Source organism: Corella eumyota, chromosome 2 (assembly GCF_963082875.1).
Source record: "Corella eumyota chromosome 2, kaCorEumy4.1, whole genome shotgun sequence".
NCBI lineage: Eukaryota > Metazoa > Chordata > Ascidiacea > Phlebobranchia > Corellidae > Corella > Corella eumyota.
In genome coordinates, this window is record NC_137491.1 from 15,572,432 (window position 1) to 15,673,369 (window position 100,938).

A 100,938-nucleotide genomic window follows, 5' to 3' on the forward strand; every position below is an offset into this window, starting at 1 on the left:
GTAACGTAACAATGGCAAAAGTTTATATAAAATTGTCCGCATTTTAGGAATTTCTTTGTCAAAAGGTTTTTGTGGTATATTGTAGACCTTTCATTTTACAAGACTACTAGGGATTTAAAAGAGTATTAAAGCAGAAAGAGAATGTCTAATGTGAAGTCTACGATATGGGCAAAAATTTATTGGCCTAGGTAGGGGTTTAATTTAAATTTCTGCTAAACAAAGTTGTTTGAAAACTGCAATGGAAAGCTAATTAAATAATTAAAAGATGAAGTCGACATTTTAACAACAGAAATTAGAAGAAAAAATATAAAAAAACAATTTCAAGATGCAAGTAAAAAGAATTTTTTTAAAAACACAATAGTAAATAAATTAAAGAAAAACAACCTTGTTTTTTAATACTTATATTGCCTAAAAAACAACACAATTTCTTTGGGGTGGATAATTACATTTTCATACATTTAAAGAAAAAATAACTGAACCAACTCATACTTTTGTTGGGTTCTTTTTATTACTATATAGTTACTAGTTTTCTCCGATTTTATGTATGGCCAGATTTTATATATTTTTCTTAATTGTTTTGATTAGTAATTTTAATAATTCTAACTGTTTTTGGTTACTCTATTTTTTAACTTTTTATTAGTTATTTTACTGAAAAATTGTTTTGCAATAACATTTTTTATACGTTAAGGTTTTACAGTATTATGCTTTGTTAATAATTTATAAAATACAGCTTAAGCGCGTTCATTAAGTTTGCATGATTACTGTCTGTTCTGTAAATACCAATAAATTTATTGCATTTTCATTATACGTTATTTTAAAAGAAAGAAATATTTGCAGTGCATTAGTTGTTTAAATAGTATTAACCTAACTTTTTAACTTAATAATACCTAAATTGGCAACATTAGCGTTAAATTTTTGATTAACAATACATATTTTAAAAAATAAAACAATTTTTGTTGTTAAACATTAATTGCTATTTAAACAAGAGTTAAAAATGAAGGTAGTGTTAAAGAAGTATATTTGTTAATTTTTTGATAAAATAAAAGATTTAAAGCAAAATTTTGAATTTCTGGTAACTGGAGAAAAATAAAATACGTTTCTATGGCGCAATTTTCGCTGTTGCTATAAAAAAAACTTTTGTTAAGTAGGGAATTTCCCTACGCTATTGTACGTTAATAAACTGACCAATTTTAGTATTTGTTTATTTTGATATATAAGTAAATTAAACTTGTATATATATATATTAAAAATGTTCCAATAGACCAATGCAAAAAAAGCAATACTTCCAAAGAAATTGTGATTGTGAAGATGGTACTTCGCTTTTTAATAAACTTAAGTAAGCGTTTTTTAATATATTATTTTTTACATGTTTAACAGGTTGTAACTAAATTTGACTCTAAACTTATTAGTGGCAACGTGATGTTGTGGTTTAAATACTTGCTACTGTGGCATGAGTTTGTTAGTAAGATTTTGCCGCTTTTATGTTGTAACTTTTTTATATTTAAGTTTGTCGCACAATAATAAAAGTAAATAAAAAGATATACAATAAATATTACATTAATGCAACAGAAAAAAAATAAAAAATCTGTTTTATACTTCTACTAAACTTAATATTAATCGCCATGTTAATTATTTAAAAATATGCTCAATAATATTGAAAAAATTGTTAAAGTTAACTGGGTACTGGGATAGGGTAACTAATGTTACGTTAATACGGGCTGTAAAGTCAGCCTTTCCACAATAAAGATATACAAAAAATATTTTTTAGTTTACATTCTCAAACGTAAGTTTACATCCTAAGCCTAGGGTAACTTCAGTTAATAGTCATTCATTTTTTAATTTTTTAGAGATATAAAACAAAGTGTTTTTTTTTAATTTTTTGTTTTATTAAATTGTTTTTAGACCTTCACAAATTAGAAAGCATGCATTGAATCCAGGTAAACTAAAAAAATAATATTTTGGTACAGTAATTTAAAACTGGTATGGTAAACCAAAATACGGAAATAAATAAATATGTACATATGAAATTTTGTTAATAAGTAAGGTTGGTATTTAAATGTTAATGCTTAATAATCACAATTATTGTGTATGTCGAAAAAAGCAACATACATCAATAAGTGCACATTCAACCTTTTAATAAATTTTATTTATGCTTCTGTTTACATTAACTCTCTTTATTAACTAGGTTGCTAAGTAATTATTGAGATTTAACATTTTAGAATCACTAACGAACCAACTCACTAAACAGTATGTTAATCTTTAAAAAAAAATTATTGTTAAGTCACCTATTTTGATCAATTTAATTAAATCAATTCAAATTTTAAAAGTTTTAAAAAAAGAAAATGCTCTACAAGGCTCACCAAGTCGAATTAATAATAAGGATAGTTTGTTCTGGTATTATAGCTTTGTTCTGATGCTGAAACCTACTACTATAAATTTAAAAAAAAATTGTACTTGTGTTAAAAGTTTTTTTTAATTTTTTTTCAAATTTCTGTGCAGTCACTTGGAATCTGGAAACCAACTTGTTTAAGCCAAACACTGTCTAATGGAAATAAAAAAGAAAAAGAAACCGATGTAAAAAATACAAACTAGTACCTTATTTTAGTCTCAAACGATTTTTTAAAAAATGTCCTTTTCTCTTAAAAAATTATTGTTTAAATATATTACTCATATATATTTAGTTAATTTATAACTTTATATATATATTTATTTTATATTAATGTTAATTTAAATAAAATATAACTGCATATGTTTGTTAAAAAACTGTAATTTTAAGATAATATATAAACACATGCGCTCAACATTGAACAAAATCACACCCGGAAATTTTTCTCCACTTATGCAAAAAGTGCTAGCCCTGGAGATTAATACTGAAACTAGACTGCATGGAGTTGTTAACCTTATATATGACAAGGCATGAATTTAATAAATTGATTATGCAAATAAGACATTAATTTTTTTTTTTTATGTATCTTTATCCTTGATGTGGGAAAGTCAAATGCGTGACTTACATAGAGTAACATCAGTTACTCCGACCCAGTCTCGAGTTGCCTGTGGCAGTTTGGGATATTATAGATTATAATTGCCCAGTAATTATACTGCTGATTAAGTGCGGCTCAGCAGGAGCCCAAACCGTTTATAGCGCCTTACTCAAGGGCGCTACAGCACGAGATCAGTGGGGATTGAACCTCTGACCTCATGTGTGGTGTAGCAAGTCTTTTTTTAAAAAATTTTTAAAAGACTTTTTATTTAACAACTTGTATCCATTTTAGGCAGTTCGAGAACCTTTTTATTGTGAAGCTTATGCAAACATGTGCAGGGTCATGAGTATACTTAAGGTTGTTGATAAAACCAGTGTAGAATTTCGCAAAGTTTTGCTTTCAAAATGTCAGCATGAGTTCGAAAAGGTAAAAATGTTTAAAGGTCAACCAGATGTATTGTTTTTAACTTGGATCAATTGACGAAAATGATAAATCTTTTATTTTTTAAACACTCTTATACACGGTTTTTAACTTAGTCAAGATTGATTTAAAAATTAAAAACACTTTGCAAAGCGAAAAGAAAAAATAAATTTTAATTAAAGAAATAAGGAACTTATTTATTAAACAACATAGTTTTTAAATTATTGTAATACAGAATGAAGAATTGCAATGCTCGGCTGGCAATATTAGCTTTATTAGTGAATTATTTAAGTTAACAATGCTTTCAGAAGAAATTATGCATAACTGTGTTATGTTCTTGTTTTGTTGTAAAAATGAAGATTCCCTTAAAAAATTGTGTCTTCTTTTGACATTAATCGGATTTTTCTTAAATCTCTAGAGTAAAATGGACCAATATTTTATTCAAATGGAAAAAATGGTAAGAGAAAGAAAAATTTCTTCTCGAGTCAAATTTTTAATTCTGGATGTTATTGATTTAAGAGCTGTAAGTGGTTTATAAACTATTTTAAAAACTTTTTAAAAGTACTATATACTAAACAATACAGTCATCTTGTTGTAAATTTATTGTACTGCAGTATTTTTTGATTTAGAATAGTTGGGTTCAAAAAGCATGGGGTTTAAAAAAGTATTTAAAACCAAAGACTATTCAACAAGTCCATGAAGATTTTGAAAAAGAAAAAAGGGAAAATGCACTTGCTCCAATTGATGTAAAGATTTACATAACACCATTGCACATTTGACCTAATAAACATTTGGCCGGAAAATTATTAAACATTACCTAGATTTAAAATAACATATAATTTTCAATAGATTGTTTAATGAATGTCTTAATATTTTTAGGAATGTTGGGTGACATTTGAACGGTATTCAACACTATAAACTCAATTTCGAAATCTTGAAATCTGTGTAGAATTATTGAACAAGGCAAATTATAATTTTGTTTTTACATTCTTGCTTGCCCATTAAAATACTTGGCAAATATGTTCAGGCGTCGAACAGTTTTTTAAAATATAATATTTTCTAGTTAAAGATAAGGCTAAAATTTTGCATTTTGTTTATTTTTTTTAATCTTTAATTTAAAAACAAAATATCTTTAATATTTTAAAACGATATGAAATATATTTAAGTTTATTTGCCAAATGTTCATGGGTAAAATTTGGTATGTTTAAATGTTTAAAATAACATTTTCTATTTATTATTAATAAATAGTTTTACTTTAAAAAAAACTTTAAAATTTAATGTGATAAAATTTTTAAGAATAGTTTTTATTTTAAAATTTTGTTTTCAGAAAAGTGGAAGTGTTGTAAAAGAAAATTCAATTCTTACAACAAAATGTGAAACCCTCGAGTTGGATTTGGTTTTGAAAGAAAGAGTAAGTAACTAACTGGTATTGTTTTTTGTCATTTTAATTGTTTAATTAATGTAACCAATAGAAAAGTTTATTGTATTAAACATTACAAGAATTAAAAAATGTGTTAAAGCATAACTCCGCTCTACAAACTAAAAATGAAAACCTTGAATTTAATTTGAATTTTAAAGACAAGGTAATAACTAAGAATTAATGTTATTATTTCTTAAAAAAACACTTTTATAAATATTTAAAGTTTTTAGGCATAACTAAATTTATTTAGGAACTGAAAGATGTGTTAGAGCATAATTTGGGTCTACAAACTAAAATTAAAAATCATGAGTTAGATTTGGGGTTAAAAGAAAAGGTAAATAATATGCTCTTTTGTATAATGTTTTTTTTAACATTAAATTTTATTTTTATTACTTAAAAAAGGAAATATTTGTAGAATGTATCAAGTTCTTTTTTAGAAACTGAAGGATTTGCTAATGCAAATGTCATCTTTGCAAACTATAAATGAAAACTTTGAAGTCGACCTCGATTTAAAAGAAAAGGTAAAAAAACTAACCATTATGTGTTTTCTTAAAGATTAATTTTAAATGTTTTCCGCTGCAGAAAATTAAAGATTTAACAGAAAGACTCACTAGGCTAAAAGAGAAAAACAACTTAATGAAGGTACTGAACTATTTTTTTACTGTTAATTATTTAATATTAAACAAATATATTTATTTAGGAAAAACCAGTAACATTTTATGACCCAAAAGCAATTTTATGTGTATCTAGTGATGAAGGTTTTTTAGGAAGTGGTTCATATGGATGTGTTCGTCTTGCTTTTAATAAAGCATGGGGCGCTGTTGCTGTAAAGTGTTTTCAAACAACTGGATCTAAATTACAGATAGACAAAATCAAAGAAGAGTTAGTACATTTAAAAAAAAATTTTAACCAAAATTCGTTTTAGTACTATTTTTAATTGTAACTAATTTGTTATCAGTAGTCAGAAGATTAAAACTTATTCAAATGTTTATTAAAAATATATAGCATCCAAAATGAATGTCAGATGTTACAACTATCAACTCATATCAATGTTGTAAGAGTGATTGGTTATACAACATGGCCAAGATCAGCAGGAATTATTATGGAGTACATGATTGGGGGTGATCTAAAAACCCTTCTTTTACATCAAAAAGATAAAGTTAAAACAATACCCCCAGTTATTAGATTAAAATTTGTGTCTGAAATATCCAATGGAATGGCATATATGCACAATATCTCTTCTCTTCAAAGAATTACCCATGGTGACTTAAAAGTTGATAACATTCTTTTAACCGCTGATTTAACATGTAAAATCTCAGATTTTGGGGGAGCTCATTTTGCCAAATGCACTGAAGATTCTACTTCAACTGCAAATCAGTATACAAATACACATACTCGAATATATTTAGCTCCTGAAGCTTTGCAAAATCCCCATTTAAAAGATCGCAAATCTATGGATGTCTTTAGCTTTTCAATGATGGTGTACATGATATTAACTCGTGAAACTCCTTATAAAGGAATAACAAGTGACAATTATATAGAAGGTATTAAAAGAGAAATAAGGCCTGACTTAAAACAAATACAAACCCTAAAAGATACATTAAGACCCAGTGATAAGGAGATTATTAATCTACTTCAAAAGGAGATGGAAAGTTGTTGGAAGCATGCACAAAATGAACGACCAAATGTTATTGATGTAAGAAATCGCCTGCGAAGAAAGGTTTCTGAAATTGAAGTATGGGTTATTCAAGAGTATATTTGTAAAATAGTTAGAAAACTGGAACTTAAAAATGTTTGCCATGATTCTTTTAATTGTCAACCAATTGAAAAATTGCTCCCTCCACACTTTAAATTTATGGAATAATTTGTCTACCTTTAGAAAATACCAAGGGTTAATTAAACCTTGTTTATACACCTTTAACTTGTAATCCAACAAAAATATATACTATAAAATTTATTTTTGTAGTGCTAATTTATTGATACTAAACTAAAAAAAATAACTTAAAAAAATCTCAATTTAAAAGTCTGGCTATCACTGCATAACTATACTTTTGTGATGTTAAATAACATTATATTAGCTTGATGATAGATTTATTAAAATAAGATTAACTATTTTAATAAAGTCCAAATTAAAAAGTATATCTAGCTTTACTCTTGTTCAGTATAAAAAAAGTTTTGGTGTTATGAATTTTAAAATCGTTTATAGAAGAATCAGAACTTAACCCATAATTTATTTGATTGTCTGTAGATTGAGAATTTTTTGCACCATAGTTTTAATTTACAGAATAATTTAAGTTACGTTTTGTGTTTTTTAAAACCAAATCATTAAACTTGTTATTACAGAATGTACTGCTTTTAAGATTTTTACCCAAGATCATGATTTAAAATGTGATTTTTTATTTTTTAGCACTTTATTTATGTTTTTTTATTTGTACTTTTATCAAGTTTTTAATTGCACTATGCATCTGTTTTACTCAGGCCTATGATAATAATATATATATATATATATATATGTTTTAACAAAATTATTTTTTATTTTTGTGTTCTTTTGTATATGTAGATTGTAATAAAAAAAATTCTGCAATTTAACTTTAATTTGAAATTAAGTTGCCTTTGTGTGTACTTATTTGTGCCGTTGTGTGTACTTGTTTGTGCTCTTGAGTGTACTTATTTGTTGTTGTTTTTATGATTGCGAGTTATTTTAATAGAAACAAATGTGTAAAATTAAGATTTTAAGACTTTGCTAATTGATAAAAAAAAATTTCAACCGGTCAAGTTGTAGCCTGGTAAAATATATTTTTATTTAATAGCATCACTGCCATTTTGCTGGAATTTTTTTAAAAAAAAGTACCAAAAATTACGTTATCTCAAAGCCACCTACTTTTTTGCAATCTTCTTTTAAAATACTTTAATGCGTTCAAATTGACATTCATATTGTGTTAAAAGTGTTTACTTATAAGAAAGTGTTTACCTTGGATGCTCACGTTTTACGTTTGTTATTGTTTTTGTAATGATAGATTTTAACAAGCAGACTAGGTAAATGTTAAGTTTTACTTACATTTTTGTAGTAAAAACATAAAAATAAAAGCGTTTAAAGTTTAGAATCATGAGCAAATTTAATACATTTATTTTGTGATAAAAATCGTTGCCAGTCGATCTGTCCTGTACTCGATCTGTTCTGTAGCTTAGGCTGTCAAGTCGATAGATGCGCACGTGGGCGTGGCGATTTGTACTAAGTACAATGGGTTTAACAACTTTAATGTTATTGTAAAAATAGTTTAAATCTAGCAATGAAACGTTGAAAAGACAGTTGTTTGCTCCGTACGTTTAAAATGCATGTTTCAGTACTACTATTACCACTAAATTAAAATAATAAATAAACATAAGTCTCGTTTTGTGTAAAACTAATTTTTTTGTTTTGTTAATATCTTTATCCTCGATGTGGAAAAGTCGAATGCGCCACTTAAACATAGAGTAGCATCAGTTACTCCGACCCTGTCTCGAGTTGCCTGTGGCAGTTTGGAATATTATATAGAAACCGGCAGCGTGGTGTAGTGGTAAGAACACTTGCTACACCACACATGGGGTCATGGGTTCAATTCCCACTGATCTCATACTGTAGCGCACTTGAGTAAGGCGCTATAAACGGTATGAACTCCTGCTGAGCCAGCACTTGATCAGCAATATAATTACCGGGCAATTATAATCTATAATATCCCAAACTGCCACAGGCAACTCGAGACTGGGTCGGAGTAACTGATGTTACTCTATGTTTAAGTCGCGCATTCAACTTTCCCACATCGAGGATAAAAATATATACAAAAAAAAAAAAAAAAAAATTATAATTGCCCGATAATTATACTGCTGATTAAGAGCTGGCTCAGCAGGAGTTTATACCATTTATAGCGCCTCAATTTAGGGCGCTACAGCAGTAGATTAGTGGGGATTAAACCCACGACTGTATGGGTGGTGTGGCAAGTGTTCTTACAACTACACCACGCTGTCAATGTTTTGTGTAGTCACACTTTATTTTAACTAGTTTATAAGCAAGATTAAACCATAACCAGATAAGTAGCATGTGGGTATGTCCTTTTTTTAAATAAAAATCAAATGAACAACATTTACTCATTTGACAGTTTAACCTAATCAACAAAATATGCCTGAAAACTAAAATTATAAAAAGATCATTTAACTGAAATTTAGATTAACATTTTTTTAAAACTTGGCATTTTCTAGTAGAGGATTAGGATAAGGCACACTGGTATTGACGGTTAAATAACGTTTAAATGCATAGGATTTTGGTCAAATTTAATAAGACCAGAATGCTAAAACCGACAGCGTGGTGTCATGGTAAGAACACTTGCTACACCACTATGAGGTCTTGGGTTCAACACCCTACTGGTCTCATGCTGTAGCGCCCTAGAGTAAGGGGCTATAAACAGTATGAACTCCTGCTAAGCAAGCATTTAATTAGCAGCATAACTACTGGGCAATTATAATCTATGATATCCCAAACTGATAAAAGGCATCTCGAGACTCGGTCGGAGTAACATAATGTTACTCTATGTTTAGGTCGCGTATCCACAACAAGGATAAAGATATACAAAAAAAACAAAGTGTTCCCTGTTTTTTAGTTGACTTTTTTGATTAATTTAATATATTTTCTAATAACATTAAATTACTTACCTTGTGTTTAGGAAACCTAAATTATCTTGGTTTTATTGGAGATTAAGTTAACTCGACTTTAAAAACTTAAACTTAACTTGTTTTTAATATTGGGGTTGATAAATAGCAATACTTGAAAAAATTTTTCTCTTTGAAAAAACGAGATTGTCATCCATAAAGTTGGTCTGACTGTTAAAGTACAATGATGGAAGTTGACAATCCTACACATGATATTCCATTAGAGTCAAATAATGTTATTTCTTTAAGAACAGCGACATATCGAGGTAAAAAATTTGTTCTTTATTAGTCGAAACATTTTGTATGTTGTAAAAATATTTGTTTATTTAAAATTACAAAAGAACGATTTTATTTATTACACTTTTATAATTTTTTCTATTGGTATATACCTTCTAAAATTTAAATCCATTTTAATGTTAATAAAACTAATTACTTTAAAAGACTTAATTTTATATTTCTAGATGTAAGCCAAGATAATGCATGTTCATTTCATGCTCAATTTCCAAAGGTTATCAGGCCAACCCCTGAAGGTTAATACTTGTTTAAATCTTGATTCATTTTTAAAAACATTCTCTTGTTGATCATTCATCTTTTAATGACTAATTTGGCTTTTTAAAAATTTTTTAAAACTTTAAAATATTGCCTTTACAGAAATTTATATTCGGCCACTTGAACTAAAAAACGATCCAATTTGGAAAACTTTTATTAGTAAGAATAAAAATGTAAACATCAAAACTAGTAATGCAAAACACTTTCCAAATCTAAGTTCTTTATAACAGATTTTATATATTATAAAAGTGAAAAAAGTACATTAAAAAGTACAATAGTTATTTAAGTTGAATACTATTTAATTCCTATAGCTATAACAAATTATGTTTAGATAATAATTAAGTTGTGTCTGCATTTTCTGATTACAATCATTTTACAAAATTGGACTCAAATCATCTTAAAGGCCACAATTGGTTAAATACTCAGGTGTGAACTAACATAAAAATAACACCTATAGTATTTAAAACCCCCTTTTCTCCATTTTTATGAGTAAATAATTTGTAATGGTTTTAACCACCGGCAGCGTGGTGTAGTGTATAAACAGTATAAACTCCTGCTGAACCAGCACTTAATCAGCAGCTTAATTATTGGTCAATTATAATCAATAATATCCCAAACTGCCGAAGGGAACTTAAGACTGGGTTGGGAGAGCAGTTGTTACTCTTTGTTCAGGTCTTAAAGTCAACCTTCATATATCGAGAAGAAAGATATAAAAAAAAATATTTTGTTTAAAGGTTGTAGACAATGGTTTATCTGCTTTGTGTGCAAAGTATCAGGTAAGTTTAATTATTAATATGTTATAATAATCTTTTGTAAATATAATCTTAATATCAAGATTTTTTCGTATTAGTAGTAAAGTATATTTAATTAAACATAAAATGTTTTGATTTTTATAAGATTTTAGCATTTTAGTATGTTTTTAAATGTTATCAGTTCTTGGCTTGCTTATATTTGAATACCTCGTTTTAATCCTAAATTTAATTTTTAACCAGGTTTTTAAATAAAATTGTAATAATTATGTTTAGGAAAAAGATTTTCATGTGCTGGAATCAAAATTTGCTACTGAATTGTTCGTTGAGGGAAAATTTGATCCATCACACAGGGTAAGTAAGATTTTAATTTTTTAAGAAATATGTTACACCATTGCGAAAACCATTTTAACCATGCTGTACTAAAACAAAATATTTTATTTTTTTATTTTTAAACCGTCTTAGTGATTAATTTAAAAACCAAAAATATTAAGACAATTGTTTTTTGTTTAGTTTGGCTGTTCTCTTGAACAGAAATTTGTGTCCATTATTAATGTTGGCAAACATTGGATTTTTTTGGTAAGTTTTTTTTTAATCTTGTTACTTTTTGATAACTTTTTATCTATTTAGTTTATTATTTTGGCCTTTACAACCTTTTTTAGGCTGTACAAAGTGATGAAACCAAGAAAAATAAAGGTGTATTTATGTATGACTCTGGTGGTTTGGAAGGGTCGTACATTCAGATAATTTGGAAAAATCTAAAGTAATTTTTAAATATTTTTATTATAATAGCATAGTGCAGTGTTTGTAAATAAAAGTCTCAAAAGAAAAAAAAGCAATAAAAAAGCATGAAGTAATTTTAGAAAACAATTCAAGAGATAAATTATTTCAAAAATTAAACATAAAATGGGCCACAGTATTAGCATCATGTTGTTTAAAAATTAAAATAAATAAGGTTTAAAAAAATATTATATACATATAGTTTTTTTCACAAATGTTACTTTGTAGATTGTGTTTTCCCAATTCCTTCTACTTTTACAACCCTTGGACACCAAGTCACGAGAAGCATCTTCTACAAATGGATAATTGTAACTGTGGGGTGCTTGCCCTTATAGTAAGATTTTCAGTGTTAATTTTTTTTTCAACAATATTCATTTTTTGTTTGTAATCACAGAGTTGGATAACTTTCTCTTTTAGATGTTGTTTAGCTCTAACATAATAATTTTTCATTTAAACAAGTCACTACGAATATGTAAAATTATAACTCTTGTTATTTCAGGCGGCGGAATATTTTTTTCGAGATTTACCAATATCCGAGGTAAATGTTGATGCAGAATCTTGTGCAAACTATAGAGATTACATCTACATTAACATAGTACAAAATAGCGGTAAGCAATAAATTTTATAAAATGTAATTTATTTAAAAAAAATATATAAATCACAAATAATAGTGACATAGCTTTAATATTTACTTTTTGGTATATATCTTTATTTAAGTTGTGGTGAAGTTGACTACCCGAAACTTAAAAACAACTGTTACCCCACCCAGTCTGGAGTTGCCTTTCATCAGTTTAGGATATTATTGGTTATAATTTCCCATTAATTAAGCTGCTGATTAAGTGCTGCCTCAGTAGAAGTTCATACTGTTTACAGCGCCTTACTCAAAAGCGCTACAGCATGAGAGCAGTGGGGATTGAACCTACAACCTCATGTAGTGTGAGAAGTGCTTTGACCACTACATCATGCCACCGAAATTTGTTTTGGACACTCAATACAAGCCATAATATTTCAAAGTATAGCAAATGATTTTTGATAATATTGACAAATAGTCACTACCAATAATATTTTTAAGTGCTAAGAAGGTATAAAACCTTCTAACTTGTTTTTAACAGATGGAAATGCTTTTTTTTTATTTGCGTATTGGAAGGATAATTATGAAGCTTTACTTAAAAATATACCTGAATGTACATTGTGCTGCAGAAAGATACAACTTGCCTTTTACTCCAGGAATCTGCCACCATTTCATTACTCGAACCAGTCTGGTTTGACTATAAACGAAGAATATATTTAAACTTTCAAAATAATAGTTAAGATAGCCCAAGAAAATGTTTTCTGGTCCATATTTGGTGTGCTAATTTTTCTTAGTGATAACACAGACTGGAGCTTTTTTGTAAATGGTTGGTTTGTAAAACCAATTTTGTGAATAATTTGTGTGTTTGGCCTTGGTTGTTTTTTTACGTATTAGAAAATTTTGCACTACCGTTTTGTTCCAAACTGTAATTTTTTCATTGCTATGAATGCTGTTTTTTTACTTTTTTAAGTTCCTCGTGTAAAATAATATGTGCCTTTTTTTATTAAATTTATAGGTTTGTTCAAGTTTTTACTATTTGCCCTACTCATTATCCATTATGTTCCAATTTGCCTTTAAAAATTATGCATATATTAGAAATATTAATTTCAAAATGTTTTTTTTTTGTTGACCAAATCGGGTTAATAGTAGTAAAAAAATCGCAAATTTGTTTTGACATGTGTTTTAATATCTAAATTATTGTAGTAAAGAAGTGTAAGCGAAATAGTTAAAAAATTGAACCCTGTTGTTTAATATTAATTTTGCTTAAAATACCTTTAAAAATGAATGTGTTCCCTTTTTATATTTCTTCAAAATAAGTAATGTTGGTATGCCTGCATGTTTATGTTTGTGCCTATTTAAAAATATTATTTGTTATAAAATTGACAAATTTTTTTTCTTGACTTATACATTTTTTTTTCTTTATGATTCTATTCCTTGATTGCGGGAAAGAGCCTCTGTCCTGCTTTAACAAATAAACTTCCGTAACGTGATAGACTTGGTGAAAATAGCAGGACAGATCAAATTTTATACTTAAGGCAAAAGGCTTACGTAAACTTTCATATTTTATATTCTGTTATTTAATGCATGTAGCTTATTAAGCTAACCTTTTGTTAAAATTAAATTTAGCTATTTCACAATCGTGGGAATTTTTTTGTTATCGTTTCTTGATTTCATCAAAACCTAATATTAACTTCTATTTTTCTATGTCGTTTAATCTTAAACTTGTTTTTAAAATCTGTGGTTTGCTTTTGACATGTGATTCTATTCTTTGTTATTCTTTCTAAAACAGTTATCTTATGCCTTCCTACAAAGCAATTGTATTTTTGGATTTTGCTTCATCGTTAATGAATTTGGAACTTATTTTTGGTAAGAAATTGCCGTATAATATATTTATACAGTGAATTCACCTGCGTGATTATTTTAGAAAATTCTAACCAGCAGCCGAATAATCAGCTACTTAAGAAAAACAATTAACTGCAACTACGAATAATAAATAACTATCTTTAAACTTTATTTAAAAAAACTTCCGATTGGGTCGACAGAAACCGCTACGTGCACATATTTTTTTTTTTAAATAATTGTTAACTTTCTAAGATTTTTTTAAGTTGTAGGTAAAATCGGACTTTTAGCATATATTTATTTGTTTATGTAAACAATTAACAACACATTTATGAAAAAATCATATTCATAATTTTAAACATGATAAACATTTTAAATATTTATACATGATTTTACAATATTGTAATATTGTTACATCAATTTTTAAAAGTACCCAATAACACTTTTTAAGCTAATTACTTATAAAACCAAAATATGTCGTGACCTTACATTATTTAAGCATCTAAATATCACTATGTATTGGCGATTTTTTAAATTCGAATGCGCAATTTAAGACTAGTTAATTTAGGTTAGAGACTATTTTGTAAAATTGGCCTTTCAACATCTCGTTGAGGATTAATTTAATTACACGACGTAAAGACACAGAAAGCGCAATATTTAATAATAACTTATACAAGCCACGATGTAACTTGTAACATTAAAAATGCCACTTACTGCTGGTGTTATCAGTTGCGATACATATTAAATTAAGTGAGGATAAATTTATCAATTAAAGGCATTTAAACTATTTTCTAGCCCTGCGCTTTATTTTCGATCAGCTGGTTGATTACTGTGTTCCTGGCCAATCAGAAGGTCGGTTTCACAGAAAAGCCATGACGTCATTTCTTTCTTCTAATGCCTCCCATTTGTAAAAAGCAAGAACAGTGTGTTAGTCGGTTTATGCGTCAGCAAGAGTAGTTATGACGAATGAATCTCCGTTGACGTCACCTTGTCACTTTATAAAAGGTCAGATGTACTTTCAGTGTATTTAAAGCGCTTGTTTTAATGGAATTAACAAAAGCAAGTTGTTTTTAAGATTTTATAAAAAGAGGCGCTTGTTATGTTAGATTCTCTTAGTTTGTTAACTAGCTGACTAGACTAGCATCTATTCTATTGATATCATGTGTCGTAATCACTTTTAGGTTAAAAATAACTTTGCTTGTTACTGTACTAACGAATAAAAATATTAAAAATCAGATGGCATATTGTTGGGTAAGGCACATAAACAAGAGAATTTAATAGTTCCTCACTATTTTTTTTTCTTAGCTACTAGCTAAAAATGGGAACCTATAATTTGTAGCCATATTAAAGAGGTGTCTTACTATGTTTTAGATTTTTTAACTAGTATTTATTGTGTGAGTTTTCTCTTTAAAATCATGAAATTTTGAATAATAATGATGGAAGAAAACAATCAAGTGAAAAAAAAATTTCTGACGGAATTATCGCTGATGTGGAATAATGACAATCAAAACCATGATTTAAAAATATTGAATAATGAAAAGGGAGAACAAAATTTAAGTTTTGATAATTCTGAGATAAATGACAACTTAAATTCAGAAGATTTAAACAACTTAGAGGGTGAAATGTGTTCTAAAGATTTCTTATTTCCAAAAACGGAGGTCCCTAACGCAATATCAGATACTACAACTCTTACTGCAAATAGTGAACCAAGCTCTGTACAAAGTAACAGCAGCAGTTCAATTACAGTTGATGAAAATACAACACAACTACGTTTTTCACCCTTAATGTGCAATCTAACTGATAGTGAGCTTTACAATGAAGCAAGTAACTGTGTTCGCTTCGACAATGAAATAATTAATCATGAATGCGACGATTCCGTTGTCAATAAAGTTGTCGGTTTTGCCTTAAATAATGACACGCCTCGATTAAGTGGCAATGATGACGAAGGAATCGGGAATTGTGAGCAAAACATTTCAAATGACGAGGAAAAGTCGCCACAAACTAACTTCTCGGAGGTTTCTCCTATTTCTTCTGGAGAGTCTTCTCTTGATTCCGGAGTGGTTTCTCTTGATGATTCGGAGGCAAATCTTACTAAAAAAACTGTTTTAAAAGGTATGATAGTGCCACAGACTTAATTAAATAAATAATTTTATGACAACTGCAGACAATTAAACACATCTTAATATTTTAAAACTTTTATATTTTGTTAAAAAAAGGTAATGTGAATTAATTTGTTAAACATTTTTTTTATTGTCACAGTTATAAAGGGTTTCGAATTAAAATAAATTTAGCAACAACTGGTATATATATAACAAACATAGGTGTTATGATTATTATTGTTTATAATGTACACTAACAGCACATCACAGTGTTTATATTAAAAAAAAAACTAAAAAACATTGATTTACAGAATCCCAGCAAGAAAATGAACAGATTTTTATTTCAAATCCGAACTTTCCAAGCACTCCTTTTGAAGCTAAACTATTACGAAAAAGAAGAAGCAGTGAGTATTATATTTGCAAGGCTATTAAATACCTTATATATTATAAGGACCAATTATACCTCTGAAATAAAGCTTTATACTTCATTCACCTTTTTTTTTGATTGTTTTCTATTTTTGTTAGATTGCTTGTTTTTTTCTAATTTTTTATAAACAGGATATGGTCAATAATAACTATCAAAATATAAATAACACATTTTGATGTATAGGCCTATATTATACCTGTTTTTTAATTTTATTTTTTTAACAGACTTATCAGATTCTGTTTGGCCAGAATCGAAAAGAAAAAAATCAATAAGCAAGATTGTTTCCTTCAAGGGAGTGACTGTTTATTATTTTTCAAGAAAACAAAGTTTTGTAACAGTTCCAAGTCAGGGTGGATCGACATTAGGTAAAAAACGCAATTTTTAATTTTCACTTAATTTTCTAATTATAATTATTTTTAAATTTTGAGAAAAGATTAAGATTATGTATTTACTTTTCTGTTGAACCCACAACCTAACCTAAGTTGTATTTAAACGCAGTTTTTATTTATAAAACAAATATTAACAGTTAAATTTTATGTAAAACAAATTATTTTGCAGAGCAATTTTGCATAATGACCAAATTTGGCTTTCATGCTAATAAAGTAGTCTAGTCGCTTTTTTAAATTACGAAATGTATTTCTATTATTTTTAGGTATGGGATTGAAACACATTTACAGTAAAGAAATGACAATTAATCAGCACAAGCGATCGATATCACGCCGACGCCAATCTGTGATTAAAGAACGTAAACGTCAACAACAAATTGACATCAAGGTTAAACAGGTATATTGACAAATTGATTTTTAAAAGAATAAAAAAAATATTTGTAAAAAATTTTTAAATTTGTGATAAAAACTTTAATCTATGTATTATAATATATATATACCAGTTATATGTGAATCCTATAAGCTTTGTTTTAGCTGTTGTAATACGATCGCAAGTCGCAACAAGTATTTGCCTTCTAATACTATTTGCCACCTCAAATGACAGTTTTTAAAGGCCTATGAGTTTAACATGTATACATAAACATTCATATAGATCTCATTAAGCTTTATTATATATCGATTTTAGATAAAGTTATAATCAATTTATATGATATCATATCATTATTGTTTAGTATAAAATTAGTAAATTCATCGATTCATTTGTACATAAAATCTATGTGAGCGATATACAAATTTATAACCAACTTATAGGCCTACAAAAAAATGCCTTTTGTGGTGCATAGGTAATTTTATCTCAGGCAAATATTAGTTTAAGTTGCAATTTATTACGCGGCTTAAAATCCCAAACGCAGTGCAAACTAGTGGCTGATTCTAAATTATTAATAATGACAACATGTTAACAATTCTTAGCTGAAACAAAAATATCCTGGACTGGAGATGCAACAATTAATCTCAATGGTGACGAGAAACGAACCGGAGGAGTCTGAGGAGTCTTCTTCTTCGGATGAGGATGTTAACGATGTGTATGGGATCTGTGAAGAGGAAGATCAATCCACGGAGGATGAATATTTCTTTCTTCAACCTATTCCAACCAAAAAAAGAAGAGTGATGCTCAGGTTTATTAATTTAATATATTAAATAAGATCCAAGTGTTTTAATGTTTATATTTATCAAATTTGCGTTTAAAAATTTATTTAAAAGTTGGGATCTCTTGTACTTTACGATCTTCGAAAATAATTGGGGCAGTTAAGTTCAAGAGAAAATTATCTACGACTGATAAGTATGAAGAAAAATCAGTGAGGATTAAAGAGTACAAGAAAGAGTAAGCAAGGATCGTAAAGTACAAGAGAGATAATTAGCAAGTAGTGTGATAAATGAGAGAGAATTAGCAGGCAGGCCTGATTATATTTTTAAAAAAATTAGTAACACTTTAAATATTGTTTAGAATGGCTGGAGTACAGAAGATCGACTCGGAAGAGAAGATCACTAATCGACTCACTCGGGAGTCGAGAGAGGTTTGTGGATGCGACTGTGATGGAGTTTGTGTTCCTTCCACGTGTCAGTGTGCTCAGCAAGGAATTCCATGCCAGGTATAACATATTTTATATAATCTTGTTGTTAAGTAGACAATGTATGTCCAGTTTTTATGTCTACAAAATAAATAAAATTGTCAATTAACTTGCATTATTAATTATTGCTGGCAAATAATCATTTCAAGTTTCTACTATACGACAGTTAAAATGCTTTTAGTTAAAAATATTTCAATATGGCAAGCTATTAATTAATGTGTTAAATCAATAAATGCTTTTTTTTCGATACTTTGTTTAACACAGCTTAAGTTTAATATTTTTTGGCTGCTTGAATTTTAACATTCTTTGTTATAAGTATTTAAATTGCATATTATTATTACACTTTTGATGTATATCTATGTAAGGATTTTGTTGAAGTGTCTTTGTTTATAAAAATTTATAATGATTTTTGTTAAAAATTAAACCCAGCAAAAATTTTTACCTACCTTTTTTTAATTGTGTTTTTTTATAGTTTTATTATAATATATATAAACTTAAAATAAAATTTATTTTAAATTTCTTGCTAACATCCAGGTTGACCGCGAGTCATTTCCATGTGGATGTAAAGTAAATGGATGCCATAATGGAAGTGGAAGAATAGAATTTGATTCAGAGAGGGTCAAGCATCACTACATTCACACAATGAGACAAATCAGACTTGAGGAAACCGGTGCTAAACCACTGCAAGGTAAAATTTCATCATTTTTAATTCAACTTTTTGATTTTAAATAATAAACTTTATTGAATTTGATTTAAGAAGCTTAAAATTTAAAAAAAGATAAATAAAAATCGAATATTATATTTAAATTCATCTTTTGACTTTAAAATGATATTTAATATTATAATTGGTAAAATGCGCTGATTTAACTGTAACTAACTGGTAAAAATATGGTGTTTATTTTAATATCTTGTTTTGTACATACATTATGCATTATATATATATATGTTGAACAAACTGCCAAAATGTGGTGAAAATTTGTAAATGAAGATCATAATTTTCTCTCCCTTTTCTATTTCAGTTATATACTATTTTTTTAAAGAATAGCCCACTAGCCCTAAATTCTACGAATGATTTTAAAAACAGTGGCCTTTTTTGCTCATGGCCTTACTTTACAGATTATTGTTTATGGGTATACCTTGAAGTTTAAGGCTACCTTTTTTAATCTAAAATTTTTATAAATGAAAAATATTTGTTTGTGTTCAGAAGACTTGGTCACAACCCCAGTCGAACCGAGAAAGTCCCCGTATGTTACCTTAAAACATGACAACACAATCAACACAACTCAAACATACAACATTTGTGATTTAAACACCAACAACAACTCTATACTTAACACTTCCAACCAAAACGGTAAGTTATAAAGTTTATATGTTGAAATAAAACTTAACTTTGTATACTGATTTTGTAAGTACATCCTTTATTTTGGTATAAGTTTAATGCAGTTTGGAAAAAAAAAGTATATTTTGATAAAATTTGATTGCCTTTTTTTTCGGTTTTTGTTAGTTTAAGAAAATTTTGATATTTTTATTTTCTTAAATCGTCCAATGTCAGAACAACTTTATGCTTAAAAAACTTGTTTTCAGTCAAAACTTAACTAAAACTTTAAAAAAGGCATTTAGTAGGAAGGTAGTTGTCAAAGATCAGAAAGATTTTTGGTTTTGATTGATTTTACCAACTTTTTTTTATAATTTGTTAATTTTAATTAAAGGCATGCAACCGACAGTAGAAAAGCACGTCCAATTTTCGGAACCCTCTTCGTTAATTTCCCCCAACTTTTGCGACCCCACAAATCATTGGAGCACGAGCTACTGCGACAGTTTAAACAACGTCTACAACAACAACAACAATTGTGCTCAACAATTTTTTCCCGAAGTCAACAACAACAGCATTGGCACTGTTGATGCTATATCACCACAACAAAATTTTGGGTCTTTGCAGTTTAGTTTTAACACCCAAAATGATGCCAAGTTAAATGGAAATACCTGTTTAAAAACCGAAACACCACAGCTTGAAAACCTAGCGCAACCCGACCTATACCAATATTTAAATCCTAATTTTACCGAGTATAAAGAGCCAGTGTCCAGATATGGTGCCACAGTTTCAAAAGTCTCATTCCACTCTGAGGACAACAGTCCCAACAGCTCGGAAACACCGTTTAAACTGGACCCGATTGCAAGTTTTCTTCCACTGACAACAGCAGTACCTTTAACAAACCAACAAACCCAAATCCCATTTTATACATCAGGTTTAAGTATGCCATATCAAAACACCCAAGGTCATCAGCAACCTAATGACAACTATCAAACCCCTTGTAACTTTGACAAGGATTCGTCCTATGTTAACAATATTACCACTGAGAACCAGGGCGCTTGTAACAACTTATTAAGTGAATGTGGTACTGATGCTGTCAACGTTTTCTCCTAGTTTATTGCTTTGCAGAAACCCAGTAGGCCTATGTTTTAATTGCCAATTTTAGACTTTAATATTAAGCAATTTGCCGTTTGTTTTGACAACAAAAAACTATTTTTATCCGGCCTATTGTGATTTTACTTGAAATACCGCCGACTGTCGCATTTTTGAATCTTGGAATTATTTTTTATCATTTTTTTCGTTTAAATTAAGTTGTTTTTTTATGTACTCATTAGTAAATTTATTCTTTTAAGTGCATTCTTGCTACTGCTGTACTCTTTTACTTTCAACCCTTTTAATTTGGCCGTGAACTCTCACAGACGGCTGTACCTCATTATTTTTTTATTAATCTCTAGGTGGTACATCTCCCCACAAAACCACAACTTGTTAAAATTTATTTTTGATTTATTATTTTCCTACTTATTTTTTTACCATCTATAGCACAATTACGAATTTTTTAATTTACTAAATTTATTTTTTATTCTGTTTATAGATAATTAAGTTTTGTATTTTATTTTTAGGTATATTTATATATATTTTTTTGTTTTTTCTAAGTGATTTTTTCACATGAACTTAAGGTTTATGCATAGAAAAGCCTTACTTAATGCAGTACTAGTTGTTATAAAAAGCTATCCAAAATGTCTTGGTAAAATTCAGTGCTTTAATATTCATCTAAAGATCTTTAAAGTATTGTTATATAAAAAACATTTAGGTAATCAAAAATTTTAAAAAAAATTTGAAGAATAAATTAAAATCGGTATTATGCCCCTTTTTTTTCTAAAGCAATTACTTGTATTCTAAAGTTATCATTATATTTATGAAGTTGTTACCTAAGACACCTTTGTCTGTAACCCAACAAAAGCCTGTATGTTCTTACATTAAAGTGTTAACCGTTCTGAACTTTATTACAGCATGCAAACTGCTAGGAAATTGCGCAACTTTAATTTACATTTGCTTGTTAACATTTCTTAAATTGGTTGACATTTATTTTTTTAACACTTCCAAATAGTCATAAAATATTTAAAACAAATTTATTTATTTAGGCTATATTACTGTATTCTTATTAATTAACTATAATAAGGCTAATTGGACATAACTGTTGTTATTTTATTTCAAATTTCATAGGTAATAATGAGTTGGACTCCATTTTTTAATTTAATTTCCAAATATATGCGTTGCTAGACAATTTTTGGCACAATATATCTGTTGCTAGGCAAATTTTTGGCATGATATTTATGTTTTTAGGCAAATTTTTTAGGCACATGTTTCTTAAATAAACTATTTTTACAGTAGGTGCTTCATAACACAACACAATATTGTAATTGGGATTATTGTTACAATTTCCCATTAGAAAATTAAACCAGATTTTACCAGGCTTTGGAACATTAGTATTCTTGCACTACTGCTTTTTTTGATATCCAAATTATTGCTTTATTTATGATACAGTTATATTGTATCCATTTAAATATATTTTATTTTAATGCAAAATACATATACTCTATTCTATAAAATATGTAAAACATATTTTATTGGTATACTCAGATTTTTATTTAAAAAACTTGATGAAATTTCTATAAAAAAGGAAACATTTGATTATAAAAAGGCATAAAAAGTAAATTCTAAAAAAATTGTTATTACCTAATTGTTAATATAAAATGTTGATGTAAAGGCACCTTAACATAAAACAATAATCAATTTTGATAAAAAAATAACTTTTCTAAAAAAAACATTTTGAGTTAAAATTAATTTCGCTAAATAAATGGCATAAAAGCAATGAAAAACATGATTATGTTGTCACATGTAACAAAAACAGGCAAGAAAATAGTAAAATATATTATTTCTATATTTTTAGTACAGTTCCTGCAGTTTCATTTTTTTTTTATACTATTTGATGTCTTGACCTATGATCGGCATTTTATTTGTCGCATAAAGTTGGCAACTAATATTTGCCTTCAATAATTTTACCTAAGGCAGTTTTGTTTTTGTTGTAAGACAAACGTACATATATATATATATTTGGTCCACTAAGCTCCATTATATATAAATTTGGTTGACTAATAGATACCAAATGTACCCATTGTTTTTTGATAAGAACTACTACCATTAAAATCACCTTACTTTTACAGTGCAATAATATAAAATCAGTGGGGATTGACCTAAACAGATGTCAGATGCTGTACTAAAAAATCTACGCAATTTAGCTATAAAACACCAAGGTATTTTTACTCAAGTCCAATTATTTCACAAACACCATATGAATGAGAACTTGAACCTGGCATGTTCCTCACCTTGAAACAATAACAATTTTTCCAATATTTTTAAGTTAAACATTTTAAAAACTATTTTTTTTGAGTTTGTGAAATGGTAATTTATTTTTACTTGTTGACTTAACGCCTGCATCTGGGCCCTGGAAAACCCACAATTGCGAACATGAACAGTTTCGATTTTCTTCCAACATTGTTTAAGAATCATAATTCCTGAACTACCCAAGTTATTTCCATTCAATCGAAGTGTTTTCATCTAAAATAAAATGACATTTATATATAATAGAGCTTAGTGGACAAGATATTTCTAAGTCCAAAATATAGGCCTACATATTGAATAAAAGTGCCAATTGTGGGGCGCAAGTAAAATATCGCGAGCAAATATTAGTTAAGAGTTGCGACTATATTATAAAATTAAAATCCTGACCAAATGGCAGCCTTTTTACTAGTAAAAAACCTAACTTACAATTCACTTTATATTTTGATAGAAACAACGTTAAAATATTGGGTTTTGTAATATTTAAAGCTAATTAAGAAAATTAAAACTACTGGTATATAAAGGTCTTTGATTTTGTCAGCTAATGATTGCCATCCAGAATTTCCAAAGCCACATTGTTCAACTGCAAGCTCGGACAAGTTTTTAACGACCACTTTTAGCTTTTTAATTCCAACATCTCCAATATTGTTATGACTTAAGTCCAGTCTTTCCATCTAGATTGAAATACATGTTACCAAAGCATCTTTATAAAATTATGTAAAACTAAATGCACATACTGCTACAGCATGGAAGCTTTGGGAATTGATCCCAATACCCAATGTATTGAAGTGTTCTAAGTACTACACCATCGTAAAATGGCGACAGAGATCCATTACAAAACATAAATTTTATCAATTTTTCTGGTTAAACTTAATTTTACTTGAGTTGTCGGTGATCTTTTTAGATATATAGTAAGTTGTGTCACTCCGTCGTGTGTGATGTTGCAGCCCACCAAATCAAGACATGATATTTTCAACACACTTGGAGCTAAGTATTGAATTCCCTCTCCAACTGCAGTGTAACTTAGATCCAGAAATGTGACCTGTTAACATAACACTACTTCATCAGTCATTTTAATAAAACGAAGCAAAATTTGGGGAGAAATAATTAAACCACTATGTCCAAATCAAAAAAAAAACTTTTTTTTTAAATCTATAAATTTGCATCTGCACTAATGTTACTTAGGTCCCTAATTAACATACAATATGGCATTTTAACTAAAACATTCTTACCTTGTCTGTTAACGATAATGTTTCTCCGAAAAGCTCTAAACTGTTTCCAATAAATCTAACATTCTGCATATCCATCTTTTCAAATGAATGTCTATTCATTCTCAAGACATAATTAAGACTAATTACATCTGAAGGGAACAAGGTTAGACCGTTGTCAGGATTATTTGTGCTAAAATCAATTTTATCAGGAAATAATTCAGATATCTTTTTTGTAAAGGGGTCGTGCTTCATTTCGTGAGCCCAACTACAAATCTTAAGCAAGTTTTTTTGGCCCGCTCCATCGTTCCACATCAATTCCCCTGCTTTTTCAAGTAGTGCATCTTTTTTATCACCATCATCATCTAACTTTACATTAGGAAAAAGGTCATGAAGTAGTTCTTGATTCTTTGAATTAAACAGCCCGAAAAGGAGACAGGACACAACTTCAAAGAAAGGGTCTTCAATGACAGAAATGTTGGATTTAAATTCCTGAGTTGACATGTTTGCAAGATGTAGTGAACCAAAAATCTCCTGCCAAATCAAATGAACAAAATAGCTTCTTTGTTCACTAATCATAATTCGAATCTCCAGACCAATTTGAGTCCCTTCCTTTAGAGTGGTATGAAGAAGACATTGCTGTAAATCCTTAGATACCTCGGCCGCGTTAAAATGTTGGTCTTCGAAGATAAGTCTATGTGCTTTTAATCCATCCCAAGCCAGTTTTCCTACAGTGAGAAGATTTTGGTTTGAAGTTGATCCGGTTTTAACACAGCTGGACTTCACAAACCACTTGAGAGCTATCAGCAATACCTCAGTAACTGTGCTGATTTCAGTACGGCCATGTTGTAAAATTTGACTTTTTAAAACATGACAGATAATAATGCACCACACAGGAACATGACACATTGCTTTAAGACCTGGGTTTTTCTGTAAAATGCTATTCACTGCAGGCCAACTATCTGTACATACTTGTTGACCAAGCTCTATTTGGGCTTCTTCATTAAGGCCAAGAAGTTGCATTATACATAGAGGTCGGTGGTCCTGATCTATCGCAAAAGCATGCTGTGAACGTGAGGTCCATAGCTTGTAAGATCCATTCAAATGTGACCCCTTCATGATAAGCTTGATAAGGTTACTGGGTTCACATTTTCTCTGACTATCACAAGATTTTGTTTTGGTCTCAAGATCTTTTAAATTGGCCTCGTCTATACCATCAAAGACAAACAAATACTTATCAATGTTATCAACAATGTACTTTTCAATTGTCAGCTTTTCGGGCTCAGTGTAGCTGCCCTTACTGGCATTGGTTGCATATGTTATAACAAAATCAATAAGATTGATCTTTTCTGAAAATTCGATATCTCGCATTTGAATGTAACCTATATGGTCTACTTCTGCTAAAGCGGGAATTTCCCTGGTTTTTTTAGTAAGCAAATAGGTTGCGGTGCTTTTTCCACCACCGGCTTGGCCTGTTAAAAGAATGCTACGACCATGTGTTTTCCGAAACATTGGCTTAGCTTCGTCACTGACTGTAGCGCAGAGTTGCTCAGCTTTTGCGGCAGCATGATCGAAAATTTCCTCCAACTCGATTGGAGGGATTAAATTGCTTTCTGTTTCTGTAATAATCTGCATCCTAGTATTACTAAGAACTGAGTTTACTGATCTCAGGGTGGAAGACACTTTAATGCCTACTGGGTTGATTGCAATAGTTTCACTTATTGGCATCTTGAGGCGACCAGTTTTTGAAACAAGGTGAGCTTTCATTGCATTGTGGAATGTGTCTGTAAAAAATGAACCTAATAAAGACACCATTTGATAATAATTTATCACCCTAACTTTCTTGATACGATTTTAAATTGAACTTACTATTAAGGCTAGTCATTATACTTATCAATCCTTTTAAAATTAACAAAAAAAGTAAAAAAGTTATACACCAAACTTACTAAAAAGGTGGATATTAAATATACAACATGATGTCACTAATATGACAAAATAGTTGGGATTTATTGAATCGTGTATATAAAGATAGGACAGAAATAATTAAGTTTACATACCAATACAACTAGATGATGGTGAATTTGTTGGTCTCGATGAAGGGTGTATATAATTGTGTGTTACTGTTTAAACAATATTGCCTTTAACTTAATTCCATTTTACAAACATATAAAACTAAGAAATACTATTTTTTAGGTGTTTAAGTTTTACCATAACTTCTATTATCATCTCCTGTCAGTGTATTAATTGATGGTTGGGCAATATTAAATGATTGCCTCCTTGGAGCTGCTTCCTCAACCGGTACCACTATAATAGCAAATAATGCAATAAACACATATAATTTAACAAGAAATGATATTTATATTTTAGGTAAAAGAAATTATATTTATATTTTAGTTTTTTTTTTTAAAACCGTTCAAAAGTTGCAAGAAAATAACAATTTACACACTAAGTTATTGACATAAATTTTAGTATATAAAATGTTGTTTTTGTAGTTTAGGCTTTTGGAAAAAGGTATTTTCGGTAAAATGGGTTTTAATAATATGGTTAGGTACCACAATTTCATACCTCCCCATGAACTTCCCTCCACTGGGCTCCAATTTCTAAACATTTAAAGTTTGTAACATGTAAAAAATGATAAATAACCTACTAAAAACAAAAAAAAAAATCATTAAAAACAGAAATTATATTTTGCTGTTTACCCTTTTTCAACATGATGTATAACAACTCTTCGCAAAGCAGTCAAAGTCTGTCCACTAGCAACTCCATTGTTGATTTCCCTTGTTATTTTCTCTTTTAACTGACAATTATCAATATCCTGTGGTATTGTATCCACAGCCGACCCCGTTGCTTCAATATCGAATGTTAGGATTCTAGGTTGATTTGTAACATTTCTATCATTTAGATAGCGATAGTTGGAGGTAAAAGTCTGTGGATAGATTTTTTTTAAAGCATATGCAATAAAAGCAGAAAAGCCCCCAGCTTGTAACACCAACTGGGTTAGGTTAAAAACAGCTGAGTTGAGAGATAATGATGGAAGAGTAAGATTGATTGGAGAGTTATCGGAAGCTGCAGAATCTGGAAAATTTGAGGGTCCCGTAAAACGCAAAGTGATGCTTGTTTTAGAGTGGTTAGATGTGCCTGTTCTGTGTGTTCTATGCCTACCTAAAAAAAGAAAAAAATTGGTTTAAATAAAAAAAAAATTTAACAAAACAAAATTTCAACAAAATTTATAGCACAAAAAGGTCAAGTTTAAAGCCTTAACCATTTAATATTAACCTGGCATGTTCTGATATTTCTGTTATTGAAATTGTTGGTAGATTATTTTGAATTGTCAAATACAGTTTCATTTAAACTATTTAAGATAACTGCACAGAGTTTATTCGTCTTTTAAAATTTTTAAATTTGTACCCTATCTGTCTATGTTGTCTAAAAAAATTATTAAAATCGTGTTCCTTTATAAACAGAAAATAATACTATATAATATGGCGTATTTGGCATAATAATGCCATTATTTAAACAATATTTAACGAAAATCAAGCATTAGTTTAATCTTTTTTATTTTTTTTATCTTTAAAAAATTACAAATTTATGTATCGTAAATTATCTCTACATATATTTTGCTTGTAGCAACAACAGCTCGTCAAAAATATTTCGCAATATTACGTTAAACAATGGGGAAGGCAATGCCACGTAGACATAGTAAATTTAAAACCACCTGATAAAATAAACCCAGGTGATACAAAATAAAAAACATAGGGGAACTACCATAAAACTGATCAAACAAAATGTTGCCAAATAATTTTTGCATTATTTTGTTTTTTTTAATTTTTTAATAAATAAATATTTTTAATTTTTAATATTATAAAATCTTTAAAAATTGTAAAATATAAAATATTACTTTTATTATTAATTAACACTCAATTAAGAAATTTGACAAATGTAGCACTGGATTACTATTTCAGACCATTTTGCAGACATAACGATAATCAAGACAACTTTTAGATTGTTTGTTACTAACAAAATGAGTCGCAGCTCAAGTAGATATTTCCAACATGATATTTCTGATACTGGATCCCTGAATATAAACACAGATTTATTCAAATCGCGGGCATTAAGTTGCATAGAAAAAATAATTAATGGACTTGATCCAACATCGACCAAAAGCTGTAATGGCGGTAAAATTACTGTGTTTTATTTTTTTATTTTAATATTATTATACAATAAAATATCAATAAGTGATTTAAATCGATTTTAATTTCTTAACAATGACAAATAGCCCATAAAGTTGGTGTATAAAGTAAAAAATAATAAATAATAATAAACCGGCAGTGTGGTGTAGTGGTAAGAACACTTGCTACACCATCATGAGGTTGTGAGTTCAATCTTCACTGCTTTTATGCTGTAGTGTCTTTGAGTAAGGTGCTATAAACCAATGTTAAGACAGCACTTTTTGCATAACTACCGTGCATTTATAGTTTCTATAATATCCCAAACTTCCACAGGCAACTTGAGACTGGGTTGGGGTAACAAATCATACTCAATGTTTAGGTCGTGCATTTGACTCTATCAGGACAATTAGATTTAGTTGTGTATGGGTTAAAATGACTCGTTTACTACACTAAGTAATATTGTTGAGGATTCTACTATTTTTTTTTGTATATATCTTTATCCTCGATGTGGGAAAGTCGAATGCGCGATAAGTTACTCTGACCCAGTCTCGAGTTCAATTTATTTTGGGATTTATTTATTATTTGTTTTAATAAGAATCTTAATGTAATTAATGTTTAGGTTTGTATTGTGGATTGGCAGGATCAGCTTATGCATTTTATTACTTAATAAAATGTGGAAACTTTCAAGAACATACAAATAAGTTAATTGATGCAGCTAAAGCTTATTTAGAAACATCTTTAAAGTATTGCACCAACAAAAAATCATCGTGAATAAATTTTTTTTTTCCTAAATTATTTTGGTTATGTAATGTCTATATACTTTAATCTGCTTATGTTAAGTATATATAATGTTTTAAGCGCATTGACATTATTTTAGAAAACGAAATCAAGTTTCTTTTTTACTGGAAAATAGTGGAGTTTATGTGGCTGCTGCTCTTTTGTATAATCTTATTGGAGACCAAAAGGTAAATTTTATTTACTAAAAAAAAATTTAAAAAAATTTACTAATGGTTTTTATATTTATTTTTGCAAGATTATTTATTTAATTTTGACATTGCTAAAATTTTGATAGTGTTGCAATTATTGTTATTGCTGCTATGCTATAATGATGTAAAGCACTTTAAATATTATTTTAGCTTTTATAAAAATTAATAGTCACATTTTAAAATAGTTATATCTCGAAAATAGTAATGAAATATGTCAAACTAGCACATGCTAAAGCTTTACACAAACCGCTTTTTCTTCCGTTAGTTTGTAAAATTAATTTTACGATACAGAGTTAGCTCAAAAATTGTAATAGTTATAATAAACATTATTTTTAGAATTGTGAGAAATATGTGGAAGAATTCCGTGCTCTGTCTCCAATTTGTTTACCACTTGATTTTCTTAATTGTGGATCCGATGAATTTTTTGTTGGCAGGTGAAAGATTTGTGTGCATTGAATTATTTAAACAAGTTTTATAATTAATAAAATAAAATGTAGTTTGGTAATAAAAACGGAGCTTGACATTTAAACAGTTTTTTGCAAAACTAAGTTTTTAGTTGTAACTATGCGATAGTCCAATCTACCATCAGGATTTACCTGCCTGCACACCACAAATTGAAGTTTCATTGCTTGTAGGGCTCTATAGTTTTATTTTTTTGTAGGCCTAAAAATAAATTATTTGGATTACTCAGTTTACCTATAATATAGTCTTACTCTAGAGTTGTAGTTTTAACTGTTTTAATATGCCAAAAACAAATATTTGTCATTGATAACTTACCTGTGCACTACTAAAAGCAGTTATTTTTATTTCGGAAACTTGTAAAATAGAGCTTCATATATAAACTTATATATGTCTGTTAGCCACTATTCTCCAATATATTTAAATTGTTTTGATAGTTTTATAAACTATTTAAAAATGTGCAAACAAAATAATAATACCAATAAAAAATTAAAATTTATGGTTTAAAACTGGCTGAAATTAGGACAATTTAAAAAATTTTTTAAAAAAAAAATTTTGTTCTTAGATCAGGATATCTTCTTGGAGTTTTACTACTTCAGAGGGACTTGAACATTTCTGTTTTACCCCAAGAAACTATTAATTCAATATGCAAGGTAGTTGTTGAATCTGGGATCAAATGTCGTTCAACTTTACAATTTGATGGTGACATACCGCTTATGTATGATTATTATGGCTCAAAGTGTCTAGGTATAAATTTCAGCTTTAACTTTCTCAATAAAAATAACAACTTAAAAGCTTTAAATGTTTATTTAAATGGCTGTAAGTAATAACTTTTTTGTGGGTGTCTTTTGGTAAAGGATAATTTAATATTTTCTTAACTAAATTAGGTGAATGTGTGTATTTTTTTTAAAGATAGTTATTTTTTTTCTGTTACAATTTATGTTAATCAATGTTGTTTTTGATATTTTTTTAATTTAAATTAGATTAAGCGTCACTATTTATAATCACATATTTGTCCAAAAATAAATCATATCCTAATATTTTTTATTTAATAAATATTTATGATTTTGTTGAAAAGAAATATTGCTTATTTTAAATCTATTAGGTGCTGGACATGGTATAAGTGGAATATTTCAAGTTTTGTTAAGCTTTCCACATTTTTTATCGAATGACTTGCAAGCAACTGAAGCAATTCAAAAAAGTGTTGATTTCTTATTAAACAAATGCATTCATAATCAGAACATGGCGTGTGATTTACAAGATGCTTTACAGCCGACAAAAGACACAAAATATTTGGTACATTGGTGCCATGGTGCTGCAGGTGTTATTTTTTAAGAAGTTTTTTTTTTAATTTGTGGATGCCACTTTTCTTAAAATTTTGTCCAAGTTGATTTTTTCAAAGATTTTGGCAGAAGTGCTTGTTAGGAGATTTTTTGGGAAGTAGTGGTAAGCTTTTTAGGGGGTTTCCAAAGGTTATTGTTATAGGGGTTATTTTTCTGGTGGACTATTTTTTGTAAAAAAAAATTATTTTACACTACATATAAACTAAATATTTTACACTACAAAAAATTATTTTACGCTACATATAACTTAAATTTTATTTTATTTTTAGGTGTCATTTACATGTTCGCTCGTGCTTATCTTGTATTTGGAAAAGACGACAAATATTTAAATGTATGTCGAGAGTTGGCTGATACAGTTTGGGAAAAGGGTTTGTTGAAAAAGGGGCCAGGTATTTGTCATGGTGTTGCTGGGAGTGGTTATGTGTTTTTACTTATGTACAGACTAACAGGGGAGCAAAAATATCTTGTAAGAGCTGAAAGGTAATGTTTTTGTTTACATTTGCAATTGCAGCATGGTGTAGTGGTAAGAACACTCGCTACACCACTTAAGGTTGTGCGTTTAATCTCCACTGCTCTCATGCATAGCCCTATGGTGCTCTAAATGGTATAAACTCCTGCTGAGCCAGCACTTAATTAGCAGCATAATTATCGGGCAAAAGTAATTTATTTAATATCCCAAACTGCTGAAGAAAACCTGAGAATTGGTTGGAGTAAATGAGGTTACTCTATGTTTAGGTCGCTTATTCGACCTTCTAACATTGAGGATAAATAAATATACAAAAAAATATATATATATATATATCTAGTAAATTAAAGCTGATGTTACAGCCTTCAAACATAAATTTTTGCATATTTTAGATTTGCCAGTTATATTTTCACTGACAAGTTTCAGAAGGAAGCAAACACACCAGATTTTCCTTACAGTCTATTTGAGGGTTTATCTGGCACCGTTTGCTTTCTTAATGACATATTACAGCCACATAAAGCAGAATTTCCATTGTCCGACATATTTTTGGACAACTCAATTACGATTTAAATTTAAAATTAAAAATCAATAATTTTAAATTATTGATTTTTTTTATTTTTTTAATTTCTAGTTTAGCAAATGTTGCATGTCAAAAAAGTTTCAAAATCACTTTTAGTGTTTTAAGATGTGCATATTTTTGAAACAGCAATGTTTATGTAATTGTTTTTTTTTGTTTTAATTAGAGACTAAGTTTTTAATAACAATTTGATAAACATGTCAAGCAAAAATTTGCGATATTTTATAAATTCCTGTAAAGATAATGATTCCAATGGAATTGATCACAACTTTTTGAAAGAAAAAATTTCAATATATACGAATAATATTCTTAAACATGTAAAACCTCAATCAAAGGATGCACAAAAGGGTAAATGTAGAATAAACTCCTCATATTATAATGATAAATTTTGTAATTTACTTGTTTTTAGGTTTATATACTGGAACTGCAGGTATTGCTTATGCTTTATATTATTTATCCAAATGTGGAAACTTACCTGAAAAGAAAACCGATTATCTTGAATTAGCGAAAAATTACATTGAAAAAGCATTAACCAATGAAAATATAAGGTAAATTATATCATTGTGCTAGCTTAATGTCTTGAATGTTAAGTAAGGGTATACTTAATGTGTTATAAATCCTATACTTTAGTTAAAATAGAACATATTAGCAATTATTTAAGGATTTCATTTACTAAAAGTGTAAAAGTGTTTTTATTTAATATCATTTTAAAATTTATAGGAGATTTTAGAAATAACAATTTTATGTTTAAGTTTACGAAAAAAGGTTGGATTTTTATCAGGAAATGGAGGTATTTATATTATTGCTGCATTGATATATCATAAACTAAACCTAAAAACCGTAAGTTTTGCTGTTGTGTATGAAATGATTTTACTGTTATTCAATAAAAAAATACATTTAAAATTAAAGTAGAAATATACCAATTCATTCAGGAATGAATAAATAAATGTTTTAAAGTTCTAAAATGGAAATATTTACCGTATTATAATAAAATTTGCTTGTGATAACAGTTGTTTTAATTTATACTTTAAATTTTTTTAAGAAATTTGACCAGTGTGTACAAAGTTTTCTCGATCTTGTTCAGTATTTTGAAAGTCTTGATTCTGATGAATTATTTGTTGGAAGGTAACATGCTGCTTTTAAATATATTTATTTTACATTATTATATGTGTAGTGTAGTAACAAAATTCATAATCTGATAGTAGAAAAATTGTATAAGTTGAATCCAGCTTTTATTTGTATGTTTTATGTTTGGAAAAGTTATCAGACGATTCTTTAAATGTTTGCTTAAAATTTTCATTTTTTTTTGGTTACTTACCAATAAAAGCATTTTAAATTTACCATGCAATTTTGAGTATCTTTAAATAAATTTATTAATGTTTAACATATCGTAATATCATTTTCTACAATAACAGAGCTGGCTATATTCTTGGAATTTTGATTTTAAAGCAAGAATTAAATATTGAAATATTGTCGAAGGAACATATTAATAAGTTGTGTGAAACAGTGTTTGTATCTGGCCAAACTTCATGTGCTATGCTTGGTTATTCTGATATAATTCCTTTAATGTATCAATATCACGGAAAACCATATTTAGGTAAAAAATCTAAAAATAACTGCTATTTCTTTTTTATTTATAAAATTTGATTACTTATTTATTTTAATACAAACTTAGAAACTAGAATCTTAAAACACAATTTATTTATGTAATTCTTTATTTATAATTAATGTGGAAAGGATAACTTCTTAGCATAAACATAGGGTAACATTCGTTTCTTCGAATCAGTTTGGTTAATAAAGCCTTACTAAATAATGCTACAAAAAGGAAGCAATGGGACTTAAACCCAGGACCCTGTGTAGCAAAACCGAGCAATCCAATCACTAACCCAATATGAGAAAGAAGGTAGAAATAATATTTTAGCATTACATTAATGTGTTTTTAAAGAAAAATTTTATATACATTTTTTTACAGGAGCAGCACATGGTATCGGTGGAATATTTTTCACACTTTTAAGTTTTCCACATTTCCTGGAAAGTTCAATTTCTGCTAAGAAGGCAATAAAAAAGACCATAGACTTTTTACTAAATAATTGCATAAAAAATGGAAATATTGCAACAAATTTTGATGGAGCTTTAAGCTCGAATGATGGAAAATATTTAGTACATTGGTGTCATGGTGCACCAGGTATTTTATTTTTGTTTTTATTTATTAATATTTAATTAAGTAATTTAAATCTTAAGGGTAACATAACCTAATCTTTTAGTTTAATATATATATATATTTGCTAATTTTAAGAATAATCAGTGATTTCTAATCATAACTAACAACATTTTCAACCTTTTTTTTTATATTTGTTTATTTTGATGTGGAAAGGTTGACTTAATAACTTAAACATAGAGTTACATTTGTTACCTTGAAACAGTCTTTAATTGACTTTGGAATATAAGTGCCTAAAAATTTTCCATAATTAAAATGCTGCTTGGTCATTTAAACCTTTAATTTAATAAAAAATTAGTGCCAAAATATTTAAATCAATAAAATATGTAGTAAATTTTGTTTAACCTAGTGCATTTTTAGTGTATCTTAAGCACTTAAATGTAATTTATTTTTTGAGGTATTTTTATTGGTCATTATTGTTTACATTTTTAGGTGTGGTTTACATGTTTGCTCGTGCTTATATTGTATTTGGAAAAGACGACAAATATTTAAATGTATGTCGAGAGTTGGCTGATACAGTTTGGAAAAAGGGTTTGTTAAAAAAGGGGCCAGGTATTTGTCATGGTGTTGCTGGGAGTGGTTATGTGTTTTTACTTATGTACAGACTAACTGGGGAGCAAAAATATCTCGTCAGAGCTGAAAGGTTTGTAAAACAATTTTTTCTTCATAGGATAACTTTTATTACATTTTTTTGTTGTATATTTTTGTTGTGGGAAGACTTTACAGCCTCAACATAGTGTAGCAATTTGTTACCCCAGAAGTTAATACAAGTTAATGCAACAGGATGTGAACCCAAGATCTCATGTTGTGGAGCCAAGTGTTCTGACCACTACACCATGCTGCCGGCAATACATCACACTGCCAGTTAATTTAGGCCAGCATTCTCTTCATTGTGTTTTAATTGATTTTTGTTTGGTTTTTAGATTTGCTGAGTTCTTATTTACCGAAAAATTCATCAACGAATCTCGAACCCCTGATAAACCTTACAGTTTATTCGAGGGTACAGCTGGTACAATTTGCTTTTTAAATGATCTTTTAAATCCCAGCAATGCAAAATTTCCTTTTATGGATGTTTTTTAAACATTTACAAGTTTATGTATATATTAATAAAATAAAAAAATTGTAGACATCTGTCACTAGTCATCGGCCACTAAATTAAATAAATGCACGATAACCGAAATAAAGGCATATACCCGGAGAGCAAAAACATGCGAAATCTAGACAAGGCAAATCATATCATTTAAAAAGATATTGAAGTTAGAGTTTCTTGCATATCCTGGCACATTTCTAACTTACGCGCATATACAACTATTTTTAAAGTAGATACAATATTGAAAAAATGATTTTCCAAGATTCCGGTTAAAATATGAAAGACGCGACGTTCATTCTTGAAAGTTTTATCGTTAAATATTGTCCAACAAATCTTTTGTACTCCTAGTTAGCCTAATGTTACTTAACGTTAAACTGTTAAGTTATTTTACCTAAAACAATAATTTGGGTTATTGGTAAATTGTATTTAAATATCATTTACATTTTAATAACTTAGTCCACCTCTGTCTCTATTATTTAAATTCAGTTTTTCAGTGCAACTATGTTTAATAAAATCAAACACTATTACATATTACTTAATACATTTGTAGTGGGCATTAACGTCTAAATAATTATGGATTTTTCAATTACAACACATATTTTAAACAAATTAAACGTGCCGAAAAACAACGGGGAATTTTAATTTAAATTTTCTGCCCTAAATGGTGCCTCGCTTCTGGTTTTCAAGTAATACTTTACAGCAACAGAATTATGAGCATCTTGGTTCGAATAATATCTTTTAAAAAATAACAGAAAAATTAGATTTTTGTGGATTTAAAAAGTTCTACAAACATACAAATATTAAACATTATCGTTACCCAAGTCTTGCACAGCCAACTTCACTACACCCTTTACAATTTCCGTTTAAAAATTCTTCGTAACTCGCGCATGGATTTCCTATCATTGACTGTTCCGAATTAATGATGGAGTCGATCATCAGGTCGCAAGCTCGTCCATGACTGCAACTTACTTTCCACCAGGCCCCTGAGAAACAACAATATTCAAACATAAGTTTTACTTCTAAAAAAAGTTCTATGGAAACAAGTAGTAGACCTTCGAAATAGTTTTTACATTTTAAAAACTCTTAGCTTCACAGTATGATGTTGTTGGTTTGATGCACAGTAATTTTATGTCGTAGGACCTTTAAGTATAAGTCGCTGTAAACACCGCGAACTTTTGCCGAAACCAAAACAATCGACAATTATCTAGCAATCTGTTCTATTTAATATTTAAAACTGCTTTGGGCAACCTAAAACTGGCTGGTTTTGCAAATGTCACCCTTTGTTTAAACTGTTTCCCATCAAGTTAAACAAAAAATTGTTAACATAATAATGTCTTAACATATAAAAAAGTTTTTACCATCGTCAATTTCGTTTCCTGGGCATCCTGGTTGATCTTGACCTCCGTTGGGATAAAAATCAGCGTGACCAACAGGGTCCATCATTCCCCATCCCATTTCCCAGTAAGGTTTTCCGTCTGTGTGAATTGCATCAACGTATAAGGCGTCTGTTGGATCAAGTCTTACTATTGGTTCGGTGCCCTGATAAAATGGCTCCGCTGGGTCCAAACCTAATAAGAAAGTATTATAGGTTTAACCAGAAGTTGATTTTTTAATGCTTAGTTAAATTTAAATAACTACAACAAATAAAGAATGTTTTTTGTTTTGCTTGCTTTCATCTAGGCATAGGCCTATATGATAAATTAAGCGTACAATTGTTATTAAATTTTTTTATATTCTAATCTACTGTTAAAAATGCCAAGTCTATTTAAGGGAAAAATGGTAAGCTGCCGTCATTTACTTCTGCTAAAGAAAAGTAATTATACTATGTGATCAAAAAGAGCTTCGTTTTTAACATAGATCCCAAAATCTCGAAAACTAGTCGTTTAAAAAAAATAGTTGCCCACCTTGTACAAGTAAGAAAAAGCCCAACGTAATTAAATAAAATGCCCGCGGTTTATGCTAAGTATTTGACTAAGACTACATACCTGTTATTCTTCCCATTCTTGTTAGTTTGTCTCCAGCATAACCAGCAATATGAGCTCCGAGGCTGTGGCCAATCACATGCATATCAATTTCAAGTGCACCTGTATGCTCCTTAAAAGTACGAAATATTTAAAATTAAAACTTTTTAAAAAACTTTCGGAATTCATAAATCTTTTCAGTAAAATTTTAAGAAATAATTCAGACTTACCCACAACTTGTTAATTAAAAGTGCGATTTGAGAGCCTACTACTCTCGTATTCGCACAAGCTTGTCCGTAGTCATATTTTGGGTTCGCCCCCTTTTCCCAATTTACAACGATAACGTTTACGTCTTCAGCTTCTAATATTGCATTCTTTAAATTCTAAGAAAAAAAGGAGTTCAATTTTTGTTTAAAATTTACGTATTCTGAAATGACTTCTCAAATTTTTTTTTAGTATTGTAAATTTTTGACAATAAATATAACAGTTGGTACAGCCTATAAAGTCTTTTAGTGTACTACGAAACATTAATTGAGTAAAGAAACTCTACTATTGCACTAACCTTAACCCAACTGGTTGTACCGTCCGACATGAACCCGTGAACAATAAATTTTGTTGGTCTTATAGCTCGAAAGTTGGACGAGGTAATTGAAATCTCGTTTTGGTAGGATATTTGTTGGGAAAATCTTTGATTGCGTCTAAAACAATTAAGCTTTCATTTTTTTGTTTTTTTATTATTCAACCAAAGGTGGGCACCAAACCGCAAACCCGCTAGTTGTTAATTAACGAAGTCAACTTTTGCGTAATAATATAACTTTTGAGTTATCTTTATAAACTATTATCAAACCCATTAACTTTTTAAGTGAATGGGGTAGGCAGGAATGGGTAAGAAAGTGACTAATGCCTGGTAAGCAGCTCGGTGAAAATTTTGGAAAATTCCCAAATTCGGTGGAAATTTTCCAAATTTCTGTGTGCCACATACTTATTGTCAGATTTTTATAACTGCAAGTTGGCGCTAGAAAACTATTTTGTAAAATAATCCCCTACAATTCAAAAGTTTAACTAAACTGCGATTTGATGCGAAAGAATTATTTAACTCAAATTTTAACGTTAATGGTTATCGATATCTTTGGTTACATTGCATTTAATTTTACTAATTTAAGTTAACGAAGTTAATGTATTGTGTAATGAATCGCTGTTTAACAAAATTACTTTGTTGGTTAGGTGTGCTCAACTGTATACAACTTCCCTCAAATTTGAGTTTGGTTAACTATGCTATATTATAATATAAAAACAAATGTAAAAAATATTCATAAATTTCGGCAATTTTAGATCACAGCTTAAACTAGATTTTTTTATTTTTTGTCATCCGATTTAATCGCAGGATTGTAAATTGTATATATTTTTAATTATTGGCATTAATTCGTAAATAACTTAATAAAAACCTAACCACTGCTATTTTTTTTAGGTATAATCTAATTAAAATAACCTGGTGTAGAGCCAAAATCCGGTGTTGATATCAGCAGGTGACCAAGGAAGGTAAGGTATAGGTCGCTGAAGACTTGTAAATGGCCAACCATCCCCATAGCAACCCAGCTCGTCGAAACATATTTCTTCTAAAAATAAGAATAAAAATTTTGTTCATGATTCGTGTTAAAAAATTTATAAAAACAGAACAATAAAATAAGGCCTACCTGTTGATATAACAGAGGCTAAACTTAATAACGCAATAACTGTTAAAAACATTTTGTTATGGTTGCTTATCGAAGTGTCTAAATAGCTTTATAAGGCTGGAAAGAAAATTTATGTATTTTATAGGATTTCAGAACAGATCGTAATTTTCTCAAGCTGATATGACGTTTTCGCTTAAACGGCAATACTTCTTGTAATGTTGTACGGTAAAACTGCTTGGCAAACATTAATGTTAACTAGAACATTAAAACAATCGAAAATAGGCAGTGCCTATTTTTGTCTTATGTGTTTTTCTCCCATTGAATTTTAATAAATTAATTGTTTTCGTTGTGATGACAGGACTTCGTAAAAGCATTTCTATTTTATATTTATTGTAAAATTGACGCAATACTTCTTGAAATTGTTACATAATATTGATTTGGTGTGAACAGAAACATATTTTATTTAGAAATATAAAAAACATGAATGTTTTTCTTGAAAATACAACAGTTAGCACTCAATAAAAACCAAACCCGGTACATCTAAAATAAATATTACGGCTAGGCCCATCGCTACAATACTGGCCGTTATCACTATAATCATTAATATTTGATTAATAGAAATAAATATCGGTTTCAGCAAGTTTAGGTTTAATTGTACAATGCTTGCGGATTTTTATCTATTTTGTTTAAAAAAATGAAATACGATCGCATGTAATATTTCACAGCGACACCTAACTACGAGCGAATGACCTTTGACGTTCTGTTGCTTTGGTAACTTATAGCTTTAAGCGAAATGTCAAAATGCTAAAAAATTGCAGGAGTTTGTTTAGTTAAAATTGAATAAAAATCAAATATAAACTAAACGAAGTTTTGATAAAGCCACTTATACTCTTGTTGGAGTTTAAAAATGGTTTAAAATTATAGACAAACTTAAACTTTTGCGCCGAAAGTTTTCGAGAATAAAAATCTGTCATTTTTTGAATTGGCATTTTTGTAACTTTTATTCAGGTACCAGGCTGTTAAGTCTGATTTGTTTAAAGATTTACTTTAAGTTTACCTTATCCTTTTTTATTCCACATTGAAATTTTGGAGCTCTATTAGCGTCGTCCGCCCGTTTTAAAAATGTGAAAAAGACGGAATTTTTATACCTTACCCTAATCCTAATATTTCCTATTGACAAAATGCTTTGGTTTTGCAGTCATGCATTATTTAGTTTTTTATCTTAAATTTTTTTGATTTTTTTTTAGATAGAATAAATTTAAACTTGAGGCAAATGCAAATAAAAACATTTTTGTACATGATAAGTTTAACAAACAACTAGATTGATTTTCTTTAACTGAATTCTGTCTAAACAACCAGACAATCGTTAAGATGGATTATCAGGTAACTAAACGTTATCTAAATTTATATTGTTTAATTAGTATTAAACATTATTTTATCTTTTTGTGTATCTTTATCTCTTATGTGAATAGGTCAACTTTAAGGCCTAAACATGGGTAACAATTTTTACTTTGACATAAACTTAAGTTGCTCTTGGCAGTTTTGGGTTTTTGGCCATACCAAGTTTTTTGTCAGTTATTATTATGCTGATTGGTTTTAAGCTCGGCAGGAGGTTGCAGTGTTATTAGCACTTTTTAAGGATGCTATGATATGAAAGCAGTGTAAATCAAAATAATGATTTCATGTTAATTTTTAGGTATTATTTATTACCAATTTTTCATTTTTGGGAGTAGGTCGGAGTGGTAACCAGACACTTCGGCCAAGACACTTCGGCCAAAATTTTATTTTCAAAACAGCGGGGATTTTGCATTTTAATTACCGCGAAAAATTTTATTTTCGCGTAGTTATATACAATTTTTTAGACAGTATTTAAAACAAAATAAGCAGTAAATTAATATTTGTTTTCAATAATAATGTGCAAGAACATGTTATCTTTCTTTTGCCGTGTCAATTTCTTAATTTTACAAACTAAAACCTATAAAAAACTAATTTTGAAAGCGCACGCTTTTAGGTGACGGAGGACAATGCATAATGATATCTTGTATTTTGCCAAATAGTGCCGCTTTTCCAAACAATATTTAAAGAAAATAGAGCGTTAATTTTTTATTTTTTACACTAAAGAAAGTGCATAAATATGTTATTAGTTGTTTCCCGTGTTAATGTATATAAATTGATATACAAAAACACAAAGAAATAAAACGTTTAAAGAGTGGCCAAAAGATTTGTCCTGCAAAAAAAAGGCGGGGAGTCGGCGATGAAATTCCCGTGTATAAAGTCAGCATAAGACCATATTTTACCGATATTCAGAATAAAATTTTGCATAAAGTACAGTATATATAAAAGTTTTTATTGGTTGTTACGTTAATGACATATGTTAGTTTTTAGAATATTTATTTTTTTAAAAATTTTTGTTTCAAAAACCATTTTTTTAAACGGATTAAAACCGGGTGCTTTTGGCCTTTAAAATTTTACGAATAATCGCTTTCGGCCTGCGAAATTTTAATTTTACTGTTATATCATATTTTACCGGTATTTAAAATATAATTTTGCAAAAAGTACAATCTATACTTAAATTTTATTTGATTTTAAAATTAATATATAATTAGTTTAACAGTTTCTATAATGATTTAAATGTCAAAAACTAAATTACGAACGGAGAAGGTTTTCTCTTTAATGCCTTTTAAAATTATGTTTTCAAGATAAAAATCTTTAAAATGTAAATTATTCTAAAAACTAACATATATATTTATCTTAACAATCGGTTAAAACTTTTTTAACTATTGTACTTTTTGCCAAATTTCATTTAATATATCGGTAAAATATGGTCTTGCGTTAAAGGTATACGCGGGCTTAACAATGCGGGCTCCCCGCAGTTTAGTGAAAAATTTTGCAGGCCAAAAGCACCCGTCTTTAATTCGTTTTAAAAAAGGTTTTTGAAACAAAAATTTAAAAAAAAAATAAATATTCTAAAAACTAACATATGTCATTAACGTAACAACCAATAAAAACTTTTAAATATATTGTACTTTATGCAAAATTTTATTTTGAATTTTGGTAAAATATGGTCTTACGCTGACTTTATACACGGGAATTTCATCGCCGACTCCCCGCCGTTTTTTTTGCAGGACGAATCTTCTGGCAACTCTTTAAACGTTTTATTCTTTGTGTTTTAGTATATCAATTTATATACATTAACACAGGCAACAACTAATAACATATTTATGCACATTCTTCAGTGTAAAAAATGAAAAATTAACGTTCTTTTTTCTTCAAATATTGTTTGGAAAGGCGGCACTATTTGGCAAAATACGAGATGTCATTATACATTGTCCTCCGTCACCTAAAAGCGCGCAGTTTTAAAATTAGTTTTTTATAGGTTTTAGTTTGTAAAATTAAAAAATTGACACGGCAAAATAAAGATAACATATTTATGCATAATCCTCAATGTAAAAAATGAGAAATTAACGCTCTATTTTCTTCAAATATTGTTTGAAAAGGCGGCACTATTTGGCAAAATACGAGATATCAATATGCATTGTCCTCCGTCACCTAAAAGCGCGTGCTTTCAAAATTAGTTTTTTATGGGTTTTAGTTTGTAAAATTAAAAAATTGACACGGCTAAAGAAAGATAACATGTTCTTGCACATTATTATTAAAAAAAAATATTAATTAACTGCTTATTTTGTTTCAAATACTGTCTAAAAAACTGTATATAACTACGCAAAAATAAAATTTCTCGCGGTAATTAAAATGCAAATTCCCCGCTGTTTTGAAAAAAAATTTTTGGCTGAAGTGTCTTGGCCGACATGTCCGGGGGCCGAAGTGTCTGGCATTCGGTCGGAGTAACACATGTTACAAAATGTTTTGGCAATAAATCTAAAGAAAAGGCATACAAATTAAAACAAAAAATAATTTAATTTTAGTCTTCTTCCACTCCGGGAGGTGGAGGTCGCTCCAACAGAGTGAAATTATCTCAACCACAAACTTCAAAATTTTTACCCCAACTCCCACAGAAAAGGAACAAACCGTCATGGTCCAGTACTGCTCCCTCATTCGTTCTAAATTCCAATCCACCTGTGGATTTGTTAGGAAGGTATTTAAAAAATTTCAATAACGAAAAACTTATTTTTTTAACATAGCAGATTAACATTTTAGTATGTTAAATTGTTAGTTGGTATTTAATATTTTCTTATATCTTATTCTAGTCTTTATTTAAAATACATAGTAAGGCTGGGCAATTCTACAGCCTTAAAGGGCCAAATTGCAAGCTGTTAAATGCTGACATAAAAAATTAAAATACAAAAACACTGTATATCGCATTTAAAAAGGTTTTAAAATTAATGTAATACGTTATCTACATGAACTTAAAGGTTTCTCACTAACAGAATAGTTGTTATTTTTGTTAACTCGCTATTCGTAGATTGCTAAATCCTAGCATATATATTTTTTTAATATACATATCATTGACTTTTTAGTTATAAATTATTCTATGACATGTTTTACTTATTGTAATATTGTATATATATACCTGTATACAATTTTTTATTACAGGGATCGAATTGACATGGTCAAAGAGCTGACAGCCAGCCCACCAAAGAAAGCAAAACCCCATCGTCGCAGCAAAACATGGGAGTCTAGATCACCCCGTGCTGAGACCCAACAACAAAACGGGACTGCTTCTTTTACCCACCCCAAAAAGAACCGAGAGGCATTTAGAAGCTCTCTTGTGAATATTATAATGTAAGTTCGACTTTTTTTTTTGCAACTGTGCCAAAATTATGTTTTTATTTCAGGCTACTGTCAAAAGAAAAATGTTTATTTCATTGTCAATTTTTTTTGATTTGTATGCATTTTATTTTTAATAAAATTTTTTACTTTAAAAAATTTGACAAACTTGATATTTGATTTTAAATTTTTTACCATTACACTTGATTTTAATACTTAAAGTATTTTAAAGTTATATATTAGCGATATTTCTTTACTTAAAAATTGATAAAGTTGGTGTCACTGAACACAAAAGTGGTTTTAAATTTAAATAATTTAACTTTTTTTAAGTTAAACAACTTAAAAAAAATAAAATTAATTAAAAAAAAAGAAAAGGGAAGACCTGTTTGTGATGACGTAGAAAGTACTAGCTTATATACATTCACTACGCAACTTAGTACTTTCTACGTCACATAAAAAAATATGGTAACCTGGTTTTTGGTATTGGTCATTTTCCAGTATTTTTAAAAATATATTGTAAGTACCACAGACATTTTTTTAAAGTTCTAAAGCCATTTTGTGATTTATTGTCGACAATACTAATGTGCCATATACATCACTTACAAAATTGAAAAACTCTTTAATATAACACTTTAATAATTTTTAAAATTTTAAAATTTAATTTTAATATTTTATTTCAATCACACAGGCAAAATGATGAGAATGCAAGTCGACCTGGATCAACAGATTTAGAACTTCCAACTGGCAGACCTGGTTCACCTACTAGTGCAGAAAAGGATATTCTCAGATATTATTACTACATTCATAATGGAATTGATACAGGTATACTATATGTATAGAATTTTTGTATTTTGGAAATAATATTATAAGAAATCAGCAAGGCAAGATAAACTAGTGCTAAGCTATAACTAATTGGCTGGTTAAATAGCATTCAACATTAATCAAAAATTTGGCGTAAGTCAATTTAAGGCTGGTTTATGTTAATATATGTTTATGCTGTGAATTTGACCTTTTCACATCAAGAATAAAAAGTTATGCAAAAACAATAAATTAAAAAAGACTAAGATGGGTAATAAATGTTACTCTATGTTAGACCTGTTGTCCTTAGTTATCCTTTACAAATAAAGGATAAATGATTAAAAAAAACTAGATGTGTTATATTTTGCTTTTAAATATTTAAATTAAACTTTTTCTAAATAATTAATTTTGTTTTTAGAACATGTTGCACCAATGGAGGACTCATGGTTAGAAAATGTATTGAAAATGGTTCCAAAAAGACTAAAAAACCTTGCAGAATCAATTGAGAGCTTGTCTGATGAAATGAGAGAAGATTACCTTCTTTCTGTAAAAAAGGCAATTGGTAAGACTGAAGATTGTGCTTTTGTTGCTGCTAGACTGCTTTTGTTATCTAATAATTTTAATCTTTAAAAAAGATAAACATTTAAAAAAAAATTAACAGTTTATTAGTAGAAATGTAAAATGGCAAAAAAAAATAATCGTTAAATTAAAATTTTCAAGTATTTTTTAGCTATTGTACATTTGTTTTAAAATATTTTTTAAAATTTTTATTTTATCATTTTAAAACTTAATATTATTTTATTTAAATTTTTTAATGTATTTAATTTTGTTTAGTTGATTTTGTTCTGCGTGATTCTCGGGAGAAAGAAGATGAGGCGCCGGAACTTCCTCCTCACCGAGCTGAGCTTGAAATTGTTCCAAAACCCTGGTATCGATCCTACCTCGCTGCCGCAAGCTTAATCAAGGAAAACTTAAATGTAACAAATCCAACAATGATGGCTGTGTTGGATTTATGGCATGTTTCCTTCAGGTAAATAAAAGAAAATAGTAAATTTTAGTTTTGGTTAAATTGCAGTAATTGAATTATTTATAATTGTTTAAGGAGAAGTGTTTAAGTAAGATAATTGTAATGAAAGGATAATTAAAGAATTCGAAATCCTAAAGTTGTGATGTGATTTAAAATATTTAGTTCTGGATAATAAAAAACAGAAAGGCTATAGTAGATATTTATATTGTATACGCACGCTCCTAGATATATTGTATACATGTATTTGATACCACAAATGTTGCACATAAAAGTACATATATTTTTTCGTATAACTTATCATTAATGTGAGAGAACGACTTCACAGCCTAAACATCAGTTTTGGATGTTATTGCGCATATTGACAAAAAACTAACTTGCTGATTGGTTTTAGGCTTGGCAGAAGTACATATTATTAAAGTGCTCTAATTGAGGGCCCTATCACATGGAAGCAGGGGGGATCAAACCCATTGCTTCATGTTGTAAAGTCAATATCTAACCACTTTACTACACCACCAGTAAAAATTTTCTGTATTAACTTGCTGCAAAAAATAATATTGTTTTAATTACAGAAATGTGAGGTTGGTTGATATTAAGGAGTTTCACAGAAGAGAGGAATCAATGGAACTACAAACATTTCAAGGTTTAGTTATGCGACATGTAGAAGCAGCTAAAGAAAGACTTCTTAAAAAGTAAGCTTTTATTTTTTATTTTTGTTTTTAACTTTTTGTACCACAGTATGATGAAATAAAAGTTATCTTTTTTTATTCTACCAGGAAATTTTATTTTATTATTTTGTAATAGCCTATTTGTTCATTCTTAATGTGTAGAGGTTGATTTTACAGTCTAAACATAAATTAACATCAGTTACTTCAAACCAGTCTTGGGTTGCCTTTGGCAGTTTAGGATATTATAAATTAAGTTCCTCAAGGGCATTACAGCATGAAAACAGAATAATAAATAATTCAAAATGAAATTTAGTATATTTTGTACTAGATTTGCTGCTTTAATATATTTTTTTAGTTGGGTTATGAAAACATACTTGGTATCAAAATTTTGGATATTTATGTTTTTTAATAAGAAAAAAAAAAATTGTATTCAAAAATCAATGTTGTTTATGTTCTATAATTATCAACCTGATCAGTGCTTTCAAAATTAATTGAATTTATTTTCAACTTAAATTTTACTTTTTAAGATGGTTTCCCGAAGTACAGAACATTTACTACCAGGGTAACAAGAGAAAACAAGTCCCAAGTAATCACAACGAATCAAAACTTCGATCTTTCTTCAACTGTGCAGCAACATTGATGACAGAACAACTACAAAGCTTATGTCTGGTGTCAATTAACGATTACACAAACCTTATTTGCCAACCACCGGTATGGTTACTTTTTTTGTATATTTACAATGTGGAAAATGTGACTTTATGGTCCAAACATAGAGTAACATTTATTACTCCAAGCTGGTCTTGATTTGCTTTTGGCAGTTTTGGATATTATTAAGCATTTTTTCAAGTAATTAACCTACCAGTTGATTTTTGGTGCTCAGCAGGTGTCTGTATCATTTATAGTGCTTTATGTAAGGGCGCTTTAACATAGAAGTAGTAAGAAAAGTTACCCCTATGTTTTGCCTGTATAGTCAGCCTTTCTATAGTTAAGATAAATAAATCCGAAAGACTCATTACACTTGATATATTAGGATTATTATAGGACTATTTTTTAATATTAAACAGTTTTAATCTAGATGGAAAAATTTTTACCTCAACAAAGTTTTTTAAAAAACAGGCTTAACATACTAAAAATTTTATGAAAGTATAATTTTAACCTTTTTTTTAAATTTAGGAATCAGTTCGAGCTTATGAGCATTCAGGTTTCATAGTTCGATTAGTTTTGGACAACACCGACATTCGATTTGAACCCGACTTTCCTGATTTTGAGCTGGTTTTGGTGAATGTGTTTGATGTGATGGTAAAAGCTGTTGGTATCGTGCCAAGGGTGGAAACAAAACTCTACTCTGAATGGGTAAATTACTGAATGGAAATTTTTTTTGAGGTTAATAACTTAAGCTAGCAGCTTGTTAAAGTGAAATAAATACAGTAGGGATCAAACCTATGACTTTATGACTAAAGCAAGATATTTTAACCCTTATACCATCTTTGCGAAAACTTTAAATTGGATTAGCAAAACATATACAAAAATATTTTCTTAAATTTTAAAAAGCCTTTTTCATGCTATTTGCCATTTGCAATTTGATAAAATCAAAGCAATTGTAAACTTTTAGTTAACAGTTATTGGGTAAGTTTAGTAAGTGTTTAAAAGCATTCTTAACTATCTTTTGTTGTAATATTTTTTAATTTAAACAAGACTTTTACAATAAGCTTTCTTTGTTGTTAAATTTAATAGCAAGCTAACATTCCTTTGTATTATGCCGAGCTAAAATAACACAATAGCAAAATGTATTTTTATTGTTTTGAGATGAGGTTGTAGTTTTTAACAATGGTTTTAAATTGCTTTTACCTAATTTAATTTCACCTAAATTGCTTTGCACAATTGGTAATTTTAAAAAGATTTGATGCAATGGAAAATATAATTAAGGTGTAAGAAAAAAATCTTAAATTTAAAATAAATTTATATTTTTATGTTTATTATTACTTAAGTTTACCTTAAACAAAATCAAATCATATTAAGTTAAAGGTTATTTTTTAAAATGTTATGATTTAAAATTAAAATTAATCTATACTCACATATAACAAAAAAAATGACTTTTCACTAAAGATTGTATGGTTAAAATATGCTGTTTTACTGACATTGAGACATTTTTTATTAACTCCCTTCTTCTGTACCTCCTTTGGGAAATTTCCTTTATTTTCTGTAAAAATTTTTGTATATTTAATAAATTGCTTTTTCGCAATAAGGTAACCAAAAAAATACAAAAATTTTTTTCATGTTGTTGGTTTAAGCAATAATACACATATTGTATATAATATATTTAGTTTGTACAATTTATTTACATACATTTTTTTGTAAAAATTTTAAAATTATTTTTACTGTTGTTGTTTTTTTTTCTATTCAAAAAAATACTTTTAACTATTTATTTTGAATTACAGTCAACTCACAACACAACATTGAAACCAGTGATATTAGATGAAGTTACAACAGATGTCAAAGCAAGAGTGAGGGCAATTATTGCACAGGAAAGTGTGGAACCAAAGAAGCATCTGAAAGTTTATGAAAAATATCATTTTCTGATCAGCAAACAGGTGAAAATTATATTTCTTCAATTTTTTTGTTTTTTTTGTAGTCTTATGCTAATCACATTTATATTTTTTATGTTTTAGGCTAAATACAATTTTTTTCTATTTAATTATCTGTGCGATAAAAAAAACTTTTTTTATAGGCTGAAGCTGATATAGAAGAGCTTTTATCCCAAGAACTAAGTTTTCCTGATTTCATAAAAGAAGTTACAAAATACCAGAAACTTGCTGAAGAAATAACCTTCAACTGCAGAAAAGTAATTTAATATTGATTGTGTTATCAAATTTAGAATTCATTAAAAACATCAAACATTTTTTTTTGGTGTTATATTTTTTTGTTGACTATTATTTACAAATATTTTATTTCTACTGCTTTAATGTCTTAGCAGCTTAAAGTTAAAAACTTTAAACAGTATAAACTTTTGCTGTTTTAGAACAACCTGTTATCAATAATATTGCAAACTGAAAAAATCAACTCGAGACTGAGTCTAAGTAACGAATGTTGCCTGTAAACATACTTTTCTCATGTCGGGGATAAATAAATACAAAATATTTTTAAAAGTTACATATTTTATACATTTTTGTAATTCAGGAAGATATAAAAAATTAAATTATGTTAAGAACAAAACATTTTTTAAATAAATTTCATTATAGGTGATAAGACTTGGTATGTTTGAGCTTCATTGTGGTGACTTAATTTCGATGCTTGCCAAACGAGCCGACTCACTTGCACAAAAAATGCTGAGTCAAATGAGCAAGAAACATCAGGAAGAAAATGACAGGTAAAATAATTTGCGCAGTATATTTATTTTTTCGATTTAAAATATTCGATGATTTATATAAAAATTAATACAACAACTAGGCATCTTAAAATTAGCTACAATTTTTTTTACTCAAGTAGTTCTTAGCGCCAGTATTTCATTTTTTGTTTAATTCATTTAAAATAAAAATGATTGCTTTTTGGGATAAAATGTCTTACGATTACAAGAAGTTTGGTTACCATGCTGTTAAATGTGGTGACACTGCTTAATATCATGTGTGAAAACTTATTAATTTTGGAATTTTGTAGATTATGAATTATTTTTTTTAAATAGGTTGGTCCACAAGTATGAAGAAATAGCAGAGAAGGCACTCACAACTCCAAGTAACACAGATGAGTTGATTGAATTGCAGGAATATGTCAAATCTGTAAGTTACTTAAAAATTTGTGAAAGTTGACCAATGAGTTTAAATAACTATGTATACAAAACTAAATTATATCATTACCAAATTTATTTGTATTCAAAAACAACAAAAACTGACTGTTATGTTTTAGCCCACAGTTTATTTTCTTATTTTTTTGTAAATTGCCTGTTTTTCATTTTTGTCTATTCTTTGAAAAACATTAAGCTGCAGCTAATTAAAATTTTAAATTTAAAGTAGTAAATCAGCTATATGTTTGATAATTTATTAAACGGAATCATAATTTATTTAACTGAAGCATATTAGAAAAAATATGTATTGAAAAAACTAAAAAAGCTCAAGTTAATTCAATTTACATTTAAGGTTAGAGCCAAGGACTTACTCGAAATGGAAGAGAACTTGGTGACATGCAAAGAGCGTTTAGGATTTTTGGTGGACTTCACTAACTTTACACCAAGGGAAATGAGACTCAACAGTGAGGTATTTAAATGGCATGGTAGAATGGATCGGATATTTGAAGATCATGAGAGAATTGTTGACGAAAAGACAAGTCAATATCAAGATGGTTTGAAGGTTTGTATGTCTTAAATTTAAAAATTTTTTGATTAAAGTTGTTTAAATATTGCTGTAGTTTTTGTTTAAAATTGCATTTTTGCATAAGTTAGATATTAAATATATAAAAATTGTTTCTTTAAAGTATCACACTTTTTTTTAATGTAGTTGCGACGAGATCGATTTAATGAGGAGCTTGAAGGTTACCAGAAACAACTTGAGGAATTCTCTTCATTTTCTGACTTGGGTGAAGTGACAAGATACCTTAAGAAAGCTCAAGCTCTTAACAGTAAGTTAAACCCTCTGACATATTACTAAAAACCATTTTACTGGATAAATGTTTTAATGAAAACCAAGTGCTCAATAATGTCGTTTTACTGATATTAAAGACATTTATTATTAAATCTCATTTCTTCTAACCTTTTCATGGAAGATGCCCTATAACTTTTGAAATTTTGACCCTAATTTCGGTAAATAGTAAACGACAGTTTTTGTTTTTGTTATATGTCTATTTGCTAAAATGATTTTTGTTAATATAGGCAAATACCGCTTTGGGTGGATTAAGATTTAAAAAAAAAATACAGTGCAAACTAACTTACATATTTAGTTTTTTGATTTTTTGATTACTGTTTGTCAAAAACGTCTTTTGTCAATAATAACTGGTGGACAAGTGTTATTTATGAACATTTGGTTTATATCTTTAGATTTATTTATTGTTGTTTAATATTAGCTCGATTGGAGATGGCAGCTGAAAAGATTGAACAGTTTAACATTGAAGAAGAAGCTTATGGCTGGGAGTCATCAAAATATCCAATTCGCAAAAACCTGGTCAGCACAATCACTCCTTATCTTAAACTGTTTGAACTTACTGTTGAGTTTAACAACAAACACAAGTAAGTTTTTTAAATTTTTAAAATATTATTCTTTTAGTCAAAATATTAGAGAGGTACTAAATAATTGTTTATTACTTTTTTTGAGCATACTGGATTGATGTTTTAATGTAAGATTAGCAAATTATTTTTACAACACATAAATTTTTAATAAACTATTTAATTTAAATGTGTTAATTGGTGTTGTAAATTAGATATCCACCCATATAACTGAAAATCATTTTATAAAATGGTAATATTTTAAAGAACTAAAATTTTGTTAACTACATTTGTTTCAAAGGCCATTTTAATGTTTTCAAAGGGCATTTTAAGAGGAGGGTTAGGGTAAAGGGAGCTTATTAAAAAATCTGAATAATAGTAATTTGCAAATATGTATAATGTAATTTGATTTGCTTTTTGTAAACTTAAAATTTATTTAACAGGGAATGGACTGATGGGACATTTGAGAAAGTTGATCCTGACACAGTTGAACAAGATATTGGAAACTATTGGAGAGGACTTTACAAACTTGAGAAAACTTTTAACTCCAGCGAGATTGCAAATGCTGCCATGATTGCAAATAAAGTTAACTTTAAAATTACATTTTTAAATATTTGTTTTTTTAAAAACTGTTTAAAATTTGTTTTTAAAAACGAAAACCTATTTTTTTCTATTTTTTTGTGTTATGTAGCGGTTGAACCTTGCTTTACTACATAAGGTCTTAAATTTGATTCCAGCTGCTATTTATGCTGTAGTACTCTTTAGTAAGCTGCCTTAAATGGTACAAAACTTCTTCTGAAATGATTTACTGGTACAAAACTTCTGCTAAAATGATTTACTGCAAACAACTAGGCAATTCGTGACTGGGTCAATGTAACAAATGTTACTCTACTTTTAGGCCCTTCAGTTTGCTTTCTCACATTATAAATAAACAGATTTCTAAGAAAATTAATAAAAAAGAATGCAAATTTCAATCTTAAATTATAGATTTTCTTTTATCAATGACTAACTTTAAATATTTTGACTTAGACCAAAGGTAAAGTGGAAGAATTCAAAGAGAATATTCCACTTGTGCAAGCGTTATGTAATCCTGGATTGAGAGAAAGACATTGGGAGCTCTTAACCGAAGTTGTAGGATTTCCAATCAAACCTGATCAGGTATTAACTGTTTTTTGGAGTTTTTTATGTAACAGTCAAAGTAACAATTTTATAAAACAATAGAAAAATATATTAGTGCAATTGGAAAAAATGACATTTTAATTAACAAAAAAACATGGTTTTATAGTGTGGTTTTGGATTTAAAATTCCCCACATTAAGGATAAATTATTGCGAAAAAATTTAGTTTATTAAGGTAATGTGTTTCTTTATGTTTATCACTGCGTTAAAGTTTTTAATACTTATTTTTTTACAACTTTGTTTTAAAGTAATACTTTTTACAAACTAAATGTTTTTTTTTTTTAATTTAGGATTCTACTTTATCAAAATACTTGGATATGAATTTGGAACCATTTTTGGAAAAATTTGAATCGATCTCGGAAGCTGCCAGTAAGGAATATTCACTTGAGAAAGCCATGGAGAAAATGTTGACAGAATGGGATGAGGTATTGTCAACTTTAAATATTTATTTAAAACCTGATTTATTGTGAAATTTTTTTGTCAAACAAGTGTTTTTTAACATACTTTTTATACACCATGCTTTAAAAATAAATATTAGAATTTGTAATAAAAATATTAGAATTTGTAATCTAATTCAGTGTTGTATATGATATTTTTGACAGTTTATTATCATTATTAATTCTATTAAATGATAAAATAATAGAAACTAGATTATCATGGCTATATTAGACTAAGCAAGGGTATTTAAAATATTTTATTATTATGATGTAAAGTCGGCCTTATCACAGGCCTTATGTCGGCCTTATTACGAAATAATTAAAAAAAAACAAATGTTAAAAAAAAACTTGAATTTAGGTTGAGTTCAACATGATTCCATATCGTGAAACTGGCACCATGATTTTATCAGCTGTTGATGACATTCAAATGTTGCTTGATGATCATATTGTTAAAACTCAGACCATGAGGGGATCTCCATTCATTAAACCATTTGAAGAACAAATCAAGTTTGTTAAAAATTTATTAAATTACTATTTTTGTTGCTTGAATTTTAGTATTTTTTTAAGTGACATTAAAAAAAACTGTTACTGTAGTTAATGTTAAACAAGTTAAAGATTGCAACAAGCTTCATAAATATAGGCAATCTACCTTTTTCCATCATTAAAAATTAAAAAAAAACAAGACAATAACTTTAAATTTTTGGTGTATTAATTATAAAATTATTAGACAAAATATAAAATGTAAAACATTGTACAACTTTTTGTACAGAAACTGGGAGGACAAGCTGTTGTTATTGCAAGAGATTTTGGATGAATGGTTAAAGGTGCAAGCCACTTGGTTGTATTTGGAACCAATCTTCAGTTCCCCCGATATCATGGCTCAAATGCCAGAGGAAGGAAGAAGGTTTACAACTGTTGATAAAACTTGGAGAGATCTAATGAAGCTAGCACTCATAGTAGGCTTTAACTAGTTGTTGTTTTTGAAAATGGATACATTTAAAGTTGTATTTAAATGTTCATTGTTGTATTTAAGGGGTTATTCAAGTCTTATTTTTAAATTAATAGTATCTTTTTTATGGGGTAGTTTTATTAGGTTTCAGCCCTGATTTACCTTAAACTAATTTTTTGTAGCGCATATTTTCCTGGGAGAAAAAAAGCATGAAATATTTTTTTAATTTTTGTATGAAAACCTAATGTCAATATACTAAATCTGGTATTATTTATATAAAAATATTAAAAAAATTTTTGTGATAATTTTGATGTTTTAAATTTTTTAGGACAAACATGTGTTGGTGGTTGTTGATATTGACAAGATGTTGGAAAGATTAAAGAAATCGAATGAGTTGTTGGAATTAATCTTGAAAGGATTGAATGAGTACTTGGAGAAAAAGCGACTTTACTTTCCAAGGTTTAAATTATTTTTTTTAATAAAATAAGTCAAATTTACATTTTGCATTTTTTTTGTATAGAGCCTAGGCTTAAGTAATAATTTTTTTTACCAGCTTCACATTTTTTTTACGAAGCTCAAAATTAGTATATTTTAATTAATTGGTAATTATATACATGACAACAACATTAAAGCTAAAACATGTCTCTCTTTATAGTTTAAAAAGTGAAAAATTTTTTTTAGATATATTTGTATATTTCATCTAAAATTAGGTTTTTAATTTATGTTTTTAACAGATTTTTCTTCTTGTCCAATGATGAGTTGTTAGAAATTTTGTCGGAAACAAAAGATCCCACTCGAGTTCAACCTCATCTTAAGAAATGTTTTGAGGGAATTGCAAACTTGGAGTTCACTGACATACTTGGTAAAAATATTATAAGTTAATTTTTGAATCTAATTCCATGCAGAATAATTGTTAAGTAACAAGTTAGAAAAACTATTTTTAAAAACTGAAGAAAAAAGTTTTAACTTAAAAAAATCGAAAAAAAGACTTGTTATATAATTATTGTCTTTTTTTTGTTGTCTCATTAAAATCATTGTATACTCCCAAAATAAACATTAGTAGCTTACCTTGTATATCTACATATTAAATTAAAATTTTTTAAACTTTTTTCAGACTTACCCATAAAATAATTAAAAAAATATTTCATTCAAACAAGTTATACTCCTCTGAAAAAAAAAATTAATATTTAACTTAACAGTAAAACAAATTTTAACCACGCTGTGGAGTTTTTAATCTTATTCGTAAACTAAGTATTAAAACCTATTTGTAAAATTTAATATCAGATATCACTCACATAAAGAGTTCTGAAGGAGAAGTTGTTCAACTTGTCGATCAAATATCAACTGCTAAAGCTCGAGGCCAGGTAGAGAAATGGTTGTTGGAATTGGAGGCTGATATGGTTACCAGTCTAAGAAAGGTGATTTTATAAATTTAAAATAATTAAATTTTAATTAAATAAATTAACCAAAAAATTATAATTTTTAGATATTTTGTTAAGAGTTATTTGGTCTTAAGCTTTATGTAGTTAATCTAATGTAAAGTATTCCAAGACTTGTTCATTCGGTGCAAATTATATTTATAATAGTCAAGATGTCCTTTTAAAATTTTAAAGATTTGCTCAAGTTAATTTTTAGCAAAAAATGACAAGATTGACTTCATTATTCAAGGCATGCTAAAATTATAAAATATATTTATACGCAATTTTGCCGATTACCAAACCTCATAAATAATTCTAAATATATTTTTTTTAAATATTTTGTGATTTAAAATTTGTAATTTTTTAAGGTTATTGGAGATTCACTTGAGGCTTTCAAAGTAGAATCCAGGACTGATTGGGTGAAGAAATGGCCAGGTCAAGCTGTGCTCTGTGTCACTCAGAAATACTGGACAGATTCTGTTCACTTGGCATTAAGAACAGGACCAGAGGTAAAATGGAGATGTAGACTTTTTTAAAATTTTTATATAGTGATTTATCTTCAATGTTGAAACGTCTACTTTTTGACCTAAACATAGATGAACAATAGTCACCTGAACCAAACTCGTGTTGACTTTGGCAGTTTGAGATATCAAAGAATATATTTTTTCCTTAACTAAATGCTGATTTCTAATAGGCTACATCTGTCAGTAAATTAATGATTTAAAAATATTTGTTTGATATGCTTTTGTAGTTAGTGTTATATAGAATTTAAAAATCATTAAATATTTTTAACCCCATTTTTTACATATTTCTGTTATAATACTGTGTTTATTAAAATCTAAAATATATATATATTATTTTTTTGTTTATTGTGAACAAGTTTGTTTTTGAAAAGTAAAATATGTATTATTTGTACAATGTTGTTCCTAACATCTTTTTCATGACAATACTTACTATTTTGATTTTTATAAATTTAAATTAATTTCTGGATGTAATTATTATTTAGGCTATGCAAGCTTACCTAGAGAAAAGCAACAGTGACATTTCTGACATTGTTATCATGGTGAGAGGGAAATTATCAAAACAAAATCGTGTTACTTTGGGAGCTTTAATCACTATGGATGTCCATGCTAGAGATGTGCTCTTGGATCTAGTGAAAAAGAAGATTCAGAAGGAAGATGATTTTGCTTGGCTGAGCCAATTACGATATTATTGGGAGGTAAGGATGAAGACAATTACTTCATGAATACTAATTATTAGCTCACCTTACGGTCAGGATCTTAATTGTTTAATTGTTTGACTCTTAACTAATATATGCATCGAATAATTAACCTGCGCACTACAAATGGCATTTTTTAAATTTGTAGGCCTATAAATTGGACATACTTATAATGTCAACTAAACCACTGTATATATAGATTTAGTTGGTGTTAGATACAAAGTTTAGAGATTAAACCAATTTATCTTATTGTTTAATGCCATATTTTCAAGGTGCAACTGTTATAAAATATAATTTGTTGTTTTTTTTTAAGTATTAGTGTAAATGTTTGGTGACTTGAACTTTAAATTGTTGATAACTAATATTGTGTTTTAAGTGTGTTACGAAACGCCTTTTTTAGGAGTATTTTGTCTGGGGTTATAGTCTGTATTTGTTTGACATGCCTGGTAAAAATTGAAATTTTTTTGTTTATTAACAACAGGAAAACAACATGCAAACTCGTATGATCAACGCTGGTTTAGCTTATGGATACGAGTACTTGGGCAACACACCAAGACTTGTAATCACTCCTCTTACTGACAGATGTTATCGGTTGGTATTATTGTCTTATTTCTTTATTTTTGAGGTTTGAAGGGTGACTTTATTGCCTAAACATAAAGTAATGTTAGTTATATTAACCTCGTTCTGAGTTAAATGGCAGTTCGAAATAATATAAAGAATGATTACAAATTATTAACCCGCAAATTGGTTTTGTTCTTCGTTGGGTTTAGCAAATTAACCCAGGTGCTTTAACATTAAATAAATTGGGTTTAAACCTATGACCTCATGTTAAAAAGCGATTGTTTTAAGCACTACACGACACCATTATTTATTGACGAAATCTATACTTGTATGTAATCATCTTAAACCATCTATATATGTATTGACTGTTAGTCTTAGGTTATTCTACAAGTGAGTCAAAAGACACCACAAAAAACTGCCTATAGTGGTAAATAATACAAGTGTGTTCCCTAGTTCAGAAGAAATATTTAAAAAAAAAATTTATCAAACTTTAGAACACTTTTCGGTGCACTGAACTTGTTCTTGGGTGGAGCACCTGAAGGTCCAGCTGGAACAGGGAAAACTGAGACTACAAAAGATTTAGCAAAAGCCATTGCCAAGCAATGTGTTGTGTTTAATTGTTCTGATGGTCTTGATTATATTGCTCTTGGAAAATTTTTCAAGGTGAGTATTAATATTTAGTGTTTATAAAATATATTGACAATTATAGAAATGTAATGATACTGTATTTAAAAATGAAATAGTTTTACTTAAATATTGAAGATGTTTTTACTACCTTAATTTATACTTGATTTGGAAAGGCTGTTGTTACGGCTTAAGCATATAGTAACATTTTTTTATTTGACCCAATCTTGACTTTGGCATTTTTAGACAATGTTAATTATCAGTGTGTAATAACTAATCTGCAGAATTTGTTGGCACAACAGGTTTTTTTTTATGGTTGGCACAAAAGTTTTTTTTTTGATGTCTTGATGTGGGAAGGTTGAATGCACAACCTAAACATAGAGTAACATTAGTTACTTTGACCCAGTTTTGGGTTGCTCGTGGCAGTTTGGAATGTTATAGATTATAATTGCCGATTAGTAAGCTGCTGAATAAGTGCTGGCTCAATAGTAGTTTATACTGTTTATAGGGGCCTTAATTAAGGGCGCTACAGCATGAGATCACTGGGAATCAAACTAAGGACCTCATGTAGTAGCCTAAAGAAAGTGTTTTGACTACTACATCATGCTGCTAGTATGTTTATATTGTTTTGATTTGTATATTCAATTTTGTGTTATTCGATTTATTTTTAAAATCAATATAAATTTGTCCAGGGTTTGGCTTCATGTGGTGCTTGGTCTTGTTTTGATGAATTTAACAGAATTGACTTGGAGGTGTTGTCTGTTGTTGCTCAACAAATTCTAACGATCCAAGCTGGGATCAAATCAGGAAATGATACTTTGTTGTTTGAAGGAACTGAAATTAAACTGGACAGAACTTGTGCTGTGTTTATTACAATGAACCCAGGTACATTATAAGTTCTAGGCTTGTGTTTTTTTTAAATTACTTTCAAGGTAAAATGATTTGGTGCAAATGGTAAACATTTATCTATATTTGGATTATGCATTTAAAAAATACTTTTTTAACTTAATAATTTTTTTAAGATTTAAAAAAGTGATTTTCATGTCAATGTATTTTAATTGCATAATAATGTATTACGATTTTAATATTTATTTTTTTTTATATTGTTAAGGTTATGCTGGTAGATCAGAGTTGCCAGATAACTTGAAAGCTTTGTTTAGACCAGTAGCTATGATGGTTCCTGATTATGCCATGATCTCAGAAATTATGCTTTACAGGTTTTCAAATTAAACTTTATTCAACAAATTGAAAATTATTTTTTTTTTTAAACCAATGTTTTTAAATTTTTGCAAACTGTTACCTCTAAACTTATAAAAAAAAACAATATACATTACATAGAGTTTAATGATAGCGTTGTATAATAAAATTTATTATCAAAATTTATTAACACTTAAGTTAAAACTCTTTTAAAAAAGTAACTTGAAAATCATTTAGTTGTGGTTTTGTGAATGCACGTCCATTATCAGTAAAAATTGTGGCAACATACAGACTCTGTTCCGAGCAACTTTCTTCACAACATCATTATGATTATGGAATGCGAGCTGTCAAGTCTGTACTTACTGCTGCAGCAAATCTCAAGGTATCCTTAACAGTCTAAATAGTATTTTATATTTGGTTATTAAATGCTAGCATACTAAAGCATGTAAAATTTATTTTGTCAAAGTTGACTAATCTTATGAAAATATATTAACAAGAAAAATATACAAAAAAACTTTTTTTGCCTAGTGACAAGATATTTTTAAAGGCTTAGAAACAGTTTGAATAGCCTAAAGCTGAATATTTATAAGCAGGGTAGTTTGCCTGACTGGTTTTAACATATTTTAACTAGGATCATTACTAGCATTTTTTTTATTAACAGTTTACGAAAAAAATGAACAATTTTTTTAAAATTTTTAGTTGGCTTACCCAGATGAGAATGAAGATATTCTCATGTTAAGATCAATTATTGACGTCAATCTTCCCAAGTTTCTTGCCCATGATTTACCTCTGTTTAATGGTATCACATCTGACTTGTTTCCTGGAGTTAAACTACCTAAACCTGATTACAGTCATCTCCTCACCGCAATTAAAAACCAATGTGATAAGCTCAACCTACAGGTAAAAATATTTAAACTAGAATTTATTAGATTTATGTTAAACTACTTATGTTTAACTAGTATTTTATTTAATAAAATTTTTTATAAGTCATGTTTTTAAATTTAGGCCCAACTTTAATTAAAAAGGTTAAATTATGTGTTTTTTTATATCAAAAAAATAAACTCCTTAAATAATTAATTCTGGTATATTTATTTTTTTTAATTCGAACAGTGATAATTTTATAAGGAAAATAAAACTATTTCTGAATCTTTTAAGTCTGTAAATATAAGATATACCTTGTATTCATTTAAAAAAATAATCATCTTTTCAAAGTGAACTTTCACAAAAAGCTTTATCAGCTAAACAGACTTTATCATAGAAATCTTATATTTAAATATAAAATTATATCATTCCATGGTGTTTAGTTTATTCTTGAAGAAGGTCCGGGTGTAACTAAGGAGGTATTTTCATGTGTGGGCCTTACAGTCATTTTCGCTTTTAAGTTTTGCTTTTAGAGTGTGGTAGAATTGTGTTATAGGCTTCCATTTTGTTTGTGTTTCATAACTGCAAACTAAACTTACCAAGGCTTTATTAACCTAATAAACATAGTTTTTATCCAAGTTTAGCTCTAAAAATTGGTTTTATTTGTTAAAAATGCAAATTAGATTAATATTTTAAAAAGGTAGGTTGACTATTTTATTGAACTTTTTCTTTTTGACCATTTCTTTTTTATGCTTATTTCTTTATTTAACTTTTTACAACTTAAAACATTTTTTGATTTGTTTTATTGCTGTCAATATACAGTGGGCCCCAGGTACTTGTAACCCTGAGATGCCATATATAATGGCTGGAGTTGGCATTGAAGATTTGGTAAACAAGCATGTTAAAATGCCTGACCAGATCACACACAATTGCATGCATTATATTATATTACAATATTAATGGTCTATTATTATCACTTACGTGTATAACTTGATTTTTTTTGTATGTACGTTAGTTAAATTTTGAATAATTCTCAAATTATTATTTTAAAATTTTTCATAGTAATTAAAACAGGTAGCATAGTTTTTAAAATATTTTGTATAAATCTATTTTATACTCGGTTTGTTAACATTAAAATAGTTGTACAATATCATTTTTACAATTTTTTGATTAAATATAGCAATTTTTTTTATTTATCTTTTAATTTATTTAACGTAACATTAGTATTTTAATATTTTTTACAACTTACTAATGCTATAATTTGTTTAAATATTTAACCTAACCATTATTTTAATTAGTTTTTTGACTAACTTACACCTATATTTTAATTTTTAGTAATTATTAGTTGTAGTAAAATTAAATTTAAAGTAGTATTGTGTTTTAATTTACTTTAAAAAGTAGAAATGCTGTAGACAATTTTGTTCATAAATATAAGGAAAACTGAATTTAAAAAAAGGTATTTTTGCAACGAAAACAAAAAATTAGTTATTTACAGAAATTTTTGTCAACAAAAAAATTATAATTTTTTAGATGACCGACTTTTTCACACAAAAAATTCTCCAAATTTATGAGATGTTGATTGTTCGTCACGGTTTTATGATTGTTGGGGAACCATTTGGTGGAAAAACTTGCGCTTATCGAATTCTCGCTGGTGCTTTGACCGAGATTCATGAACAGGTAAGTTTTTAATTTAAAAAAAATTTAAAATCATTTGAAAATTTTTTTTTGATGATAACTAAAACTTAGACGTCATTTTGACAAACTTATTTAAAATAATAAGAAATGAAATAAAGAGAAACGTTTAACGTTCTAAATTTAAAAATACCGCACTAGAATTAAATTAGGATAGACAGTTAATAAAATTTAACCATTCCTACCTATATATAAACAAAATAACATATTTTTCTATTTTATGTACAGGGTCTTATGGATGAAAACAAGGTTCAAATTACAGTATTGAACCCCAAAGCTGTAACCATGGGTCAGTTGTATGGGTCATTTGACCCGATCTCCCATGAATGGTCTGATGGTGTTCTTGCTATCAGTTATCGTGCTTTTGCCTCATCTCAGGTTCGTGTATATAAAAATAGAAAAATTTGTTTAATAGTATAGGTATTGGTTTAAATGGTATAATAGTGCTTCAAGTGAATTAAAATAAAAATTTTTAATATTATGTACTGCACCTTTCGTGTTCTTTCAAGTGTTTTACTTTATAAGATAGCAAATTTATAGACTTTAGACTTTAGCAACTTTTTTTTTGTTAAAAAAAATAAGTTTTTCTATATATATATATTTTGTTTAGACACCAGACAGAAAATGGTTGATTTTTGACGGACCAGTTGATGCCATCTGGATTGAAAACATGAACACGGTGTTGGATGACAACAAGAAATTGTGTTTGATGTCTGGTGAAATTATTCAGATGTCACCTCCTATGAGTTTGATGTTTGAACCTATGGATTTAGAAGTCGCTTCACCAGCTACCGTGAGAAATATTTTAAACTCTATTTTTGTTTTGATTTTTGTGTATAAATTTTACTGATTTATTTTTAAAGAGTCTAAATATCCACCGCATTATCCACCGCATATCCACCGCATATCCACCGCATTCATATATTCATATACATAATGTTTATTAGGGACATAGTGTAGTGGTTAGAAAACTTGGTTGATCTAAAAAGGGTTCTGTTTTTAATTTTTACATCTTTTATGTTGTAGCAACTTTGATTTATATGCTATAAACAGTACAAACTCTTGCAGACCCCTTAACTAACTGGCACAGTAAATATTAGGCAATATAAATAAAAAAATTCAAACTTGCCACAACAAAGACAACTTATTGGGTTCTGTTATAATATTTATTAAGTGAAACTTTTAAAAATAGTTAATAAAATATTTATTTAATAAATATTTAGGTGTCTCGTTGTGGTATGATTTACATGGAACCTCACATGTTGGGTTGGAGACCTTTGCTTATTTCCTGGCTTAAAACATTGCCAGAAGGTGTCACTGATGCGCACAAGGAACTGATTTCAGGATTTTTTGACAGGATGGTCATTCCTGTCACTCAATGGCTTAGAAAAGGTGGCCCCAAGGTAAATTCAACAATTGTATATAGTTAATGTTTTGTAAATAAAAAACTAATTTAAGAAAATTTTCCTTAAACGTTCCTTAAAGAAAAAACACAACAAAATTAACAATTACAGCTTTATATCAACTAAACTTTAAATTTGTGATAAATTTTTAAGGAATTGTCACCCACCAATAACACCAACTTGGCAGTCTCTCTCATGAGATTAATGGAGGCTCAGATGGATGACTTCAAAGATGCTGCAAAAATCAAAGCTGCAGATCAACGAGAAGTTGCTGCTTCAATTGAGGTAGTTTGAAATCTTATTAAAAATCAATTTTTTTACCATATCTTTTGAATGAGATTATATAATTTTTTTTTTTTTTTTAATTGTTATTTGTTTACAAATTTTAAAATATTTCAAAATAAAAATATGTTAATATTTTTTTAACAAAGATGGATTGGAATTCTACTGTATTTGTGTTTTTTTTTATATTTGCAAATTTACTTTTTTTAAATTTTTTTGTTTTATATTTATTTTACTAGGGAATGTTTTTGTTTGCTTACATCTGGTCAGTTGGTGCAACAACTGATGCGGACGGAAGAGTCAAGTTTGACAAACTGCTCCGAGAGATCATGGATGGTCCTCTTAGTGAGGAGACAAAGAACGAGTACAACATTATTGATCCTGTGCCTCCTCCGAGCAAATCTTTTTCTGCTCCGATCCCGAGGACTGCAGATGTTTTCAGTTGGAGATTTGTTAACGAGGGAATGGGAAAGTAAGTAGTTTTTTTTTGCGATTACTAAATTTTTTATTTTGTAAAGCTATATGTATCTTTTTTATTATGTTTACCGATTAATTGTCTGCCCTACCGGTTGCATTTTGATGGGCGTGGTATAGTTGCTACTAACAACTAATATATGCCTGTGCTAATTTACCTCATCCTAAAAAAGCATTTTTTAAATCTTAAAATTGGACATATGTGCATACCTCACTAACTACTTACATATGTTTATTTTACCCGCTATGCTTTGTTGTATATAGGTATTTTAACAAGAAGGTTTACTTTTAACATAGAGCAAATTATGTAACCCCACCTCAGTCTTAATTTACAGTTTTAACTGTATTTCAAATCCTCTTTTTTTTTAAAATAGTTTGTTTTTATTTTGTTAGTAATCCTATTATTAAAAATTATATAAACAAGTCTAAATTTGTTTACATAACATAACTTAACTCATATTATTACTAACAATGTCGAACTAAAAAATTATACAAACTGGTTAATTATAAAAGTCACTTTGTATATTTTGTACATTAAAATTATATATTTATAGATGGGAAAAATGGACAGAATCAATCAAAGATGCCCCGCCATTACCAAAAGATATTTCTTTCAATGAAATTTGTATTCCAACACTTGACACTGCTAGATATTCTTTTCTGATCAATCTTCTTGTCACTCATCAAGTTCCAGTGTTGTTGGTTGGTCCTACTGGTACTGGAAAGTCAGTGTACATCAATGTAAGTATACTTGTTTAGTGATAAATATGTCTTTAAAACTAATAAGAAACAAGTATTTACTTAATTGTAATATAAAAATGGGAATAATAAATAGAAATTGGTTTGTGCTATGTTATAATATACTTTAAAAATTGTACTATTGTATTGTTAAAAACCATAAAAATTGGTTTTGTTATTTTTGCACTTCATTAAGGTTAGTAATAACTACAAGTTGCTAAAGCACCCTTTGTTAAATGTATAGAACCAATTATTAAAAGAAGCAATTTAATAATTTTTCAAAATCATTTAATTTATTTAGAATTTTCTTAACAATGAGCTGAACATGGATGCTTATAAACCCATGAACATCAACTTTTCTGCACAAACAACAGCAAAACAAACACAAAATATTATCATGTCCAAGTTGGACAAACGTAGAAAGGGAGTTTATGGTCCTCCACTTGGCAAAAGAACAGTAAGTTTCACCAAATAATTTGTTATTTTTGTCTTGAGCTTGTAATTTTTTTTTACATTAAACATGTTTATTTCATTTACCTAATAAAATAGAATTGCTATATTGGTTTACATGTTAAAATATAACTTTCTAGGAATTACCATTTTGAGCTGGTAATATATTTTTTATGAATTACTTGAAGTTTAAATATTAGAACAAGTTTTCATTCAAAATTTTGCACACTAATTTGCACACTATTTTGCAACATATAATATCATATAAACAACTTAAAATAAACTGTTTATGTATATTTGAATGAATATTGAATAGTTACATTTTTGCCTTTTAGGTTGTGTTTGTTGATGATATTAACATGCCACAAAGGGAAGTTTATGGAGCTCAACCTCCAATTGAGTTACTGAGACAATGGCTCGACCATTGGAACTGGTAAGTTTATCAGATATTTATTTATCTTTTAAGTATAAATAGTCTGGGATGATTTTATTTTTTATTATGGTTTTAACTGTATGCCACTTATAAATATTGCTGCAATAAAAACTTTTAAATTAAAAACAAAATTTATTGTAAATATGAAATAACCAACCAATTATTTAAAATATAATAATTAAGGCTTAAAATAGTTGTACTTAACCCAAATATTGAAAAATATATTAATTTGCTTATTGTAAAATGGTAACAAATTAATTGTTATTTAGGTACGATTTAGTTGATTGCACTATGATCAAACTTGTGGACATTCAATTGATGGCTGCAATGGGTCCACCAGGAGGCGGTAGAAACCCAATCACACCCCGATTTCTTCGACATTTCAACACAATCACAATTAACCAGTTTGATGACGATGCTATGTCGACCATTTTTACAAGAATATTAAACTGGCACTTTACTATTAGGTTTGTATTACTCTGTATCTGTAATTTTTGATTTTTTTGTAACAAAGTAGGATTTTAAAACAAATTTCTTTTTGGGTTTTTGCTTAAACCTAAATATTTCCTTATTTAGTGCTTTTGAATACCCCACTGTATGATACCTAAAAAATCTCATAAAAGTGTTACTCGTTATAAACCTTAAAACTATTTTTTTAAATTAATATTTTAATTTTGTAGAAAAAATTTTTTCACATTTTTTTATGTAAGTCATAAAACACAACAAGCACCTGTTTAGATTTATATTACTCAATAAAAATTTTTTCATTAGAAACACATTTGAAAAGGAATTCACTTCTTTGGTGCCTCAAATAGTGTTGGCCACTGCTGACATCTACAACTCTGCATCTAACAACTTGCTTCCCACTCCAGCCAAATCTCATTATTTGTTTAACTTGAGAGATTACAGCAGAATTATCGGTGGCGTATGTTTGTGTGTGCCTCAGTCAGCACCTGATATCAACTCTGTGAAAAGATTATGGGTCCACGAGGTAATTGTTTTAGTAGCTTAATGGGTAATTTGCAGAGGATATTCATGTATAGTTGTGAAAAATTTACTAAAACACTTATTTATAATGGTTGTTTATATGACATTATTAACGATAACACTTTTAAAATGGTCTTAAAACAAGATACTGCATATACAATTCAATTAAACACAAATTAAAATTAAGTTTAAAGGTCCTAGGTTATATTTTTTTTATATTTTAAAGAACAATTTTGTCAAATTATTGTTTTACATTCTGATTGCCTATAAAACAACATGTAATTTACAATTCTGTTTTTCAAATTATGGGTTTATTAGATATTAAAATAATTATCATATATTAAGGTGATGAGAGTTTATTATGATCGTTTGGTTGACAACAATGATAAAACTTGGCTGTACAACTACATGAAAGAAGTGACAGCAAATCATCTTAAATGTGATTTTAACGAGCTATTTAAAACACTGGACTTTAACCAAGATGGAAAGGTGGGATAATTATTTGGTATAGATTTAAAATGAGAAAAGTTTAGTTAATTGTGGCCTTGTGTAACTTGCTTATATATTATAATATTAAATGAATATGTTTAAATAGGTTTAAAATTTACCTGTTAATTGATTTACTTTAATAAACTGCTTTTGCATAAAAATCCATATTTTTTAATTTTATATTTAAAGAAACAGTTTTTAACAAAATGATATTTTATCTTAAATGTATTGGGCAGTATTAGCATTAAAAAGACTGTGTTCAAGTTAGATGTCTAAATCTGTCCAAGTGAAATGCTAAATCCCAACCAAGACTCCTAATTTGTTTTGTTAAAGTTAAAAGCTTTTACAGAGAAACAAATTTGAAAAAATCATTTAAATGTTTCAGGTTGAAGAAGATGATTTGAGAAGTTTGATGTATTGTGATTTTACACCAAAGAACGAAAACAAATATTACGTGGAAGTTGATAATGTTGACAAACTTAGAGAAGTGGTGGAAGGACATCTTGAAGAGTTTAACAACATGAGCAAAAAGCCAATGAACTTGGTTATTTTCAGGTTAGCATTTACTTTTTACTTACACACTTTTAGGTTAACAATTAGTCAGGTTAACACTTACAATTTAACTTAGTTCTTTTTAGGTTTACATTTTTAATTTAACTCGATTTTTTAAAAAACTTCTTGGTTAAGAATTACTTTTTAAAGAAAATAAAATGTAACGTTAATAAATATTTTCAATCATTTAAAATTAAGCCCATTCACTGATTCTGGTATAAATAAGATTAATTTGGGTTTGAAAAAAATGGTCTAAGTCAGATGCATTTTAAAAACAAAATCTATTTTTATGTTATTTACTGCAAAGAATTTTTTAAATTGTTATATTAGTCATTTTGTTAATGAAAATCTAAATACTAAAATTAACATGACACTTTTAATTTACTTTTATAACCTGAAATATTTATTGTTTTTCAAATTTGACTTAATAAAATTAAATTTTAGATTTGCCATCGAGCATGTGAGCAAAATTGCTCGAATCTTGAAACAACCTCGTAGTCACGCTCTACTGGTCGGTGTGGGAGGATCTGGTCGTCAATCTCTCACAAGGTTGGCTTCACACATGGCTGATTATGAACTATTTCAGGTAAATTTTATTTTTGATTATTCATTTTTTGGTAATTATATTTTCTTTAAATGTACTAGTTAGTGGTGCGACCTACGGTCAGGATTTTAGTTGGCGTAATATGATTGCAACTTTCAACTAATATTGAGGACAAAAAATAGGAAAAAAAGCAATGTTATAACACTTTTAAAAAAAATTTTATTCATTTTTTTCTTTAAGATATTAAAGCACACTTGCCGGTTATTATGGATTTTTTTTTTAAGTTGCATAATATAAATTGTTGTACCCTTGTTTTTGTAGGTTGAGATATCCAAGGGTTATACCTCAGTTGAATGGCGAGAAGATTTAAAAGTCATTTTAAGGAAATCAACAGAAAGTGATCAACATGGAGCTTTCTTGTTCACAGATGTTCAAATCAAAGAGGAGAGTTTCCTGGAAGATATTAACAACTTGCTCAATGCTGGAGAGGTATTTTTGTACTTGAATAATATAAAAGCAATTAGTGATAACATATATATGAGGGATATATGATGTCTTTTTGCTAAAAAAGTTTAAAAAAATTATAAATTTTAAATAGATAAATAGACAAAGAAAGCCAATGCTTGAATAATTGATGAGTTAGTTGTATTTGCTTTAAACAGTTGTAAATAACTGAAAATTAGTTTTGGGCTAAGGGCAATTTTCATTTGAATCATATTAAAAGCTTGTATATATATATTTTTAAACAAATGTTTATGCAAATACCAAATATTTTTTCCAGGTACCTAACCTTTACTTAGCAGATGAAAAACAGGAAATTGTTGAGAAAATGCGACAACTTGATCGTCAACGAGATAAATCCAAACAAACCGATGGAACTCCTGTGGCTTTGTTTAACATGTTTATTGGTTAGTTGTTTTTTTTTAATTTTATTTTTATATTATGTATTGGTGTTTTTACAAGATAAGTATATATAGACTTAATAAACCTGTAAAATAAATAATTTACCAAAAAAGTAAGTTTGGCCTATAATACACCATTGATAGATAAAAATTACTCTGTATTTATGCCTTAATTCACCATTAGGTAAATTGTAGTTTTTTACAGGGTATGGTATCACTTCAAAAAAACATTTTAAAACTAATTTGCATTTTGAATGATTTAGATAACTTTTATCATTTGGGTGCAGAGGAAATGGAGCTAATAATAAAATAATAATTTTTATTTTGTAGACCGATGCAGAGACCAACTTCATGTTGTGTTAGCAATGAGTTATATTGGAGATGCTTTTAGAACAAGACTAAGAAAATTTCCATCTCTTGTTAATTGTTGTACTATTGATTGGTTTCAGGTTAGTATATACATTTTTAATCGATTCTACTCAATTTTTGATTATTTTTAATACTTTTATTTTATAACAATCATATGGACATGTTTGTATTCTAAGATAAAATATGTTCCTGTAATTACTCTTTTTTCTAAAAACTTGTTATACTTTTTTTTACAGTCATGGCCAGAGGATGCCCTTACTGCTGTAGCTTCCAGGTTTTTAGAGGAAGTTGAAATGTCAGATGCACACAGACAGGGATGTATTGACATGTGCAAAAGCTTCCACACTGTAAGTTTTTATTTAACATTTAACATTTAAATACTGTGTTACTATTCAAAAACAAAAAATATTTTACACAGACACTGTGGTTAAGTGGTTAGTCTACTTCGCTTTACAAAATAAGGTCCAGTATTTTATACTGTAGCATTCTTAAGTAGAGAGTGTTTTAATTGGTATGAAGTTTTGCTGAAACTAAAACCAAACAGCGGATAAATTATCAGGCAATTCTAATTAATATTATTTTAAACTGCAACAGTAAACTTTAGCCTGAATAGGTGTAACTTGTTACTCTGTGTTAAGACTGTGAAATCATTTTCTCGCACTAAGTTCAAAAACATAGGCTCATTTTTATTTTTAATTAAGAAAGAAAAATATAAATTACATTTCCAATTTTTTTAAATATTTTTTTTTAGGCAGCTTTAAAATAAATTACAATAAATAGCAAAAAATTAAATTTGAAACTATTTTTATTCAGAGCACTCGTACTTTATCTGAAAGATTTCTTCATGAGCTACAACGTCACAATTATGTGACACCCACTTCATATTTGGAACTGATTTCAACATTTAAAGCTTTGCTGGGTAAGAAGAGAACAGAAGTTCACAAACTTAAGAGAAGATATGAAGTTGGGTTAGACAAACTTAATTCTGCTGCCTCTCAGGTTAGATTTTTAAAATAAAAAAAATTATTAATAACTGTGAATTTTACTTATAAACAAATAAATCTTACCCATTTTATTACTTTTTAAATGATTTTTAAACTGCAGTTTATCATGATATTTTCTATCTTTTTCTAATAGGTGGCAGACATGCAGAAAGAGTTGCGAGATCTCCAACCTAAACTTGTGGTTTCAAGTAGAGAAGTTGAAGAAATTATGGTCAACGTGGAGAGGGAGAGTGTTGAAGTTGCTAAAGTTGAAAAGGTAACATTTTGTTTTCAAAAAAATAACTTTGTGGGTGAAACAGTTAAATTGGACAGCAAACATTTTAATAAATTGTATTCTGGATCTTTATAAGTTTAAAATAAGTTCTTTAATTTATGTAAAATAAGGTATAATTTACAAAAAGCGTATTCCTCCAAATTTTAAGTTCAATTTGTTGGACCAAACAATTAAAAAAGTATCATTTGCAATATGGGAAAAATATTGTGTTGCTTGTTTTTTGTATTTTTTTAAGTATTTAATCAAATAAGTTGAAATACATCCTGAAATACATAAGGTTTGGGCCCTTAGTTTAAACTGACATAGTAGTTTGACATATTTTGAGATGCTTGAATCAAAACCATTGAAAAATTTTTTTAAAGGTTGTAAAAGCTGATGAAGCTGTTGCCAACGAGCAAGCCAGTGTTGCCAAGGGAATCAAGGATGAATGTGACGCTGATTTAGCAGAGGCAATTCCGATTTTGGAAGCTGCACTCGCTGCCTTAAACACTCTTACACCGGCAGATATCACTATTGTGAAATCCATGAAAAATCCACCTCCGCCAGTTAAACTTACAATGGAGACCATTTGTATCCTGAAAGGAATTAAACCTGAGAGAATTCCTGATCCATCTGGAAGCGGTTTGTAATTTTTTTGATGTTTTTATGTAGATTTTTGTAAATAATTTTTTTTAATCGGTTTTTGCAAAAAGCACGCGAACTGCTTAGACTCCATGTTTTTTTCGTATGTGGTGCCATGTTAAAAAATTAAAATTTTTTTTTTAATTGTAATTTTAATGAATGTCGGAACCTAAACTAAACAATTTTTTTGTTTTTTGTTACTATTTTTAACGGCCCCATTTTTTCATTTTCATTTTTATTCAAGTGTTATTTTAATATTTATGCAGGTAAAAAGATTGAAGATTACTGGGTGCCTTCCAAGAAAGTATTGGGAGACATGAAATTCTTGCAAGGTCTTCAAGAATATGACAAAGACAATATTCCCCCAGCTCTTATGAAAATTATCAGGTTACTATCAAATTTACTGTTAAAAGGTGTTTTTGGTTGCTTATTGGATAAGTTTATCTAATACCATGATATTTGTAAACGCACTAATGCATTTTTATGACTTTTTAGAATGTAAAAAGATTATAAAAACTATTCTCTAGGCTAAAATTTATAAGGAATATCATGTGTTTTTTTAAATTTATTTTCAAATGATGCAAATAACATAACTCATATGTTTGCAGGACCAAATACATAACAAACCCCGAGTTTGTGCCTGAAAAGATCAAGAATGCTTCAACTGCTTGTGAGGGTTTGTGTAAGTGGGTTAGAGCTATGGAATCTTATGACAGGGTCGCTAAAGTTGTGGCACCCAAGAAAATTAAACTCAAGGTTTGTAAATTAAATTACTTTAAAAGTGGTTTTGTGTTTTTGCAGTTAAAGATGTTTTAACTAGTTTTTCATTAACCCACAACTAAAAACAAAGGCTTTTTCAGCATAAAATTTGTAAGCCTATTATATTTAAAAAAATTTGTTTTAAAAAACAATTATTGTTATTGGTGTTTTTAATTAAGTGGTTTTAAACAATGACACTAGACTCTTATAAATCTTTAATCATAGTAACAAATTTTAAACAAAGACTTATTACATGTCATAAATAACTTATTAAATAAAGGAATTGTACAATTTGCTATTAATGTATGGTTTTTGGTAAAATGTCTTCAAATAAATAGTTATGGCTACTTCTAAATTTTTAATTAAAATTTTTTTTTTCTAATTTTTTAGTATACTTAAAATTTTGTCAAAAATCAATTTTGCAAACTATTTTTAATAGGAAGCTGAAGGAGAACTTAAAGTTGCAATGACGAGTTTAAAGAAGAAGCAAGCTGCTCTTAAGGAGGTTCAGGATAAACTTCAGAGACTGGAGGACTCTTTAGAGTTTAATAAACAGAAGAAGGGAGATTTGGAAAACCAGGTTAAAATCTATAAGTTTTTGTTATAATTTTTTTGTTTGTACAGAAAATAAAATATGCAGTTTAAATGCTTTCATTGTTTTATTTTTGTTATAAAAATTGAAAAAATACAATAAAGTATAAAAAATTACTAAACAAAAGTTAAAATTTTAAAACTTTATAGTTTCTAAAACTTTAAAACTTAATAGTTTGGCAAAAACACACTAAGATTATGTATAATTTTAAATTTTATTGTTTTATATTTCAGGTTGATCTTTGCAGCAAGAAACTTTCACGTGCAACTCAGCTGATTGAGAGTTTAGGGGGTGAGAAGGACAGATGGGGGGAGACAGCTCGAACTCTTGGAATCACATTCAACAACCTTACGGGAGACGTTCTTATTGCTTCGGGTGTTGTGGCTTATTTAGGGACATTTACCTCAAAGTTTAGAGATGTGGGTTGTATTTAAATTTAAATCAATTTTTTGTACAAAATTCAAATTTAATGAAATATTTAGATTTCCTCAGTTTTATCATAGAAAATCGACTTCCTAGGGTAACTTGTATTACCCTGTTTAATGTTATTATGTCAGTTTTGAAGATTATTAACTTTTTTGGGCTCAGATGTAGGTTCCAGTTACAGTGCCTTACTTATGGGGCAATATGGCCTAAAATCAGTGGGAATCAAACCATAAAACTTAAAGTTGTAAAATTAAGTGTTGTAACTACAAAACCTGCCTGTCAAAATTATTATCAATGGTGTGCAAAAGTTTATAATTTTAGGTATTGTTAAATTAAAAAAAGAGGTTTTGTTTAGTAAAAGCAAAGTCCTTTGATTTTAGTCAAACTGCATTCTTAATAATTTTTATCAGCATTTTTTTAAATAAAACTGTGTTGATTCTGCTAAATTCAACTTCGAAGTTATAATTAATTTTCTGTGTTTTTCAGGATCAAACAAAGATATGGTTAGACACTTGCAGATCAATTGGAATTCCGTGCACAGATCATGTGACATTACACATGGTGTTGGGTGAACCTGTTAAAATTAGGCAGTGGAATATTTATGGACTTCCCACTGACAGTTTCTCTATTGAGAATGGTATCATTATCAAGTAGGTTAAACATCAAAATTGACTGTAAGAAAGAGATAATTTTTATATTACTTCTATTACTAGTAGATAGCTTTCTTATGAGCTGCATTTTAAATGTCTTAATATAATTGTATCATATAACTAATAAATGCCCAGGATAATTTACATGTGCACCAAAAAGAGCATTTTTTTACAGTTTAAACATATATATTGTTTACTAAGCTTCGGTATATGTACATTTGATTTTTGGTAAAAACTTGCTTTAATATTTGACTGTTTGTAGAATTAATTTATGTTAGTAATTTGTACATAAATTTAATGATAATTGTAAACTATAATCTACAATTAAAATTTGGGGGGAGTTTTTTAAATATTTACATTTAATAGTGTTTGTTTTTTTGTCAGTGAAATTAGTTTAATGACTCTTTACCATGCTGAAAAAACATTGGCAAATATAAGTTTTATATATTTCTATATTTTAAACCAACCTTTAGTAAAATTTACTTTTGTTTACTATAATATATCAAATTTAAGAATTCTTATTTTAGGAGATTTTTTTATTATTTTTAAAAATAATAATTTCTTTAGTAATTCTCGACGTTGGCCGCTGATGATTGACCCTCAAGGTCAAGCAAACAAGTGGGTAAAAAATATGGAACGAGCAAACAATCTTCATATCATTAAACTAACTGATTCTGACTTTGTAAGAACCCTGGAGAATTGTATTCAGTTTGGAACACCTGTGTTACTGGAAAACATTGGTAAAAATTCTTTTAAATATATATTTTTTTTCGGTTAAAAATGAATTTAATAAAAGATCTTTTGGTGCAATCTGAAATAAAGAGCCTAATTTAAAAATAACTATTTGCTACAATCTTCATTTGCCCAGCCTTCTTTTAAATATTATTAATCAAGCAAAAAATCGTTTATTAATTTCTGCAAGATGTGTTGCTTTCACCTCTTACTAATGTGCTCTGCAATTTTGATTCAGTTAAAATCGATAACAAAAACATAATTAATAAGTTTTTGACAGTAGCTTAGTTTTCTATTCAACAAAATTATCTTTTACATTTGTACAGTTAGTTACACTAGTAGGTTGGTATTTTATATGTTGTAATATGGTCGCAACTCGCACCTAGTATTTGCCCTTGCCAATTTAATCTTAACCTTCAAACGTTTTATTTATTTTGCATAAATTGAACCTATATGTTTATTTTTTTGACAGGCCTATATTATAATACCTTTAGAACTATATTTATAATTATATATTTTAATAATTTTACATAGGTGAGGAATTGGACCCAATGTTGGAACCCTTGTTGTTGAAACAAACTTTCAAGCAAGGAGGAGCAATTTGCATTAGACTTGGTGACTCGACTATTGAGTACAGCGCTGACTTTAGGTTCTACATGACAACCAAACTCAGAAACCCGCATTACTTGCCTGAAACATCTGTCAAGGTAAAGTGGCTTTGATAAAGTTGTTTTTACCGTTTATATATATAATTATACAGAAGTATCATAGGTTTAAATGCTTTTTTAGGACTTTGGATGTTAATATATTCGAGTAATTATAGAACAGGACTTGTTTTAAATTAGTTTAAAATGTTAATAAACAAGCAAACTAATCAGAATTATAATATAATTAAACCAACATAATCATTTTTACCATGCATTTAATAGAAATATTCTTTTTAAAAACATAACGTATTGACATATGTTCTTATACAAAGCTTCTAAATGGTCTAAAAGACAAATATAAAAATGTAACTTTAACTTTTAGGTGACTCTCCTTAACTTTATGATCACTATGGAGGGACTTGAGGATCAGTTGCTTGGGATTGTTGTGGCTCGAGAGAGGCCGGAATTGGAGGAAGAAAAGAATGCTTTGATCTTGCAATCTGCTGAGAACAAGAAGTAAACTGTTGTTTATCTTTTGAATTAAATTAACTAACTTTCCGAAAAAAAAATTAAAAACTGAAAAATAAAATTAATATTTTAAATAAAAAATTGGATATGTAAAAAAAATAAATACAATTAGATAATAATAAAAACATCAAAAACAAAACTAAAATGGTTATACTTTTATTTAGGCAACTTAAAGAGATTGAGGACAAGATTTTAGAAGTTTTATCAACATCAGAGGGAAATATTCTTGAGGATGAAACAGCGATCAAAGTTCTTTCCTCGTCAAAAACATTGGCCAATGAAATTTCAGAGAAACAAGCTATTGCTGAAGTAATAATTTTTTTATTTAAAATAAAAAAAATGTTCTATATTAAGAAAAATAATTGGTCTCTAACAAATTAAAATTGAACACTTATGTTTCTGTCTATTACAAAAGTTTTGTTTAATCATTGCATTTAAAATAACATTCAAATGTGATGTCTGTAATCAAAATCAAAAAAATCTTAGAGGTATGTTATGTTGTACCACTGCAATTAGGGGTACAATATACAAAGTAAAATTTCATTTTGTTGCATTTTAATTTTTTTAGATATAGCTATTTTTGTTATTATAAAGCCTGTTGTTCTACAAAAGTTAAGGCAGTTTAAAAAATTTCTAAAACAACATTTTACAGAACTTTATGTATTTTTTTTTTGGTAAACTAAAGGCATTTTCTATAAAAGAGTAAGAGTAAAAAAAGTTAACAAAAACGTTGCATTGTTTATAAAATTGAGTTATTGAGCATTTGATTTGATTCTTGCAGTGGATTGATATTCTTCCAGTTTTACAAACTGAATCCTGTTTAGAACTGGCAAAGAAAATTTAGGACATAACCTGCTTAATTTACAAAGAGTTTGAATATCTTTTTTATTTATTGATGTTGTTATATGTTTTATTTTTTAGGAAACAGAAAAGAAAATTGACAACGCTCGTTTGGGTTACAAGCCAATCTCTGTTCATTCTGTTATCTTGTTTTTCTGTATCACTGATCTTGCTAATATTGATCCCATGTATCAATACTCACTTGTCTGGTATGTCAATCTGTTCATCAATGCTATTGATAACGCCGAGAAATCTGATGATCTGGCCAAACGGTAAGTGCCTTCATTTGCTATTACGTATAACCTTCTTTTTGTCTATAAAAACATTTTTGCCTAAAAAGCTGCAACTTTACCAATTTCTTCTGTTAAGTCACAAAAACTAACAAGTTAAAAATTAACAGCACTATTTCTAAAACATTTTTAAACTGGCATAGAAAATTTAAAAATCAACAAAGCTACCATACATTTAACTTTGTTTTTAGATTGATTTTCTAAAATTTATTAAACTAAAGTATTATTTTGTTTATCAAGATTGGAACATTTGCGAAACTACATGACATACTCACTTTACTGCAACATCTGTCGGTCCTTGTTTGAAAAAGACAAATTACTTTTCTCGATTCTCTTGTGTGTAAATATCCTAAAACACGATGGAGTTGTTGATGAGAATGATTACAGATTCTTGCTTACTGGAGGTTTGTTTAATAATTTTTTAATTTTTTTTAAATAAATGGATGATTGAAATCTGCTGCGTATATATTTTAATGATTGTAGTTTAAAAGTGTCTGCACTTGTAAATCAAAATATTGTTTTGGTTAAAATATACAGTAGATTAAAACTGAATAAGTCAGCAATGTAACTAATACTGTATAAAATTTGTTTTTCTGTTAAAAAAAAAAATTGGAATTATTTTTTTTAAAGAATTTTAGCCATAAAATAATTTACCTATTTTTGTAGAAAAATTATGATAAAAAAAGTTTTACCACAATAAAATCTAGTTTATTAAAATTTGTACCACTTATTTTTTATTTATAACTGTTAAATAACTAATTATTATGCCAATAATTTATTAGAAACTTTAATAAAATAAATTTTGTGCAAAATATAAAATATTTTTAAATTTTTTTAGGTGTTGGTTTGGACAATCCCCATTCCAATCCTGCTACCTGGCTCCCCTCAAAATCCTGGGATGAACTCTGCAGATTGGATGCTCTTCAACACTTCCAGGGGATCAGAAAGAAGTTCCCGGCTTACAAGGACCAGTGGAAAGCGATGTATGACAGCACTGACCCTCATAATCAGACCCCACCTGCAGATTGGGGAAAATTGGAAGAGTTTCACAGGATGATGATTTTAAGATGTATGAGACCTGATAAGGTAAAAAGTTGGACGTTTTTTTAAATTTACATTATTTTTTTTACAGAATATCCAAATTTTTTAATAGCTATTTAGAATAACTTTTAAAACATTGTTTTTAAAGCAGTAAATTAAGTTTTAATAGTGTTAGCGTTGGGTATTTTAGGTTTAATAACAGTTTTTTTTAATTTTAAAATGTGCTTTGCATAGAAAATAAAATTATGAAATACAACAAAAAATTTTTTTACTTTTTAATAAAATTTATATCTTTTTGGGATTTTTTTAATAAATGAAATAAGAAACTTACTTATCTTATAAAATCCTTTAATTGCAATTTACTAATAAAATACTTTATTAACAATCACAACTTCTTATTTTTAGATGGTGCCTGCTATGAGAAACTTTATCATCCACAATTTGGGTCAAAAGTTTATCGAGCCTCCTCCTTTTGATTTACCAAAGACATTTATGGACAGCAACGCGACATCACCCCTGATCTTTGTTCTTTCACCTGGTGCTGACCCCATGGCTTCACTCATGAAGTTTGCTGATGATCAGGTAAGAATTTTGGTAACAGTTTGATTTTAAAAATGAAAAATATTTTTGGATTAAATTTTTGATAATTTAAAGTGTTTGGATTACTCGTACTTTACAGTTATTGAATACACTCTCGCATTTCACTGTCTTTGCTGATTCTCTTTCTTGTACTTTATGGTCCTTACTAATTTTCGCCTGTACTTTACTGTCCTTGCTCATACTTCTTATACTTTACGGTCTTTACTAATACTTTCTTTTACTTTTTGGTCCTCGCTATTTCTCTCTTTTTTTGTCTTGCTTTCTTGCTAATTCTCTTTCGTACTCTGCGGTTCTCGCTAATTCTTTCTCGTACTTTTTGGTTCTTGCTTATTCCTACTTTAAAGTCTTAATTTTTTTCAGAAAGAATAAGTAATCCTTTTTCTCTGGGGTGTATAAATTTTCAATTTAATATTTTTTTTTTAAGTGGTTGGTTTAAATATAGACTTAACCTATTTTAAACAAGTTTATTATGTTCGGTTATCCAACTAATTTACCTAATATTTAAATTGTTGTTTGTAAGCAATTACAACATGGTTGTTATCAGCTATAAAAACTATTTATTACTTGACTTATTTATGCTACTTGTTATCTGTATCAACACCTTTAGAATAACTTCTTGTCAAATAATTTAAATGTAGGGCTTCGGTGGATCAAAAATGAGTTCTCTGTCGCTTGGGCAAGGCCAGGGTCCAATAGCAATGAAGATGATTGACAGGGGGGTGAAAGAGGGAACCTGGGTGGTTTTACAGAATTGCCATCTCGCAACATCGTGGATGTCCACACTGGAGAAGATTTGTGAGGTATGGGTTATATTTTGTTGGTTTTTTAAATGGTGGTTTGAAACTTTAATAAGAATGCAGTTCTGACAATTCTGACAATTACGCTTATAGTTTAACTTATTGTAGAGATAATTTCAAATGTACTTTGAAAATTGTAGATTTAAAAATTATTTTTTTAACTGATGGTGGTAAAATTTTACTGCAAATTGTATGTAAAAATCAGTAGTTATAACACTTGGCTTTGCAAAATGAGTCATTGACTCTATTGTTGCTGCCTCCATCCTTTAAGTTAAGTTAAGTGCTATAAACGGTGTAAACTACTGCCAAGCCCAAAACCAATTGGCAGTTTAATTATCTGACAAATGCTAAATAACATTCAAAACTACCAAAGGCAACTTGATAAAGAAATTTAAAACAACAAACTATAACAACATAGGCTGGGTTGGGATAGCATACGTTACTCTACGTTCAGGCCGTTAAGTCGGCCTTTTCACATTAAGAATAAAAATATCTAAAAAATGTTAAAAATTAAACAATATTTATATCAAAATGCAGAAGCTAGGTACCAAATACAAGACAATAAATTAATACAAAATATGTTTTAGGAAACGCTCAACCCCGACACCATTCACCCTGACTTCAGACTTTGGTTGACCAGCTACCCTTCCAACAACTTTCCTGTCGCTGTGTTACAAAATGGAGTTAAGATGACCAACGAACCTCCTAAGGGGTTGAAAGCAAATATCCTGAGGTCGTATTTGAGCGATCCGATTTCGGACCCCGAGTTCTTCAACAGTTGTAAACAACCTGTAAGTTTTCTGTTTTTTATTTATTCTTAGAAAAAAAATTAATCGCCCAACGTGGGGCTCGAACCCACGACCGTTGGATTAAGAGTCCAACGCTCTACCGACTGAGCTAGCCGGGCGACAATTAAGGGTTGCTAATATCCTCAGGACTTTGCGAATAGACCTTTTAACTCTTCAACTCTTAAACCAACGCATGTATATTTAGGATCCAACTTAGCCTATGTTGTTTTAGCGTGTTATTTTAAAATTCCCTTCACAAACATCATTTTTTCGAACCACGCAAATGTAAGGCACAATTTGAATTTAATTAAAATACACTTTTGTAACATTTAATATAAAAAGATGAAAATTGTTTAACTTTAATGGTATTAAATGTCCGTAGCCTGATAAAATTATTAAAAAATCTTTAAAAATTCGCCCAACGTGGGGCTCGAACCCACGACCGTTGGATTAAGAGTCCAACGCTCTACCGACTGAGCTAGCCGGGCGACAATTCTAAGTTGCTGATATGCATTGAACTTTGCAAATTACTCCCTTAACCCCTTATACCCACATGCATATTTTTGGACCTAACTTAGCCTATGTTGTTATAGCGTGTTGTTTTAAAATTCTACTCACAAACATTAATTTTTAAATCCACGCAATAGAGTTAAGAACCATTTACGTAAGGCACAACTTGAATTTATTTAAAATTAATATACACTTTCGCACCATCAAATATAAAAAGGTGACCGCTTTTTTAATATAATAGTATTACAAATGTCCGTAGTCTGTCAGATAAGATTATTAAAAAACATTAAATCGCCCAACGTGGGGCTCGAACCCACGACCGTTGGATTAAGAGTCCAACGCTCTACCGACTGAGCTAGCCGGGCGACAATTAAGGGTTGCTAATATCCTTAGGACTTTGCGAATGACCCCTTTAACTCTTCAACTCTTAAACCAACGCATTCATATTTAGGATATAGCTTAGCGTATGTTGTTTTAGCGTGTTATTTTAAAATCGTCGTTCTTTTTCCAAACATGTATTTTTTGTAGCAACATGCAAGGTAGTTAAGAACTGTTTATGTACGGCACAATTTGAGTTTATTTGTATAGATAAATATAAAGATGTTAGTTTAATATATAAAATGTTAACTGATGTTTTACCCAATGGTTTTACAAACGTCCATAGCATAAAAGGCATTAAAATAAAAAGCATTGAAAGCATCAAAAAAACAATCGCCCAACGTGGGGCTCGAACCCACGACCGTTGGATTAAGAGTCCAACGCTCTACCGACTGAGCTAGCCGGGCGACATATAATATCCTCAGCACTTTGCGAATGACCCCTTTAACTCTTAAACCAACACATGCATGATTAGAATCTAACTTGGCGTATGTTGTTTGTAACTTAATTTTTTCAAACCGACACCGTGCAATTGAGATAAGTACAGTTTATGTAAGACACAATTTCAATTTATTTAAAATGAAAATACACTTTTGTACCATTAAATATAAAAAGATGAACACTGTTTTAATTTAATTTAAGTTTATAAAAAATTTATATAAAGAAAGGTTGTTAGTTTAATATATAAAATGTTAACTGATGTTTTACTCAATGGTTCTACAAACGTCCAAACCAGAAAAAGGCTTTAAAAAACAAGCGCCCAACGTGGGGCTCGAACCCACGACCGTTGGATTAAGAGTCCAACGCTCTACCGACTGAGCTAGCCGGGCGACAATTCTAAGTTGCTGATATGCATTGAACTTTGCAAATTACTCCCTTAACCCCTTACACCCACATGCATATTTTTAGACCTAACTTAGCCTATGTTGTTATAGCGTGTTGTTTTAAAATTCACTATACGACTGTTTTTTCGACACCGTGCAATAGAGTTAATAAGTGTTTATGTAGGGCACAAATTAAGTTAAATATAATTAAAATACACTTTTTAATGGTACTACTAACGTCTTAGCCCAAAGTCTAAAAAAGTTTTCAAAATAAAATTAATCGCCCAACGTGGGGCTCGAACCCACGACCGTTGGATTAAGAGTCCAACGCTCTACCGACTGAGCTAGCCGGGCGACAAATGAGAGTTGCTAATATTTTTAGGACTTTGCGAATGACCCCTCTAACACTTCAACTCTTAAACCAACGCATGTATATTTAGGACCTAACTTAGCCTATGTTGTTTTACCGTGTTATTTTAAAATTCCCTTCACAAACTTTAATTTTTCAAACCACGCAATAGAGTTAAGAACCATTTATGTAAGGCACAATTTGAATTTATTTAAAATTGAAATACACTTTCGCAACATCAAGTATAAAAAGGGGCTGTTTTACTTTACTAGTATTACAAATGTCTGTAGTCTGTCTAATAAGATTATTAAAAAAAAAATTAATTCGCCCAACGTGGGGCTCGAACCCACGACCGTTGGATTAAGAGTCCAACGCTCTACCGACTGAGCTAGCCGGGCGACAATTAAGAGTTGATAATATCCTCAGCACTTTGCGAATGACCCCTTTAACTCTTAAACCAACACATGCATGATTAGAATCTAACTTGGCGTATGTTGTTTGTAACATGATTTTTTCAAACCGACACCGTGCAATTGAGTTAAGTACAGTTTATGTAAGACACAATTTCAATTTATTTAAAATGAAAATACACTTTTGTACCATTAAATATAAAAAGATGAACACTGTTTTAATTTAATTTGAGTTTATAAAAAAATTATATAAAGAAAGGTTGTTAGTTTAATATATAAAATGTTAACTGATGTTTTACTCAATGGTTCTACAAACGTCCAAACCAGAAAAAGGCTTTAAAAAACAAGCGCCCAACGTGGGGCTCGAACCCACGACCGTTGGATTAAGAGTCCAACGCTCTACCGACTGAGCTAGCCGGGCGACAATTCTAAGTTGCTGTTAGGCATTGAACTTTGCAAATTACTCCCTTAACCCCTTACACCCACATGCATATTTTTGAACCTAACGTATAACTTAGCCTATGTTGTTATAGCGTATTGTTTTAAAATTCCCTTCACAAACATTAATTTTTAAATCCACGCAATAGAGTTAAGAACCGTTAATGTAAGGCACAACTTGAATTTATTAAAAATTGAAGTACACCTTCGCAACATCAAGTATAAAAAGGTGACCGCTGTTTTACTTTACTAGTATTACAAATGTCTGTAGTCTGTCTAATAAGATTATTAAAAAAAACATTAAATCGCCCAACGTGGGGCTCGAACCCACGACCGTTGGATTAAGAGTCCAACGCTCTACCGACTGAGCTAGCCGGGCGACAAATAAGAGTTGCTTATATTTTTAGGACTTTGCGAATGACCCCTTTAACTCTTCAACTCTTAAACCAGCGCATGTATATTTAGGATCTAGCTTAGCCTATGTTGTTGTAGCGTGTTATTTTAAAATCGTCGTTCTTTTTCCAAACATGTATTTTTTGTAGCAACATGCAAGGTAGTTAAGAACTGTTTATGTACGGCCCAATTTGAGTTTATTTGTATAGATAAATATAAAGATATTAGTTTAATATATAAAATGTTAACTGATGTTTTACCCAATGGTTTTACAAACGTCCATAGCATAAAAGGCATTAAAATAAAAAGCATTAAAAGCATCAAAAAAACATTCGCCCAACGTGGGGCTCGAACCCACGACCGTTGGATTAAGAGTCCAACGCTCTACCGACTGAGCTAGCCGGGCGACATTTAAACTTGGCTGATATGCATTGAACTTTGCGAATCACCCTTTTAACTCCTTCACCTACGCATGCATATTTTTGGACCTAACCTATGTTGTTATAGCGGGATTTTTTAAATTTGTCTTTACAAAATGTTTTTTTAACACCGTGCATTGGAGTTAAAAAGTGTTTATGTAAGGCACAATTTGAGTTTATTCAAAATTAAAATATATTTTGTAACATTTAATAAAAAATTGCCAGGTTATTATATAAAATTGTAACTAAAGTTTTTGATACTACTAACGTTATAGCGCGAAGCTTAATAAAGTTTTCCAAAATAAAATTAATCGCCCAACGTGGGGCTCGAACCCACGACCGTTGGATTAAGAGTCCAACGCTCTACCGACTGAGCTAGCCGGGCGACAATAACATGAGGCTATGCATAGGAATTTATATGCATAGGAATTTGCAAATAACCTTTTAACTCTAAACCTGCTTATGTATTTTTTTTATCTGGACCTGGCTTAGCCTATGTTGTTAGAGAGTATTGTTTTTAAGTTCTTTTTACAAAAATGTATTTTTTGTATTGCCATGTAATATGATCTATGTTAGGCACAATTTAAGTTTAATTAGAATTCAAACACCTTAATCTATTATTAAACGAATATAAATGACTGACAAATTATTTTCTATAGGTTCCTTTCCGCCGCTTGTTGTTTGGTTTATGTTTCTTCCACGCCCAAGTCCAAGAACGTCGACAATTTGGACCACTCGGTTGGAATATTCCGTACGAGTTTAATGAAACTGATCTCAGGATTTCTGTGCGACAACTTCACATGTTCCTTAACCAATACGATGTAAGATTTATTTAAATTTTTGTTATTTAAGTGTTATCGTCTAACGTTTGTGAATTCTGTATATTTTTTAATATTTACCTTTAAAAATATATTTAGAAAGTATGGCTTTGACATGAAATAACTTATTTGACCCGACTAAGTCTAGGGTTGCCACCATTTAAATATTATTAATCTTTTTGCCTAATAATAATTTCTTTTTTAAATGGTTTATGATTTTGCTGAAATGATATTGTTTGTGCCTCACTAAAAGGCACTCCGACACGCTAGCAGTTGGGATCAAACCACGGACTTCAGTCTGGAAAACAAAATGTTCTAACCACCACTCCACGCCGTTGCATTTTTATAAGCTGAAAAGTTCATGAAGAAATAAAGCAAATTTAATCAACATTTGTAAAATATTCACAAACTTGTTTTTAGTTCGTGCCGCTTACTGCACTTGTGTACTTGGCTGGTGAATGTAACTACGGAGGCAGAGTTACTGATGACTGGGATAGAAGAACTCTAAACTCGATATTACAACGTGGTTATAACGAAACAGTGACCGTAGGCGAAGAATGTTTCTTTGATGAAGAAAAGACTTACCAGAGACCGCCAGAGGGCGATGTAAGTAATATCTTGCTATTTTGTTTGTTTTATATATTAAGTTTTTGTTTGTTTTATATATTTGTCCGCTAATGTGGTTAAGCGGTCATGGCAGCGGACTACCAGCCGAAAGGTTTCGGATTCGAGCCGCACCATTGCCACACTATTCGCCCTTGAACCCGGCGTTCACAGATAGCTCAAATACGTCACAATATTACACCTCTACCCAATAAAAGATATAAAAACCCATCACCCTAACTGATATGAAAAAAAAAATTATATATTAAGTTGTGTCCGATGTCCGGTATAATGCAATGCCCACTACTCTATGTTGTAACGCCCTTTAGTAAGGCGATATAAACGGTATGAACTCCTGCTGAGCCAGTACTTAATCAGCAGCTTACCAGTCGGCAATTATAATCAATAACAACCCAAACTGCCAAAGGCAACTTGAGACTGGCTCGGGGTAATAGATGTTACTTTATATTTTGGTTGTCAAGTCGATTTTTTTTTGTATATTTTTTTGTATTTTTTTTTGTCTTAAATAAAAAATGTTATTTTAGTGGGAGAGTTATGTTGAATTTAACAAAAATCTTCCAATGGTGTCAGACCCACAAGTGTTTGGAATGCATGCTAATGCTGATATCGCTAAAGATCAAAACGAAACGACTATCTTGTTTAACAGTATCCTACTGACGCTGGTAAGTTACTTTTGTTGTTAAATAATCAAGAATTAAAAATGATTTTTATGTGGGTAAAAAGTAGATTATTACTGTAAATAAACCTTTGCGTGGTGTATCGGTTGGAACACTTGGGGTTACTACATGAGGTTGTAGGGTTCAATTCCCACTGATTTCATGCTTTAGCCCTCTAAGTAAGACGACGTAAATGGTCTAAACCTCTTCTTAACCAAAAAATAATCAGAATATATATTGTCGTCAATTAAAATTACTGTTATTCAAAACTGCCAAAGTTAAGTAAAGGCTAGGTCCAAGTAATCAATGTTACTCTTAAAATACTAAAAAATAACACTGTTTCTACTTTAAAAATTTTTTAACTTGTTTTTATTTTTTTAACCTGTTTTTTTTTAATAATTTTGTATTTTTTAATTAAAAAACTAATACTGTATCTTGTTTAAATTATTACCTATTTTAAAACTGCAGTGATTAACATTTTTGTTTTTTGATTAACAATTTAGCAAGATGGCGGTGTAAGTACCCAGTTTTATTTTGTTCCAATGCTTTTCCATTTAATTTCATTTTTAAGTTATTTTCAGTTTTAAATCAGTTTAATTATTTATTCAGAAAATTTTTTATTTATATTTTAGTTTTTCAGTTAAAAAAAATATTTTTTTTCAGTTTAGATTGTAAGTTTAATAATATAGCAAATTAGTTCATTCATTAGGTTTAGGTTAACTTAGTGACGTATCAGTTTAAAATTGAGAATACAAGATACCTTAGGCATTTTCATTGAATTATAATCTATTGATTATAAAGCATCATTAGATTGATTTTTTGTGGTGTTGTTTTTGATTTAAATATTTAATAGACTTAAATGGCTTAAAATAATTTATTTTTTCATTTTTTTGCAGTTTTTGTGTGATACTGCGCTTTTTTAATCATTTTGTAAAATGATTATTTCAATGCCTCAATGCATTCATATTAAAATTTCATTTATTTTGAATCTGTGTGTTTTAAAAAATGTGTGATTTAAATTTAATTTTGTAATACTTTTTTTATTCTATTATTAGCTAAGGAATTTTAATTTTGTTTGAAACCAATTTTGATTAATTTTACTTTTGTTTTATTTTTTTGATTTGTCCCGCCTAAAAAAAATTTTAATTTTTGGTATATCGATATCGAAAAGCCATAATGAGAGTTAATGGTCAAAATAAAGTGGTAACTATATTTTTTACCTTTATGCTGCCTTTACATTCTGTTTTATTTTAAACCGAATTAAAATGTAATTACTATTTCATAGTCACGATCCACCGGTGGAGGAGGAGATTCAAATGATACTTTAGTATACAATGTAGCAGGTGATATTCTCAGCAAAGTTCCACCCAACTTTGACACTGAAGCTGCACTCAGAAAGTAAGATACTTTTTTATTTTATTTGTAAATTTTAGAGGAGGGTTAGGGTAGTCAAGAGTTAATAGTAAAATATCTTATTCTTTTTAATATGGCAATTTGAGTTATATTGTTTTCGTTTAAATGTTCATTCGGTAAAGGGGTTTTCGGTAATATGTCAGTATTCGTTAAAAATAAAGACTGGCCGACGGTGAGGTGTAGTAGTTATAACACTTATCTAATTTACTACATAGGTCTACGGTTTAATCTTTACTGCTTTAATGCAGTACAGCTATTAAGTAAGCTCAAATTACTATAACTGTAGTCAGGCAAAAAAAAACAGTCGACTGGTTCATAATTTGATAATGTGACCAACTCAAGACTGAATGCTAACAAATATTACCCTACTTTTAGACAGTAAGGTCTGTTCTTTCACAACAAAATTAAATAAATATTTGTTTACTTTAGATACCCCACAGAGTACAAGCAATCAATGAACACCGTGCTTGTACAAGAGATGGTCCGCTTTAACGTTCTTACTACAACTATTCGAAACTCTCTTATCAATGTACAGAAAGCAATCAAGGTAAGTTGGTATATCTTACATTGGATAAAGCATATGTCATGCTTAAAAATTTTAGTTGTATATCATACGCCCAGTGCTTAAAACTTAATATTAATATTACTGTGTAAAAATTATATCGCAATAAAACCAACAGCGTGGTGTAGTGGTCAGAACACTTGGCCTCACTAAATGAGGTCCTGGGTTCCATCTTCACTGCTCACATAGTGTAGCGCCTTTAAGTACGGCGCTATAAACAGTATAAACCCCTGTTAAGCCAACACTTAATCAGCAACTTAATTTTCCGGCAATTATAATCTATAGTATCTAAAACTGCCGAAAGCAACTTAAGGCTGGGTTACGGTAACTGATGTGTTTAGGTTTATGTTTGGGTTGTAAAGTCGACCTTTCGACATCGATGATGAATAAATATAAAGAAAAAATAACAATATATTTTTACCACTTATAATTTTTTTAGGGTTTGGTTGTAATGAGCTCAGATCTTGAAGAGGTGTTAAACAACATTCTCCAAGGAAAAATCCCTCAAATGTGGATGAAAAAATCTTATCCGAGTCTTAAACCGCTTGGTGGCTACGTCAACGACTTTCTTGAACGACTAAACTTTTTGCAGGTAAGTTTGTCCAGGAGTGTGGTCTATCGGTCATTGCAGTGAACTACGTTGTGGGTTTGGGTTGGGAAGGTTATCTGAAAGGTTTTGGGTTTAGGTTGGGGTTTCCAGGAAGGTTTCGGGTTTGAGTAGAACCAATGCCACATTATCCGGTTTCAACCCCGGCGTTTACGGATAGATTTTAAATTTTTAAATTTTTAATTTTAAAAATAGAGTTTCAATTAAAAAAAAACGAATTTTTACAAAGGTGTAAAAATATATGTGTGACTTAAATGCGGGCGCCCCTAATTGAAACCCTAAAATCATGGCATTAGTGCGACTCGAACCCAAGACCTTTGGGAACACATTATCTAGAAGGTCATGCTAGTAATAAACAAACAAGGATATTGCTAAATATTAACAAAAAAAATTAACTTTTTGTAACAAAAAATCAAAAAATATTTTTTTATACCACTTTCTTTTATCAGAAATGGTATGAAAATGGTCCACCTCCACAATTTTGGGTTTCTGGATTTTTCTTCACCCAAGCCTTCTTGACTGGTGTACAACAAAATTACGCTAGAAAATATACAATTCCCATCGATTTGCTTGGCTTCGATTATTTAGTGCTTGAAGACAAAGAATACAAAACTCCACCTGATGATGGTATAAGAATTGATTTTTAAACATCGCATTTTGAAAGTGAAAAATTTATTTAAGGTCATACAATGTCATATAAGAAGGTTTTATAAAAAAGGTTTTAAAATTAATGTTTTTTGCTTAAATTTGCTCAAGTACCAACCTAAATTAGCAAAAGGTTTACTGTACGATCTATACATATATGTATAATTTTAGGGTTAGTTAAGAGTTGGCATGATACTACAACAATTAAAATGACGACTGTAAGGCGGGCAATCGACTCTTTGTTAATAAAAGTAAAACTATATGGAACTTATAAACTTTTTTAACACAAAATATTTGTAGGTGCATACATCTACGGATTATATGTCGAGGGTGCACGCTGGGACAGAAAAACAAAAAGATTGGCTGAATCTATACCGAAAGCCTTGCACGATCCTATGCCTAAAATTTTACTGGTCCCAATGAAAAAGGTTTGTATTTTAAATAATTTAGTCTGTTACTTGATTTTGTATCGACTATATTAGTATATGGTGTATTGATATTATAACCTGTTAAGTTATTCATATTTTTTTTTAAATTATTATAACTACAAAAAATTTGAAATTTAAAATTTTGAAAAATGTTTGAATTTTCTTTTTAGGCGGACATACCGGACAAGCCATCCTACCTGTCCCCTGTTTATAAGACCACTGAGCGTCGTGGTGTGCTGTCCACTACCGGTCATTCAACTAACTTCGTCATCGGGATGACCCTTAACTCGGACAAGCCCCCCTCTCATTGGATTGGAAGAGGCGTGGCGTTGATTTGTCAACTTGACAACTAACTTGTACAAAAAATTGTTTAATTTTGTGTTTTTTTTTATTATTAAGTTGGTGTAGCTGTTTTTAGTACATTTAGAGTTCATTTGCTTATTTTGTTGCCTTAGTAGTTGATTTTTGCTTTGTTAAATTTAACTATAAAAATACTATATATATATATTACTTTTTTATTAGTGTTTTATTTGCATATACTCATTACAGCCCCCCAAAAAACGAGTACTGTATTTTTTTTCCTATTGCATTTATTTTGTACAAACGCTTTGCCCAACAGATTTTTACTACAAAATAATCCAATCCTACATAGTCTTTAAGTGCCACTTTATAGTTTTATAGTTTAGTCTAATTTATTTTAAAAGAAGTATTTTTGAGGATAACACACTGTGTCTTTTTACTGTTAAATGTATATATATATTTTAGGTTAAAATAAACGTAAGCGTAGTTTGCAGTGAAGCGATGTTGTCTTGTGTTAGTTTTTTAGGTACAGCCTGCACTAAAAACGCCTTTATAAACTTAAATCGCCTTGAGTTGAAATGTTGTTTTGCTGATAAGAAAAGAGTGCAACATTAAATTGCCTGCAGATTTTATCGCTTGTAACTTTTATCAAAGAAGTAAATAATCAACTTGTTTAAAAGCAAAGATTGAGAAAAATAAAGGTGTTTACAATATGTCATAAAAAAGTCCAAAGATGAAAGAAAATACGTATTTTGCTGCATATATAGTAAGTTTATATATGATCAGATTAGTAAATGTTTATATTGTTTTATATTGGTGTTATGTTAATATATTGTATAGTTATTCCCTAACTAGTTTATTTTGGCCGCCACAGTTATCCGAAAAATAGTTAAATTGAGAGATGTTTAATGGGAGTTTTGATAGCTTAACTTTTAATATTTAACTTTGACATAGATAAAATTAGATTTTTTTAACAAAAACAGTAGTATTTGTTAAAAAAATTAACATTTTTTTATACACCAAGGGCAGACAACTGTAAGTTTAATAAACATATTTTTAAAGTTTGCCCTAGTTGTTTATAAAGCCGGGTCCTACTAATTACCACAGATGACCACACGGAACCACATAGGAACAACCATTTACCACACAGAACTACACAGAACGCGTTGACTATATTTACTTTCATTTGATAAACACCAAATATTGACAATAAGACATTTTTATTAAACCCTGCCCTAACCCTTTTTTAGGAAATGCTGCTGGTTGCCTTAATACAAAAACAACAGTCTACGTGGTTTTCACATTTTATCTTATCTTGTGTGGTGAATGTATTGTCCTGTGTTGTCCTCTTATAACTTTTTTACCTTCATTCTTTAATAATATTCCTACCAATATAAACGTAATATTGTTGTACAATAAGTTTATAATAAAGCTGTATTAAAAATCCAAATTAACACATTCTACCTTAAGTTAGTACGTAATCCGAACTTTATTGTTTATATCATTATTAAAAAGTTTAAAGAGACCAACCTAAAACTGCCGACGTAAATTGGCCAACTATAAAACGCAATTTGCCTAAAGACTATTTACCTCACAATTTTGTTTCTACTTAAATCTTTATCAGCTGATGGCGCTAATCAGACAAAATATTTCAAAAACACTACTTTCGTTTCACTTAAATAAATTTTAATGACTGTGATTATTAAACTATTAAAAAATAATAATAAAACTAGATTTATTTGATAAATAAAATATGGTTCGAAATAATTTGATTATGTTTAGCATAAATTTTAATAAATGAAAAAAGATATGCGTAAACATTTACTAAGACTATTACATATCTTTGATTTTTAATAAACAAACAAGTATTCAAATATATTATACATACAAAAATTAATATTTTAACCGAGTTTTAAGTTGTTAATATCAGAATACACATTAGACTAAATTTTAAATTCTAAAATTGATTTTTGATTTTTAATAAATAAACAAGCATTTACATATGATAAATAAACAAAAGTTATTTTTTAAATATGTTTTTTAACTACTTTTATTATAAAGTTTATTATATTAAATTTTGACAACTTAATGTCAAAATTAAATTTTAAATAAGTAAACAATAATTTAAATAAAATAAACAAACAAAAATTAAATTTTTTATCTATTTTTGAGCTACTGCTATCATGATATACAATAGACTAAAATTTAAAAAAGTAAAAACAATCTTTAAATTTTAATAAATAAACACCTATTAATTATTAATTAGTGATAAAAATTAAAATTTATTTTTAAGTTAGTAATAACATGATATACAAATGGCCAAGATTGAAAAAATAAATAACAAACTTTAGATTTATTAAATAAACACCTATTAATTAGTAATTAGGGATAAAAATTAAAATTTTAATTCATTTTTGAGTTACTAATATTATGATATACAAATGGCCAATATTTAAAAAATAAATAACAATCTTTAAATTTTATTAAATAAACACCTATTAATTAGTAATTAGTAAAAAAATTAAAATTTTATTTCATTTTTGAGTTACTAATATTATAATATACAAATGGCCAACATTTAAAAAATAAATAACAATCTTTAAATTTTATTAAATAAACACCTTTTAATTAGTAATTAGGGACAAAAATTAAAATTTTAATTTATTTTTAAGTTACCAATATCATGATATACAAATGGCTAAGATTTAAAAAATAATTAACAAACTTTAAATTTTAATAAATAAACACCTATTAATTAGTAGTTGGTGAAAAAAATTAAAATTTTAATTCATTTTTGAATTACTAATATCATAATATACAAATGGCCAAGATTTAAAAAATAAATAACAAACTTTAAATTTTAATAAATAAACACCTATTAATTAGTAGTAATTAGTGATAATTAAATGTTGTAAATAGGAGAATTAAAACACAATTTGATAATAAACAACATACTAAAATTTCAAAACTGTAAATATTCACAAACAAAAGTTATGTTAACTCAAAATTTACAGCTTATAAGACACTGGAAAAGATTAATAATAATAATAATAATGACAATAACAATATGTTTCGAAATCTAAGATTTCGAACCATAACAAGGGTTCAATAGTAAATTAAAATAAAAAAATAATTAAATTAAAAAATTGTTTTACAGTTGAATTAAAAAAAATGATTCAAAACATATTTAAGTTTTAAAAACTATTTTTTTGTTATCTTTAAGTTAACTGAATTTTTAACATTCAGTTAAATACATAATTTAGCATTTTTTTAAAAACTAAAAAAGTTAAAAATTAAATAGATATTTATTTTTAAATTTAAGAAATTTAAATGATTGTTTAATGTGTTCGATAGTGTATCAAGTTTAAGAGTTTTAAAGTATTTGATTTATTATGGGAATCTAAATAAATACATCCCAAAAAATAAATATTTATGTAGTAATAACAATATATTAAAGTTGGTTAACTAATAATAATTTTTGTAAATTTTTAAGAAAACTTGAAATATTTAACTGTAATTAAATTTTTTGATTAAGATAAAAAAATAATAATTTATTAAGAACAAAAATTTGTTACATACATTGTGATTTAATTTATATTGAAAAATGTTAAATATTAATTAACATGAAATATTATATAATCGAGGATAAAGCAATTTACATCTAAAACCATCCGAGCGTAATAAATAAAAACAGAAATCGGGGAGTTCCCCAAAGCGTCTTGAAGAAAATTGTAATTTCTTTTTTCTTTTTGATTAGGTTTTTCTCGCTTTAACGTAAATAGTTGGAAGGTTAACAAAAGAAGTTCATCAAGTGCAACCTAAAAATGACGAAGTTAAATTCATAGTTTTAACATGTTATTAATATTAACTGTTTACAAAAGTATTTCTTCGTGCCAAAGTGTCTTGTTATATCTCTAATATTGTTATATCTCTACTGACGATCACAAAACTTCATTTCTGCGTTTATCAAGTTTAAATAAATTTAATTTGTTGATTACTTTTAGGTTTTAGGCTCGTTTGCTTTAACTTTTAAAATGTGTTTGGCTTAAACAATCATAGTAAAATTTTATTTTTAAAGTACTTCAAAATAGTTGGATGTCGTTACTTTAACTTGAGATTATATTTATGTTAAAACACTTAAAAGAACACCTAAGATAAAAAAAATTCAAAAAATAGTGAACAGAACAAAAATTACATCATTTTTATATTACGTATACAGTTTATATTCATATATCGCGTGTAATTTAAGTTTTCAAATTACGTTATGTAATATTTTATTAAATATATTTTTTGTTTTAAAGGCAGTATTGATCATAACAACACATAACAACATAGGTTGTTCAACTTTATAAAATCATTTTTGTTTAATAAAATTGATCATAATATTTTTTTATTATCGAAAGTCTCTTGCAAACATATGTATATAAATAAGTGACGCTTATAAATCGAGTCCGGTAGCTCAACGCGTAATGCCATACGTTGTAAGTAGCAATTGTTAAGGTTCGAAACACAGCTTCTCCATTGAAAATAATTTTTTTTTATTTATTTTTTTTTTCACGCATAGCTGTAGTCACGACCTGTAATATAAAAAAAAATTATGTTATGAATACGCAAAAAAAAGTGCTCAAATTTTTGTTATTTTGCATTTTCAAAAAACTATCTTTATCTTAAATCTTAGTAACGTCATTACAATTATAATTAACTATAAAACTTTAAGTTTTGCGACAAAAATATTTTTTTGTTCGAGCCAAGATCATACAACCCTTGTATGATCATTGGTCGAGCTAAGTATACAGTTTCGATAGGTCAAAAGGTCACGCAAACGATTCTATGTACGTGAAATAAAAAAATGCTCTTATTTTTTTTTTTTAATTGTTTTCGAAAATTTCTTGGGTTTAATTAGGTCACGTGATATTTTCGGCCAATAATATTGCATACAAATTAACAAAAAAAAAAACTTTTAAATCGAAAAATAATTGTTCTGTTAGAACCGTAGGACTTATTATAATGTTTACATAATATTTTTCGAAAATATTAATATTCATAAAAGTTATGACACTTTTATTAAAAATTTACAAAATCTCAAAACTTAAAATTTTATATTTAATTAGACGCGCATTGGCCTAACTAACATTCAAGATAAAATATTTCGCGAAAATTTTCAGTAAAACAAAAGTTTGAGGTAATGTTTACTTTGGGTTTAATTAGGTCACGTGATATTTTTGGCCAATAATATTGCATACAAATTTTTTTTTTTAAAATAACAAATTTTAAATCGAAAAAAAATTGTTGTGTTAGAACCGCACAGGTCCAATTACCGTGTTTACAAAATATTTTTTAAAAATATTAATATTCATAAAAGTTATGAAACTTTTATTAAAAATTTATAAAATCTCAAAATCTGAAATTTTATATTTAATTAGGCGCGCATTAAGCTAACTAACATTCAAGATAAAACATTTTGCAAAAATTTTGAGTAGAACGAAAGTTTGAGATAATTTTTATTTTGGGTTTAATTAGGTCACGTGATATTTTTGGCCAAATGATCACGTGATATTTTTGGCCAATGATATTGCATACAAATTTTTTAAAAATAAAAAATTTTAAATCTAAAAATAATTGTTGTGTTAGAACCGCACAGGTCCAATTACCGTGTTTACAAATATTTTTCGAAAATATTAATATTCATAAAAGTTATGAAACTTTTGTTAAAAATTTATGAAATCTCAAAACCTAAAATTTTGTATTTTATTAGACGCGCATTGGCTTAACTAACATTCAAGATAAAACATTTCGCAAAAATTTTGAGTAAAACAAAAGTTTGAGAAAATTTTTATTTTGAGTTTAATTAGGTCACGTGATATTTTTGGCCAATGATATATATTTTTTTTTTTTTTTTTTTTTGGCCAATGATATTGCATACAAATTAAAAAAAAAAAAATAAAAAATTTTGAATCGAAAAAGAATTGTTGTGTTAGAACCGCATAGGTCCAATTACCGTGTTTACATAATATTTTTCAAAAATATTAATGTTCATAAAAGTTATAAAACTTTTATTAAAAATTTATGAAATCTCAAAACCTAAAGTTTTGTATTTTATTAGACGCGCATTGGCCTAACTAACATTCAAGATAAAACATTTCACGAAAATTTTCAGTAAAACAAAAGTTTGAGGTAATTTTTATTTTGGTCTTCATAAGGTCACGTGATATTTTTGGGCAATGAGATTGCATACAAATTTTTTGAAAAAAAATAAAAAATTTTAAATCGAAAAATAATTGTTGTGTTAGAACCGTACAGGTCCAATTACCGTGTTTACAAAATATTTTTTAAAAATATTAATATTCATAAAAGTTATGAAACTTTTATTAAAAATTTATGAAATCTCAAAATCTGAAATTTTATATTTAATTAGGCGCGCATTGGCCCAACTAACATTCAAGATAAAACATTTGGCAAAAATTTTGAGTAAAACAAAAGTTTGATGTAATTTTTATTTTGGTTTTCATTAGGCCACGTGATATTTTTGGCCAATGATATTGCATACAAATTTTTTGAAAAAAAATTAAAAATTTTAAATCGAAAAATAATTGTTGTGTTAGAACCGCACAGGTCCAATTACCGTGTTTACAAAATATTTTTCGAAAATATTAATATTCATAAAAGTTATGAAACTTTTATTAAAAATTTATGAAACTTTTATTAAAAATTTATGAAACCTTAAAACCTAAAATTTTGTATTTTATTAGACGCGCATTGGCCTAACTAACATTCAAGATAAAACATTTCGCGAAAATTTTCAGTAAAACAAAAGTTTAAGGTAATTTTTATTTTGGGTTTAATTAGGTCACGTGATATTTTTGGCCAATAATATTGCATACAAATTTTTTGAAAAAAAATAAAAAATTTTAAATCGAAAAATAATTGTTGTGTTTGAACCGCACAGGTCTAATTACAGTGTTTACAGAATATTTTTCGAAAATATTAATATTCATAAAAGTTATGAAACTTTTATTAAAAATTTATGAAACTTTTATTAAAAATTTATGAAATCTCAAAACCTAAAATTTTGTATTTTATTAGAAGCGCATTGGCCTAACTAACATTCAAGATAAAACATTTTGCAAAAATTTTCAGTAAAACAAAAGTTTGAGGTAATGTTTATTTTGGGTTTATTTAGGTCACGTGATATTTTTGGCCAATGATATTGCATACAAATTTTTTTTAAAAAAATAACAAATTTTAAATCGAAAAATAATTGTTGTGTTAGAACCGCACAGGTCCAATTACCGTGTTTACAAAATATTTTTTAAAAATATTAATATTCATAAAAGTTATGAAACTTTTATTAAAAATTTATGAAATCTCAAAATCTGAAATTTTATATTTAATTAGGCGCGCATTGGCCTAACTAACATTCAAGATAAAACATTTTGCAAAAATTTTTAGTAGAACGAAAGTTTGAAATAATTTTTATTTTGGGTTTAATTAGGTCACGTGATATTTTTGGCCAAATGATCACGTGATATTTTTGGCCAATGATATTGCATACAAATTTTTTAAAAATAAAAAATTTTAAATCGAAAAATATTTGTTGTGTTAGAACCGCACAGGTCCAATTACCGTGTTTACATAATATTTTTCGAAAATATTAATATTCATAAAAGTTATGAAACTTTTATTAAAAATTTATGAAATCTCAAAACCTAAAATTTTGTATTTTATTAGACGCGCATTGGCTTAACTAACATTCAAGATAAAACATTTCGCAAAAATTTTCAGTAAAACAAAAGTTTGAGGTAATTTTTATTTTGGGTTTAATTAGGTCACGTGATATTTTTGGCCAATGATATTGCATACAAATTTAAAAAAAAAAAAAAAATTTAAATCGAAAAATAATTGTTGTGTTAGAACCGCACAGGTCCAATTACCGTGTTTACAAAATATTTTTTAAAAATAGTAATAATCATAAAAGTTATGAAACTTTTATTAAAAATTTATGAAATCTCAAAATCTGAAATTTTATATTTAATTAGGCGCGCATTGGCCTAACTAACATTCAAGATAAAATATTTTGCAAAAATTTTGAGTAGAACAAAAATTTGAGATAATTTTTATTTTGGGTTTAATTAGGTCACGTGATATTTTTGGCCAATTGATATTGCATACAAATTTTTTGAAAAAAAATAAAATATTTTAAATCGAAAAATAATTGTTGTGTTTAAACTGCACAGGTCTAATTACAGTGTTTACAGAATATTTTTCGAAAATATTAATATTCATAAAAAGGTATGAAACTTTTATTAAAAATTTATGAAACTTTTATTAAAAATTTATGAAATCTCAAAATCTAAAATTTTGTATTTTATTAGACGCGCATTGGCTTAACTAACATTCAAGATAAAACTTATCGCAAAAATTTTTAGTAAAACAAAAGTTTGAGGTAATTTTTATTTCGGGTTTAATTGGGTCACGTGATATTTTTGGCCAATGAGATTGCATACAAATTTTTTGAAAAAAAATAAAAAATTTTAAATCGAAAAATAATTGTTGTGTTAGAACTGCACAGCTCTAATTACAGTGTTTACAAAATATTTTTCGAAAATATTAATATTCATAAAAGTTATGAAACTTTTATTAAAAATTTATGAAATCTCAAAATCTAAAATTTTGTATTTTATTAGACGCGCATTGGCCTAACTAACATTCAAGATAAAACATTTCGCGAAAATTTTCAGTAAAACAAAAGTTTGAGGTAATTTTTATTTCGGTTTTCATTAGGTCACGTGATAATTTTGGCCAATGATATTGCATACAAATTTTTTTTTAAAAAATAACAAATTTTAAAACAAAAAATAATTGTTGTGTTTGAACCGCACAGGTCCAATTACCGTGTTTACAAAATATTTTTTTAAAATAGTAATAATCATAAAAGTTATGAAACTTTTATTAAAAATTTATGAAATCTCAAAATCTGAAATTTTATATTTAATTAGGCGCGCATTGGCCTAACTAACATTCAAGATAAAACATTTTGCAAAAATTTTGAGTAGAACAAAAGTTTGAGATAATTTTTATTTTGGGTTTAATTAGGTCACGTGATATTTTTGGCCAATGATATTGCATACAAATTAAAAAAAAAAATAAAAAATTTTAAATCGAAAAATAATTGTTGTGTTAGAACCGCATAGGTCCAATTACCGTGTTTACATAATATTTTGCAAAAATATTAATGTTCATAAAAGTTATGAAACTTTTATTAAAAATTTATGAAATCTCAAAATCTGAAATTTTATATTTAATTAGGCGCGCATTGGCCTAACTAACATTCAAGATAAAACATTTTGCAAAAATTTTTAGTAGAACGAAAGTTTGAGATAATTTTTATTTTGGGTTTAATTAGGTCACGTGATATTTTTGGCCAAATGATCACGTGATATTTTTGGCCAATGATATTGCATACAAATTTTTTAAAAATAAAAAATTTTAAATCGAAAAATATTTGTTGTGTTAGAACCGCACAGGTCCAATTACCGTGTTTACATAATATTTTTCGAAAATATTAATATTCATAAAAGTTATGAAACTTTTATTAAAAATTTATGAAATCTCAAAACCTAAAATTTTGTATTTTATTAGACGCGCATTGGCTTAACTAACATTCAAGATAAAACATTTCGCAAAAATTTTCAGTAAAACAAAAGTTTGAGGTAATGTTTATTTTGGGTTTAATTATGTCACGTGATATTTTTGGCCAATGATATTGCATACAAATTTTAAAAAAATAAAAAATTTTAAATCGAAAAATAATTGTTGTGTTAGAACCGCACAGGTCCAATTACCGTGTTTACAAAATATTTAAAAAAAATATTAATATTCATAAAAGTTATGAAACTTTTATTAAAAATTTATGAAATCTCAAAATCTGAAATTTTATATTTAATTAGGCGCGCATTGGCCTAACTAACATTCAAGATAAAACATTTTGCAAAAATTTTGAGTAGAACAAAAGTTTGAGATAATTTTTATTTTGGGTTTGATTAGGTCACGTGATATTTTTGGCCAATGATATTGCATACAAATTAAAAAAATAAAAAATTTTAAATCGAAAAATAATTGTTGTGTTAGAACCGCACAGGTCCATTTACCGTGTTTACAAAATATTTAAAAAAAATATTAATATTCATAAAAGTTATGAAACTTTTATTAAAAATTTATGAAATCTCAAAACCTAAAATTTTATATTTAATTAGGCGCGCATTGGCCTAACTAACATTCAAGATAAAACATTTTGCAAAAATTTTGAGTTGAACAAAAGTTTGAGATAATTTTTATTTTGGGTTTAATTAGGTCACGTGATATTTTTGGCCAAATGATCACGTGATATTTTTGGCCAATGATATTGCATACAAATTTTTTAAAAATAAAAAATTTTAAATCGAAAAATAATTGTTGTGTTAGAACCGCACAGGTCCAATTACCGTGTTTATAAATATTTTTCGAAAATATTAATATTCATAAAAGTTATGAAACTTTTGTTAAAAATTTATGAAATCTCAAAACCTAAAATTTTGTATTTAATTAGACGCGCATTGGCCTAACTAACATTCAAGATAAAACATTTCGCAAAAATTTTCAGTAAAACAAAAGTTTGAGGTAATGTTTATTTTGGGTTTAATTAGGTCACGTGATATTTTTGGCCAATGATATTTATTGCATACAAATTTTTTTTAAAAAAATAAAAAATTTTAAATCGAAAAATAATTGTTGTGTTAGAACCGCACAGGTCCAATTACCGTGTTTACAAAATATTTAAAAAAAATATTAATATTCATAAAAGTTATGAAACTTTTATTAAAAATTTATGAAATCTCAAAATCTGAAATTTTATATTTAATTAGGCGCGCATTGGCCTAACTAACATTCAAGATAAAACATTTTGCAAAAATTTTGAGTAGAACAAAAGTTTGAGATAATTTTTATTTTGGGTTTAATTAGGTCACGTGATATTTTTGGCCAAT

At 28.3% G+C, this 100,938-nt stretch overlaps 9 protein-coding genes and 11 non-coding genes across 28 annotated transcripts; 7 read left to right on the forward strand and 13 right to left on the reverse strand.

The window, feature by feature from the left end:
* The first annotated feature begins 1,194 nt into the window (after positions 1 to 1,194).
* On the forward strand, positions 1,195 to 4,292 carry LOC145742768 (eukaryotic translation initiation factor 4 gamma 3-like). Its single transcript, XM_082560562.1, has 6 exons — positions 1,195 to 1,336; positions 1,903 to 2,574; positions 2,777 to 2,914; positions 3,273 to 3,407; positions 3,820 to 4,147; positions 4,281 to 4,292. Exons 3-5 carry the CDS (start codon positions 2,792 to 2,794, stop codon positions 3,937 to 3,939), a joined length of 378 nt encoding a protein of 125 aa, XP_082416688.1. The 5' UTR covers positions 1,195 to 1,336; positions 1,903 to 2,574; positions 2,777 to 2,791; the 3' UTR covers positions 3,940 to 4,147; positions 4,281 to 4,292.
* Positions 4,293 to 4,308: 16 nt separating this feature from the next.
* On the forward strand, positions 4,309 to 7,158 carry LOC145742767 (receptor-interacting serine/threonine-protein kinase 1-like). Its single transcript, XM_082560560.1, has 7 exons — positions 4,309 to 4,364; positions 4,729 to 4,812; positions 5,072 to 5,155; positions 5,259 to 5,342; positions 5,404 to 5,463; positions 5,522 to 5,703; positions 5,827 to 7,158. Exons 4-7 carry the CDS (start codon positions 5,277 to 5,279, stop codon positions 6,683 to 6,685), a joined length of 1,167 nt encoding a protein of 388 aa, XP_082416686.1. The 5' UTR covers positions 4,309 to 4,364; positions 4,729 to 4,812; positions 5,072 to 5,155; positions 5,259 to 5,276; the 3' UTR covers positions 6,686 to 7,158.
* Positions 7,159 to 9,522: 2,364 nt separating this feature from the next.
* LOC145743125 (uncharacterized) lies at positions 9,523 to 13,952 on the forward strand. Of its 4 annotated transcripts, XM_082561025.1 has the most exons (10): positions 9,753 to 9,770; positions 9,966 to 10,034; positions 10,156 to 10,479; positions 10,788 to 10,829; positions 11,079 to 11,156; positions 11,316 to 11,381; positions 11,465 to 11,565; positions 11,811 to 11,916; positions 12,082 to 12,190; positions 12,695 to 13,952. In XM_082561025.1, the coding sequence occupies exons 7-10, from the start codon at positions 11,507 to 11,509 to the stop codon at positions 12,871 to 12,873; spliced, it is 453 nt and encodes a 150-aa protein (XP_082417151.1). In that variant the 5' UTR covers positions 9,753 to 9,770; positions 9,966 to 10,034; positions 10,156 to 10,479; positions 10,788 to 10,829; positions 11,079 to 11,156; positions 11,316 to 11,381; positions 11,465 to 11,506; the 3' UTR covers positions 12,874 to 13,952. The 4 variants fall into 4 exon arrangements, with proteins under 4 accessions (XP_082417154.1, XP_082417153.1, XP_082417151.1 ...); XM_082561028.1 differs by lacking the exons at positions 11,465 to 11,565; positions 11,811 to 11,916; positions 12,082 to 12,190; positions 12,695 to 13,952 and having other exon boundaries at positions 9,523 to 9,770; positions 10,156 to 10,212; positions 10,385 to 10,479; positions 11,316 to 11,382; XM_082561026.1 differs by lacking the exons at positions 9,753 to 9,770; positions 9,966 to 10,034; positions 10,156 to 10,479 and having other exon boundaries at positions 10,691 to 10,829.
* A 1,416-nt stretch (positions 13,953 to 15,368) lies between these two features.
* On the forward strand, positions 15,369 to 22,445 carry LOC145743475 (uncharacterized). 2 transcript variants are annotated; one of them, XM_082561439.1, is made up of 9 exons: positions 15,369 to 16,104; positions 16,403 to 16,495; positions 16,743 to 16,883; positions 17,171 to 17,301; positions 17,874 to 18,079; positions 18,409 to 18,553; positions 19,067 to 19,220; positions 19,737 to 19,883; positions 20,242 to 22,445. In XM_082561439.1, exons 1-9 carry the CDS (start codon positions 15,426 to 15,428, stop codon positions 20,955 to 20,957), a joined length of 2,412 nt encoding a protein of 803 aa, XP_082417565.1. In that variant the 5' UTR covers positions 15,369 to 15,425; the 3' UTR covers positions 20,958 to 22,445. The 2 variants fall into 2 exon arrangements, with proteins under 2 accessions (XP_082417565.1, XP_082417567.1); XM_082561441.1 differs by having other exon boundaries at positions 19,740 to 19,883.
* A 52-nt stretch (positions 22,446 to 22,497) lies between these two features.
* Positions 22,498 to 27,873, reverse strand: LOC145743472 (protein NLRC5-like). Of its 2 annotated transcripts, XM_082561437.1 has the most exons (10): positions 27,728 to 27,873; positions 27,151 to 27,613; positions 27,017 to 27,051; positions 26,660 to 26,755; positions 26,509 to 26,571; positions 24,476 to 26,235; positions 24,124 to 24,285; positions 23,756 to 23,917; positions 23,322 to 23,462; positions 22,500 to 23,230 (listed from the first exon to the last, which is right to left on the reverse strand). In XM_082561437.1, the coding sequence occupies exons 1-10, from the start codon at positions 27,732 to 27,734 to the stop codon at positions 23,165 to 23,167; spliced, it is 2,955 nt and encodes a 984-aa protein (XP_082417563.1). In that variant the 5' UTR covers positions 27,735 to 27,873; the 3' UTR covers positions 22,500 to 23,164. The 2 variants fall into 2 exon arrangements, with proteins under 2 accessions (XP_082417562.1, XP_082417563.1); XM_082561436.1 differs by having other exon boundaries at positions 22,498 to 23,462.
* A 564-nt stretch (positions 27,874 to 28,437) lies between these two features.
* LOC145741368 (lanC-like protein 3) lies at positions 28,438 to 32,757 on the forward strand. Of its 3 annotated transcripts, none has more exons than XM_082558952.1 (8): positions 28,438 to 28,626; positions 29,240 to 29,387; positions 29,498 to 29,585; positions 29,943 to 30,040; positions 30,631 to 30,812; positions 31,171 to 31,386; positions 31,678 to 31,888; positions 32,618 to 32,757. In XM_082558952.1, the coding sequence occupies exons 1-8, from the start codon at positions 28,473 to 28,475 to the stop codon at positions 32,622 to 32,624; spliced, it is 1,104 nt and encodes a 367-aa protein (XP_082415078.1). In that variant the 5' UTR covers positions 28,438 to 28,472; the 3' UTR covers positions 32,625 to 32,757. The 3 variants fall into 3 exon arrangements, with proteins under 3 accessions (XP_082415078.1, XP_082415076.1, XP_082415077.1); XM_082558950.1 differs by having other exon boundaries at positions 32,267 to 32,618; XM_082558951.1 differs by having other exon boundaries at positions 29,240 to 29,363; positions 32,267 to 32,618.
* Positions 32,649 to 36,106, forward strand: LOC145741369 (lanC-like protein 3 homolog). Its single transcript, XM_082558954.1, has 8 exons — positions 32,649 to 32,799; positions 32,861 to 32,999; positions 33,204 to 33,291; positions 33,494 to 33,576; positions 33,867 to 34,048; positions 34,424 to 34,636; positions 35,102 to 35,312; positions 35,593 to 36,106. Exons 1-8 carry the CDS (start codon positions 32,649 to 32,651, stop codon positions 35,747 to 35,749), a joined length of 1,224 nt encoding a protein of 407 aa, XP_082415080.1. The 3' UTR covers positions 35,750 to 36,106.
* A 291-nt stretch (positions 36,107 to 36,397) lies between these two features.
* LOC145742511 (pancreatic lipase-related protein 2-like) lies at positions 36,398 to 39,466 on the reverse strand. Its single transcript, XM_082560284.1, has 8 exons — positions 39,415 to 39,466; positions 39,210 to 39,333; positions 38,283 to 38,418; positions 37,951 to 38,103; positions 37,745 to 37,853; positions 37,118 to 37,327; positions 36,577 to 36,742; positions 36,398 to 36,494 (listed from the first exon to the last, which is right to left on the reverse strand). The coding sequence occupies exons 1-8, from the start codon at positions 39,464 to 39,466 to the stop codon at positions 36,398 to 36,400; spliced, it is 1,047 nt and encodes a 348-aa protein (XP_082416410.1).
* A 1,172-nt stretch (positions 39,467 to 40,638) lies between these two features.
* Positions 40,639 to 90,405, forward strand: LOC145741339 (dynein axonemal heavy chain 7-like). 2 transcript variants are annotated; one of them, XM_082558912.1, is made up of 78 exons: positions 40,639 to 40,776; positions 43,317 to 43,486; positions 43,945 to 44,133; positions 44,807 to 44,940; positions 45,335 to 45,478; positions 45,751 to 45,946; positions 46,513 to 46,632; positions 47,136 to 47,319; positions 47,782 to 47,961; positions 49,047 to 49,199; positions 49,337 to 49,450; positions 49,848 to 49,975; positions 50,288 to 50,381; positions 50,739 to 50,948; positions 51,096 to 51,216; positions 51,658 to 51,820; positions 52,240 to 52,381; positions 52,826 to 52,954; positions 53,264 to 53,398; positions 53,769 to 53,917; positions 54,180 to 54,366; positions 54,688 to 54,818; positions 55,094 to 55,221; positions 55,644 to 55,777; positions 56,146 to 56,286; positions 56,784 to 56,996; positions 57,478 to 57,587; positions 58,052 to 58,220; positions 58,874 to 59,066; positions 59,293 to 59,398; positions 59,616 to 59,760; positions 60,078 to 60,278; positions 60,683 to 60,718; positions 61,770 to 61,916; positions 62,160 to 62,309; positions 62,542 to 62,724; positions 63,155 to 63,334; positions 63,488 to 63,619; positions 63,856 to 64,088; positions 64,645 to 64,831; positions 65,130 to 65,285; positions 65,614 to 65,711; positions 65,981 to 66,178; positions 66,483 to 66,702; positions 67,044 to 67,187; positions 67,573 to 67,742; positions 68,184 to 68,325; positions 68,605 to 68,772; positions 69,065 to 69,191; positions 69,516 to 69,634; positions 69,791 to 69,901; positions 70,368 to 70,553; positions 70,692 to 70,814; positions 71,195 to 71,453; positions 71,720 to 71,840; positions 72,062 to 72,209; positions 72,652 to 72,792; positions 73,038 to 73,223; positions 73,717 to 73,880; positions 74,448 to 74,620; positions 75,147 to 75,319; positions 75,642 to 75,775; positions 75,952 to 76,096; positions 76,709 to 76,899; positions 77,158 to 77,321; positions 77,756 to 78,003; positions 78,364 to 78,540; positions 79,197 to 79,358; positions 79,943 to 80,146; positions 84,524 to 84,685; positions 85,103 to 85,288; positions 85,831 to 85,968; positions 87,248 to 87,360; positions 87,805 to 87,922; positions 88,377 to 88,529; positions 88,994 to 89,171; positions 89,490 to 89,617; positions 89,788 to 90,405. In XM_082558912.1, the coding sequence occupies exons 1-78, from the start codon at positions 40,765 to 40,767 to the stop codon at positions 89,968 to 89,970; spliced, it is 12,084 nt and encodes a 4,027-aa protein (XP_082415038.1). In that variant the 5' UTR covers positions 40,639 to 40,764; the 3' UTR covers positions 89,971 to 90,405. The 2 variants fall into 2 exon arrangements, with proteins under 2 accessions (XP_082415038.1, XP_082415039.1); XM_082558913.1 differs by lacking the exons at positions 40,639 to 40,776; positions 43,317 to 43,486; positions 43,945 to 44,133; ... (3 more) ...; positions 46,513 to 46,632; positions 47,136 to 47,319 and having other exon boundaries at positions 47,915 to 47,991.
* Trnak-cuu (transfer RNA lysine (anticodon CUU)) lies at positions 80,190 to 80,262 on the reverse strand. Its single transcript has one exon. It is a non-coding gene; the product is annotated as a tRNA-Lys (tRNA).
* Trnak-cuu (transfer RNA lysine (anticodon CUU)) lies at positions 80,559 to 80,631 on the reverse strand. Its single transcript has one exon. It is a non-coding gene; the product is annotated as a tRNA-Lys (tRNA).
* On the reverse strand, positions 80,946 to 81,018 carry Trnak-cuu (transfer RNA lysine (anticodon CUU)). Its single transcript has one exon. It is a non-coding gene; the product is annotated as a tRNA-Lys (tRNA).
* On the reverse strand, positions 81,366 to 81,438 carry Trnak-cuu (transfer RNA lysine (anticodon CUU)). Its single transcript has one exon. It is a non-coding gene; the product is annotated as a tRNA-Lys (tRNA).
* Positions 81,789 to 81,861, reverse strand: Trnak-cuu (transfer RNA lysine (anticodon CUU)). The gene has a single exon. It is a non-coding gene; the product is annotated as a tRNA-Lys (tRNA).
* Positions 82,137 to 82,209, reverse strand: Trnak-cuu (transfer RNA lysine (anticodon CUU)). The gene has a single exon. It is a non-coding gene; the product is annotated as a tRNA-Lys (tRNA).
* On the reverse strand, positions 82,530 to 82,602 carry Trnak-cuu (transfer RNA lysine (anticodon CUU)). Its single transcript has one exon. It is a non-coding gene; the product is annotated as a tRNA-Lys (tRNA).
* Positions 82,963 to 83,035, reverse strand: Trnak-cuu (transfer RNA lysine (anticodon CUU)). Its single transcript has one exon. It is a non-coding gene; the product is annotated as a tRNA-Lys (tRNA).
* Positions 83,359 to 83,431, reverse strand: Trnak-cuu (transfer RNA lysine (anticodon CUU)). Its single transcript has one exon. It is a non-coding gene; the product is annotated as a tRNA-Lys (tRNA).
* On the reverse strand, positions 83,779 to 83,851 carry Trnak-cuu (transfer RNA lysine (anticodon CUU)). The gene has a single exon. It is a non-coding gene; the product is annotated as a tRNA-Lys (tRNA).
* Positions 84,177 to 84,249, reverse strand: Trnak-cuu (transfer RNA lysine (anticodon CUU)). The gene has a single exon. It is a non-coding gene; the product is annotated as a tRNA-Lys (tRNA).
* Positions 90,406 to 100,938: the final 10,533 nt, after the last annotated feature.

What these genes read in the sequence shown, in the direction of transcription:
- LOC145742768 (XM_082560562.1), top strand. Translation starts at nt 2,792, where the DNA reads ATGCGCTCAACATTGAACAAAATCACACCCGGAAATTTTTCTCCACTT. An exon ending in TTAACCTTATATATGACAAG is followed by an intron (nt 2,915 to 3,272) that starts GCATGAATTTAA and finishes TATCCATTTTAG; the next exon opens with GCAGTTCGAGAACCTTTTTA. An exon ending in GTCAGCATGAGTTCGAAAAG is followed by an intron (nt 3,408 to 3,819) that starts GTAAAAATGTTT and finishes TTAAATCTCTAG; the next exon opens with AGTAAAATGGACCAATATTT.
- LOC145742767 (XM_082560560.1), top strand. Translation starts at nt 5,277, where the DNA reads ATGCAAATGTCATCTTTGCAAACTATAAATGAAAACTTTGAAGTCGAC. An exon ending in ACCTCGATTTAAAAGAAAAG is followed by an intron (nt 5,343 to 5,403) that starts GTAAAAAAACTA and finishes TTTCCGCTGCAG; the next exon opens with AAAATTAAAGATTTAACAGA. An exon ending in AGAAAAACAACTTAATGAAG is followed by an intron (nt 5,464 to 5,521) that starts GTACTGAACTAT and finishes ATATTTATTTAG; the next exon opens with GAAAAACCAGTAACATTTTA.
- LOC145743125 (XM_082561025.1), top strand. Translation starts at nt 11,507, where the DNA reads ATGTATGACTCTGGTGGTTTGGAAGGGTCGTACATTCAGATAATTTGG. An exon ending in GTGGGGTGCTTGCCCTTATA is followed by an intron (nt 11,917 to 12,081) that starts GTAAGATTTTCA and finishes TTGTTATTTCAG; the next exon opens with GCGGCGGAATATTTTTTTCG. An exon ending in TAACATAGTACAAAATAGCG is followed by an intron (nt 12,191 to 12,694) that starts GTAAGCAATAAA and finishes TGTTTTTAACAG; the next exon opens with ATGGAAATGCTTTTTTTTTA.
- LOC145743475 (XM_082561439.1), top strand. Translation starts at nt 15,426, where the DNA reads ATGATGGAAGAAAACAATCAAGTGAAAAAAAAATTTCTGACGGAATTA. An exon ending in ATTACGAAAAAGAAGAAGCA is followed by an intron (nt 16,496 to 16,742) that starts GTGAGTATTATA and finishes TTTTTTTAACAG; the next exon opens with ACTTATCAGATTCTGTTTGG. An exon ending in AAAAGAAGAGTGATGCTCAG is followed by an intron (nt 18,080 to 18,408) that starts GTTTATTAATTT and finishes AATATTGTTTAG; the next exon opens with AATGGCTGGAGTACAGAAGA.
- LOC145743472 (XM_082561436.1), bottom strand. An exon ending in CATTATCGTTAACAGACAAG is followed by an intron (nt 24,286 to 24,475) that starts GTAAGAATGTTT and finishes TTATGTTAACAG; the next exon opens with GTCACATTTCTGGATCTAAG. An exon ending in AAAGATCACCGACAACTCAA is followed by an intron (nt 23,918 to 24,123) that starts GTAAAATTAAGT and finishes ATTTCAATCTAG; the next exon opens with ATGGAAAGACTGGACTTAAG.
- LOC145741368 (XM_082558950.1), top strand. Translation starts at nt 28,473, where the DNA reads ATGAGTCGCAGCTCAAGTAGATATTTCCAACATGATATTTCTGATACT. An exon ending in GACCAAAAGCTGTAATGGCG is followed by an intron (nt 28,627 to 29,239) that starts GTAAAATTACTG and finishes ATTAATGTTTAG; the next exon opens with GTTTGTATTGTGGATTGGCA. An exon ending in ATCTTATTGGAGACCAAAAG is followed by an intron (nt 29,586 to 29,942) that starts GTAAATTTTATT and finishes CATTATTTTTAG; the next exon opens with AATTGTGAGAAATATGTGGA.
- LOC145741369 (XM_082558954.1), top strand. Translation starts at nt 32,649, where the DNA reads ATGTCAAGCAAAAATTTGCGATATTTTATAAATTCCTGTAAAGATAAT. An exon ending in TTAACCAATGAAAATATAAG is followed by an intron (nt 33,000 to 33,203) that starts GTAAATTATATC and finishes TTTATGTTTAAG; the next exon opens with TTTACGAAAAAAGGTTGGAT. An exon ending in TCACGGAAAACCATATTTAG is followed by an intron (nt 34,049 to 34,423) that starts GTAAAAAATCTA and finishes ATTTTTTTACAG; the next exon opens with GAGCAGCACATGGTATCGGT.
- LOC145742511 (XM_082560284.1), bottom strand. Translation starts at nt 39,466, where the DNA reads ATGTTTTTAACAGTTATTGCGTTATTAAGTTTAGCCTCTGTTATATCA. An exon ending in AGCCTCTGTTATATCAACAG is followed by an intron (nt 39,334 to 39,414) that starts GTAGGCCTTATT and finishes TATTTTTAGAAG; the next exon opens with AAATATGTTTCGACGAGCTG. An exon ending in GTTGGCTGTGCAAGACTTGG is followed by an intron (nt 36,495 to 36,576) that starts GTAACGATAATG and finishes ATTTTTTAAAAG; the next exon opens with ATATTATTCGAACCAAGATG.
- LOC145741339 (XM_082558912.1), top strand. An exon ending in CCATTTGAAGAACAAATCAA is followed by an intron (nt 53,918 to 54,179) that starts GTTTGTTAAAAA and finishes CTTTTTGTACAG; the next exon opens with AAACTGGGAGGACAAGCTGT. An exon ending in TGTGCAAAAGCTTCCACACT is followed by an intron (nt 69,902 to 70,367) that starts GTAAGTTTTTAT and finishes ATTTTTATTCAG; the next exon opens with AGCACTCGTACTTTATCTGA.